The sequence below is a fragment of the Parambassis ranga genome, chromosome 2 (assembly GCF_900634625.1).
Source record: "Parambassis ranga chromosome 2, fParRan2.1, whole genome shotgun sequence".
Lineage (NCBI taxonomy): Eukaryota > Metazoa > Chordata > Actinopteri > Ambassidae > Parambassis > Parambassis ranga.
The window spans coordinates 1,521,674-1,665,852 of NC_041023.1; the positions used below are offsets into that span (position 1 = coordinate 1,521,674).

General features: G+C 47.6%; 1 protein-coding gene and 1 long non-coding RNA gene across 7 annotated transcripts; one reads left to right on the forward strand and one right to left on the reverse strand.

Moving 5' to 3' along the window:
* Positions 1-26,595: 26,595 nt before the first annotated feature.
* On the reverse strand, positions 26,596-82,052 carry zeb2b (zinc finger E-box binding homeobox 2b). Of its 5 annotated transcripts, none has more exons than XM_028430341.1 (9): positions 81,922-82,052; positions 41,930-42,184; positions 38,325-38,393; positions 36,480-36,668; positions 35,737-35,951; positions 33,276-33,384; positions 31,182-33,193; positions 29,159-29,261; positions 26,596-27,614 (listed from the first exon to the last, which is right to left on the reverse strand). In XM_028430341.1, exons 1-9 carry the CDS (start codon positions 81,992-81,994, stop codon positions 27,040-27,042), a joined length of 3,600 nt encoding a protein of 1,199 aa, XP_028286142.1. In that variant the 5' UTR covers positions 81,995-82,052; the 3' UTR covers positions 26,596-27,039. The 5 variants fall into 5 exon arrangements, with proteins under 5 accessions (XP_028286142.1, XP_028286126.1, XP_028286134.1 ...); XM_028430325.1 differs by having other exon boundaries at positions 29,081-29,261; XM_028430333.1 differs by having other exon boundaries at positions 41,930-42,189; positions 81,924-82,045.
* Positions 82,053-82,056: 4 nt separating this feature from the next.
* Positions 82,057-85,195, forward strand: LOC114451603 (uncharacterized). Of its 2 annotated transcripts, XR_003672209.1 has the most exons (4): positions 82,057-83,041; positions 83,187-83,272; positions 83,470-83,535; positions 85,058-85,195. It is a non-coding gene; the product is annotated as an uncharacterized LOC114451603 (long non-coding RNA). The 2 variants fall into 2 exon arrangements; XR_003672208.1 differs by lacking the exon at positions 85,058-85,195 and having other exon boundaries at positions 83,470-84,416.
* The last annotated feature ends 58,984 nt before the right edge of the window (positions 85,196-144,179 follow it).

Consider the following 144,179-nt stretch of genomic DNA (forward strand, 5'->3'; position numbering starts at 1 on the left):
ATTATCACCTGCGTGGTGAAAACTCACATGTTGTTAGAAGGTGTCTGAAAAACCTGACAACACAAAGTGGAGCACCTGGTGAATTAGCTGTCAGTCTGTGAGGGCTGATCCCCACAGGGAGGAAGAGTAATTTGTTCTTTTTTTTGTGCCTTAAAATTCATAAAATGAGCTTTTATTTGCACAGATTGAGATGACATGTTATCATAGGCTCTGAATGGATTTCATACGCCTCCAGGGGGGCATGAACATGGACGTGATTTGTATCTTCAGACAATTAAATTACACGGGAATGTTTGCTGCGCAGAGTAAATACCTCAAAGTGAAGGAAAAAGAAGCCGCATGAAGGTGATGCTAATGGTAGGCTGGCAAAGTCTGCACAGATATCCACTCAATAGGCAATTTAAAAATGGAAGGAGGTGGTTTGACTAAGCAATAAAAAAGCGTTGGACCGCCGGCGAGCGCAGACGGCGGAGTGGAGTGAGGTAGCGCTGGAGCCGGGGACCAATTAGCTTATTTATAAATCAACAGCAATTCCACTGATGACTTGATCTTAAATTTGATCAAGCTGCAGGTTTTGAAGTCCCCTAACAAAAAAAAAATCATTTATCCAATTCCCTTTATTGGTAATAATCATGAGTCTCCCTTTGGCCCGCACTAATCAGAAGCCCATTGATTTCCACTGGACTCCAAGGATGGATCAGCCAGAGCTGACTGACTGCACTGTTAAAGGCTAACAGCCACAAGTTTAATTGTTCATACTTAAGATGTAACTTGTAATAATAATTAACCCTTTCACACATCAAAACATCTTTTTTTGTCACATGACTGGTGCTCATAAATGAGCCAATCATGGTCATCCATTGAAATTTAGACATGTAGAATAAATAAAAAGAAAGAAATACCTGTAATATTTTACTGGGAGTCAGGCCCTTTTTGGTTACAGCTTTGTAACCAAAACATATTGATTTTTTCTCATGTGACTACTGATCAATACTTAGTCAATCATGACATTCTAGTTGCATCACAGGCCTCAGATTTTTTTGTTTTTTACAGAATATTTTTAATGCAAACGCTTGAAATTTGGCAGATTTTTTTTAAACAGATGCTGAATCTCGAGTGATGCATTCAAGCGCCGTCTGAAAGTTCGAACCCCATCGTCTCCATGTAATGATAATGAGCCTATAGGATCATGCATTAATAATGACTTCCCCGTGTTTATAAACGAGGTCACCGGGTCAGCGAGGCCATTATATTACGGCAGCAGCGTGTCACTGGGAGATAAAACATCCACAGCGTCACGCTCCTCGTTAGCACCGGTCACTTTCGCAGGTGATTCTGCTGGAAGAAGACGCCGCGCTCGGCCAGAATAGAAGCAGCCAAGACAAACAAAAGATCATTAGAGTGCATTAAAATCCACATTACAGCTTCTGCTGCCTCCTCAGGAGTCAAATGTGGTGGGTGAGTCATCAGCAGGCCCGCTGCACTCGCCGCACCGCGGCCTCAAATGGCGGCTGATGATATGGACGCCTGCCCACTGATTGCAAATTGGCAATCGGATGCTCACAGAGGTGTATGATGTTAGACCGCATGTGGGCAAACACACACACACACACACAAACAACCAGCGTTTAAAGCCAAAAAACACAGGGCGAAGAGCGCATGTTGAAGTGATGACAGAAATAACCTCCACGTCCTCTGGAGAGCGGCGTGTTTCTGCATGTAAGGAGAGGTTGCAACACGTGGGGGGAGGGGTATAAACGCCAAGAAAACATTAAAATAAGAGTTATTAAAGTTCGCAAAAAGAAAAGAGAAGCATTCGGCAGCATCTAGAAATATGAAAAAAGCTGGAAAGAAAGATGAGCAGGAAACTAAACATGTCGCCCTGAATTCTGGTGGAAAACGTCTTGAAGAAGTTCCATCTGATGTCATGGTTAAAATAAAAACACAACATGGAATCGCTGGTTTAAACATTTCACTCAATATAAGCGTCAAGCAGCTGTAATTAACGGCTGGAACACACACACGCTTCTTCCACCTTTCAAAGAAATCTGAAGCTTTCCCCTCACAGCATCCATTTATCCCGCTGTACTTAAACGCATTATCTCTGAGCTCAGCTTCATGTGTGCAATCCCCCCTCGGTGTTATTCGCCGACGGTGACTCCTACAGCGACAATCACAGGATCAGAGAGAGAGAGAGAGAGCGAGCGAGGGCGAGAGCAGCACAGCGCCGTCGCTCCACCATGATAAATGAGTTTGTATTGTCTGTCAGGCCGGCTTCCTGCCAGCCCAGGTCACTGGTTATTAAATTACCACTTGTCAATGTCCTAAATACTGATTGATGGATGAGCATGGCAAATGAAGGACTCCTATGACTTTTCTTCTCTTTTCAGTTGCAAGGCGAAACCCAGACCAGATTGTTATTGACAAGTATTGAATGCAGGCTGGTGGCTCTCGTCCAGACGGGTGGTTTTATTCATGTTTTGTTTCTTACAGTCACTATAAAGCAGATTAGCTTGTCTTTTTTTATTTTTTTTACTGTTTTACAAGACAAAAGTTGAACGTCAGCCCTGAAGGAACAGAACAGATCTGAAGTTTCTAGAAGAAAAGGGGCGTAATTATCTGAAATATTTCACATTTTCCAGCCTCTACAACTTGTAAGAGCCCTGCGAATACTCACTGAATTGTTGTCATGTGACTACTGGTCACATGGGAGTCTATGATGGCTTCCTAGTTGCAGTGAGAAGTGCAGAATTTTGCTTTTTACGCAATCATTTTAATGCAAAAGCTTCATTTTTGGCACATTTTAGATTTTAATAGGAGACATTTTAAGGTTGGATCTATTTTCCTGGATCACCTAAAAAGTTGAAATGTTCCAGGTTTGAGTAATTTGTGCGTGCATTTTAAGAAAAGATGGACGCTCACATCCACGTCGGGATTGATTGAAAAAAAGTAAAATGTTAGCTGACATTTGTTTGACTGTGAACAAACTAGACAGAGTGAGTTCTGGAAAATCCATCTTCCGCTTGTTTCCTGCAAGCCCTGATGTGGAGCTGGTGTGTAGTCATGTGGGCTCTCTGTGTGTGTCTCAGGGGTGTGCTCAGGGTTAGGGGCATTGATGAGTCTGTGGCTGACATTTGAGTGTGATTGAGGGGGAGTGCAGATACTAAATCACTGCATTGTTCTGCTGTCAGTGCGTCCTGTCGTTACTGCACTTTACCCACCAACATGATGGGATAATAACCAATTAAAGCTCGAGGTGCTCAAACAGAAACCTAAGAAAGTTAAAGCCAAAAAAAAAAAATGAAAATCATCAACTGTGTCTTTATTCGGCAATCACAAAGAGGATTTTTTTGGCTGTAAAAGCCTTCATCAGACTTATGAAGGCTGGCTGTGTTTCTCAGCCACATTTGTGTCTAATGATAAGGTAAATGAAAGGATATTTCAAAGAGAAGCGGCCCTCCCTGAGTATTGCTTTTTTTTATTTTTTTCAAAGACCGGACAAACTGGAACAGTTTGGAAAAAGACCGCAGGCGAGCCGAATGATTGTCAGCCATGCAAATAATCACTTACTTACACTCAGTGAGTTTGCTTCGGATAAGGCAAATTACCATTTGAAAATGAGCTCAAAAACACTCTGGGCGAAAAAGCTTGCATCATGATTCTCAGTTATATTATCGCGGATACGTAACCACTCGCACAACATGCACGGCTCTCTGTGTGCTGCAGGGACACCATGTGATGGAGGGAGCTTTGTCTCACTGCTGTGTCCACTGTCCAAGCTGATGAAGATGATAAACACACACACACACACCTTCTGATGTGTGGCTGCACACACCCCCTGCTACAGCGTCATGTATGTGTTTATGTATGGTAAACCTGAGCTCAGGGGGTCACCTAGGCCCTGTTCACACTGCAGAGAGTCAATCCAGCTAGAGTAGGATTAAATCCAGGTAGCCAGATCTCTGGCTATCACACACACACGTGTCAGCGCTCAATCCAGCTTATCCCGGCTTGTTTGTTGTCCTCCAAACCACTAGGTGGCGTCTCGTAATATACAGTCATGAGTTTTTGTTTTTCTTGTCCCGTGTCGCTCGTTCTTTCGCTTTTTTTCGGTTGAAAATGCAGTTTATTCCTTTGTAGCCCTGTGGAAAATAAACCCTAAGTTCGACGATTGTTTACATAGGGCAACCCGGACACTGTCCCCTGTGAACCCGGAAGTATGACGTCGCTAGCTGTCACTAGCCACATTTGCGTTCAGACCTGAGCCAGATGTAAGCCAATCCGGCTGGATCAACCTCAGAGAAATCAATCCGGACATATCCAGATACGGCCCGAATCCCGCGCTAGCTGGACTGATTTCCCCAGTGTGAACGGGGTCACAGTGGGTGAGGACCGGTAGGGAAGGAGACGAAGCACGACGGTGGACATTCTGTCCCTGACTGTAGAAATAATAATAGCTGATGCCGGACACCTACTAACGCAGTGACATCATCGTCTCAAGATGGCGCTGTACCTGTTTGGAAGTGTGTAAACTTGAATCCGACTTCACTGACTGTGTCTCCCAGGTTGTCCTGACAGTGTGTGAGGATGAATAGAAAGGTTATAAAAAGCTCTTTAAGCCCGTCTCATCCTTTTACTTGCTGAGTTGAACTCCAAGTTCCTGGACAGGATTGGGAGGTAAGCAAAGTTTAAGCTACAGCGGCAAACTAATGCCAGTTTGATTAAATGCTCCGGACACACGCAGCAGGGGTTTCTGATCCCCTCCTCCACCTCCTCCTTCCTTCCTTCACCACCACCATCATAGTTTTCAGGGCTTACAGAGCTCCTCTCATTGTGCTGACCTCCTCCTCCTCCTCCTTCCATCATATCATCACACAGAGGACTATATAATGTGTCCGTCTAATCATCTGAAAAATCCAGTAGGAGCGAAGGCGCCGTAATTTCTAGCAGATGCGCGGCGGAGAATGAACATTTGTTTACATCCCCAGATACATTAAGTGTTTATTTGATAGCAAACACACAATCCAAATTGTCACTTAGCAATGCCAGCTCCAAGTCCAATAAGCCACGGGTCTTTAAAAGTCACAAAGTGCTGCCATGTTTAACAGGGTTAAACACACAAACAAAGATGGATTGAATGTGTAATTTGGAGCATTCAAATTTGGGGGAACAACATTTCTCCGGGAGAGCGGCGTGCTGCATATTAATTCTTATCGTGGTGATGAATAATCACGCTTCTTATGAGGAAGAGTCAGTAGAATACAGCTTGAGCTGTCATAATTAACAGACTCACTCAACAATGGGCACATTCTCAAAGAGACTTCTTATTAACACAGACATAATGGGTAAAGTGCATATTAAAATGGGTATTTAGAGTGGAAGGGATCAAAACTACCCAGTTTTATGGTCCATGCGTTTCATTGTTTCACCGTCAGCTGAATGCCAGGCGACAGCCGAGGTCTGGGCCGCGCTGTACGGCCGCCCCCGGGGCGCCTAAAAGCTTTGGCGTGACACTGCCATTACCCAGGGGTGGGGTGGGAGTCATGCACACCTCATTAGCAGCAGCAGAGTATCCTTTGGACACCCATGGGCGAGATGGAGTCCCTCGGTGGCTTAACAAGATCACATTTTGAGATGAGGGATGGCTTCCTGATGAGCATTTATCAGCAGCCCACGATTATTTCCCAGCTGCTGATGCGAGCGAAACGCCCGGGTTTAAGTCCTCACACACCTCACAGGTGAACTCTCAGCGTCAGGACACACACGGACTGGAGGAAAAAAAAACATGGCAGCAGAGTTTAACCTCGCTGTAAAGCCTCTGATTGGCTGTCAGGTCAATGTGGATTATTTCCAAAAGTGAAATATAATCCCTGTTTTTTTGGGGGGGAATCTGAACTGCCTGCAAATCATCCTGTGAGCCCAAAAACATACATTTAAAGTCGGTTTCTGATGTGAGGAGGCCTTCACCTCTCAGGTAGCGACCAAAATCCTCCTCAAGCCCTCGTCCTCCATCATGAGGCGGATGGTTAGGGTCCGTAATTCAGCGATGAGCCCCGAATTCTGACTGAATAGCCGTTCCACAGTGAGCCTGTCAAGGGTGATTACAAGCTTAGCAAGAAAAATGAGATACTGGTTGACCTATTTCTGAGTACTTTGTTTCATGCCGTCCCCCCCCCACCCTCCTCTTCCTCCGTTCCAATCCTTTCTCCCATCCAGCTCTGACCGTTCTTTTCTATTCCACCAGAGTAGAGGTCGGGTCAGAGGCCACCTGGCTCGTCCACGTCGCAGAGCGTGAGCAACCTGGTTAACAAAGGCCTCCACTGTTAGTAGATCTGTTGACCGGTGCCAAACTTTCACCTTCACTCCCCTCCCCCCCTCCTCCTCCTTTCTTTCCTCCTCTTCCTCCTCTGTGTGAAGAAAACCCCCGCAGGGATGCTTCAATGGGGGGCTGAGAGCGCTCGGGGTCTCAAAGTTTGGATGCTGTCACGAGGAGAGTCACACCGAGACCTCATCGGTGAGAAGAAGAAGGTGGGAAATAAAAGGAGGTGACGCACCTCTGCTTTTGGCCCGCGGACAAAAGAGGCGACGCCGCCGACCCCTTCATGGTCGCCATGACGTGGTGGCGTGATGAGCAGGATTTATTTTCTTTTTTTAAAATGGAAAAATAAACACTGCTCTGAAACAATATGCTATGTAATGAGATGAAAGCGAGCTGGTTTCTGTGTGTTGAGTTTTTGCAGATAAGAAACGGCGGCTGGCAGCAAAGCAACATGGGAGACCAGCCGGTTTGGTCTTAAGAAGAAGTAAGTAGAGTTTGTTATTTCACCGCCTTTGACTAAGGTCATATCAAATTAACAGACGACTGACTGAATAAAAATAGCATACCATTAATTCTTTTTTTCCCTCTCTGCTCATAAATCTTAAAGGTTGACCTGATTTTTAATGTTAAACTATGTGGAGAAATTAAAGAGGAGGAAGACGAAGAAGAAGGGGGGAAAAACATTCAAATAAGCCACACGGACTAATTTTAACCACGTCGCCGGCTCGGCTCAGGTTTCACGTGGGAGCCGCGGTGACTAAAAATACTTTTGTGGTCTTTTGTTGGAGGGGGGAAACAATTTAAAACACACAATGCTCCGTCACTGCATTACAACGGGCGTTTTCAATTACGCTGGCAGAGATTTGGAAACTTTATGGTCAGAGAATTATAATCAATTTTCAGGTGATAAAAAAACAAACAGTAGGAGGTGGCGGCGGCGGTGATGGCGGTGATGGGAGGGAGGAGGGGAGGGGGGATGAGCCATTTAATTGCCGCCACATTCGTTAACAAGCTTAGCTCTTGTCTCAGCACTGCGCGCCGCACTCAGCATTCAAATAGATCCTAATTATTTCTAGTTGAAGGTCTTAAGATTGCCAACTCTTGTGCTGGCCGATGATAAAACATGGCTCTTTCAAACTTAATCGTTACAAGTACATTCAACGAGGTTAGAGCTGCATTAACTCTCGTGTCCATTTTTGGTTTGAATGGCCTGGCATCCGCAAGAAAAAGAAGCAGATTACATCCTCAAATCAAACCCTAACTGATGATCACGCTCCTAAACAGTCAATTATGGAATGTTTACTGCGGCGCTATTTGTTTCTGTTCGCTTGATAACATGCTAGGCCGACTTTAGATTGACAAGGATTTATAAGGGAGAGAAAGCAGCGAACGGCGTAAAAAGCCAATCACGTAAACACCAATTACAAGTCCGCCGAGGAGAATTAAAGCCTTCCTCCCCTTTTTCTAAAAACGGACAAAAAAGGGACGGCGAGATACCCGACGTTTATAATGAGCAGAGTGGATGATGGGCAGTGTTTGCATCACAATATGCAAATCTGTGAAATGGTGTCTGATGCACTTCTGTGCAGCGGTTGGGGATGAATGAGGAGCACTGCTGCAAAATTATCATGATAATTGAGGAGTTTTAGGAGGAAGGCACTAACTTGTGTTTGTGTAAAAATAAAAAAGAAAACATAAAGTAAGATGATCGTCATGGAGGCTCATTTCAGGGCGCTAGATTAGCAGAAAAAAAACACACACTTCCTGTTGAGATCTGGAAACTTAAAGTGTTCTCATGGCGGATTTTAACAGCGGAAGGAAGAAGAGGAGTCAGGCAGAAGAAGGAGAGCTGCCTGGTACCGGGCAGGGGCAGCTGGGCGGGAGACTGGAGGGAGACAGGGGAGCTTCAAGATCCCCTAAAAGAAACAGGAAGGCCTTGAACAGAAGCAACAATGGCGTTCACCCTCCCTTTAACGCCTCTGATTGGCTGTCAAGTCAACGATTTAGGTGACAAACCATCACCGCTGTTCATGTGCAGCAGATTATTTCCATCACTCAAATATAATCCATGTTTTTGCTGGAAAAAGCTCTCCGTTTCTGAACTTCCTGTCAGGAAACACGCACATATTTACTATTTGTTGAGTAGCTGCACAGGTTCAGGCAGGCTTTGGGCAACACAGCAGATCCAGAGCCATAGACTCTTACACAAAGATGGCCGATCCAGAGCTGCCATGGTGGAAAAAGCCGCCATCTTGGAGTTTGTGCAGACTAGAAAGGAGCATTTTAACAGATAAAAGCTAGCTAACAAGCCAGAAACCAGCCAACGAGGAGGAGGAGGAGGAGTTTCTTCCTCATGTCATGTCATCTATATTTATTTACAGTCAAACACAGAGTACAGCCTCTCGGCTTGGAGCAGCAAGCAGCTCCTCAGACAGCCCAGTTTTATGTCAAGTCCAACTCCTCAGCTGCAAATTATCACTTAGTGTAAAAAAAAAGTGAATTCTGTTCAGGTCCAGCTCCACCAGAATATTCTCAGAACAGCAGATTATTCCTGCCCGAACCCACAACTGAAACACAATCCACATGTTTCTGGCATGTCATGAAAAATGTCTTTTGTGTTTCTGTGCACCAAACACACACACACACAGATATTTACTCTATGTGGAGATGTCAAACAGTAAATCCTCCCTGGTGTGTAATCAAGGTGTAATTTGCTGTGCAGCTTTGAGAGCTTGTTATTCTGCATTGCTGTGATTGCAGAACAATGGAAACAAGAAACTCTGCTGAACGCTATTAATAAAAGACACATCTCGTCACTCTCAGTATGGCAGGCCAACCTAGCGGGCTTTGAAGTCCTCTCCTCTCGCTTAACTTAACCCAGTCTCCACTCATCTCTCGCTCAAACGCTGCCTTTTCATGTGGCGAGCTGGCCGCCGCCGCCGCCACCACCACCCCCCCTCCACTCCCCTCCACTCCCCAGCCGTACCGTCCCAACAATCACGTCACTGGACGTCTTCAGAAACTGGGATTATTTGCATTTCCTGGTCCGTTTGAGCTTCAATCACACAAAAGGGCCCTGGACCGCTGAGCAAAATGAAAAAAAAGAGAAAAAAGAGCGAGAGAGAGCAGGAAAGAAACCGCCCCTAAAGTAATGTGGTGCCGCAGAACTCAAACCAGATGAATCTTCTCTATTTTTACCTTTTCCTCTGCCAAGGAAACATCAGGCACATCCTGTACGCTTCAGTGAAGACGGGCCGGCTAAAGCTTTCTGAAGAGCAGACGGAACAAAGATGTTTAACCCCCCGCTAGACATATCGCTCCGTCTGATTCTGTGATCTTAGAGATGGGGGATATATTGAAAATGATATGACACAAACACACACACACACACACACAGGGGGGCCAGGTACCACACGCACAAACAGTTAAAGTAAAACTAGATTAGAATGGGAATGAATGTGTCGCGATGGAGAGACAACGCAGCAACACGGAGTGAAACATCTGACGCTAATCGGCGCCACGTGTTGAAACAGCCACAGAGCTTCTGATGTACGGCAGCAATGGAGACCAGGTGACTGAGAACCGCTGAGCTGACAAAAAAACAATGATGATGTGGAATTAATCAGTGACTTTTTCTGGTAACAAGACCAAAGCCCAGTCAGTGCTAGGCTAAAGCTAGCCCCAGTTCAAACCTGCAGGTATGCTAGGGTGCTCCACAAGCAGAGGTGGAGGAAGTACTGAAGCTTGGTACTTAAGTAAAAGTACAATTACCCAACACATTGTATACTTAAGTAAAAGTAGAAGTGCTACATCAACAATCCTACTTAAAGTCAGGTCTGTGTGTCATGAGGCAGGCTGTGGGCATCAAGTGAACAGAGAGGCTGCTGATAACAAACAGGCATTCAGCATGTTTACTGTGTCAGTGTTCCTGCTGTAGATTCATGTTATGATTCATGTTCATCAGACATTCATGGATGGACCTGTGTTAGCAGACAGCAGCTAACTAGTTAGCTCACTGAGCCAGAGCACCGGCATCATGACTGAGGCTCATTATAGAAACACAGCTGCAGCGTGACACCAGCTCCATGCAGAGTCTGACCTCTCATCAGTCCAGCACTGTGTTCATCACATGGAACAAGGAACTACAGACACTGGAGACATGTAGTGGAGGAGAAAGTACAGGGGACAGCTGCAGCATGGAGTCAGAGGAGAAAGTATCACTATTATTTTTACTTAAAAAGTAAAGTAGAAATACATAAAAATGTACTTAAGTACAGTAACTAAGTACAAATACTTAGTAACTTTCCACCACTGTCCACAATATAACCTTGTTAGCTGAAGCAGCTAAATGTGACTGGATCAACCAATCAGACAGACAGATATCGTCATGTGACCACCGTCCTCCTCAGGTCTCATAAAGTTTGACCTCCGAGCTGGGGGCAGCAGCTCATCCAATCAGCTCGCTGCAAGCTTCTGTAAAATGTTTGTGCAAATCTCCAATCTGCTAATGGCTGCGTAAAAAAAAAAGGAGGAGACTTAAAAAAATAAATAAATAAAAACCACTCCAGCTATTTGCAGCAACCAACATGGCACCTGTGACTATTCCACAAATTGCCCGTCAGGAGTAAAAGCTGCAATTTCAACACACACACACACACAGCAGGTGAAAACACTGGCTGCACAGTGTGACATCCTCACAGTTTATTATGATCTAAATAATTATTGATCTTCATCATATTTACATTAAGCTGCCCAAGTATTTTAGTCAGGATATCAGTGGACACCTCTTCTCTGCACACACACCCTCATTTCTGTAATTGCTTTTTCATATTTCGGTTAACACACACACACACACACACTCACACACTCACGTAGATCCATAAATGCAAACGAGAAGCAGAGATTAATGTGTTGTGTTTAAAGCTAACCTTTTTGTGTAAGTCAAGCGTACTGCCGGGTTATTTCTAATTTAAAAGTGGAGCCACAGCGGCCCTTTAACACCCTCATCCTTATTAAAGACGTTTCAGGACGCCGTGTAGCCAGGAGGCACGCTTCAAATATATATGATTCAGTGTCATTTGCAGAGGAAATCTGGGTTTTTACAGGAAGTGGATTCTAATTTTATTCAGACTATTCTGATTGAAGGTATGGGTAACGACCAGCCACCTTTAGCTTTGGAGACGTGTTGGCTGTGGCGCTGACACTTCATCCCACAGCAAAAAAACCACTCTGCAAAATTTATGTGCTGCGCTCCTCGCAAAACAACTGGCAGACATCCATCTGCGGCCGAACTTGACGTGCACAAAAAAAAGGAAAGAGAAACCTCATAAATTAAACTTCTTAGAGAGAACGGGTGGGGTGTCTCGCAGAAACCTTTCCCTTTCAGTAAAACTATGATGAAACGTCCCATTAGAGCAACATGTGGATCAATACTTCCATATTGACTGAATCCAATGACTTGAAAGCTTCTATTAAGCAGTTTTTAGTTAATTGTTTGTTTGTTTTTGAGTAACTGCCTTTGTTCTTGGTTCTGTAAATGCCAGGAATTGGACCAAAAACCAGAACATAAAGTCTGTCAAGCGTCCGGATGGATGACGATAACATCTTTATGGCCAAAATAACAATTTACTATTATGTATAGATGAGTATCTACTGTAGGAATGTGCTTAATAAAGCTGTTTTGAAGCTCTGTGCGCCGCCATCTTTGCAGCACCACCTAACTTCCAAATACGGGCGAGGAAGCGGGATGAAGCTCAAGCTAACAAGCAATGATTAAAAGAGCAATATAGCGAGTAAAGTAGAAAGCTAGATAAAAACAATCCTACCCTCCGCTGCCCCCAGGTGGTGGAATAATACATTTAATGCTAGCATAAGCAGCATTTGAACCGTGTAGCCGCTAACGTCTTAGCATTTTAATTTTAAAAGGTGCTTTTGAAGCTTCGGGTTTTAATTCAAACACAGGCAAAGCAGAGAGGCCGTGGTCGTTTCAACATGGACAGCCTCTAGTGGCGACTTGTGGAACTGCAGATACCTGCCTCTCCTGAGTGCATGATTGATCGTATCAAACAAAGACTCAACCCCTCTGGAGCAGCTTGGATTAAATGCTCTGGATTATTTACAGCTTCTCCTTCGTCCCTGTTCTGCTGTTCACTGTGTTTATTTGAAGTGAAAGGGTGTGGCAGAAAGCCGGCTAATGAAACCCAGCTGCAGGCCGCGGAGACACCGCCGGATGGCTTCCTTAACAACATGGGCCCGGGCAGAGCGTAACACAACAAGAAAATGGAAAAGATACAAACAAAACGAGCGATTTGCACACAGAAAGAAAACTGAATCAAGAGCGGCTCGTCCGCCGGAGAGAGCTTCTTATAAACAAGTGGCCATGCTAAAACAATACAGCTGGATTTCCTTCTCGGGTGCGCGACGATAATCATCGCTCACTGTGTTTACCACAGCAGAGAGAGGTTCCAGCCCCACACACAGCCTCAGGTTCCTCAATAACACAAACCAAGCTGGACTCCATGATGATGATGATGATGATGATGATGCATTTCTACACAAAAGCTTTGGCAGCGTGCAGCTCGCTACTGTCCAAACATATCAGGAGAAACGTGAAGCATGTGTGTGCAGAGTTATCAGGAAACCTACCTCCTAACTGCCACTTAAACGCCTCTCTTTCTGTTTTTAATGTATTCTAAATGTCCTTAATATCTGAGAGCACAGAGCAGTTTTTCCCCTGCAACACTTCTCCACCATTCCAAAACTAATCATTCCTCTTTATGGAAAAAGAGCTTATCATATGCAAAGTGCTCGACATCAATGTCTTCATATTCTCGTTTGAGAAATTCATTGCGCGGTGAATTCCCTCGGGAACGCTGCAGCCCAAGTTTCTGCCTTGCTAAAGTTTTTTTTTTTAATTCTCTCACTTTAATTCAACTTGGCACGTTATTTCTGAGAAATACCGTCGGGCTCCGGGGAGAAACATAGACGTGGTCTCACTTGTTAGTGCGGGTTTTAGTGCTGAATAAGGATCAGACAATGGCTGAGGGGAGAGGGGCTGCAGTCTAGCGAGGTATTGACACAGGAGATATTGCCTGAACAAAGTGGATCCGTGAGAAAAGGCGAGAGAGAGAGCGAGCGAGCGAGCGTGAAGGGATGAAGAAAAAAAAAAAGAAAAGAGAAAGATTATCTTAATTATCATTCAGGAGCTGCTTAGTGCAGCACCTGTGCATGAATAATGTCATTTATAGGCACATTGAGATGTGCATAATTCCCCCTTAAATCATACACATTAGCAGCATAACAAGGGATGAACAAGTCGGCCTCTCACAGGCGGAGCGAGAGGGGGGTTCATTGTCAGCCCTTCACCTCCCCAATCAGAATCTTTATTCACACACTCCTCTTTCATTTAGCGCTCGCTCGGTCCAGAGGAGCTTGTGAGGTTACATATCCTGCTTCATATTAGCCAAAGAGGTAAATCAATGAGGGGTCGGTGCAGCTAAGATGTTCAACAAAGTGGATATTAAAGGTGTGGAGCAGCAGCGATGCGGCTTCGTCTTACCTTGCAGAGCTGCTCTGGGCGTCTCGCTGCTGTGTTCTCTCCTGTGCATGGAAATAAAAACACAGTTAGCACATAAACATGACTTCTACACAACCACACACACACCTGTCTCCAGCTTACATTCATACAACACAGATATTTTAGTGTTAACGCATTAATTGACCCATTTCTTAAAGAGTAAAGATGAAAAAACGATCAATTTGAAACCCTCCCTCCACATTTTACCTTCACTTTCATGTAAAGTTTCAAAGTTTACACACACTCACAGTTTAGACCAGAATCTCCTAACAAGTAAAGTCATGGTCTGGCTACATATAAGTACCTCTTTTATTGACTTTAATGATGTGAAAAGTCTCAAAGTGACACACAAAGTATGCCCGAAGCGACCCTGACTCTGCCCCGGTCCACAATGACACTCTCACGTCTCCTAAATGTCAGCCTTTGTGAATAAGAGCCTTGTTGGAACCTGAATTATTGCACTAAAACATGGACGGTATTCGGTGATGTGTAGGGTTATACATGAAACTTCTAACCACGCTCGCCGTGTCTCCCTGAAGACCAGCTTCACGCCCAGCATATGTCAGAAAGTGGCAGCTCGGCCCCAGCGTTTTGGGTGGAGTTTGCACCCAAACGGAAAGTATTTGTCATCCAAATCAGATCAGGGAGAGCTCCACACACAGAGAGGATGCATACAGTACAAAACCGGGAGTAGTAACAAGGGCTGTCATCACGGAGAAATGTCAAATATTCCACCCCGCTGCCGACTCCTCAGCGCAGTCCGCGGCTGTCGAGGCCCGGCCCACGCAGTCAAAAGTTCAGCACAACAACAGAGGGCATTGTGGGTTCTCTCTAATCAGGAGGGCCCTCCCGTTACAGCCGAGCACTTCTGAATTCTAACTATGCCAGCAGAGATATGGAGTAGGATTCAACTCGGAGTGTGCAGACCTCCTCCGTGCGTGGGGTCAAACTGCAATTTTAAAACACTTTGAGCGCTCGCTTTTCAGCACCGGGCGGCGGCAGGCGGGCAGGCTTCGTCATTCCACGGTCAGAGAGAGAGAGACGTGATTGGATCTCAGAATGAACTCGAGGTGGGAGAGCGAGAATTGTTAAAAATAAGAGCTGCTGCAGTCAGAAAAATAAACAACTAAAGGGTGAATTGTGACAGAAAGGGGCGGGGCCAAGGTGAAGACCATGTGACACACATACGGGAAGTGATTTCTCAAGTTTGTCTGACTCACAAACCTCTGCGCACCAGATGATGCTCGGGGCAAAGGTCAATGCTGGACTGCGAACATGCTCAGAAGGTGACAGACATGCTAACAATTAGCTAAAGAAGCTAATAAATAATGACATTATAATGAATTTCAGTCATCTCTGACTCAATTTATAGTAAGTAATGAGATGCAAAAAAATAAAATAAAATATAATATAATTTAAAAAAAAAATACCAAAAAATAAAATCTTTGCAATAAAAATATTCCATTAAAAACTAAAAATTCTGCACACCGGACCACAACCAGGAAGCCATGAGTGACTCACATATGTTTAGCAGTCACATGACAAAAATTCAGCAAGATTTTCTGCGTGGAAGAGAGTTAAAAAAACTGCTACAAATCTTCCAGTGGAATAATACCTGCTGATCTCTCATCATGTCTCTCTCTGTCTCCGCACCCCGTCCTGCTCGGTAACACAATCATTCCCATCATTATTACTCTTAATCCCTCTGAGTATTCTGCTAATATTTGATAATTGCGGCGGAGTGACCTTAGGACAAAAATGCCATTATGAGTCTAAAGGATGAGGACTAATCTGAACGCTGTAATTCCCTGTGAACATCCGCATCATGTTTGAACTCAACTTTTATTTATCTGTTTGAGATATTTAAGATACTGCAATACAAATAAATTATTCATGTCAATTAGCTTTTCATCTTCCAAGACGGGAACTTGTGTGATCCCCTTTAACAAGTATTTATTTCATGCTAAAACAGAGCTCTCCCTGGAAGCCCACTGCTATCGCCCGAGGACATGTCTTTTAAAGAAAAGCATCAGAGCTTTGCATACCTATCATTTGCATATTAAAGGCAGTGGGAGACAGATGATAGGAGAGTCGGGTGAAGCAATCTAATCATCGCTCAGCTCTTGACTGGAATCCCAAACTGTTCTGAGTCCGGCCTTCGGAGACGATCACAAATTAGCAAAAAAAAACCTCTTTTATTTTCATTTTTTTGTCCTTTTGTGCGACAACTCCATTCTTTTGCTCACTTTGAAGACTCACACTAATTCTAATTCTCCTGTTGCACAGCTTACAACATTGTTTGTAGCATCTCAGCACGTTTTAAATAGAGAAGATGTCGCCAGAGGTTGTCACACACACAGACACGGAGCCAGAGCTCCGTGTCTGTGTGTGTGTCTCCTCAGCCTGCATCATGCTGATCACCTCTGATATGCTGCTGCCCCGTGGCTACACATGCCCTGTTTAGGCAGAGGCAATAAGACACCAGCTAATATCACCATCAGAAGCATCCAGCTCTGCAGATTTGTTGGAAAACTAACACGCAATCTGCACAAAACAAAAATTTCACCAAAGATAACAACACTCTCATAAAATGTGTCACTCTGTGGTGCAACCAGGAAGCCATGACTGACTGACTCATGACCAGTAGTCACATGATATAAAATGCAGAGTTATTGGAGTTCTGTGCAGAGCGGAGTGAAAAAAACACAAACACAATTCATCGCCTTTCTAACTGTGGTGTTCTGCACACACTCGTGTCTGAGATCTCTCTGCTTGGAGCCATGATGATGTTTGTGTAGAGGGAGCGGGACTTTATGTTGTAATGAAAAAAAAGTGGCTGAAACAACAAGTGAAGAAGACGGAGAGGAAAAAAGTAAGAAATAAAAACATGCACTGGTGATGAATATGCAGGGAAAACCTCTTAATTTATGAAAAGAACTCCAGATAAAATGGTGGACGGTGTCTGCGAGTGGCCATGAAGTGCAGTGAAGTGTGGAGCAGCAAACTCAGCCAGCATCACTCTGACTTCCTCTGATTTGTTTGCCCCGTGGCAACCGGCGTCCTCCATGGAAGGATTGCTGACCCACCCCACCGCTAACGGGTCACATCACACGCCGGTGTCACTCGCATGTCCACTCACTTCGGACCTGACCCACTTCACCCCAGTCCACTCTCTTCTACGCCACCACCATCACCGTCAGATGATAGACCCTGACACCGTGCAATCTGAGCCACGCAGCTAATTAAAGCCTTCATACGTGATCGCAGACATCGTCACCGACAGCAGATTGATGCTTGGCGAGATCACGCAAATGAGGGTGGCGGGGCGCTGATGAGAAACAGACCGATGTAATGAAGAAAACTTCTCTGACAAACTTCCTTCCATGTGTTTAGGGCAGAGACGGGCATCAGAGGCGATCACTGTCTCTGAGAAAGAAGCATGTTTGTATGACAAACGAGAAGAAACAGAAAAAAAAAACTTCCTCCATCTCACTGTCGCCTCTCGCGTGACACGTTGGCCAGACGTCCTGGCTGCGTGTCGAGGTCCGAGTGGCGGCACAGACTTCCTCAGCACACATGGCCGCCACCCTCACCCCTTTTTTGCCACGGCTCCTTCCCTGGAAGGTTGCACCTCGCTACGCTCAGGGGACAAATGTGAAGTCGTAACGGCTTTGTTAGAAACACGGCGCTCCCGCTGCTATAGCACGCCGGCTGGGCCCTGCTGATAGCTAGTGCCACTGCCAAGGTGGGCACACACACACAGTTACACCAGTGCAAACTCCTCCAAGCTGCCCAAGAGGACTGAATGGAGACGTGCAGGAGGAAGCCAAGTACATGACGACCAGAATTTAAAATATCAGAATCAGTCTTTCTGTCTAATTTGAGGATATTAAGAGTCAGACAGCTGCAGCAGAACTCATTCTGTGACCTCCACTTCCTGTAAGCTGCTGGACTTGTTGTTTACCAATTACCTCTGAGGCTTTCTACCAGCGAGGACCTCTCTGCATTCTTTACATTTATATTTTATGTACTTGGCAGATGTAGTTTATTCTCCTTCCTCGAGCCAATCTTCACTTTTTTTTTTAGTTGAAAAAGGACAGAGAGGGGAAATGTTTTTTCAGAGCTTTGAAAGGCTTCAGAAGGTGATTTGGATCTCGGGCGTCTGAGATCGGCGGTAATCAGAAGCGGGTTTTGTAAGAAAAAGAAAAAAAAAAAAAACAGAAAACACCCACACAAGTTCACATGGCTCTCCCCTTCCCCCTGCCTTCCTGTGCAAATTTGGACATGATTACAAGTGAGAAAAGCCGAGGGGGGTCTGGCTTCACGGCGGAGATGGAAGATACCACAAGTGTGTGTGTGTGTGTTTTTTGTGCATGCATAGTTTTGCAGAGAGAAAAAGATCCACACACACACACACACACTTGAGCCACACAGAACAGACAGTCCCAGCAACATGAAATTCCAAGTAGATTTAATATGCACAGTTGCACAAATGGCATGACTCGGAAAGCCTCCAAACCTCTCTTTCTGAGGTGAAAAACCTCCTGTAAGTACTTTAACAATGGCATTTTGCTGGTTTAACATACCAGTTATGATTGAATAATACTTTCTCGTGAGGCTTTGATGTTGGAAAAGCAAGGCAAACCTAAATTTTGTACAGATTAAGGGTTGTTCAAAGCTGCAGAATGACAGAAATTCCTTTTTTTCCTTCCCTCCACCTTTTAAGTCGCCTGAGTGGAGAATCATTACACTTCAAAAAGTCCTGGCCCTCGCTGTAAAAGCCAATCATTAAATAAAAACTCAGGGTAGAAATACACCTAATTACGGGCGGACAAATGCACATAATTCTCCAGAAAAAATTAAAAAAAACCCCGTCGTCAAGCGTTTGGGGGATTAAAACGTGCAACAGCTCAAGCACTTTTCACTTTACGTGTCGACGTTTCCTACTAACTAATTCCTCGCAGGGAAGGAAGGAGTTGTAGTTGGAGCGAGCGGAGGCAAAGTGTCTCTGCAACACAGACGGTGAGACTCTCTGCAGCGTGGTGCAGCCGACTCATCTCCTCATGCATTTGTGAATGTACGATCATCAGAGACGGGAGAGCAGGGCGCGCCATCAACTTCCTGTTTCATAAGAGTGAATGAAACAGTTTGTACTGATAAGTTTTTACAGGTTTTTTTTTCCTATGACTGTCAGTGACCGTTGCTATGGACACAATTAGATCACAGAGAAGAATCATATAAAATGTCGTGCAGCGTTGCTAGGTACTGCAGACTGTTGCTATGGGCACAACTCAGGTAATAGAGAAAAAAACATTTAAGAAAGTCTGTTAAATGTTATTTTAAATAAATGAATATGCTGTGTTACATTGATTTAGCAAGAATTAATAAGTAGCTGCAAAAAAGTGAGGTGTGTTATTCCTAAAGAAACAGCTGTTGCTATGTATAACAGACGGTTGCTAGGGCTACAGTTCAATCATAGAGAAGAACAGTACCCATGCTTGTTATGCTATGCTATATATATATATAATTTTTTTTGCAAGGTTATTGATAAGTTTAGCAGGTATCTGTGGAAGAAAAAAAAATGAATTTAAGGTGCAGCATTCTGTTAAATCTAAGAAAAAAAGGGCCGTTGCCAAGTATACCAGACTGTTACCATGGACACAAGTTAAATCACAGGGAACTGCAACTGTTCCCACAAAAACATCATCTGAGCATCACATTACCGGACCATTAACCGCTGAACTCCCTAAAAGTTCCCCCTATAACCCATCACTCCTGTCCCACACGTTCATTTTCTTAAGATATTAGGCAATTTAATTACAGTTAAGAGCATTAAGGAGCAATTTTAAGTATAATTTGCAGTTCATGAACTGTTTTTGAAAATTACTCTTAATATAATTAACTTCTGTCATTAGGCCTAATCCCTGCAGGCTACAGAGGGAATGCTTCCTTTAAGAAATTACATACATGTAACGCTACATTCAGGAGGGCTGGACCGCAAAGGTTCGCCTCCTCGATGGAGTAATTATCTATTTCCAGGGAGAGAGTACAAAACAGGACGGAGTCCATTAAGTCTGTCCGCCATGAATCATCACAAACCAGAGAAAAAGACGCACTGGCAGAGATCTGTTAGGGAAATATTTCCCAAAAAAAGGAGGGCAAAGGGTAAGAAATCATGGATTTTTTATGACCACATTAACCCTGCGCTGAATGGCTGTCTGCTCCTCCTCTGGTTGAAGTATACTGCTTAATTAGAGCAGATATTTCCTTGTCGAAAATAGTGAGGGCCCAACGTCTAATTAAATCAAGAGGACAGTAGCGTATTAGTGATGGGAACGCCCAGGCAGCCATCCACCATCGGCCATGATGCCCTCATAAAACATGCATGCAGCCACCCTGAGAAGAAAGCCCTCGTTTGAGGTGGAGGATTCATTCAGGGGGTGCGGGGTGAAGCGCTCGCACCTTGACGGGGAAGTGATGGTTTGCTTAACGTCTCCTCTGATGAGGTTAAGGACGTGTCACTTTGTCTTTGGCCGAGCTTTAATCAGGCTCCAGCCGGCCCCTGTGGCATGAGCCAGCACCTAACTGACCGGTGATTTAGAATGATATGATTACACCTTCACCGGCATGCTGCGCCGCAGTGTGAATGAGCTCCCCCGCCACACACACACACACACACACACTGCTCTAGAAGATGTGTAATGAGCGATGTTCCCTGCGCCCAGCTGGGGCCCAGCGGACTCAGCCATGAGCCGGCATCCTAATCAGCCGTCAGCCAAAAAAGCTGCATTAGAATCTGTGTTTGTGCATATCAAAAGAGTTCCACAAACGCATCGGCAAAACACATAATCACTTATCCCTCAGAGGGAGAGGAGGGAGGCTGACTGACTGACAGGAAGTCACTGCCGTCACCTGACCAACCTGCACAAACACTGACAGACAGGTTCCTGGTTCAGGGTCGGTGTTTGGTTTGCATTAACCTACCTGTTGTTGTCGGCCTCTCCTATTGGCTCCTTCTTCTTGATGTCGGCGTCTCTTCACAACTGAAATAAGACGACAAACATTATTAATTAGAAGTTGAAATCAACTTCTGATGCAACACAAATCTAGTGAAATCTAGTGAAATTAAAGACATATCAGCGGCAACAAATCGTTAATGAAGAAACTAATTAATTAATAATGTTAAAAATGGCCAAAAAAAGCCTTTGACATAAAAAATATCTGTAAAAAAACAAAAAATTCTGCACTTTTTTGCGCAAGTAGAAAGCCATGATTGACTCACATGTGACCTGCAGTCACGTGACAAAAATTCAGGATGTTATTGGCTGATGGGCAGGCTGTCAGATGATGTGATGATGTCGTTCCTCTGTGTCCTTTAAACTCACAACAAGTCGGGGTTCTATGTGATTCAGCAACAGGCATCAGGTGGATGTTTATGTTTATGTGTGAACCAACTTTAACCTACATTTATGAGCAGGTTTGTGCCATTTAAAAAGCTCTGATAAACTTTTTTTTTGTGCAGCAGTGGAGAAGCTGTGCCACATCTCTGCAGGAGCCTGCTCCACCATGGCCATACCATGACTCCACTGTGCGAGCGAGCGCATAAAACGATAAATGCAAATTAATAAAATTCCACGCGGGGGTCCTCGCAGAGCTGTCCAACATCACCGCGGTGCACCGAAGTCCCTCCTCCTCCTCCGGCGGTGAGAGCATTGTTGTCTTTGTGACGCTCTGCAGCTGCTGCATTCACTGGAGGAGGCAGCGGTGGCACTCAGACCCACTCACATGGGGGAATGGACTCAGCTCTGCACTGACCATCCTGACTCACTTTTACCTCTCCTACCCTCACTTGTAGCTCTCTGCGGCCTCTAAATAAAAACCAAGAAAATGTTATTTATGAATAATAATAATAGTAATCCTCACATAAGGCGAGGTTTCTTTTATCATCATCATCTTCTTCTCCTCCTCTGTAGCACCGCTGGCACCGGGCTGCACCACCTGCTCCGAGCCTCTTTTCGTTGCAGCCAGAATGAACAGCTGGCTGCTCTTCTGACGCTCTGATTGGCTAATCCCTGCTGGTCACTTGTGCTTTTCCTCCCTGCATGTCATTGAACTTTCTCTCGCTGAGTGCCAGGTCCGAGGATTGCTCCCTCTCTCTCACTCACTCTCTCGTCCTTCATGTGCCCTGTGAATGGTCCGGGTGGCATATGGGGATATGTAAATAATTTAATGAGGTCAAAAGTGTGAGAGTCTCCTCTACTTTTTCGCCTCCTTGTCCAAACACTTTTTTTTTTTTTTTTGGATAAATAAGGAATATTCGAGCTGACTGCCACGTTGACCTTTGTGACCCCCGCTGGTGTATCTGTGCCCCTCTCAGAACCATTTAACACATGCACACCTATACAAAGCTACACATTAGCTTAGCAGCAGGTGAAAACACCAATTAACGCCAATTAATACAGAGAAAAAGGCAGTGAAATAATTAGCCAGCTTATTTAAGCTTTGCATAAAGAACAGAAACAGCTCAACAAGCAGGCACAAGCAGGTCATCGTTTTTTTTAAATCAAGATACTGAAAGATTTTTATTTTAGTCTAATTTCTCTAACTTGTACATTTAAAAAATAAAAATCTGAAAATTTGACCTGTGTCGTCATGTTGTTTTTTACGAATAAAGTTTTTAATTTGTATTTCACAAATATAAAATAAATTAAATTAAATTCTGGCACCTCTAGCACGAGCAGAAAGCATAAATAACCAAAAACACATTATTAATAATAAAAATAAAAATATATTCATAGACACTTCGTACTATTTAACAGCGTCATGACGTCATGACGTCACGGGGCAAAAACGTAAAATTGTTTTTATTGATATAGCATCATGCTAATGAGCTTACCGCATTAGCCACGCTCCTCTGGTGTTTCCTCCTCTTCCTCCTCCTCCTCCGCTTCACCTTTAATTTATAAAAACTCTTTCACCAAACGTGTCCGTGACTTTTACACCGTATCCGACAGTATCCGTGTTTTTATTCGTGTTGTGTTCCACCGCGGACCCGGAGCCTGTCAGCGCGCAGGTGTAGTGATTACTGAGGCCGGCACCGTTCCATTCAGCGCACCTGTGACGCATGCGCAGTGCAGCAGCGTGCCCGCAGGCCCGGCCTGCTCTGAATGGAACGCAGCCTTCATTAACGCTCATGTATTTGTGCAGATTTCTGCAGATATTACTCCACAGCAGCACAAATAGGACATCACAGCAGTGCAGAGGAATACATACATGTATTCTATGCTCTGTAATTATTAATGAGTCCAACAACTATGTGCATATAGCTAAGATAAAGCTGCTTTCCAGTGATTGGACTGGCTGTAAACATCCACTCCTCCTCCTCTTCCTCCTCCTCCTCATTTTTTCCTTGTTCGCTGGTTGATGTGTTCTCCAGCTCCGACATGGAAAAAAACGCTCCCACCAAACCTCAGACCTATTTTCATTCTGTGTTCTGTCATGCTCTATCACTCTTATTTTGTGCATTAAAGCGTGAGCCTTCTTTCCATGTTGTAATCCCCTTGGTGTGTGTGTGTGTGTGTGTGTGTAACAGGTAGAAGTTGTGGAATAAAAAGAGACTTTAAACTATTAAGCTAAGTGTATCTGTGGAGGCAGCCGAGCAGCCCGAGGCTAAATGTACACTTTAGCTTTGGTCTATAACGAGGCCGGGCGGTGAATCATCAGAGCTCAGCTGTCCAAAACACACCACCAATCTGGCCCGGGCATATGGCTGCATGACACTCGTATGAATTACTACTACACGCTCGTGTTGTTGTTGTGGTGTTTGTGAGGCAGGAGGAGACCGTTCTGACGTCTTTTACTCGCAATTTCTGCTCCTTAAGTCTGAACTCGGGGACTGTTTTCCTCTCAGTCAACATGTATTTATATAAAAATGAAATTGTGAAGCACTCAGAGAGAGAGAGAGAGAGAGAGAAAATCAATCCCGGGCACCATCATGCAGCTTGATTGCAATTAAAAGCTGTCCTCCTCTGGGCCCGCGGCTAATAGTCTGAGGCAGTATTGATCTGTGAATGTAAGACTGGACTGGATCAACATCAGCGTGAGCCGATATTTAAGAGTGACAAGTGGAGTTTGTGCAGACAGCACAAAGCCAGCTCCGCTCCGGCTCCACTTGCAGGCCCGTTTCATCATCACTTCCTCTGTGACCTTTGACCTTCCCGCCTGTTTCCAGCTAGTCTTAATGGAAGTAAAATGTAAAAGAAACTTCTCCCAGCGCAGTATCAAATTCATCAGCTAATCATTTAAGACCCGCTCTTTTATCTGCCAGTTGGTCGGCCAATGATCCGATGGCGCTCCGATCGATAGGAATAATCGGAATATGCAAAGCGCGTTCTGATGTTTGGCATCGCTCAACCTTCGGACGCTTTCATCTCGGCCTTTTGATGTTGCTTTTTAATCTGCATAGCGCGGCGTGAGCGTCTAATGGAAGAGGAGCATCGTCTCCTCCTCCTCTTCCTCCTCTGCTGGAGTCCACCTGTCAGGGCCCGGGCCAAAGTGTTTTAGAGGACGTTAGAGCTCATTTATAAGCATAAGAACAATTTCCCTCTCATGTCCTTCTACTGCTGCGTTAAAAGGCTCAAAGGCCGACGTGTGCTATCGAGTTTCAAAATAAAAGCTTCAGTACATGCTCAGATGTCTCCATGTGTTCTTGTCTTAGGACGTATTTGGGAGGAGAAATTAAAAAACAAATAAAATAGAACACTCTCCATGACGTTACAAAACAGAAACACACGCATCTTCATTTTTCAAAATAAAAGCTTCAAAGTACGTGCAAACGTCTGTCTGCTCCCTCTTATTCGAAGGGTTAATTTGGAATTATATATATATTTTTTAGCCTCAATCAATATTTATAATTAATTTCTTATTGACAAAATTACAAAATCATGTCATACTTCAAAATAAAAGCTTCAAAGTATGTGTAAACCCCTGCCTGTCTGCTTCGTCTTATTTTAGGGGTTAATTTAGAATGACGTTTTTTTTTTAGCCTTAATCAATATTTATAATTCAAATCAGGCATTTGTCTTATTGACAAAATAAAAAAACAGGCATGTCATATTTCAAAATAAAAGCTTAAAAGCTTGTGTTAACGCCTGTCTGCTTCGTCTTATTCGAAGGGTTAATTTGGAATGATACATGTGTGTGTTTTAGCCTTAATCAATATTCACAATTCAAATCAGGCATTTGTCTTATTGACAAAATTAAAAAACAGGCATGTCATATTTCAAAATAAAAGCTTCAAAATATGTGCAAAGGCCTGCCTGTCTGCTTCGTCTTATTCGAAGGGTTAATTTCGAATGACATATATATTTTAGCTTCAATCAATATTTATAATTCAAATCAGGCATTTGTCTTATTGACAAAATAAAAAAGCATGTCATATTTCAAAATAAAAGCTTCAAGCACAGCTTTCTGTTTAATTAAAAAAATGAAAAACAATTTTATAAACAAAGACAAGAAAATATGGATTCATATTTCAAAATAAAAGCGTTATTTTTTTTTGCTTTAATCAATATTTAAAGGGTTAATTAAGAATAAAGGAGAAGCGCCGAGGGTTTGGTACTCTGTAATTTGGCTACTTTTATTCGAGCAGGGTCATTTTCAAGAGAAATTACAAATTAAGAATTCAATAATACTTTTACAAAGACATTTCAGGAAAGATTCTTCTTCAGTCATGATATCATACATAGTATTTAACAGTCCCTCTTCATTCATTTATTTTTTTTAGCTTAAAAAAAGAAACAAAGATGAAGAAAGTGGAATTTTTCTTTTTTTTTCAGTCGAAAATACAGTGTTTTCACAATTAGTATAAAAGTTCCCAAATTTTGGAATTTCCCAGTAGCTGGAAAATAAAAAGGAAATAAAATAAAATAATAAAATTAAAACTTCGCATTTCACAATGTTTCAAAACACAATAAATGCTCTCTTTTTTTTACGTAAAATTTGCCCCTATGATCGACACCATGTTCCTTTTTACTAAAATATATCTATATATTGAAGAACTATAGTACTGTACACAACAGTATGAAATAAATAAAATCAGGAAATATAAAATGGGCCACATAAATAATGTTCTTTTTGTCGTTTTTTTTTCAAACCTACAAATAAAATGAATGCAATTTGTCGTTTTTCAAAGAATAAAAATAATAATAAAAATAATAACAATGGTTTGGTGTAATACTGACGAACAGAAGAACTGAGGAAACATTGCACAACATGATGTAAACTAAAAGGAACTGCTGCCTATAATACTGACACGGGTGCTTCCAAGAACAACGGTGAACCATTTTATTCATAATAATAATAATAATAATACTGAAGCTGGTGAAGAAAAGTAACCTTCCTTTTACACGACACGAGGGTGGCACTTGCAGAAAACACACAGGTTAAAAGGTTTGCATATAAGGCTTCTTTTTTCTTATCAAAAACACCTTACAAAGGCTTCGTCCTTCATATTTTGAGCATTTTTTTTTCCATAAACGGTGAATTTTTCCCTTAAGTCGGAGGTCTCTTCTCCTTCTCCTCCTTCTTCACGTGGAGGCCTTGGGACAGTGCGGCTGCTTGTGAGATGAGCTAAAAAGAGACGAGAAGAAACCGAGGAAGGGCCGTCGTAGTGCAGGTGACTCGCTGCTCTTCTTCTTCCAACACTGTATAAATATATACATAGGCAATACTTTTTATTATTATTATTTTTCTTCATGATTATAGAAGCGGAGTGCAATTTGTACAAGTCACTAGTTGTGCTATAAATACTATGGAACACGGGGGTTTATCTGAGGAGGTTAGCACCACACGGATGTTTAGGCCTTAGTACTGTACATGTGTTGAAGTGTTCGGTTTGCATAATGCAGCTTGTTTCACAAACCCACGCCTCCCTGTCTTCCTTCCCTCCAAATTCATCTTTGAGTCCTGCCCCCCCACCACCCCACCCGCCCGAGGAGTCCGTCAGAGGAAGCTTCCCGGAAGCTTCAGGCACGTGCACGTTTATAACCGAGCAGGTAAGAATGCTGAACCCAAAGAGACAAACGTAAAACTCTGTTTTTGTTTTTAAGATGGGAAGCTTCTGAAGTGCCGCCGCCGCCGCCGATTACATGCCGTCCTCCATCGTGTCCTCGTGATCCGATTTGGTTTCCGTTTTGCCGTCCAGCGAGCTATCGTCCATGGAGTGCTCTCCGTTCTCCTCCTCGTCCCTCAACGTGTCCGGGTCCGTGTCCATGCTCTTGCTCTCCTCCTCCTCCTCCTCGAACTCTTCGTCCCTGCGTCCCATCTTCGCGTACGTTCCGTCCACTTCCTTGCGTCCCTCTCTGATCCCTCCGTTCACGGCGTCGTGCCTCAGGATGGCGGCCTCGCGCTCCGCCAGCTCCGGGTAACCCTGAGGAGTCATGCCCTGCAAGTAGGCCCTGCTCATCAGCAGCTCGGTGGGCTCCAGGTGGCCCTTCTCGCGGGCCTCCCGCTCGGCCGCCTCCCGCTCCTCCGCCTCCCGCTTGCAGTAGGAGTAGCGGTGGTTCATGTGCTGCGAGTAGGAGCCCGAGTGGGAGAACCTCTTCCCGCACTTGTCGCACTGGTACGGCTTCTCCCCCGAGTGCAGCCTGGAGTGCTCAATGAGATGGTGTTTGTGTTTGAAGGCTTTCTTGCAGATCTGGCACTGGTGCGGCCTCTTGCCTGCGGAGACACAAAACACAGAGCGGAGGGGGGCGTGAGACGCCGGCTGCAGCACATCACACACACACTCAGAGCACAGCACAAGTCTGACGAACTGGACGGCACGGAGCAAACATGACATCACGGAGCATTAAATCCAGCTCCGACTCCGGGCTGTTTGTTTATTGGATGAGAAAGTGCGCTCGCATCCACGGGCCCACATTATGGAAATTCCCTCCTGTGGTTAAAAGCACGGAGCAGCTCGACCACAACTCCTTATTTTAGGCCTGCGTGCCACTCTGATGGATGCAACATAAATACACTGCTGCAAAGCAAACAAACAGAGGAGGCGCGAGGAAGGAGGAAACAAGCCCATATGGGGAGGAGGAAGAGGAAGAGGAGGAGGAAGAGGAGGAGGAGCAGGGGTTACCCTGCTTATCTCACAACGCAATTTGACTTCATGGTCCTCCGTTGGGTTTTTTGGGCAGAAATGAGAAAGCGGAGCCGACCACACGGGCGGGGCGAGCCGCGTTTTTTACGACACGTCTCGCCGCCTGTCATGTGGTCACATGGCTTCTTCTTTAAACTCACTAATCTGAACTCTACCTGCATTCTTCTTCCTCCTCCTCCAACCACAGCTAAGAAGGGCCTCATTATGGCTTCTCTGTGTGGAAACATGGCCGCCTGACAGCCCAACATCTGGATGCTGCTCTCCGCTCGTGAGCTAGCGGAGATAACGCAGCCTGTATTTATTTTATTCTATGTTTTTCTTATAAAAATAAAAAGACTTCTCCCTCCCTCTCCCCCCCCCTCCCTCCCTCCCTCTCTTTTATGTCCGACCAGATAACATGAAAAAAGCAGCGAGCGCCGCGCTGCAGATAGTGGATAAAATAAATGATGCAACCCAGTGAAAGAGGATCTGTGTATAATAACTGTAATGAAAGACTTGTTATCGGCGCTCTGAAGCTTCTGAGCGCCGCTCTGCTGATGGGATCTATCGCCAATAATGGGCCCCGATAAAAGCATTAGGGGCCTCTTTCTCTGACTTTGTGCGTCTAGGTGAATTGATGTGCGTCTTTAAAGATAGCGAAGAATGGTTATATGATTGGAAAATAAAGAGGACAACCACACGAGCAGAGAGGCTGCAGAGAGGCTACAGGCTACCTGCGCTTCAGGAAAGAACACACATCATGTGACCAGGTGGGGGGGCGGGGCCTAAGGCCCTCGCGCTAACATGTAAACAAATCTACTCAATCGTTGGAGAACCCTGTCAATGAAGAAGCACGTTAGCTGTTGGGTTACATATAAACAACTCAAACAGAGAAAGGAAAGAAGAAGAAGAAGAAGAAAAAGGGGGGTAACATAAAAAATAAGAATATATATAAATATATATATAATCATACTCGATAGGATTTGTCAACACAAACATTTAAAACATAATCAAAAAAAGCATGGGGTTTAAAATAAGGGTCTAGAACAGTATATACCTGTGTGTTCATATTTGTGTCTTAGAAGGGAACTGCTCTTCTGGAATGTTTTGTCGCACAAGTCACACGCGTACATACCACTTTCGGTCTTCTTAATCTTCTTCCGCGACAGACAGGAGTCGGGGTCTGTCATGTCGTCCAGCCCTGACAAGTAATCTGGTGTACCGTCGAGCAGGTCCCCCTTTGAGGAACAGAAGAGGAGACAGAAAGAGGAGAAAACGAAACATGACAGTAAATATCAGCTGCTCGTAGCATTAGCAAAGCTAGCATTGCAGCTTGGGAGCTAATATAAATTCCAACTTGTGTGATATATAAGCCAACTTTCCTACTTACAGACCAGGGATGCTAACCACTAACTAGCACACTTAGCACTTGCTAATTTGTGTCTACCACCTTTAGGTGTATGCTAACATGGTAAATATGCTAAGTTTTGACTGTTACTAAACATGGCTGCTAACCGCTAACTAGCTCACTTAGCACTAGCAACATTATTTTTGCTCATTGGTGTCTACCAGCTTTGGGGACTTTAAGCTGCATGCTAACATGGTAAATATGCTAACATTTGACTGGTACTAAACATGGCTGCTAACTAGCCGCTAGCTTCTGTAAAAAGCTAAATAAGTAATGTGTTTTTTTACTTCAAGCATGCTTAAGCTAACCTTAAGCTAATACCTACTTCAAATTCTATTTGTTTACATTTAGCTTTCTATTTAGCATTTGTTTATGTTAAAAAGAGAAACGTTCACGCTAATGCTAGCAAGGGCTAGGCTGCAAAATGCTAAAAATGTCTCCTAGTTAGCTTAGCACAAAAAGCTAACATCTGTTTTTATCGTCCATTTGTAGCAAAAAAAAAGAAAAAGAAAAGATGCTAACTGCTAACTAGATTGGAGCATGTGAGACAAAAAGTGGAAGCTGTCTTTAAATCAAAGCTGCTGCACGCTCATACAAACATCTGTGCAGCCTCCCAAACAATCACACACTGCGACACGCTCTCATGCATTTTTGATGAGCAGCAGCGTTTATTTCTTATAAAACTTTTAGCCGTGGAGTAATATCAGCCATCTGTAAGCGACGGGCTTCTCATTATGAAACGCAGCCATAATGGTGTATTCAGTGTGGTCTAATTTTGTCTTAATTCTGCACATTCCTTTAAAATCCCCCCCCCCTCTCTTTTATGATGAAGATTAGTCTTAAATATGAATTGATGGAGAACAATATTACAACATTAGAGGAGGCGCGGAGAACCATTCTTGAAATTGCAAACTCATATAATGATTAAAATCAGAAGGTGCACCTTAATGGGCAATATTGAGGCAGCAAAGCTTCCTTTAATGAATCTGTGTGTGATAATGTGAGGCCAGCGCGGGCGGCGCTGTGTTTTAAAGAAGGGACCACTATCACTCTGCAATCAATTTGAACTAAACGCCTGTAGCTGTATTTTTAAAATCTAATTTAATAACTTAGAATAGGAAACATTATTAATACTTTTTTTCATCAGGATGGTTCCCTCTATGTTAAACAGCCTTCAGCAGTCACTGGTAATGAACATGGAGACCGTGCATTATTAATCCACGTGTAGGAGCTCATTTTCGGCTCCCTCTCTCTTTAAAATGCAGCAAAGTTGCGACGGGAGATTTGAGGGAAGTGCACAGCTCCGGGGCTCACCTTTGTCATTTTTACAAAGGCCCTTCACCCACTTTTAATACAACAAAATATCAGGCGGGCTGCGGAGCAGTCGGAGGAATCTGCAGCGCCACAATTAGAGAGACGCGAGGAGAGAGGAGAGAGGAGAGAGGAGAGGAGAGAGGAGAGAGGGGAGGAGAGAGGAGAGAGGAGAGAGGAGAGGAGAGAGGAGAGAGGGGAGGAGAGTGTGTTTTTATTTATTTGTCTGATTCGTTCTCTGAAAGCAGCCCGGCTAACGCCGCCTGCACCTCGGGCTGGTGTCGCAGCTGTTTATCGGTCTACCTCAGGTGAGCGCCTCTCTCTCTCTCTCTCTCTGCCTCTGAAGTCGTCTTTAATTAGTACAGAAATGAGTTCAGACGGTTTTAGAGACTCTGACGGAGCCCGGGGCGTTCAACAGAACCACAGGTGGCTTATTTACCTGGAAACCTGGTTTCCGCTGGTACTTTCTCCTCTGCTGCATCTCGGCAAAGGTGGCCGCCCCCGCTGCGTAAGTGTAGGCCATGTGTGGTAGGAAGCCCATTTGATCCATGCCCGGGTAGGGCCTGAGGCCCGGTATGCTGGCCTGCATCGGGGGCATGAACGTGGCGGGCGGGAAAGCGCTCTGGGGCGGAAGCGACGTGTACAGGGGTTTGGCAGCAAAGGGGTTAATGCCGAAGATGGGGCTAGTGCTTTTTTCAAGGTTTCCGTTGCTGGTGGAGCCTGAGAAATCCTTCTTGAGATAGGCCAGGTTCAGAGGCTCCTCGAAGTGCTCTCGTGGAGACGGGATGCCGCTGTGGTCCAGGCTGATGCTGCTGACCTTCGGCCTGCTCTTGACGGTCAGTGCGTGCTTGGGTTCCTTCATGAGTCTGGGCAGCGACAGGTCCAGCGGCTCGGCCTGCAGGTCCTCTGAAGTCAGGCTGTTTGGAGTGTAGGAGCTGCTGTGGGAGTTTTTGGAAGATGTGGAGGACAGGTTGAGCGGGGAGGGCGTGTTGCTGCGGGAGTGGTCCAACTTGTCGCCCGTGGGTTTGGTGCTGCCGCCGAACTGGTGGTTCTTCAGGTGTCTGCTGTCACAGTTGTTGACGTTGTTGTGGAGCTCGGCGATGGAGGGCGACGTGATGCGGTCGGCAGGCTTCATGAGGGACACGGGCGACCTAGCTGCCAGAGAGTCTTTAGGTGGAGTGTGGTGGTTATTTGTTCCGACAACCATATCGGCGTTGCTGCGGTGCTCCAGCGGCGGGGTTCTGGTGGTGCCGTAGCCGTACATCTTCCGCTGGTCGAACCACTCCTTGACGAATTCCTGAGGGAGGCCGACCGCTATGGAAATCTTCAGCAGCTCCTCCGAGTTGGGCTCCATGTTCATGGCGAAGTACGCCTTCAACACAGACATGTGGTCCCTGTAAGGGTTAAGAGGCCCAGTGAGTCCCTTCTCGGACAACATGGAGGAGGCCAGGTGGGCGTTCTTCTCCATGAAGATGCCCGGCTTGTTGGGCATCAGGTTCTCACTGGGCTGCAGCACAGCTTTGATCTCCTCGTTCATTTTGCACAGGTAGCGTTCGTGTTGGTGCAGAGGGATGGGCCCGGGGAAGGTTTCTTTGCAGTACTGGCAGGCGTAGGGTGTAAACGTGTTCTCCTGCACCTTCTCCTCCACACCTCCGTCCAGCAGGTGGTTGGACTTCTCTCGTTTGATATTGCTAATCTGTCTCTTTGAGTCTGTGGTCAAGCTCTGGAGGCAGGCTTTGGCTTCGTTCACTTTTTCTAACGTGTAGTCGATGATGCTTTTGGTGGCGCCGTTGTGATTGACCAGCGGGAGGCCCACCTGAGCCCCGCCCCCTGCCGCCGCCAGCGCCTGCTTCTGCTCCTCCATCTGGGATCCCACCTCCTTCATGTAGGCCTTGAGCTTGGAGAGCTCCTCCGGCTTGCAGTCCAGTTTCTGCCGGCACACGGTGTTGTCCACGATCTGCAGGACCTTCTGCACCTCGCTCAGGTTGTTGGCCAGCGGGCCGGGGTAGCCCAGCAGCTGCGATTCCAGCCCCGCCATCCCCAGATGCTGCAGGGGGCTCTGGGCGGTGGAGTTGTGGTGAACCCCCAGCGGGCTGTTCCCTCCGACTCCTCCGTTCATGAAGGGCCCGGGGGCGCCGAACCCGTGAGACGCCATCATCAGCTTGTAGTCGTTGAAGTCGAGCGGCTCCGTCTTGATGTTCAGGTGGTTGTTGTGGTGGTCACCCAGGCCCAGCGGCTTGCCGTTCTCCAGCTTCTGCCGCAGCTGGGTGATGGCGGTGTTGGTGGGCGAGGCGGAGGCGGAGGTGGGGGAAGAGCCCGCCTTCATGCTGCCGCGCATCCTGCCGTTGACGGCGATCAGGCCGATGCACTTCTTGCTGCTGATGTGGGAGCTGTAGGAACCCGAGTGGGAGAAGCGCTTCTTGCAGTTGGAGCACTCGTACGGCTTCTCACCTGAAACGGAGAGAAGAATCACAATTAAAACAACAGAAATGAAACCTGCACGGCGTCTGGAATCATGTTCAGGGTCACTCACCGCTGTGGATCCGGAGGTGTTCCTTCAGATGGTGCTTGTATTTGAAGGCCTTGCCACACTCGGTGCATTTGAACTTGCGGTTGCCGGCTGCTTGGTTGAGCAGTTGGTGCTGCAGGAGGGACACAGAGGGAGAGAGGGGGATATTTAAAAAAATATACAAACATCATGGGGGGTGAGAGTTCAGCAAATAATCACAATTGGTCGGCATGACAACAAGCAACAAGCCCCATCCTCTCCTCTCCTCGGCTCGGCCGGGCTCTGCTCGCCAACGGAGCATCTTGGCGTTCTGCTGCTGCCTCGGCTGCAGGCAGCGGCGGTGATAACACACAGAGTCACATACCTTTTAATTTCCTGGCTCCTCAGCCAAAGGAGGCCTGCCTTTACAATTTGGCAGCCCAGAAAATAGAATCAATGAAAAGAGGCTTTTTTTCCTTCATTAGAAGCGATCTGATCTACTTTTCATTAATTTGGGTCTAATCACACTCCTCTCTCTCTCTCCCTCTCTCTCCCTCTCTCTCTCCCTGCATACCTGCACTCACACCGTCTTTTTCACCGTAATTAGGTCTTTTTTCTAAAAACCTCAAATGTCTGGTTAATAATCTGAGGAGCCTTGATTCGCTGTTCAAAGGTAAACATCACTTGTGAGCCATCACATTTGCAATTCAAACAGGCAGAGAGAGAAAAATCAAAATATAATACGCAGTGACAACAACGAGCTGCTGTGTAAAGCTCGCACAACAATTAATCCAAGTGGGAGGTGGGGATGCTGGTAAATAATAAAAAAACAGACACATTTTCTCTGCTACACACACACACACACACACACACACACTCCTCCCAGCAGCTCAGCCTTGACAAATGCTGGGGTGTGTGCTGACTCTACCCACATTCCTGGGGAGACAGATGGTGGCGCGCAGGACACTGGGAGGACTGGGAGGAACTGTTCAAACAGCCCCAACCTTCAAAGATCAAGCAGGGAGAGCCGAGGCCCCGCCAAGCGCCAGAGAGGGACCCCACCGCTCCTATGTTGCTGAGTTGCATAAACAAACAGCAACAGCTGCTCCTCCAGCACCACCACCCCCCTCCACCCCTCCCTGAGGACCCCTGCCCGGTAAAGTTTAGTCTCACCACCGCTGCTAATAAGACACAATTGCTCCGTGTGTGTGTGATTGTGAACGGCACCGGCGAAGTGAACGGCAGCGCCGCTGCTGTGTGTGTGGGCGGGGACCCGGCTGGATCGGACTGGATGTTTGCATATGTATAACCTCTAATTAGTCATATTTCAGCTAATTGGTTAAGAGGAGGAGGAGCATTAACGCGTGTAAACATACAAGACGGAACAGCTCGGCACATGTTTACCTATCAGCTCATTATTCCGCACGCTAATCTGGCTGCTCCTCCGTTTGAGCGCCACCTACAGTACCGTCACGTGGAGGATCACCAGTCCGCCTCATTTACAAATCAAAGATCTGGGACCTGCAGGGTCTGAATAGGGAGTCTGCGGCCGCATTGTAATGTGAGGATGGCGGTGGGTGGGGGGGCGGCAGCGGCCCGGCCAGGCCCGGCCCATCTGCTCACGTTTACACCCAGCTGGTAGATCAGGTGAAAGTGCTGGCTGCTGACATCTGATCAGATCAGCCACAGTCTGAGCCTGTCATCCTCGCTTCAGAGAGCACAACACACAACACCCACGACCCGGGCCTGAACACCGCAGAGCACCAGGGTACATGATATCATCTGTTACCGGCTCGCTGCTCCACTCACGTTACAGAATCAGGAAGTGTTGTTTTGTTTTGAAAGGAGCAGACGCAGCCGATTTGAAGCTGGATATTTTCAGTCATACGTTCGTCCCTGTTAATTCACTGCTCCAGTTTGTGTTATAATTACCCCCTGATGTGCGCCGCCACCATCTATCTCTGCACACATCTCCAACTTAAAGCTGACGAGCGAGGAGTTAAACAGCCGGAACTGCTGGATGTGTTTTCACCTCGCAGGACTTGGAGGTGATTCATGCTAACTGCCAGCAGATTCACATTATATCTCAGACATACAGGAGAAAATCCACACAGCTGTTGATGCAGTGCATGAAATTAGAAGTGCAAAGGAAAAGGGTGGAGGAGGGGGGGGGGGGGATTTGATGGAGTGCTACGACTGCAGGCTGCACCAGAAGAACATTAAAGGCCAGAGGAGTGAAGTGAAGTTAAGGAGCTGATAAAAATTTCCAAATTGGAAATTAACACAATCATTGGATCGTGAACACGAGACTGGAAAATCATATCAGGGAGGGCCATCAAAAAACCATTTAGGGCCTCAATTAAAGTTATTACCATTAAAGGATCTGCATCTTCAAAATGCCATGAGAAATTAATAATGATTGCCAATCAGAAAAAATGATCTGCGAGTGCTTCAGAGAGGAAGAAGGAGAAGAAGAAGAAGAGAGAACCCCCCCGTCCCCGCTCACCTGGTCCCTGGCAGGCTTGTGTGTGGCCATGTGCCGCTCCAGCTGAGTGCGGTAAGCAAAGGTGTAGTTGCACAGGGGGCAGGCGAAGTTCTCCTCGTTCTTCTCATGGCGGTACTTGATGTGCTCCTTCAGCGATGTCAAGCGCTTGTAGCCCCGGTCGCAGTAGGGGCAGGTCAACAGTTGGGCGAAGGCATCTGGCGTTCCAGGTGGCAGGTCTGCACGGGAGACAGCGGGAGGAAAGGGGGGAGGGAGGGAGGGGGAGGAAAGGGGAAGGGGAAAACGGGCCAAAAGGTCAGCGAATCAATGGCAGCTAACGGGCGGGCTGCCCAGAGTGGGATGGGAGTTATCTGTGCAATCTGCTCCACATGAGAGCCACAGTGTCAGGCTGGCACACACACACACACACACACACACACACACACACACACACAGCTACCTTCTTAATTGCTTCACTTTTTAACGCTGACACGTTCAGCATGAATCATGCCCCCCCCCTCCCTCTGAGGTGCTATCTGGTTTCGGGCCCCCGCCCAGCTGTTGCCTCAGACTGTAGGTAAACACTGAGGCATCCGGCGAATCTGTGGGACCAACAGCTGCCGGCTTCTGTCAGCGGGAAGAGCTGCTCCCTTTCTTTCCTTCTCTGTTTCTGAGACTGTTCAGCTCCTTCACCTCTGACCCCTCCCACCAAACCTCCCCTCCCCTCCCCTCCCCCCTCCTCCCCTTCACAGGAAGTGCAGTCATACCGTTCTCCTCCGGTCCGGTGGCCTCCGGCGTGCCCAGGCGGGACAGCTCCTCCGGCGCCTCTGGGTAGATGATGGCGGTGTCACCCCTCCGCAGGTACTCGGCGATGCTCACCACGTGGCCGTCGCCGTCGTCCAGCTTCCGCTTGGCGAAGAAGTCCTCCAACTCTGAAGTGCAATCGACGCTCTTGACTGAAGAGAGAGAGAGAGAGAGAGAAGAGAGGGACGATGAAGGAGGAGACCGAGGAAGAGGAGGAGGAGGAGGAGGGGGGAGGAATAAATTGGATTCACTTCTTCCCCAGAGAAATGTCTTACAGGAGGATATTGGGAACATCTTGGTGGAAATGTGATGAGGACAGCCACCCTAAAACATTACGGCGAACACGCCTGAACGGCGGGGTCTGCCTGTCACGCCATGCGGCCTGAAGCAGGGACTGTAACCTGATCCGGCCAAAAGGCAGAGATAAACGTGCTACCATGAGCTGCTGTGAAACAACTGCACTCATGACACCCGCACACACACACACACGGAGCCGGGCTTAATCAGCAACAGAGCCACGTTTCTTTGTATCGACTTTAAGGTCAATCAAGAGGCTGCGGCTTTTGTTGATTCTGTGTTGAACAGATTACCAGGGCCAAACCGCAAAAAAGAAAAGAGAGAGAGAGAGAGGCTCTGCCATCGCTGAGCAGAATGTATCTTAAGCCAGCCAAAGTGCTGAGGCCACACAATGCGTTTTCTCAAATTATTTCCTCGTCCCTTCTCTTCAGGGAAACTCTTAAGCTGCAGCGTGCAGATAGCTGCCTCCAAAAACAAACCCGGAGAAAGCAGCAGCCTTCATTAGTCAAGGGGATGGCCGGCTTTCAAACACACACACACACATCACACACAACCTGAGGAGGTTCTGGACGCTGAAGTGACGTCTCATCAGACTCCATCCCCTGTTAATTAGGCTTTTAGCCTGCGAGCACAAGGTGAGGCGTTAAAAGAGCGATTTGTTGGGCCCAATTTGTGAAAGGTCAAGGTGGCGGATATTTGGATGTCAAAAAATGGCACCCAAATGTCACGGGTGCCAATGGATCACTTTTGATAGCATCATTCTCATTAGAAGCTAAGCTAATTGTGAGGTGTGATGAAGGAAAAATCCCTGCGAGCGCCCGGACTGTGGAGGGAGGCAGGAAATCACCTGGATCAGAGCGCGCTCCGGCACCGCCGCCGACGTGGTCACACTGCTCATGCCTTTAAACGGAATCACATGTGATCTCGGTGGCGGGGAGCGTCCACAAGTATTGTTTCCAAAAGGCCTTTAAAGAGCCAAAATGGAAAACATTCGTCGAGCGGAGAGAGGAGAGGAGAGGGGAGGAAAACACCGACGACGAGCAGGAGGTAATTAGAGCTGAAGGGAAGGCTTGGAGGCAGGGCTGCGTGGCGTTCCGCGGGCCGACGCCGGTTTACCATAACAGCGTCCGAGGCCAGTTGTCACGGTGGCCAGGATGATATCATGGAAGAGAGAGGGGAGGGGGTGGTGGTGGGGGCTGCAGATCAGCTGCGGTGGCCTAATGAAAAATGGCAGATCGGGTTCGGTTCCACCAGCAGGAACACTCGGCTAACCAGGAGGGCTGAAGGCAGCACGTGTAATCAAAGGCTATAAAAATTAGCATCACTTCAGCAGCCTATAAACACACATGGCCACGGAGTCAGCGGGGGGAAGATTTCTTTTTAATTGCAGCTTTGTGGATGTTTGCTCAGTTTTTTCCTTGTTGCCAGGCTAAGGTCAGCCCGACGAAGACGTCACACTTCAGGATTAAACATGCTAACATGAGACGTGTGCTTCAGAGGCTGATGCTCACCTGTACCGTTTCCAACTGCCTGCAAAGTGGCGTCCGGCCCCAGGGTGTCGAAATCATCTTTCATTTCATCTGCACAGAAGAAGAAGAAGAAGAAAGAAGAGGAGGAGGAGGGTGAGTGCAAAAAAAACACAAATACAACAACAAACAGTGACAATGAGGTCTTTAAGGAGAGGAAGAAGGTATGGAGGAAGCAATAAAGGCACCGCTGTGCACGGCGGCGTGCCGCGGCTTTGTTGGGCATGCTTAATGAATGCTATCACCGGGGCCAGGCGGTGACTTATTTACCTTTAACATGACAACGAGCGGCGGGGGGAGAGGCGAGGAAGAGCTTCAATCGCCAAACACGGCGATTAAATACAACGCGGAACGCATCCACCTGAGCAATCACAGAGCTCCAGCCAACACGCAGCCTGAGCTTATTACTCCCTGGCTGTGACGCTGCTGCCTTCCTCTGCATGCAGGATCACGCCTGTGTTTTTATCATATGTCATTCGGTGGACGCTTTTATCCCAGTATTGTTATTTTTTTTTGTGTGTGTGTGATTCGCCACGAGAAGCCGGGCACAGAGGGGAGCGTCGCCGCAAATGAAGACTTTTAGCTGCACCAACATCTCCTGGGCGGAGTCAACAGAGAAGTTCTTACTGCCAATCAGGATAATGGCGCCCGGCCTGTGCAGATATTGGTCCTGGCACAGGTGAGGCGGCGGTAAATAAAGGGCGGATTGACAGGCTCATAAACAAGCAGGAGGACAGTGACCGGACAATCAGCCTAAGCAGCTCCTGGTCCCTCCTTCCTGCCTGCCTGCCTGTCTGGGTGAAAATTAAATCAAGGTGCTTCCGAGAACATGAGGCCTTTGTATTGTAAAAAAAAAAAACAAAAAAAAACTGTGTTCTTTGCACGCATCTGTTCTCGCTCTGCGGCTCCTGCAAGGACGCTACAAGCGCTGCATTGTGAGGGTCTGATGGAGCCGGGCGTCCCTCGGCGACGAGGGCCTAGGACGAGCGCCTACATGAGGAGGAACCTGGCTGAGATAATACAGGAAGAGATGGTGGGTGTATTGTTGATAATAATGTTATCCTGCTTACATTACTCCACACAAAAGCCAGAAGCAAGAAGAATTTTTATTTTTAGTTGGAAACAATGGGCTGAGGAGTTGTGGAATGCTCTCTGAGGCTTTGCTTGAAATTAAAGATTTGGCTTCTGCGGTGAAATGATAAATACCCCTGTCAATGGCTTCAGAGAATAATGACAGGCTCCTCTTCTGCAGGGGTATGTCCTAGTTTAACTTTTCTCCCGCTCTCTCTACATTTGATTGCACGTCTGCCAACCGCAGGCAGAGTAACTGGCACATTCAAATGTGCATGTATGGTCAGAGCTCCCTCACATTTCTGTGTCCTCGTAGGCACCGTGTTTTCTTTGGGTAATCAAATTTGACTGCATACTTTTGGTCTGACGCAAAGGGGGGGGATGACCGGTGGGATTTACTGGCCCTTCACTCCGGCCTGTTTACCTTGGAAAACTTTGTGTTATCTGTGGTCTGGAGGGATGACGGCTGCTTCCAGCAGGAGGTAGGCTAACACCACATACACCTCTCTGCTGCGCTTTGGCAAAGATCTGGGACAAAGTGTCACTGTAAGACTGTAAGAACCGGCCCGATGCTACAAGAGGTGTCTGCTTTCCTTTTGATGCCACAAATATGCGCCTGGAACGGGCGAACATGCTGGAGAAGTGTGTTTTGTCAGCAGTAAATCACAGAGGACCTGAGGCGGTAAGGTACACACCTCCTTGAAGAGTGATGTTGAGGTCTCTGGACTCAGGAGGAGCCCGGCTACCTCGGCCTCGGCTGTAATTCCACCTATTTTCACAGCGGCTCTGATGCTGTTTATTTTGAAAACATTCCTGTTTTTTTACGGCCGCGGCTGCTTTTAAAGATCCGACTTTTTCCCTCATTTATCCCAAAATCTGCCACAAAGCGGCACAAAGTCCTGATATTTTTAGACGGGGAGTTGTCAATAGCAGATATTCCTACAAAAGTCCCAGCAGCCAAGGAACACAGCGTTTCTGTTCTTGGCAGGAACGCAGGGGAACTCCTGGATGCAGCACTAGGTGTTTGAATGACAAATTAAAAACTGCAAAGAAAACAAGAACAACTGTTTGATCCCGAGCAGATTTTTGTTGTTTTCGCTTCAGAGGGAAAAAGGGCAAAGGCAGAGAGGCAGGTGATTTATCTGCAGACGTCTGTCAGAGATAGTGATGTCATGCTTTTCCAGCACATCGTGTCCAGCCCCGGACTGTGGGATGAAGGAACGTCAAGGACTCCCTGGAATCAGAGGCGATAACTTCACATGCACTCTCTCTCTCTCTCTCTCTCTCTCTGCTTTAAGGTGACATGCTGCCATGTTGTTTTGTTGGTGGAGGAGCAGCAGGAAGGAGGGAGGTGCTGACTTATCTCAGGCCTGAGTTATGTGCTGAGGTATCACTGCAGACACTTAGGCACCGCCGAGGAGAAAAAAAAGAAGGAGCTGGGAAACACAGCAGCCGCCGCAAGATTGGGAAAGAGACTCCCAAACGCTCTAATGAACTTGACTTGCTCTCCGAAATATGTCAGACACTTTATCACAGCAGAAGCATATTATCTGGAAATTGCAACATAGTTGAATTACAGACATTATGGCACCGCAGGTCTTTATCAAATAAACAATTACCCTATGCACTGACAGCTTGTTTATCCTTTATCTTGATTTATTTACCAAAGCGTCTTCTCTTCCCCCCCCCCTTCCTCCCTCCTCCCCCTTATGAACTCTTATTTAGATTTTTTTTTTTACATCCCCTAATAAATGTGCAATTTTCCCCCCCGTATTAAAATTTAAGAGTGCCGAGCGTTGCCCCCGTTTGCAGCTAGTTCATTAGCAGGAATGAATAGCACAGCCCGGCTCATTTAAATGGGCTGTCTTACATGACTTCTCGCCACACTCTGTTCCTGTCACATGCTTCCAAGAATCATTGACTCTTATTATACATGTAAATGGCTATCATAAAAATAAAAATTTCATTTAAGATTGTTAATGACTTTTTGCAGCAGTCTGCCTTCATTTAATGATTATACCCTGCCCCCTAATTAAAAGTATTTATCTTTCAAGCATCCGTGACTGAGGCGGCGGCGATGGCGATGGCGGCGATGTAACAAAAGGCGGGCAGTTTTTTTGGGGGGGAAGGGTATCACCTGGGCAGGATTAGGCAGCTTGTAAGAAGGCAGGGATTACACGGCAAACAGCGATACAGTCGGAGCGCGAGGTTATACATTACTGTAAACATCTCTTGTTGTTTGGCTTTGCCTCTAAGCGTGAACCAAATGCTCTCTGAGAGAAACTGTTTTCTGCTGTCGCACCCGGCTCCGCCGCTGTTTGCCGAGCGCTCGCCGGCGTTTGTTTAAGTCTGCGCGGGCACCAGATGGGTGGGGTTTACGGCCTAAGATGGCAGCATGTGCACACATCGGCGCCGGAGCTTCTGAGAGTCAGCTTAGCGGTAGGTTGGGTGATTGACAGCTCACCTAAACACATCTGGTAAAGCAGACAGAACCACAGATTTTTTTTTTTTGTCCTCACCAGTACCGTCCTCCACCGAGGCGCTCAGCATGTCGTTGTCGGGCCAGATGTGCTCCACGCCGCTGTCCCTCATCTCGTCGTCCTCCTCCTCCTTGGTCAGCAGGCCGTGGCTCTCGGCGCGCGGCGAGGCCTCCGGGTTGGTGAGGCTGGAGGGGCTGCCCGTGCCGTTGATCAGGGGGTCTTCCTCGGACACGGGCAGCTTGTCCTCCTCCTCCGTCTCTGAACCCGTCTCCACCACATTCTCGTAGTTGAGAGCTGCGACAGACAGAGAGAAGAAGAAGAAGCCCGGTTAACAAAATGTACTTTCATTTTTGTTTTGCTGGGTTACACCCCAATTACAGCATTTGGAATCTGTGACCGGAGCGCAGCTGTCGAGGAGACGCGAGCCAAAATAGCCACTAATTTTCAGTCCTGCTCGGATGCCTGGGATGCCAACGAGCTGCACCTTTCAGCTCGGGAGCATGCCGGCCACGTCTGAGATGCTCCGCATAGCACACGCAATATTCCAAATGTTGTTGCTACGCATACAAAAGCTTCACCTATAGTCATTTAGATTATTCACATGTCTGCACATTTGCATCGCTGCTGAACCGTGAACATAAATATAAATGTTTCCTAACATATGAAAATCTAAGAAAGACGCCTGCAAGCCTGCGGAGAGGAGAACACACACACACACACGCTGAACTCCACAACACCCAGGTCCCACACATATGCTGCTGCTTTTCTTAAAATAGCCGCCCTGTAAATAAGGGCTGTGAACTCAATCAAAGGTGGCTCTCGTGCAAATTAGTCACCGCCGTCGGCCGATTCTGGGCGAATCTGCGCCGCAGCAGAAAAAAAACAAAAAGGACGTCAGAAGACTTATTGGAGCGGCGCAGATGGAGCGCTAGGCGAGCCAGAAGCATGGCATCACATGGGGACACACCTCACTGGCAGCTTGTGCAAGAATGTTCTGTGGTAAGAGCCAATCATGGGAGGGCCCCCGAGTCTGAGCCACCACACTGAAGAGGTGGAGGCTGTTTTTAAACCTGCTTCAGCTCAATTTATGTTTCTGAGGAATGAAAAAAAGAAGCCGCACAAGTCAGGAAATCAATAGATTTCTATGGAATGTTTTGTATATATAAATATGCAGGAGGCCTCACACCGTGACCCCGAGAGGAATCAAGCCGCTTAATTATGCCAAAGTTGGAGCTGAAAGTGTCCCCGCCACTTAAACTCAAGAACCTCAGAAGCGAGCAGACGAACTTCATGCATGACATTTCTGCAGACATTATACATATCAAAAGATAAGCCTCCACACATCTCCTCCTGACACGTCTCCCTGCCACGGACTGGTCTGCACTTGCCTTCAGTGAACAACTGCACAACAGGTGCAAATTAAAATGAAAACAGGGCTTTCAAACGTGGGAGGGAGGGAGGAGGAGGGAGGGAGGGAGGGTGGGAGAGCGCTGACCTGCCTCGAATACCAATCGACGGAGGAAACAAAACCTTTTCAAGAGGTGTGATCACAAGGGTTTAGGCAAGTTCAGACTCAGTAATGCTCCTTGGGGACGGACGGGATGGAGACCCGGAGACGTTGGGGCTCCTGGGTGGTCCACATCCACATCCACCTTGGTGCCGCTCATATTGTGCTTCTATTTTGAAGAGTCAAACTTGAGAATTAAAATTTTTTTAGAGTTCCACCTCTTGTTGGATGAGGAGGGGAGGGGGGTGACGGTGGCTGGTAGAACAAAAGGCCGAGAGGCTTGGGAAGCTATCAACCCGTCGCTGTGAACCTGATCTCTGGATGCAGATTCAGGGGCCTGGCTGAATGAAATTATCTAAGGCTGGACAGGTTTTAAAGGGCCTATTCTTCCCCGATAAAAGGAGCGAGGGAGCTTCTCTTTGTTTAGCAACACATCCAGTGCAGCAACACACACACACACACACACCGGTCTGACTTCACTCCCACCAGGAATGCAGCATTGTGGCCCTTTTTAGGCGACAAACTTTCGCAGGGCATCCTCTTTTTTTCCACTTTTTATTTTTATCTCCAACTTTTCTGAGCACATTTAAAGCTCTGTGTCTGAGAGAGAGAGAGAGGGGGCGGGCGCTGAACGTCAGCTGTCAACGTATACCTCCAAGAAGGCAAAATGACAGTGGGGTGCTCGTCAAGTCAAACGCGTAGTATTAACGTGGAGAAAGCCGCCATTGTTGAGGTGCCACCGCTGACAGGAGCCGAGCATGAAGCATCTATTGGTATTGTGTCAAGCAACAAAGTAATTCTAACCTACTAATATTTCACAGGCAGTTATTTGGAGGCTCGGTCTTAATCAGCCTTTTGTGTTGCAGAGGAGAGAGAGGAGACAAAGAGGAGATAATGTTTACTCCTCTGCTTTTCTTACCTTAAGTGTCATCCTCCACAAAAGCAATTATGGACGACAGACTGCGGCTACCTGTTCTCTCCTCTCTGCGAGCCTCTTTGACTTTTTGCAGATAATTAAAATGACACATGTAACAGCGTAATTCTTGTCTAATATCAGGTTTGAAAGTATCTGGCATAACCCTTTCACAGGCCCCGCATTATTCTGTCAGCGGCGCAGGCTGAGGAGTAATATTGTGTATTGATTAGCATCAGCGGTGACAGCCGCAGAGAATCGCAGCATTAAAATCTCATCATTTCTTTGATAAAGATAAATAAAGAAGAAAAGGACACACACGCAATCAAAGAGGCAACATGGAGCTGTGACAGTCCTGGAATTAACCCACAAATCTGAAGTTTGTGGACGGATCCTGCGTCCACCTGAGGACGCTGACAGGTATCCTCCTCACTTCCTTCCTGCTCTGAGCCAGAGAGGAAACAGAGCTCTCAGAGTGTGTGTGTGTGTGCTGATGGCCGCGGGGGGAGTGACTAACACCCACGCCGGCGCTCTCTCACGCTAACCCCGGCTGACTTTTTAGTGGAGTGTCGAGGCTTAGCTCCAGGTGACACGCTCGGCCTCCTACGCCGATAATGAGCCAGGACGTTCTCCCTATTGGACGATAACTGCTCGCGCTCGCTCCCTGTCTCATGAATGTGAGCCAAGCGGATCACCTGGATGGCTGCGAGGGAGATGGGGAAACAGTGTGTGTGTGTGTGTGTGTGTGGGAGGGCATTAAGGTGGAAGCGAGGTCGCTGCCTTGTGGCGAGTGGATTCTCATGATGACCTTTTGTCTGCAGCAGTTTAAGCGCCTCCCCGGGTCAGTCTGACACAAACTCTGTTTTTACATTAGCTCCTTATTGGAGTAAAAGTTTCAGAGCTCGGCTGCGTGTCCTCAGGTGATGATTTTCCTCCCAACAACGACAGCAGCTCCAGCCACCGACAGACAAAAGAACGGCAGACGTGTTTGGATATTTTGTGCTATCTTGTCTCGGTATAATGGCGTGATCGAGCACACGGGGCAGAGCGGGGCCAAGTCGGTGAAAGGACGGTGGCAGAGGGCAAACAAAAGCTCTGAAAGCAGAGAGAGAGAGAGTGAGGAGGAGGAGGAGGAGGAGGATGAATGGTGAAAACTCAGTGAAGTGTAAACGCAACCTGGGAGAGTGTGTGTGTGTGTGTGTGTGTGTGTGTGTGCTTATGGAGATGGGGGAGGGGACGTTGTTGACACTTTTTACGCCAAAAGAAAAAAGAAGTGGTTTTCTTCGACACCGTAAATGTGAGTGTGGATGTTGGGTGGTGTTGGGGTGGTGTTGGGGGGGGCAGCAGCAGCACCGACTGATTCAATTAGAGCCCCGTTTGTTTGGCGAGGAGGCCGAGCAGCAACAGGCTGAGGGAGCCGGAGGCTTCAAGGTTTGCTCAGCAGCTCAGAGGTCCCACCTTTGCTGGGTCCTGCATGGATTCACCATCTGTGTGTGTGTGCACCCCACCTCCCCGCTATTCCTCTTCCTCCCCCAGTTCACACATGTTCCTGCCTCCAACAAATGTTCGAAGTAACCCCCCCTCCTCCTCCTCCTCGTCACACACAAGCCAAAGAAGAAGAATAAAAAAGACACACAAAAGCTTCCCCTGGCTGCCCTCAGGACTCCCAGGCCAGGAGAGTGGGAGGGAGGATTCAGAGAACAGAGGAGGGAAAGGTTGGAAAGGGGAAGGAGAGGGGGGAGGAGAGGGGGGAGGAGGGGGAGGAGGAGGGGGAGCTGTGGAAGGAGGGGGGGGGGTTGGTATGTCTGTATTTTTTTTTTATATTCCAGCTCAGGTGAGCGTCGCCTCCTGATGTTAGCCTGACACACGTCAAGCAACGGGAAGAAGAGGAAGAGGGGAAAAAAACGGTTAAAATTAGAAAATTTAATTTATTTGATAATTTCCCAGAATAATTAGAGTTAATATGGGTTAATTAATATGCAAATCTCTCAGCAGATGTTCGGCAGCGAGGCTGCGTGCGGCTGAGGAAAAACAGCCCCCTTCCACTTTCTCCTGCCTGGTTTTGGCTGTCAGTTATTGGGCCGTAATTACTGTAACTAACCAAACACACACACACACACACACACAAAGAAAGTGGCTTCCAGTTTGTTGGAGTCGTCGCAGGCGGAGCAGGGCTTCTCACACACATAAAGGGGACCATCGCTAATTTCCCCTCCACTATAAAGACTCTTTAAACACTGAATGAACGCAGACACACTTTAAACTATCACAAATTTGTGTCTTTGTGTGTGTGTGTGTGTGTGTGTTGATGTGTGAATGGTTAAGAAGAGGCACCTGCAGGTTGATAAAACAGATGTGTGGATAATAGCTGAATATTAATGTCACAAACATGCATATATTAAAGTGTTTACAAGTTTTCAGCTCAAATTATTGATGATTTGATGACGGGGGGGGTGATGTGATTGATGAGTGCTGGAATGAATGTGTGTGTGTGTGTAGGAGGAAGAGGATGAGGAGGATGAGGAGGAGGAGGAGGAGGAGGACAGAGGTACCTTTAATAGAAAGGTTTAATTCATGAATTCCTCCCTGGGGAGGGAGAGAAATATAAGAGCCTATCTCAGGGTGCTTGGCAGAGTTCTCCTGTGGTCAGCTCTCTACAATAATAATGTGTTTCTGATAGCAGCCAGTGTGTGTGTGTGTGTGTGTGTGTGTGTGTGTGTGTGTGTGTGTGCCACAAGCTGAGACTGTTATCTAAATCGTTCCTCTTTCTCTACGGCCCACAATCCCTCTCTCTCTCTCTTCGTCTCCTCCTCCTCCTCCTGCCCAGTCTCAAAGGGACACTGTGGCTCAATGCCATGAGTCCACGCCCCGACACACACACACACACACAGACACACACACACCTACGACACGGCTGCAACATGTATGTGCAAAAATAGCAGCAGAAACAGGCATGAAGAAACGGCACATGGAACATTGTTATAAATAGACAGACACACACTCAGGTGGTGGAATGTGCTGACACAGCCTTGTATCAGGTTAGATTCTGATGTGGCGCATTAAGGATAGTCACAGCCTTCTGTTATCAGGTCCAACTGTTTAATGTGTGTGTGAGTGTGTGTGTGTGTGCGACAGCCCCATGAGAGCTGGTGTGGCCTTGCAGTACTTTGTGCGCAGCGCCACCGTGATAACACATCTGCTTTGGGTTCATCTGTTTATGAATCACTCTTATCTGTGTGTGTGTGTGTAACAGTGAGTGTGTGGGAGTGTGCGTCTGTGTGTGAGGATTGTGTTACTGTGTGTGTGTTTACAAGAGAGGAAAACAAGTAGATCTACGACCGACGCTTCTGTGAACGTTTAGCATCATTTTAGTACACGTCATGGGTCATGTGACCCCGGTACGCTAACCAAACAGGAAGTGAACGCTCAATAAATGCTAACACACCTTCCTCTCTCAGCAGCGCAAGGAAATAAAACAATAATCCAGCGATTCTTCAGGTCTGACGGCCCCACGTGCCTCCGATTAATAAAAAAGAATCTATAAAAATAAATTACTCACACTAAGTATATGCAAATTCAAATGTAAGCAATCATTGCAAAATTAATTTTGCCAGAACTGATTAAAAGCTTTAATAAATCTATATACAGTATTGCACCAATCTGATATTGTGAATTTATTACGCTGCCTGTAAGATTAATTAGAGCGCGGCGGTAACATATTGCACTGCCAGGACAGATTACTGTACTTTTTTGTTAATAACAGTTAAGCAGAACCTGAGCTGTAATTACAGGCTAACAGAAGCTTTTGATGCCGATTTCCTTCACGGCGAGCGGGCTGAATGAGATCCAGCAAAAGAAGAAGAAGAAGAAGAAGAAACAAATGGAATGCATCTATTTTAGAAGGAGGAGAATTAATCGCTGCTTCCAGTTCATCTTTTAATACGGCTGGAAGATTTCATTTTGGGATTAAAGGCACCTTGCAGCTGTTACGCAGACATCACAGAGGTTACAGGCCTTTATCCTCTGACTTTCTCCTTTTGTTTTTTTTCTTCTTCTTCTCTCCTGGACGCCAAAACTGTCGCACAGAAAAAACAAAAACAGCCGGTTTGATCTGGCCAAGGTTGTTTTTACATTCTTGTCCGCAGCTACAGGGCCACGGCCGCGGTTATCTCAGCAAAACAACACCTGAGAGCTGCAAGCGGCGCCTCTCACCGCCACAAAACTCCTCAAAAGTAAAAGAAGGAGAAGGAGAAGGAGCAGCGGCGGAGAGGAAAGGAGGTGACGCAGGAAACCGTCAAGGAAAAACAGAGCAGAGTGGGACCTCTTACTGTCATAAAACTCTACCAGTCACCAGCTGTTTAAAGGTCGATCAGAGTGCGTGTGTGTGTGAGGGGGAAGTCAAGCAGGGACCTCAGATGGACTGAAGAGATCAGACGGGTGAGGGAGGGGAGGGAGGTCCAGGTGAGGGGCCACAGGAGGGTGAGGTGGGGGGGGAGGAGGAAGAGGAAGGAATAGCCCGAGCCAATCTGGGGGCCCGGGGCCTCATTCACATGGTAATGAGAGTGTAAAATCACATCTGTTACCCACTCACACACACACACAGCAGATCTTTGTCACCTGAATAGCAGCCACACCAGGTATCAAACAAGCACCAGGGAATTATGTGTGTCTGTGTGTGTGTGTGTGTGTGTGTGTGTGCCTCATCCCCCAGCAGGCAACCGGCAAACTGGGCTCTCCAGTCTGTAAATCACTGGTCTGGGCCCTCACAGAGAGGGAGAGCCCTCTGGAGAAAGGCGAGTCTCTCTGACACTGTTACCAACTTCCCAATTAGCTACCAGCCAGCCAGAGGGAGGAGGAGGAAGGGGGGGACAGATAGGGGGCATAGCTTATTGTCACGGCAACGACCCGACTGTCCGAAACCATCTCCAGGAAGCTCCCCCTCCCCCTGGCCTCCTTTCATTTTTCCTCTGCACAGATCAGCTGTCACACAAACACCAGTGTGTGTTTACGCCTGTTTTGCTGACTGAGATTATGCAGCATGTGTGTGTGTGTGTGTGTGTGTGTGTGTGTGTGTTAGCGCCAGCGGCAAGGTACGCCAGGTGTAGCTGAGATGACACAACTTAACCTCACCAACAGGCAGCGGAGGGCCCCAGAGCCCATGACTTATACATGACGTGGGCGGGAGCAAAGAGGAGCAGAGTGAGGCGCTTTGTTTCTCTTCTTCTTCCTCGTCGTGTTTGCTTCGCTTCATGTTGTACCTGTGTTTTTTTTACATGTCGCCGCAGGAGGGCTGAAAACTACACTTTTAATTACATGGTGGGAGTGAAGGAGGAGGGGGTGGTACCTCGTGGGTTAAAAGAGCTCCATGTTCACAGGTGATGCATCCAGTTAGCCTTTAACTGCTCTGATTTCCCTCCTTTTAGCTCAGATGCTAACTCCTCTTCCTCTCTCTTTCTGTATATATATATTTATACATATGCAGCTTACATAATTGAGCAGCTCCATTGGCATGACGTGAATGGCTGCAACACACACACACACACACACACACACACACAGGGCTGTGAACACTGTAAGTAAAAAGGAAATTTTGATCTAAGGCTTCTCCCCCTCCTACCCCTGGGTTCAGCCTCCCGTGTTTCTGTCAGTCCTCTCCTCTGTTTTTTTTGATCAGTGGCTTGAAAGAGTCGAGCATGTGTGCAGGTACCTGGGGTATGCAGAGGTGCTAATTAGCTCGGCAGGATAATTGATGTGTAGATTACACCGTTGAACAAATGCTCTGACTTGTTTGTTCTTCGCACTTCTCTGAGAAAAAAAAAAACCCTCCTCCTCCTCCTCCTCCTCCTCCTCCTGCCTGTGTCTCTCCTTTTACCTCGGCCCTAATGAACAATTTACCTGGCTTGTAAAGGAGGTGGTTAAGCCTGCCAAGGCGCCGGGAAAACAAAGACGGGGTTCATTTCCCGCAGGTGGAACTTCGGGTCTCCTGCGCTTCAAGACCTGCCCTGTTAGTCCCCGGTGCTAAGCGAGGAAGAGGAGTGTGTGTGTGTGTGTGTGTATACACTCGCTTTGCCAAACCCTGAAGGAGAGGATGGCGAGCATACATAATTCCAAAAGGGAAACAATTTTCAAAATGAAAGAGCATGCCATTAAGAGCGCCGGTAGGCTCCCATTGTTCTGCCCCCCCACACCTCCTCTTTTCCTATAATGCTATTTCCTCCATCTTTTGTCTTTGGGATGCTATTATTAGCCGAGCGTGCACGCGACTAACCCCCCCACCACCCCCCTCCCGCCCGCGTCCGTTCAATAGGGTTTGAATTTGCTCATTAACGGCTAAGAATCCGCAAACACATTCGCCGGAGCTTTTGCTACTGCTAATAAACTAATCATGCCCTCTCGTCTAATTGGGAAATAGAATGAGAGCTGCGCCTGAGGATTTTAGAGGGAGCCGGGTTTCTATCTATCTGCGCTGGCAGAGACGTGGAAGTGGAGCCATTAGCAGGACAGATGTAGAGGCAAAAGGTGAACGGCTGAGAGACGGCGGGCTCCTCGCCACGCTGCTGGACCGCCGGTGATCTGTCAGCCGCACTAGTTTACAAGTTAAACACATTATTGTGCTTATTGAGTCTCATTTCTGGGATGCATGGCTCTCTCTCTCTCTCTCTCTCTCTCTCAGTGTGGCTTACAAACCTGCCAGGGCACACTTGAGCTATTAGCATTTTTCTTAGCAGTCCTGATTAGTCAGGCTGGCAGTGCAGACAAAGAGCGGAGAAACGCAGGGATGTCTCACCCTCGCTGTCCCTCAGAAGACTTCACAGGTCTCCAATTTGCAGCGCTCCCGGAAGTCATATCGTTTTTTATTTTCCCGTGTAAATGACAGGAAACGTGTTCTGCATGATGCCGTGTCCCCCCCCACCCACCACCACCGCCACCAGGACGTAGTCCAGCCGTGAGAAATGCTCTCAATACAGCCTTCTTCCTCTAGAAGATCATTTTATTCTGTTGTTATTGTGTTAGAGGCCCGAGGCGCTGCGAGCCTGTGCGATAAGGGAGGGGAAAAAGATGAGGCCTCCTGTTTTAGAGCGACCCTGAACTCCCTGGGACAGATTACCGTGTCATCGAAAACCCGCGGCGGCGTGTTTGGACTACACCGGATTGGGAGTCTTGCTGACTAACTGGCAGTTTCCGTCGCCAACCTGATAACTCTCCTCCGACATCCCTCACCCCGGCCCAGCCAGCCAGCCAGCCAGCCAGCCAAGCAGGCAGGCACGTCTTTTTTTTTGTTTTTCCTCCCTGCCTTTTTCCTGTCGCCATCTCGGTATTTAATCTAACACCGGCAGGCGGCAAGAAGGGTTTACTTTTCCCCCCCTCAAAGACAGCTTTGCGAGGCAGAGAAGGCAAAAAGTGGGAGGAAGAGAGCCGAGCACTCAGGCGTGGAGGGACAGGGGAGTGGAGGCAAGGCACAGGAAACCTGGGCCAAGCGTCACTTTTAACAAAAGCCTTTCATCTTCCTCTCCGCTTTCCCCCCAAGACAGTGTGCTTCCAGCGGAGGGATCCTTTTAAGTACATACCTGATAAGGAAACTTTTTTTTTCCCTTTTGAGAGCGCATAAAGGAAAAGTATCCCACACACACACACACACACACACACACACACACACACCCCGGTGCGGCTAAAACCCTCTCATCGCTTTGAACAGCAGATACTGTCCCTTTTATCCCCGCCAAACGGGCTTCCTATGGCTATTAACTCATTCAAAACAGGTAATTACGGCGTGCAAACAGAGACGCGGCGGATCAGAGCCGCCGCACTCCACCTTTGCAATCAAACCAGGCCACATCTGAGCAGGACGGGGGGGAGTCAAGGATCCATTTGTGGATAACTGCACCTAATCCATTTTAGTCAGGAGTGGCGGCGTGCACACACGGGGTGGGGGGAGTGGGGGGAGGACCCGGGGGATGGATCTGACGGCGAGGTCATAAATCACAGAAGAAGAAGAAGAAGTTGGAAAAAGTGGAGCTCCCACAGAGGGAGAGAGGTTCAGACGCCCCTCAGAGGAACACAGGAACACAGGCCATCATCACCTTAGTTAAAGTATCAGCGACCTCGGGGGCGGCGAAGGCGGGGCTGCCCCCACGCCGCCCTGTGGTTGGAGGAGGCTTCATGCAGGACCATAACTCCCTCCAGTGCAGTTAGCGCAGGCAGAGGCAGCTTTCCCCCCAGCGGGAGCCTGGCTGTGAACTTTAACCCCGGCTCAGGAGTCCCTCCTTCACCTTATCTCCTCATCTGCACAGGAAGTAGATGGAGCCCCGGGGGAGCACTCGCTCTTTCCTTCCTCGCCTCCATCTTTTTCTGCTGTTTGTTGTTTCAGGTAATGAAAACAGAGCGGCTGACACAGACGTTTTCATGTTGTTTTCCTGACCTGGCTGACATGCCAGAGCCTCCTGCAACGCTCGTTCAAGCCAGAGGTGAAGTTTGACAAGATCCTTAAACACCCCCCCCCCCCAACTCTCTTCTTCTCCTCTTCCTCGCCCTCCCTCCCCTCCACTGCATAAGAAACTCTGTATCTATGGTAATGGGCAGCTAATTGATCCCATGGGGTTCGGCTGGCATGGGGAGAACTTATTTACTCTTGCGACAGGAATATTTCAGCTCAGCGCTTCCTCCCTCCTCTCAGATTCTCTTATCAGTGCAGTGTCCACACATTCTTCCATTTGAGAAACATGCGTTCACAGGGTGACAATCAGCCGCCCGCCGCACCACAGAGAGGGACCAATCAGGCTGTAACACCTTGACTTCGATGTCAGTGCAACAAATTGGCTTCCAACAGGAATCCAAGGTGCCAAAGAGCCATTAGACGGACAAAAGCTTCAAGTCTACCAGCGATTAATGTGTCAAAATCCTCACACAGGCCTCAGCCCTCTTCATTAGGGCCTTTAAAGACAGAGCATCAGCTCCTCTTCCTCCAGCTGTAGGTGTGAAGGCTGACAAACACCTGCACCGCTGAGCAACAACACTGTCAATTAAACAAAGTCGTAATCTGGCCCTGACAGGGCGGATTAGGGCTGTGTGCCGGCGGGGATGAGGAGGAGGAGGAGGAAGGAGGGGGTTAACCGTGGCTGGCGTCTTCATCTCCTGTGTATCCTCCTACCTGAGTCAGCGCCTGGCGGTCAGCTGACTCGCCTCCTGCTTGTAGGAATCAAATCCCGTCCGAGATAACAGCTAATCATTTGTCACCCTGAGAAGCAATTCCCTCCAATCACCCAGGAAAAGAGTGCCACTTTATTCCGAGGCGCTGTCACGGCGCCGAGAAATTACATTCGGCCACCTCCACTGCCCCACCCCCCCCCCCCCCCCCCCCAAAAAAAAATCTGTGCTGCTGGGAATGACAGAACAACAGCTGACAAGACGGGAAGAGATTGTCTTTCCAACCGCAAACAGACGTGCACATGTTCCTATGAGAGGATGTTCCTGAAAAACATTTATTTCCTCATCTCAACCCAAAACCAGGCCTTCAAACTCCACACAGCAGATCTTTGGGAAACTATGCCTGTGTAACACACACACACACACACACACACTGCAGTGTGTCGGTGCAGCTGTTTCCTTTTGGGATTCCTTGACTGTGTTCTGGATGCAGGACTGTGAGGCCTGAACGTTCAGATTCCGCACACAGACTGGACCTCGGCCCCGCACAGCGGAGCGTCGCCGGCGCCTCAGACGCCAGTCGGTTCATAAGGTTCTATATTTTGAAGTGTCTCTGGGCCGGCTGCCCACACAGCATTGGTCATACTTAACGACATTATGCACGGCGTGCAGATATTCATAGCATACATGAGCGGCGGATTAAACAGCAGAAACAGAGACAATATTGCCAGTGTGGAAAAGGACCTCTGACACTGAATGAATCTGGCGATTTATTCCAAAAAGACACCGTCCTATTTGATTAGCGATGCTAAATTAATGTCAATTTAGAAAAGAAGGAGGAGGAGGAGGAGGAAGAACCTGAGAGGAGCGCCGCGGCAGCAGCTGGAAGACGCCGGCTTGCTGATGGCGTGATGCGTAAAGTCTGTGCGTCGCAGATAAGAGCGGCGTACAGTAGCAGGGGGGAGGAAGAGGAGGGGAGGTGTGTTTGTACACAGATACATGAGAGAGGTGACTTATCTCTCATTATGTGGGTAGAAAGGGAGGAAGGACGTGCAGGTGTGTGTGCTTTAATCAAAGAGGAGGCGATTGGAAAGCGGTTCATCAATAGACGGATGTAGCCGTCACGAGGCGGCGCGGCCAGACGTCTGATTTTTCTCAGGTCGAACTGAATAATGTATGCACGCCTCGACTCGGCCGTGATGAAGCAAAACTGGCCTTTTCCAACCTGCGAGAACTTCCTGCACGGCCCTGAATAATTCACACGGCCAGGTGGAGGCTCAGAATACTCTCTGGTTCTCCATCAAAGATTCAAACCTTTGGAGGTAAACAAAGCGTCTGACACCCAGGCCGAGTTTAAATGCAACATATATATAAAATAAAACAGCAGAGGATCCGGCATGTTTTCACCTACATGTGAGGCTGCACTCTCTGCAAGTCACCCCGGATCAGAGCGTCAGCTAAATGGCTAAAATGTAAATGTAAAATGACAGGCCCTGGAGATCTCCCTGCCCTGGATGTGTGTGTGTGTGTTCAGGTTTGCCCTTGATAAAAGAGAGGAGGAGAAAAGGGAAAAAAATATATTTGTGCCAAAGAGGAGAAAAATGAAAAGAGGGATTTGCCGTCACAAAAGTGTGTCTGACAGGTTGAAGGGCTGGAACGGTGAGCGAGCGGACACCTTGGTGGCTCTCCTGAAGTGTCGGATATGAAAGGGTGACGTCTCTGAGCTGAGGCTAAGTGATTTCCCTGTGTCGTGTGTGTGTGTGTGTGTGAGCAGCAGCAGAGCTAACATGTATTTATTGTGTCTCTGACACTTAAATTTCCCTTTGGGATAAACAGCAGAGGCCCCCGCTGTCGGAGACAGACCCAGGTACTCGTCAAATTACTTCGAATCGATGCAGTGAAATAAAGCAGAATGCATAATAATGTGTGCGCTCCTCTCTCCTCTCCCCCTGGGAGCAGAGAGGAGGAGAAGGAGGCTAAAGGTTTCCCAGGCCGGGCAGCGCTGTCGGTTTTCTCTCTCCGACGCCCCACGCTGCTCGCTCCTCTCCGTGCCCTCGGTGGCCAAACAAAGAGGAGGATGTTTGTCAGAAAAAAAACATACAAATCAATAAAAGCCAGACCCCACCACCAACCACCTGGCCAAAGGCTGGCGCTGCTCGCTGTTTATGAGCTCCCTGTTCCTTCCTACGCTATCTGAGGAGCAGGAGGGGTGGCGGGCCCGCGGAGCAGCTGCCTGCAGGGCAGTCTGAGCTGCTCCGGAGCCGGGGCAGGAAGGTTGGACACCATCACCACCAACACTGCACCTGCAGTGAGACTGAAGGTGTTTCAAAAAGTGCTCAAAAATCCCGCAGCGTGGGAGTGGACCAAGTTTTCAGGAGGATGAACTCAAAATAATGTTTTCTGAAGAAACTTGTAGTGAGCACAGCGAGGGTTAAAGACAGTGACATCATGCATGAGGTGGATAATAACATCAGCTGAACGGCTAAAATCAAAATGTGACTCACCGCTCCCTCTCCCTCGCTCTGACACACTGTTCTGGCAACATATGGCAAAACAACATAAAACCTCTAACCGACTGTGACTCGCCCTAAAACGCCGCTCGCCGCCTCCCACACACAACCAGGCGACTTCATCTCAGTCACACCCAGAGGTGCAGCGCCGCTCCACCCCCCACCTGAGTGAGCGCCGCCCGACTCCACGGGTACTATAGAGCGTCCTTTAGCCTTCTACTTCCTGTTCCAGGTTTTGCTAGAGAAGCCCGCCCACGCCGAGACCTCACCAGGACCGCTTGCTACAGGGGTCACAGCTGCTGACACTGACCTCAGCACAGCTACAACCACGTGGGCGTCGGAGGAGAGACTCCACTCGCCTCCACTCGGTTTTTTTTACCTGAAATCCGGTCTTGTTTTGGAGTGTGAGGACACACAAACAGGACCCTCCGTAAAGACCTCTTCAACCACAACAACCACACAAAGAGAGGTATCACAGGACGAGGAGGAGGGGGAGGACTCTCCCTCTCTCCCCCCTTCTCCCTCTCTCTCTCTGTGTGAGCCAGAAGGGCCATTCAGGGCCACTTAGACCTGCACTCTGTGCTCAGACTAAAAATAGCAGCAGGTTGACCTCGTGACACCGAGTCGATGAGGAAATAACAAAATAAAAGCCCGCAGAGTTCCACAGGTAGAGGGTGGAGACGCACCACCCTCAGAGAGCAGGAGAGCTGCAGACTGAAAATCCTCCAATAAGGGATTATGACACAGATCATAAATATACTGAACCTTATAAATATTTGAGCTTGGCTACTCCCCTTGCTTAATGTGCTGTACAGGCCCTAATTAAGCCTGTATCTGATAGATGCCACTGCATAATGATGTGCGGGTGTCTGGGGGTGGGGGCTGGCGGCGGCGGCGGCGGCGGCTGGGGACAGAAGTATCATCCGAATGGCTCGCTTTGTAACAATGATAGCAACGTTAATGATGGCGCCGCTACTTCAATTAAAAGTACTTAGCTACTACAGCTGCTGACCCCGGCCGAGGCGCTGGGAGCGGGGAGGTAAGCTAGCGCCCAGACTCCTGCTTTTATCAGGTAATTTCTCTCCATTGTTGCCTCTAATGTTCTTAAAACCAAGAGAGAATCTGTTTCAAGAAGAGTTTTTTTAGGCTGAAGTGTCATTCCAGCGTTATTATATCTACTTAGAAGATAATTACATTTCTAGGGTTAGAGTTAAAGTGTGGCTAATTTTCTAAAAAGTATCATGAAAGGAGGCGGAATGAGGCGTAATCCTGCAGCACAGATCCGTTCTCACACACACAGGCATTGATTTCCACGTCTCACTTTCAGGTCTAAAGAGCCGCCGTTCTTCTTCTTCTTCCACTGATTCCAGGTTTCCTGCTAAACGTTGCAGCAGTTGAACGCAGCTCCAGTGGTTCTGCTGATGAGGTGCGTCCGCACGCGCCCGGCTTTGCTTCGCCAAGCACTATTTGACTATTTGAGCCGTGATTCACTCACAGGTCTGTTGTTTTAAAAACCTGGGGAAGGAGGGAAAAGCTCTCACTCCTGACCTAATGTTCCGCCTGTAAATTATCCCAATAAAAAAAGGTTATGGGACAATATAAGCTGCCATTTTTAAACCGACATGTTTGCCTTTTATTGCAGGTGCTGAAAGCTCCCAACAATCCAAATAAAGAGAGGAAACCTGGCCTCGGGGGTCTTGAGACGATTTATAATAAGATGCTGATTTTTACGAGGCCTCCGGGTGAAACCCGATCGCAGCGACGCAGGCTTGATTCTTCTGAGCTTCCCTTAATTTAAATGGTAACCTCATTAAGACCCGCCGCTGACTTCTCACCTCCAGTTCACCATGTTAAAAACTATTGTCTGCCGCTGCCACATTTAACCGCAGCCGAGCCCAGCGGGGACCTCAAAACTTCATGACTCAATTATTCCGGCGTTTGATTCATGTGCTAACCAGATGATCAATGCAGATTAATTATGTAATAGTCGTTTTGGCCCGGCGCCACCTGCAGCAGAGGCTCGGGCTCAGGTACTCGGGACTTATTCAATTACTGAGCTGCACTGGAAGCATCATTTCTGGGTTTAAACCTTCACACACACACAGAGAGAGAGAGTCCTCCACCGCCCTGGCCTGACAAGCTCCTATTACTGAGCAAACACGGCCGCCAAGTAGCCATGAAGCAGAGCCTAATGAGCACATTATTGTATTTACCTTAGATAAGGTGAGCGCCCGAGGCGATAAGAGGCAGATAAGGCTGTGTTTGGATAGTGGATGTATACATGCAGACCTTTGGTATCTGTAGTTTAAAACATGTCGGACGAGGAATGTGAGAAGCAGCAGCAGGTTGGGATGCTAAAGGAGGAGGAGGAGGAGGAGGAGGAGGAGGAGGAGGAGGAGGAGTGACGAGGCAGGAAGTGACCTGATGATGTGACACGGAGGAGAAAGAGGTCATCAATGAGTCCTTTTACTTCATCCTTCCCTGGAGAGCTGGCATTTAAAAGCAGCGCCCCCCCTGCAGAGGGGGGGGGGGGGGGGGGGCTCTTAAATTTATCACCTATTGACCGCGGTTCGCGGCGAGGTCATAAATCCACGTACAGATGGCCACCTTACAGAGTGGGCAGAGAAGAAGAAGAAGAACAAGAACAACAAAGCCCTGAACTCACTGCCTGTCATTTTTTTGTCCCCCCGGTGGCACCTATAGTGTGCCAGATGTGCCTCCCCCCTCCTCCCCCCTCCCCGCCCTCTCTCCCATCATCCCATCCTCCTCCTGCGTGTGACCTGAGACAGGCCCGGGGCAGAATTCTGGGTAATTTCTCGCTCACATCCCCACACCGTCGATCGCGGCGCCTTTTTGAGGTGAGGGGAAGTGACAGCGCCGACTCTCCAGGGCAGAGCTTCCCAGCTGAGTGGATCAGCGGACTGAAAACCACTTATGAATAGTCATTAGGCCTTCATTACAAAGCCCCTCACTACCCACTTCTTCCTGTGCAACCAAATGCCTCCTGTCATCTGCACAAGGTGTATCATTTAATTGCCAATTGATCCCCCCCCCTCCACCTCTCTCTCTCTGGCTGTATATGACAACATGTCACACGGCAAACTGCAGCCTGGACCGGCAGCCCAGGGCGGCCACATACTCCTGGCATCCTCTGAATATTCTTCAAAAACAGGGAGAGAGCTTAAGCACCTCACACAATAATTAAACTCAACATGTGAGGACAGAAAGAAAGAGAGAGAGAGCGGAGGGAGGAAAGCGGTCTTTGTGCGACGGCTGCCAATTGTTTCTTTGTGACCCATTTTCTGTTTGTGAGGCCACAAAGCTTTGGATGTACAGGGTGTGTATGTTTGGCTGTCAGCGCCACCTAAAAATGTAGGACGGCCGGACGGACGTCCACTCACATCTAGCATTGTGCCTCCCCTCAGGTTTGTGCAGCATCTGAAGGCCGTGTGTGTGTGTGTGTGTGACGGATTGTCCCCATGTAATGACATCTAAATGGGCAGGGTTATCTGTCAGGTGCACTTCGCCTTGGGTTCGACTCCGGGGAGGAGCGTGCATTGTGTCAGCCGGGAGCAGGGGGAAAAAAGGCAGCATTACGCGTCGCCTGTATTTTACAGAGCAATTTCATCCCGGCTGCATGCGTGGAGGATTGAGCCGGGGAGCCTCGTCTAGCCTTCAAATGTGGCAAATCAGCACAGTCGCCCCCTTTGACACGAAATGCGGCGCGATTATCGAGTTGGTGCAGCCTTAATAAGCTGAATAATGAGGGAATTTCAGAAATGCCCAAGCGCCATTATACCCCAACAATAAGAGCTAGGAGTGAGTAAACCAGCGCGGGGCAGAAGGTAGGCGTCGGGGATATAATGAGGCTACTGTGTAAGTAATGTAGTCTCTATTGTATACCCATGTAAATGCCCATTTCTTCACATGCACAGCAACCACGGCATTAAGCCAGTCAGAGATTTCTGGAAGAATGGCACACACAGTGGTGCTCTCTCTTCCACCTCACCCCTCTCTCCCTCTCCCTCTCTCTCTCTGCCTCCTTTCTTTCTTCCCTCGGTGACAGCCAGTGACAGTCGCTGGCAGCCGCTCGGCTTCTTGAAGGCAAACATTACAGCGAAGGATGAGCTGCAGGTGTGCCAGACTTGTAAACATGCACTAATTACACATTTTTCCAGCGGATGACAATGAGGTCACTGAAATAATTGCTGTTTTTTCTTGTGTGTGTGTGTGTGTGTGTAATCTAAGCGAAGGACGAGCTGCTCCTGCTGCCAGGAGGACTTGTTGCTGCGGCCTCTCACCTCCTGACATGATCTCTATTTTGCATCAAGATGCCCGTTAATTACACGCCGCACACTGTTTGTCCTCATCTCTTGAAAATATGAGCGGCCCGGACAGTAAATTATGTCAGGTACCTCACAAATCACGCCCTCCTCAGCTGGAGGAGGCAGCAGACAAGAGGTGGAGGGGGGTGGATGGCACATACATCAAAAGAACTGCCAAGCAATCCTCTGGTTTTTATTAATAAGCTCAGAATATTGCTGCTGGACAAGGCCGGGAGAAGTGCCGGGTTTGCACTTTTTGGTTGTTGTTGTTGTTGTTTTTTGGTCCAGGTGCAGACTGTGCTGGCGGTGTGTGTGTTCTCCTGCAGCATAAAGAGGCGCCTGCCTCCTTTCAAGGCGAGGTCACATCCAGGTGGATCGCTGCTCACGAGCCAAGAGGACATGAATACAGATGGAGCTCCACAGAGCAGCCAGTGTGAACCAGAGTCCGCTCTCACACAGAGGCTTTAAAGGTGGAGCGACCCGGCACCTGTTCCTCCCGGAGCCCGATCTCTGAACTGATGTCCAGATGAACAGGGCGAGCGTCCATCTGCTTCCATTGGAAGAGAAGAAGAGGGAGAGGAGGCTAATCCTTCGCCGCACTTTTTACAAGCTGTTAATATTGATTGCCGGCGCGGATGAGAGAGGGGGGGGGGGTTCAATCTCAATAACAGCATTCCATTATATGGCAGACGACAGCCGCTGCCGAGTGTGCATCTTCCATGCAGCCACGCATTTAGGGTATTATCAAATTGATAGTGACTCAAATTGATTTGGATAATGAAGGTCGCTGCACCTTGAAAATATAATGGCCACTTATTGTAATTACCATCACAATTATCAAGGTCACCGCGTCAAAAACAAAAGGAGGCCGACACTGTGACCACGGCGGCCTTTCTCATGTATCCTGATCAGATTCCACACAGAGGTCACGTCTTCGGCCTGTCACTCACTCATTTTTTTGAAAATGACTCCTCCTGTATGATTCTGACTCCCCCCCCTCCTCCTCCTGCTCCTCTTCTTCTTCTTCATCTTTTTTTTCTGCCTCTGACGCCCGTCAACATGTCAGAGAAAACGGGGTTGACATGCCGACACGAGCAAACTGTCACGCTCGACACCTCTGCTGGGCCACTCGCAGGCGAGAAACTCATGAAAGTTCAGGCACAGACTGACCCGCTCCATAGGAATAATATGCTCATGCAGCGGTGAGAGGAAGCAGCAGGGATGCCTGAACTACTATCTCCGAGAATCAAACAATGTTGGAGAGTGTTTCCTTTCACACAGTTGAGCCCGCAATAAACCCGCGGCCTTTGTTTCGGCTGCGCGGAGCAGAAGGATGACCTCAGCTTTGAAACAATAAAGGGCCTGTAATGGTCTCTCCGGAGGCCTGCCGCCTCAACTTTGTTTCTCCTGAACGTGCGAGAAGAGGGCGAGGAGGCCGGGGTGTAAACTTTTCCTGCAGATCGGTGGCTGAGTTTAGATGTGACAGCAGAGAGAGAGAGAGAGAGAGAGATCCTCCGCTAAAGAGATTAAGATGGAGGTGGACAAAGTGTGTGTGTGTTAATAGTAGTAGTAGTGGTGGTGGAGGGTACTAAGGGGGCGGAGGCATGGCAAACTGCTAAGAGGATCAAATATCGAAGCACAACAAAAGCTGTGTCACAGGGGCGTTTGAGTCACAAGTCTCCCACCTCTCCCCCCGCCGCCGCCGCCGCCCCGTACCTCTAACCTCCTGTTACCACGACAGCGCTCTGCCACAAAGACGGCCCCTGATATGACAAAGAACAAAACGGCAGACAGATGTAGGTATTGTCATGCAGAGTGTTCCCTCCCTCCCTTCCTCCCTCCCTCCCTCTCTGCCTCCCTCCCTCCCTCCCTCCTCCTGCATGTCTGCCTCAGACACCTCTAAAAAAGAGCAACCGCTGAAAGTTGGAGGCGGCCATGTCGGTCAGCGAACAGGCCAACTCTCTGGCCACGTCTTTGCAGCCCGGCGGCGGGTTGATTGAGTGACACAGAGGTGAAGCCAGAACGACACCAGGGTATTTTTAACAGCTGCCAAGGTGGTAGTTTGTGCCGGTATTTTTGTGCACATAATGCGGACGGTTCCGGTGCCAAAAGAAATCTGGGTTGTTTTATTCTCGTCAGGGTAAGAAGCCACACTGAAACTATGGCGGCTCTGGACTGGCGGTGCTCACGGCCGGGCCGGGCCGAGGCCAGCTGATGCATTGATCCAGTTTCAACATCAAACAGGTCTTTATTTTTAGCCCGTTGGTAAAGTGGGTGAGTCCGAGCGCTCTCCTTTCACTCTGACAAACTTCTCCCCGCTCCGTCTCCTCCTCAGGTGTCGGGGTCCTATCGGACCCGCGCCCGAGGTGGGCTCCCCGTGACGCCGGGGGACGTATTATTGCAGCTGGGAGAACCTGCGGAGACGCTGGCCTGATTGATTCAGACCAGATGGGCGTCCCGACACATTGCAGCGCCGCTGCGACCGAAATAGCTGCACGCAGCCGGGCCGCATTCCTCAGGAACACATTGTGCACTTCATGGCAGAAGATCTGCGAGCTCCCTGAGAGGCAGACCTTTAAGTTATTTGCTCAAAAACCCTGCGCTGTATTGTTTCCAGCGAGCGCGTGCACCAAAATAAATAATTACTTAACACAGTGGGAGCTGCCATGGAGGTACCTTAAATTAGCCGGGGATTTAGCTTAATTGGTGAAAGTCATCTGCTCCAACCTTCAGCGTGCTAAATCCCCCCGCTCGGCAGTCTAGACTGAATTCTTGACGGTCCTGTGCTTAATGTCCCGGGCCTGCAGGAGCAGCAGGGACAAATGCAGAGCGGCAGGCCAATCTGACGTGAGGCCCGTCTCTGGGGCTGTAATGCGGGGCGGCAGCGCAGGCCGCTTTTTTTAAGGAAATCAATTAAGGTTTAAAAAGGTGATTCCTGGACGCAGTGTCTGGCTTCAGGGGGAGGGGGAGGGGAGGAGGGAAGCCTGGTCCCACGAGGGTTAAACAGAAACCACACACACACAGAATCACACACCTCAATGGCACCATTGTCGTAAGCAAAGCACATCAGTGCAGATCAGTGCTGTCCTGCCTGATCTGAAAGTTTACACGGCTGTTGTAGTGTCGACTGACTGCTGGACCTCTGGAGCCCTCCTCCTCCATCTCCCCCTCTTACAGGCTCCTTCTCCCCTCTCTTGCCTTCCTTTCGGAGCAGCAGCCAAACATGTGAGGAAAACATGGCACCTAAAAGCATGACGCCGTCCCCGTCTGACGCCTGAGCAGCAGCAAGGACACCGGAGATAATTCCAATCTACAATTCAAACCAGCTGACGCTGCTCGGCTCCAAGTGTTCTGAACTTTGCTTCACCCGAACATTTTAAAAACCACTAGCCCTCCTTCCAAATTGGTGCGTTCATTAAAGCTCGCGGCTGATATCACTCCATCCACCGCCGCCACCGGCAGAACTTCCAGAACCTGTGGGAAAGGGTGGGGACGGGCTCTGGCCTCGTTCTGCACCGTTTAGCGGCGAGCTTGTTGGATTGCACTCGGTTACAGCATGTATCAAAGAGACGGAGTCTTTAACCAACACAAAGGTGCTTCTACACCTTAGCATCCAATTTAATCTGCGGCCTGAGGCAGCAGACAAACTATTCTTCCCTTTCCGCCGCAGCACCTTGCATAAGATGTCGAAATCAGCTTACGACATGATCTTTTAAGAAAGCTGGCTCTTTGTGTGCAGGTGTGTGTGTGTGTGTGAAGAAGGATGAACGTGCTCCTCGCCTCCGCCATCAGCAGCCCTTTAGATACACATAAACAAATCCAGGGAGCCGGGCTTAATGCATAACTCTTATTTATGTCATTCAATTTAGCCCCGGTCGCTCAGCAATTCATTTTCATGATCAATTACAAATCCTTAAGGCATCTGTAATGCATTTGGCTTGACAGGCGCGTTCACAGATGCTCGCTCCAACACACAGCTGTACAGTGTTCAACCTCCACCACCACCACCTCCACCAGCAGCAGCAGCAGCAGCGCCTGTGGGAGCTAATTTCCCCCCTCACTGCGTATTTGTTTGTATTTATCCCCCGGGAGTCAACAGTTACCTACACCTTTGATGCTAATAGCAGGCTTTGTGTGTGAGGTGAGGTGTGTGTGTTAAACAGGCTGCAAAGTGTTCATTTGTACAGAGGGGGGGGGCAGATTTAAAGCCTGACCTCCACCTTTCCACCTGACTCTGACCTTCTCCTTGTCCGTCCTTATGTATCACAGCCGCGCTGACGTCTTATTACGTTTATTACAGATCAAATAGCTGCTCGGTGTCACGCACCTCTGCTGCTGCCATTTAAAAAAAAAAAGCCATTTCCTGCTATGAAAGCGCAGAAAAAATACAAAATAATAAAGCAAACATCTGAAAAGTTGCGCTCCTCCTTCCTCTCCTTCACACAGGTTGGATTTTATGAATCGCTGCTCGCTCCTCCAGGGGAGGCATTGTGCATTCCTGCAGCCACGGCTGCTCTCTGCTCATATACACAGGCAGAAATTCATTTCAATATTTATCTCCATGAATATTTTTTGGTGGTGTTGGGGTGAAAAATAAGGTGGAAATCAGAAAACGGGTGTGGAGCAGAGGGGGAGGGAGGGAGGAGGGAGATGATCAGAAAGGGAAATTGTGCACAGCGGGGAAGAGAAATCATTGCGTTACCCCAGGTGAAAAATATTGTTGCTTTGCTTAAAAGTGCATGCAAGGCGAGCTCCATTATTAGAATGTTTAAATATTAATTCTTCTGCTGGGTAGTAAAGATGATGGAGTCGCGGAGTCAACTACTTTGTTTCTTCCTCCCCCTGCTTGTAAAGCCACAGCTGCATTTATTTTTCCGCTTTGTTCCTCGTTCCTGTGCACTCAGGGTCACTGTTTAGCTACAGTGTTCACTTTGGACGGGAGGATCTGATCTGCACACGCAGCAGCAGCAGCAGCAGCAGCAGCAGCAGCAGCAGCAGCAGCTTCCTCAGAGTGGACATGAAGAGCTTTCACTCCGAAAAGTAAAACACTATGAATAAATTTCAGAAGTAATTATCACCTGATGCTCATTTCCACGGAAAATGTTCATATTCTCCCTGTAAATGGATCCAAAATAAAAGGAGCTGATTTAAAAGCAGGGGAAGAGGAGGAGGAGGAGGAGGAGGAGGAGGAGGAGGAGGGAGTGTTTGCCCAACAAAGCCAGGTGTGATTTAGGAGGATCTTCAGGTAAAGAGGCAGAGTGAAAGTTCCCCTTGTTGTGTCACAAAAGAGCTTTCAAAGCCGCCGGCTTAAAGGTGGGAATTAAGCCGCTCACATCTGAGATACTTTGGGATCCTTCAGAGTGAAATGGATAAAGATACAAAGAGCCGAGGGCAGCAGCAGGAGGAGGAGGAGGCTGTGCTCACACTGCTGCTGGAATCCTGATTGTCTGTTTCTGAGGCCTGTGGCCAGCGAGAGCAGAGAGCAGTCACAGACACACACACACAACCTGAGAGGAGAGCGGCGGCGGTGCATGTTCTAGTCAGTCATGCAGGAGAAGCGATACACAAAGTTGGGTGTAGAGCCACTTTAAAAGCTCATCAGGCTTGTAGGAAATACCTTATTCATGACGGAGCCGGCTGAGGCTTAGGTAATTACTTGAATCAAGGTGGCCTCGCAAATGTTTAAATCTACAAGGACCGGGAGAAGGCATGAATAATGCAAAATAATTTGCATCTAAATTTTTTAATGTGCTTTATTCGAAAAAACTAAAACGCGGGCTTCCATTAAACTTTGATGAGTGAAAGCTGAGCATGTGTGCAGGAAGGCAGGAAGGCAGGCGCCTCCTGCAGAAGAAGAAATTATTTAGAACGGCGATAAAGGGGACAGAGGAGAGGCGAGGGGAGGTACTGCCAATAAATAATAATTAAGAGAGGGAGTGTGTGTGTGTGTGAGGAGTATCCACAGGTTGCAACCACACTCTTACATTTAGCATCTTGTTTGGAGAGCATACACACGTTTTTACAGCTCGGCTCGTTGAATATTTATGAGTGTGTGTTGTTCACAAAGCAGCATTTCCCTCTTCATTATAACTCAGGTCTGAATGTGTGATGTGAGACGATGCTGTGTGTGTGTGTGTGTGTGTTTACATCGTGTAGCGTGCTCACTGAGTTTAAGTGCTTACCTGCTTTTGGAAGTGAAGAGGCCCAGGCGGAGGAGGTGGAGGAGGAGGAGGAGGAGGAGGAGAGAAGAAGAGAAAAAATATTGATTAATAAATGAAGAGTGAAAGCTCACCAAAAAACCTGAATGAACACACACACACACACACACACACACACCTCTCTGTCTTTGTTAAACAAACCATATATCTTTGCTTTTCTCTGGTGATAGAGGAGCAGGAGCAGGAGCAGGAGGAGGAGGGTGGGTATTTTTAAACAAAGGCCCCTCCTGAGGCCGGCCCCCTGCCCGGAGGATCACCTAGTCCCAGGCAACCCTGCTCCACTTTTCCCACGCTAACCTCCGGCCTCATTTGCATCCCCCGCTGCCCCTCGCAGCCATTATTTTCAGGTGAGCTGCTCTGTATAGAGCGGCCGGCTTAAGTACGTGTGTGAGAGCGTCCCTGTTGATGTGATTTTATGTCCTCAGGTCCATCAGAGCTAGTCCTGGTGTGTGTGTGTGTGTGAGAGTGTATCCACCCCCTGATCCTGCTCTTAATTACAACTGACTGGCACCAGACACAATCGGCCCCTTGATTCGTCAGTGTGCCCCCCCCCCCTCCCTACACACACACACACACACACACACACACACAGACACACAGCATCCCCACGGTGACCCGAATCATCTCCCAGCAGCTGGAGGAGGAGAAGCCTCGCCTGCACACCAGGACGATGGACAGAGAGACGGAGCCGGGCCGAGCTTGTGTGCCGCCTTTCTCCTCGGCTAACACTGCTCAGACTGTCACCGCTGCAACACAGGACTTTGTATAGGTGACAACGGCCCTCTGTGTGCTACTGTATCAGGCCTGCTGTTCATTCATGAGCGCAGCTGCCACACGTGAGACGCGGCTCGTACATATTAACGCTATCACCACATGCTAACATGCTAATCATGGATGCACTGGAAGCTTCAAATGTTCACGTCTTTAGCGTTGTGACCTGAACTCCGTCACCCTGGGCGACTGTGTTAGCGCGCCTTGTTCTTCCCACTGAGCAGCACACACACACACACACACAGTGAAGCCAGTGATGTGGGGCCACAGCGCTTCTGTACACAGACAGCAAACAGACAAAAACAATGTTTGTCCTGCTGCAGCCGGGAGCCGCACACACAACTGCACCTTATTATTTCATATCATCATGAACTCTTTCAGCTGCGGCAAGGGGAAAGGTAGCTACAAGGCAGCGAACAAGGATTTACACACACACACAAACACACACATCCCTAATATAATTGTCAGCGTCTGTCCCTCCCCGTCTCAGAGTGAAGTCCCAGTGTTCACAGAGAAGGGTAATTATCCTGTATCCGAATGGGAGGATGCAACCATCTCTGGCTCTGATTAGAGGGGACAGGAGAGGAGTGCTGCCTCCCTTCTGCAAGCCAGCGTTTACAGGGAGGCGCACCTTTCACTGTCCAAACAATGTCTGTCAGCCGCTATCAATAGCCGCAGCCGTGGGAGGAAACAGTAGCCAAAGGTGCCTGGACTGCGGTGCAGGCTGAAGAGATGGATATAAATTGGGTGAAAAAGTGCATTACAAGGCTCCGGTAACTCCACAAATCCCCGTGTGGAGGTGGAGGCGGAGCTGAAATGTTTTTACAGCGTCCCTTTTGCACTTATAGCAGGTTTTTCTATCAGCTGCATAAATCAACATTATGCTGCACCTGGCAGCTCCGGTGACGGCGACCACGGCGGCAGAAAATAATCACACCCCTGTCCTCACATGAGAGGAAGGATTCTGTCAGGATGGGTCTTGTCAGAGGCTTTTAGTCGGCCTGTGTGTGTGTGTGTGTGTGTGTCACGCTATGCTCCCTCCACCTCATCTCTCCTCCCAGGAGGGCACCATCTGTACCCCCGTCTCTTCCTCTGACTACATGCACCACCTTCCACAGACTTTTTTTTGAAGTTAGCTGCCACTCCAGACGACACACAGCTAATTGTCCGTGTGAGATCATACAGCAGAAGTGAAGGAGGATAATGACAGAACAGTGGAACATATGCAGAGGTCTCATCTACTAAATAAATGAGCTAAAAAAAAAAGAGAGAAAGGAGCAAATCTGTCTTCCACACACACACACACACCGAGCGGAGTTAACGCATCGCAGAAGATGATCGTCTCGACTCAATTTCTGAAAATTGCCACTGCTGCTGCCTCCTCTCCCTCCCCCAAAAGAGAGAGAGAGAGAGAGAGAGGGAGAGGGAGAGAAAACTTATCAGGGGTTACTCCTCCTTCATTTTATTTCATTTATGAATTACAAGGAAAGATGCCATTATATATTATTAATTCTCTGCTGTTGCTTTGGCTCTGGCTGCTGCGGCGGTGAGCTGCGGATGTCGGCGGCGGTGTAATTACGTTCTAGCCGGGCAGCCATCCGTTTCCTTTCAAAAATTTACAGGATTCTTAATCACGTTGCTCATTTGGGTGCACGGCGGCGGGGACGGCGAAACACAAACAGGGGGCACGTCTGTTTGCACGGGAACACCTGCTTAGCATTGATAGCAGATGTCAGTCAGTGAACTGAACACACACACAAAAAGGAGGAGGGGGGTGGAATTAAAAATGCAAGCATCACCAACTTCTTATTATTTACTTACTCCAAAAAAATGAACTGCTGGAATGGGGAGAAGGAAAATCCTGGCAGAGGCCGGGGAAGCTGCTGCTGCTGCTGCTGCCTCCCTCCTTCCTGTCAATCTCTTTCAAAACTAGCATCAAGAGGCATTTTTTAACCTTTTCCCTGACTTCTCTCCACACACACACACACACACACACACACACACAGTGCTGCAGTCTTATATTTCTATCCGTTTGCATCAGTCTTTGCTGCATTATTCATTTGCATTATAGCTCTGGATGGTAATTAAATCTTGCCTGGGATGCTGTTGTATTTAAATGTGAATATTTTAGCGAGGGAAATGCTTAATCTGCCCCCCCCCTCACACACACACACACACACACACACACACACACACTCTCTCTCTTTTTCAAACTGTTTATTGTCTTTCTCTAAACGGCTTTTCCTTAAGAATAATAGTGTTGACTCAACATAACATTCAGCCTGGACGGGGATATTTGATACCTCACACACACACACACACACACACACACACACACAGCTTCCTCTTGTATGGAGGCAAAATGGCCACTGAGGACCTTTGCCTCGAAAGAGAGAGCGAGAAAGAGACCTTGATGAGCACTCAGACAGAGAGAGAGAGAGACCTTTGTCATACATCTGTAGAGGGAGTGTGTTTTAGGTGGAGAAACAATGACGGCGAGGGGAGGGAGGCGATAAACCTTTGTCATACATTAGCAGACAGTGAGCAAGAAAAATAAAAAAAATGAGGAGGCCGTGAAGAAGCAGAGGGATGAGCTGCGCCTTTAAACGCCCATCTGGCCCGGAGATGTAATAAAATTGACATATTGATTCCTTTGAATTTACGAATGCCTGTTTCATAAACTCCATTTCCAAAGCCGAGGCCTCTTTAGAGCCCTGTCATTTTTCCCCCAAATGGATCAATTATGTGCCCACGTAATCCTGTTACCTGAGAAACCCACGCATACTTCTCCCATTTGCGGCGCTTCAGCCGCCGCACAGACTCGCATTATGTGCACATAAACAAACTCAAGGTTTTCTCTCTCTCTCTGTGTGAGGAGGTGGGGGGTGAACACACACACACAACCTTTCTCCTAATATTCAGGGGAAGCTTTTCCTCCCCCTCTCTCCCCCTCTCTCTCCCTCCCTCCCTCTCTCTGAAGTGGTAGAAATCCCTTTTACCCCCATAAACTCCCCCCCCCCACACACACCCTGCCACCAACAAACACAAGAATCACCTCTCCTTAAAAATCACAAAATCTTTGATAAACACATCTCCAGGAATAAACACTGCACTCCTCCACCCTCTCCTCCACCTGCTGCAACTTTTCCCTACAAAGAATTTGTCAGAAATGTGTCGACAAGGCGCTCCTGACCTGCTACATGCACAACCTGTGTGAGAACAGAGGAGTCAGTGTGGCGGTAATAGCATAATAGGCAGCTACAAGTGGTCACGGGTCAAACTGGGGCGCAGGGGTTGTAAATGTTGGGAGCGCTACGGCGTGCTGTCAGGTGGAACGGAAATGTATGAAGAGCGACAGCAACGCCGGCGCACGGGAGCTCCTCTCGCTGAGCCACTACATATCTATTTTACTATCTCACACTGTTGTAAAACCAGGAGCAGAGACACACAGAGGGAGAGAGGGGGAAAAAAATCAGTCCTCGATCTTATTTTCCACACTCCGGCGAGCTACAAGCGGCTCAGTTACACTACACTTGCAGCGAACAATCAGGCTGGCAAAGGTTCACAAAACGACGGAATACCTTGTCACTTACTGCCTGACCTGTTCAGCAGAGTGACTCGAGGAGGGAAGAAGATGGAAGGGAGGAGGAGGAGGAGGAGGAGGGGAAAACATAAAATAATCATGAAGCAGCTCTGCTATGCTATGTATGAATTCCTTCACGCTCTTGTTTGCTGTGCAGTTCTACGCGTCCTTTCACACGTTTCTGCATCTGGAGTGAGGAAATAAAAAGCGGAGCAGGGTCAGCAGGGTTTGTAAAAGCTGCTTGTTGGATTCTTTTATTCCCCAAATTAACTGCAAAAAAAATAAGAGAGAGAGAAAGCGAGGCGTCTCAGGTTTGGGGAGGAGAAAGCAGCAGCATCTCGGGTGTCAGAGGAGGGTGTAAAGCACACGATTTGTCACATAGCAGCTGTAAGAAAGTTAGGGGAGCTTTGGAGGCTGAGTGAGAGAGGCGATTGTTAAAAAGTGAAGAGGAGGAAGGGGGGAGGAAGGCTGGGTGCTGGGCTTAACGGGCTGACAGGCGGCTGGGTTCTGCTCACTGGACTTAATCTAAAAGAAAAAGGCTCCAGTTATGATGAAAGGTCGACAGAGGATGTCTCAGCAAATTGGCTTTTGGAGGTTTTTTTCCTCTCTGGCTGTGGAAGCCTAATGATCTACGGCCTGCTAGCTCCCCTCTTCCTCTTCCTCTTCCTCCCACCTGTCCACACAGAAACTCTCCACTAAATCAATGCAAGAGGAGAGAGGTCGCTCAGGGAGCTTAGCATCCGATGCTAACGCGGACAGTGGATGCGGATGGAACAGCGTAGCTACGTCTTGTTCCAGGCTAATCACTGGTTGGAGTCAGATCAGGAGAAGATCTGTGGGAAGTTTTCTGGAAACTCTGAGCGAGGGTGGAGGGCGGAGGGCGGAGGGTGGAGGCCGGCAGCCGGCAGCCGACGATGAAAATGTGAAGCGTTTCCGAGAAGCGCTCTGCTTCTTATTGTCGGAGGAGCTAATTCAATATTTTGCAAACATCTTCACCTGCATGCTGGGAAAGCAGAGGAGGAGGAGGGGGGGGGAGGGGGGAGGGGGAGGAAGAGGGGGAGGGGTTGCAATCTCTGGTGTTGCACAGCCCCCCCCCCCCCCCCCTTTATAAATTACCTCATCAGTGAGTGAAATTAACACCGATTCTTGCAGGCAATTTCTCAATTTCCAATGCTAATTAGCTTTCTCTCTTTACTTTTAAATTCTGTAGCACCTGTTTAGGGGGAAGACATCTTAGGCAGTGCAGGCGCATTTAATCACAATTTTAATTAACCATCCCTGTAGATGTGAAAGAGAAGCAATTATAATGCAGATGAATGATGATTTTTCCACATTAAATTGTTTTGTTTCTTCGTTATGTTGATTGCATAAATACTGGCGCCGTTCAATTTTTATCTACTGTAATTTTGTAATTGTTTTGCTGAAAAAAAAAGGAAAAAGAAAGAAAAGACGGGGTTTGTATGCAGAGAGTTAACCCGTTCACCGCCGCCGCCGCCGCCACCTGAAAACAAACATCAGGCTTCCCGTCTTATCTCCTCTGACCTTAACAAACTCCTAATGAAAGTCATCTCCCCTCCTTCCTTCCTTCCTCGCTGTCGTCTTTTAACTTCAGCACAGATGGGAGCGACGGGAATGGACTCATAATCTTTATGTGCTCGTGAAAGTATCATTGGGTTCGACGCCGCCGCCGCTTTCATTTATTGCTCCTTGTTCTTTGGAACTTTTATTTTATTTTTTTTATACGTCAGAGCGACAAACACGCGTCCGAAGCTCCGAAGCTAACCTCGCCATCGTTAAGCTTCGCTTATTAAAACGTAACCAAAGTGCTGAAAGTGAGAAATGTCTCAGAAAGCACATGAAGGAAAAAACTCCCAGAATCCTCCTGTGCTCTATCCTCAGCCCTCCGCCACCCCCAGCAACACTCTAATCCCACTGAGCAGTGCTTTCAGTTTGCCCAAAGACCATGCAGGGGAACTCCAACGGACCAGACACACAAACACACACACTCCTTCCCTCTGTGTCGCACACTGGTGTCATCGCTCTGTATGCATACATGCAGGTTTTTATCTTAAAGGCCGAGCTGCTGGGATATCGGACGCCGCTCGCACATCTTGAACCATTCTGAGGTGCATCTTTAAAAAAAGAGAAGAAGAAGAAGAAGAAGAAGCTCCTCTTTGAATATTAGTGGAGGTAAACAGAGCATTAAATCCTGCACAACTGTGGCAGGGCCAATATGGGGCGCGGGACAATAGCTTGGCCCGGCATCTCCGAGCCTTTGTTCTCGGCTTAACAAAACTCTGCCGTCACACCGTTTTACCTCAATGCTGCCCTGTCGAAACGGCCATCAGCCCATCAGAGCACATGCAAAGCTGGCTGAGGACGGGGGAGGGAAGAGGGAGGAGGGGGAGGGAGGCAGATTAAGATAGAAGAAGAAAGAAAAAGGTGAGAGATGAAAGTGAGGAGACTGTGGCGGTCACTCAGGAGGAGGACGAGGATAAAAACACCTCCTTCACTTCATAAGGACATGTAGCAGCTGTGAAGAAGAGGAGGAGGAGGAAGAGGAGGAGGAGGAGGTGAGGAGGAGGAGCTTCAGAGACAGAACTGGAGCACTAAAAGTTTCATCACTTCAAAATAAAAGCGCACCTACAAGCACTTAACCCTAAAACTTGACCCTCCAATCACCATCTTGGACGTAGTTCAGGCTGCTCCAGTCGCCTCCCTCTCTCTCCCCCCTCTCTCTCTCCTCCTCTCTCCTCCTCTGTCAGGTTCTGGCCTGCCAATTTCCACTTGAAGCTTGACTGGGCCTGATTTGATGCAAACTACCTCAGGGTGAGGTGGAGAGAGAGAGAGAGAGAGAGAGAGAGAGAGGGGAGAGGAGGGGGGCTGAAACTGATGAACAGTTATGTCAAGTCGATTTTGCACCGTTGGGAAAAGGTAACCTCTCCGTCGGGGAGGAGACGAGCAGGCGGAGGAGGAGGAGGAGGAGATAAAGGTAACAAAAAAATAAAAAAGGACAGGGTTAGTGGAGTGGAGGCTGCTGAGGCAGAGGGGGCGTGTAATCACACCGGGGTGCACCCTCCCTCCCTCGGCGGCCTCACCTCGCCTCCCTCTGCTTAGCGCCCCGTGCTAACTGTCAGTGCGAGTACTAATTGCAGATGTGCCAGTCTGCCATCATAATAAAATCAGAGGCAGGGCGGACATTAAGCACGGCTGGCTCATTTGTGAGGCCGCTGGAAAAAGGTAGCATAAATGAATATTTCATTACCTTAATTACTAAGGAATACTCCTTTCCGCCAGTCGTGGAATGAGTGTTGCTGTAACTAATTATGAAAAGTAATAACATTAGGGATACTGTGATTGCCACTTTATAAGGCGGCGTCTGTGGCGGAGGAAAGAAGGTACACAGGAAGTCACCACGTGTCACCGCTACCTGCACCTCGGATGTCAGACACTTGTGTCTTGTGTCCACCTCGGCGGCCCCCGCGGGCACGTCCCAATGCCAGGCTGTAATGTACGAGCTCAGATAAGGAGGTGAGGAGGGGTGAGGAGGGGTGAGGAGGAGGGGTGTGAGAAAAAAGGCAGAGTACAAGGTCTGCTTTGATGGCCACGCTAACTCCAATACCCCTAAGTAGCAACAATAACAAAGTGGAGGGGAATTTATCTGAGGAATGCCGGAGCAAGACGGCCGGGCGATAAGGAAGTAGCTTCCCTGGGTGGGGGAGAAGTAATTAGAGTGGGCTGACTGGTTAGATGACTGACTGACTGACTGGATGGATGGATGGAAGCAGAGCGGCACAGAAAGTTTGAACACATGCAGGAAAATAAGAGCGGTAAACATCCTGCGGCTCGGCAGTCATAAAACCTTGACCCGAGCACAGACCACGCTGTGAGTCACAAGTCTCCACATCTGACCCCATCTTTGTCGTCTCTCATGAGCTTTCTAGGTCAGGAAACACCCTTCATCCACAGACCTGGCTTCAAGGTGTCTTCAGCTCAGAAAGCTGCAGCGCACCACCTTGCCCAAAAAACAAAAAACAACAAAACAAAAAAAACCCACTGTGGCGCCTGAAGCCACAGAAAGAGCCTCGGCGCCGCCCCCACCCGCTTGTCCTGCATGTCAGAAAGGCTGAGGACAGGCCTGTCGGTGTGATTATCCCCCCGCTACCTGAGGAGGTGTTTGTTTGACATTCGCGTTTGACAGCGACGGGACATGAGGCGTTGAGGGGAGGGGGCTCCCTCTCCAGTCAGAAGCCATTAACGCCACCTCTCAGAGAGTTTGTGTGTCCGCTGACCGCGGCGCAGCAGATGATGACATTTAAAGGGGAAGATGTTTCCTTTTGCTCTCCTTGACTCACTCTCGCCAAAGGTTAAATGTACGTTTGAATAATGAGGAGGCCCGAGCAATCTCTGACCATTTCCTCTTCCCGCCGCAGCCTCCGGTTAAGAAGGTGCTTGATCAACGGCGAGATGAAAGCGTGGAAGTGAGTGAAATTTGTGCAACCGCAAAATGACCTAATTTTGTCCTAATCTCGCCTGGCAATCGGCTGCAATTAAACCGAGATAACACATCTGAATTTACTTCCACGTAAGACGGGAAAGAGGAGGAGGGGGAGGAAGAGGAGTGGAGCACAAAGGGAAGCAGACACGTCCTCGTTAAAAAAAAAGAGAAGAAGAAGAAGAGGGGCTCACTTAGGTGGCGGAGGGAAGCGGGACACCTCCTGAATAATGAAGTGCAGGAAGAGAAAGTGAACCCTGATCAAATAGCATGTTCTATTATCCAGATTTAAAGGTAAGAAATGTGCGGCGCCGGCCCAGATTTCCAGATGTCACCGAGCCTTAATCTGCCGATCTGTTATTGATTGTTCCGCACGGCCGTGACCTTGCCAGAAGAGCTCTTCCACCCGACAATCAAACACACACATCAAAGAGTGTGTGCCTTCCCCTTAAAATGTGTGTGTCTGCGTGTGTGTGTCGACATCAGAGCAGAAAAACTGGAGGCTGCTGCTTTCAACACTTGTTTGCACAAAGGTGTCATCTCCGAAGCAGCTGCCGCAGAAAGAGAGAAGAAATTATTTTAATGGGCGATCGAGGTGATTACTCCTTTTTTTTTTTTATTCCCCCACAGAGTAACGTCATGAAGCTGCACTCAGCTGACAGCAGCGAACACACACACACAGGCAGCTGCGATGTGTTTGTTCTTTTGATTAAATCTACATTTGATGCTTTGTTGCTCCATTAAGACACGATCCTGTTTGTTAGAAGTGCAGCATGAGCAGAGCTGACAGGTGATTAATATCAAAGCAAAAGGGAAAAAAATGCAAAAAGGTGTCGTTCAACTTGTTTTTTTGTCCCTTTAATTATAAACGTTAGTTTACACCTGCTCAGCAACCTGTCGCCTGTCGCACCACGACTCCCTCACACATGGGAAAAAAGTCAGAAAAAAGAAAATCACAGGCAAGAGACGCAACAACTGAATAAGTGCAAACAGCAGGACGAGACGGAACGGATGGGCCAAATAAAGACTTTGCCTTTTCACTTGAGAAAGACTCAAATGAGGCATGATGTTTTGAAATGCAGCTTTTTCCCCTCAATGCATAAAAGATGCCGGCTTAGAGGTAAAGAGTGTACACACGTAAATGAAAAGTCCAAATGCATGCCATGATTTGCCGGACCACTGAAGTTTCAATTTCTGTGTTTGCTTTTCGTCAAAAAGGAAAACAAGGAAAGAAAACAAGCATGAAATAAAGTCAGGGAAGCAGGAGAAAGACATCTGACTGCAGGAGGAGGAGGAGGAGGAGGATGAAGAGGAGCAGGAGGAGGAGGACGAAGAGGAGCAGGAGGAGGAGAGGACCTGTCAAACCCTGAGAATAAGGAGGAGCGGAGGGCCGCTTGGTCAGAGCTCGACAGGCAGAACGCTGCTGCCACAAACACCTTTACGTCTGTCACCTTTGCTCCATCACTCTCCATCTTCTGCTCCTTTCACACCACCAGCACCACCACCACCAGCACCACCACCAGCACCCGGAGCCGCCGCTCGTCTCCGAGCCGGGCGCCGTATTTATTCATCATTTCAAAAACAACCACAACAACAACAACAAGGAAGAATCCTGAGTTCAGCCACAGTTCAGCTGCAGGAAATAAAATAAAGGAGAAGCCGGCTCCCGGCTCATGCCCACTATATATAACACATGAAAACATCACTGTGGCACAAAGAGTTAAGGTGCCTCCACAGCACGGGTTAATATCATGGCCGCCTGGTAAGGCATTATCCAGAACCTCCCTGAACAAAAGGCCCCTTTTGCAAACAGACTCCTACTTTCCCCCCTCAGTGTCCAAAGGTGTTTGCTGAAGTAAATCTGCCTAAATCCTGCGCAGCCTGGCCAGGAGGAGGAGGAGGAGGAGGAGGAGGTGGAGGAGGTGGAGGAGGTGGAGGAGGAGGGAGGGAAGGTGTACCGATAATCCTTCTTCTTAACCAGAAAGAAAGAAAGGAGAAAAAGTTCTGGGCGAGGAACAGAAAGGGAAGAAAGAAAACTGGAATCCATATCACATGATGCCATTTAAAGACCCGGGTCCACCTCCACCTCCCCTCCACCCTCCACCTCCACCCTCTCTTCCCCATCTTTGCTCAGGATTTGCATACATCCTGTCTGGGAATTTGTGATAAAGCACATTTTTTTCCAGAAGTTTCACACACACACACACCTGCTCCTGCTGTGTGATATCATCAGATTTTTCTTCTTCTTCTTCTTCTTTAAGTGTGAGTGGCCATGAATAGTGCGGGCATGCCATCTCGTAACACTATCTGTCTGTCAGGAGGGGCCCGGGTCCCTGCTAGAGTAAGGAGGCTATAAAAGGCTTGTAACCAGGGGACAACCAACAAACAACCACAAACACCCTAGTTATTTCTCTCCACCACCCACCACCTCTCCTCTCTCCATTTTCTCCCTTCCTCTTCCTCTTCTTCTTCTTCTTCTTCTTTTTTTCCCTCCTCTCCTCTCTTGCTCTCCTTTTTTTTCCTCGCCCCCCTTTTCATCTCAGGCCCTTTTTCTGATGCTGAATGCAAATGTGCAGCCCTGCTGCTGGCGGCGAAAGGGGCTGAATTGTGATTAAGAGGGAGAAGAAGAAGAAGAAGAAGAAGAAGAGGAGCTCCTTTTCTTTGTTCTCCCCCCGGGGGATGTTTACCAGGAGAGACACGGCGGATCAGATATGAAAGGCATTCAGGTCAGCATTGATGTGAGCGAAAGTGAAATCGTACCTAAGGCATTCCAAAGACCCGCGGTGTCAGGGGTCCGGGCTCGCCGTGCCTCTGCGAGTGTGTGTTCTCTGGCCGCCAGGCAGAAAATATCTTCACACACAAGCAGGGCGGTCGAGCAAAAAAAAAAAAAAAAAATAAGGGAATAAAAAAAGTGTCAAAAGTGTTTTTTTGGGAAGAGGAGGAAGAGGAGGAGGAGGAAGAGGAGGAGGGACTGATGAAAGTTTTCTGTCCAGTGTCCAGGATGGAGTGGAGATGATCATTAGTGTGTGTGTGTGTGTGTGTGTGTTTGTGGTGAGGAGGAGGAGGAGGGGGGGTGCACAGCCACAAGCCATGCTATTTGCTTTTATCTGCCTTATCAAAGCGTGTGTGTGTGTGTGTGTGTGTGTGTGTGTGTGTGTGTGTGTGTGTGTGCTGAGCTACATTCCTGATTTAATTCCTTGTGGAAAGCACATATTAGAGGGTTTGTTGAATAACATATCAGCTTGAAAGGCGAAGATATCACACACACACACACACACACACACACACACACGTGAAATAATAAAATGAATTACAATAAATTCTAAAAAAAAAAGAGAAGCGACAAACGCCGTCCCCTAAAGAGAACGTCTTATTTTTCTCCCTGCTCCGCTTCATTCATTTTTATGTGCACACTTGACTCACACACTCTGAGCAGATGGATATATTTATCTCGCTGCAGTCGAGGGAGTAAAATAAAAAAAAATGTATATATATAAAAAAAAATAAATATGAAGTGAAAATAATAAGGCCTCACGCAGCACGCCAAAGTGCGGCGTGCGTCTGCTCGTTAGCCTGCGCTGAGGAGGACCTGCTAGCCTGTCTCTGCACAGCGGTGGTGATGGGAACGCTCTGAGTAATTAAACAAAATAATCCCACTTTTCCTCCTGCAGCAGGAGAGGGAGAGAGAGAGGGGGGAGAGAGAGAGAGAGAGGGGGGAGAGCGAGGGAAGGAGCCGTCAGGAGTGTGAGGTGTCTGCTCTGGCCGCTGCCACACAATCACCAAGCCGTATGGGAATGGCAGCAGTGAATGGCGCGGCGGACAACCCCCCGCCACTATTGACGGTATAAACATGTAAATGAAACACATTACCACTGACAATCAATTGTCCGCGAGCGCCCTGCGAAACCTGCCCTCCTCCTCCTCCTCCTCCTCCTCCTCCTCCCCTCTTTTTCTCCCCCTTCTTACCCCTCCCTCCTCCCCCTCTCGCTCAGTGACGATGGCAAAAAAAAAACTGCCCCTACCTTCAGGAGGGAAAATCTGGGAATAAGAAGAGGAGGAGGAAGAGGAGGGGGTGAGAGGAGAAGAAGAAGAAGAAGAAAGGGAGCACCTTGTCCTACCCCCCCTCACCTCCCTCCCTCCCTCCCTCCCTCCTTCTATTCTTTACTGCGGGAGCTGCAAACACAACTTTAAAAAGGCAGAGGAATAATAGGGATGAACAAATTGTTTAGATTGGCAGAAATCTGGCATTGTCTGCCTGTGAAAGAACACACACACACACACACACACACACACACACACACACACTTTCCCTCATTTTTCTCCACCTGAAGCGTGAATCTGTGTGATAACCACATTCAGACGATTATATCAAACTCCAGCAGCCAGAGAGGCAGAGAGGCAGCCGGCCTCGTCCTCAGATTATGTAATCTCTCTCTCTCTCTGTGTGTGTGTGTGTGTGAAATCTAAACACACAAAAAAAAATAAATAATGGCACATCTGCACTGACATAAAGAAATGCAGACAGGTGTTTCACAGCTGGATGATGTGACAAGCAACACCTGGACGGGGCCAAACTCACTCACACACACATTTTCTAATTTATATTTTTTCTAACAACACAATTTCTCAGGTTTTTTTAAAAAAATAATAAATAAATAGATGAAATAAATATGGCCGCTGAGCTGTGGACGAGGCTTGGATCAGTCATGAAGTGTGGTTAAATAGAGCACATGACACATGAGCGGGCAGTGAGTGAGTGAAGCTCACTGTAGCACCTCCAGCCCTGCAGGCCAGCAGTCATCTGGGTGAGGATGTCATTGGTTAGGACAAGTTAGTGAGCAAAAAACGCCTCATTAATAATAATTGGCAAACACACACACACACACACACACACACACTGGCAGAAAAAAAAAGAAACAGGAGCAGGCTGTGCTGCGTTGAATTTAAAAATAAAAAATAAATAAAAGCAGGTGGCAGACAGATTATAATTTACATCCAAACATGCTGAGAAATTAGCTGTAATTGTACTTTGTGTATGTTCATCTGATTTCTCAGTTAAGGGATGCATCTGCTGAAAAATCCCCACACGTCTTAAAAAGTGTGTGTGTGTGTGTGTGTGTACGCGAGCTGCCCTTTTCTTTTCTTTTCTTTTCTAGTTTGTCCGACACACACACACATGAACACACACTTCTGCGCCCTGCCCTGCCATCCACCGAGCCAGGCAGGAAGAGGACAGAGACACAGAGACACACAGAGACACAGGGAGGAGAGTGGCCAAGCCTCAATAAGCCTCTGCATTCCCAAGGGGGGAGGAGGAGGAGGAGGGGGGGGGAGGCAGTGAGGGAGGGAGGAAGGGAGGAAGGGGGGGAATCAGAAAAATTAAATGTATGAAATCTGTATTTTCCTAAAAATACTCCGTATACACACACACACACTCTGCCAGAGCTCCGGCTCAGCTCAGCTCTCAGGGTGCGAAAAACGATATTTAGCTTTGCTAATATTATTTTATCAAATGCTACAAAAGCCAAACAGGTGGCCACAGCTACACAGGCTGCCATGTCTCTGAATGTGCCTGTTATTCTTTAAAAAGTACGCATCCACACACACAGACACACACAGACACACACAGACAGGCGTGTTTTTATATTTATAATATCCAGCTCCACTCTCATGCTCCTGTGGAACAAAATGCTTGTCTGCTATTGATTGTGTGAAATCAATAAATGAAATCTGATCTAGATAAATAACCTGTGGGGGCAGAGATTAAAAAACTGCAAATAAAACACACACACACACACACACAGAGAGAGAGAGAGAGAGAGAGAGGAGCCTATATGGAATAATCAGGAATAACGGGGCCAGGAAATGTCACTACACATTTGCCTCTTGTGGGAAAGTGTGCAGTGAAATGGAGGAAGAAAAGCAACAAATCCGCACCTCCACGCAGACCCAATTACAGCCCGGCATTTATCGGACATGTCATCCTAATTCTACAAACGATCCCTGCACTGCGATCAACTTAAAAACTCCTCAATTATCCGCCTCTCTGCAGAATCCCAGCGTCAAAATGAGGAGATGCTGCACACACACACACACAGACAGAAAAAGGCCCGAACATGCGGGGAAAGCTGCCGGATGCGTGGATGAAAACAAATCAAAACTCAAGTCACAAGATTGGACTTTTCCACGGAGCAGCAGCAGCAGCAGCAGCGGCTCCATCCCGCCACACTGGCCGCTGCTCGGTGCCCCCATGGCGGGTTGCTGTTTTGTTTGTTTCTCTCCTGGTCCCGGCAGCACCGCAACTTTTCCCCCAAGTTTCCCCCACACACACCGAAATCAGCAAATTTTCCTCATTATGAGTCAGAATCCACAGACACGCCGTGGCACAGTTTCTCCCCGGGACAGCGCTCCCTTCATCCCTGCGTAAAAAAAGAGGAGAGCGAGGCGCACCAAGCCGCGGACTCTCACACACCCCTGAACCGCAGTGGAAACCTTCAAACCAGGCTTCCATCCAAACAGACCCCCTCCCCGGCTGCGTGGTTCGTCTCCCCCGTGATTTTCTTACCGTTTTTCCGTCTCGGGTTGGCTTGTTTTCGCCTCTTACACCTGGGGCCATCCGCCATGATCTCTTGCTTCATTGATAAGTGAGTGTGGGATCAGATGGCAGCTCGCATGGACTCCAATCCTTGATTTCAGCTTGATATCTGACGGGAAACACACACACACACGCACACGCACACACACACCGCGCCTGTTAGAGTGGGGATCCACAAGAAAATGTGACTTTTTAAAAAAGGGGACAGGAGCCGTGGTGAAGGATCCGTGTCCATCTAATTTGGATTTTCATCTGATCGGCTCTGAGCTCAGCGGCACTAACAGCAGCAGCAGGAGGACAATTCTGATTTCTCCTCTTTACATGTCGTCACTCAGGACACAAAAGTTTGTTTTATTGCGCACATTTAACCCTTTTCTTATTTTGGATTTGCGCGTCAGGCATTTTTTTGCTTTCTTTTTGCGCACTCGGGTTTTTGGCACCACGAGTGAAACAGGTTAATAAATCAAAATTGTGTGACGGGAAAAAAGCGACACAGAGCCCGAGCGTGGACGCAGCCTGCGCTGTGTGGTCCGGCTCAGAGTCAGGAACTTCAATAAACACTTGGATCCGCCTGAGAAAATCGCCCTTCGAGGTTTAATAAACTGAATCCGAACTCTCCTGTCAGGAGTTAATAAATAACAGATGGGGAATAATTGTTCAAATGTGCCGGACAGGAGGAGGAGGAAGGAAAAAAATCTTTAAGGCACAAATGGCGCATAAACAAAAGCGCTGAGGCTGAGAGCGGCGGAGCTGCTGCTCGGCTCGCAGCTCGTTTATCAGCGCAAACAGCGTTATTAGGAGAAATGAATATTGAGCGGGGAGCTGCTTTGTTCTGGAGCTGGATGACAGACAGAGAAACCCGGGCAGGATGAGCAGAGCGCGGACTCACGGGCGGTTCTCTCCTCCTAAAGGACGGCGGGGCTGAGCAGCGCCAGACAGCCAGCCCCGCAAACAGCACCTTTCCCCCGGCTGTCAGGGCAGCTGCAGGGCGCCTCTGCGCCGCGGAGCCGCCACTTTTATTTCATTTATTTTTTTAAAAAAAGGGAAAAAACAGAAATCCGGGGACGCGCACCTATCTCCACCTGCGCAGGTAAGAAGTTCAGCTCCAACTCTGGCGCGGGCAGCGCGCGGAAGTTTATTATCCAACATTTGTCCAAAAAAAAAATTAAAAATAAAAAATAATAAAAAAAAACAGAAATAAAAAGTGAGGAGGCACGTACCTGCTGTTTTGTTAGGAGGCGGAAAAAGAGGAGTCTGCTGAATAGGAGCTGCGAGGAGGGATGATACCGGAGCGCGTCGGTGAGCGGATCCTTTTCCACCGGTGATAATAAAGCCTTAGAAATAAAGCCTTAGAAATAGTTGGGAGGAGGGAGGGACCGCTATTCCTGCTAGGGCAGGTTTACAACTGATGTCTTACACCCACTCCAGGAAACAAACCTGGGTAGGGACTGACGTGTTACGCCTCTTCTAATGACATTTTTTTTCTTTCCACCTCCTTTTCTTTGCCGTGTAACACAGAGGAGAAGCCCCCTGAAACGCACGCCACCTATCTTCACGGGAGGGGATAATTGAGGAGAGCCAAACGTGAGCATCTTCTGGGTTGAAGTTTTTTTCCCTCCCTCCCTCCCTCTCTCCTCTCTCCCCTCTTCTTTCTCCCCCCTCTTTTCTCTCTTTGCCCTCACTCTCCTCTCTCTTTCACCATCTCTTCTCTTTTTGAGAACTATGTCGACGCGGAGCAAAGAACAGGCGACAGTGTCTCTGTGAGTGTGAGTGTGTGTGTGTTTTCCTCTTACTTCAGTGTGTGTGTGTGTGTGTGTGTGTAGAAGGTGGAGAGAAACTTGGAGCGGCCGCAGTCATGTAAGGATTATTTTTTATATATACACATGTGTCTGATGTGCAGGGACGGCAGGATGGCAGGATGCAGGTTCGTGTCTACGCTGCGACAAAAAACACATTTTATTATAATTTATATTGAGTAGAATAAACCTGTGACGTGTTGATTCATGAGAACATTTTTAATTTTAATTATTATGACTTAAAAAACGGATTTATTGGCATTTTTCTTAAATATTGGACAAAATATGTCTTTTTTGCGTAATTATTTGTGGCACGATTGTGGGAAAGGTGTCCGTGTTGTTCCCTGTGACGTGCCTCACTGTGTGTGTTTTTATCACACATGTAAAAGTCCTTTTTTGTCACTCTGCAAAAAAAATAAAATAACAGAAATAATCCGGAGTAAAATAGCTGCGCGCACCCGGCAGCGGCGGAGCCGGCTGCAGCCTCTGTAGGAAGATTCCGGCGGCACTAAAGGAGCCGCAGAAATATCATAAAGTAGAATAAAGTGACTGTAAAGTCACTGCAGAGAGCCGCGCGCTCCCTGCAGGAATATTACTGGAATATTCCCGGATTATTAGAGTGATTTTTCCTTCTGGACGCCACTTAACAGGATGAATCCCGCATTTATTAGAGAAGTCAACCATCTCAGCCATGTCTGAGAGAGAGAGGGAGAGGGAGAGAGAGAGGGAGGGAGAGAGAGGGGGGAGACAGGGAGAGGGAAGCTCCACCTTTGCAGCTCCCTGATTGGTTATGTAAATAAAGTATTATTTTGTGTCCTGTCCTCCTGCAGTTCGCCACTGTATGGCTAATTAAATCATCAATCAAGGGGCTGAACTGGTTGATGCACCCCCCCCCCCCCCTCACCACCACCCTCACCCATCACCACCTCCACCTTCACCCCCTCCATCTCCAAAAAAAACATTCAGATGCAGCAAAATTATTATAATAATAATAATTATTATTGTTATGATGCTTATTGTTGAACTTTTCTCCAACAATTTGTTATTTGAATAATATTAATAACGCACGCGCAGAGCGGAAGTGCGTAACGCGCGGCTCTGCCTCCCCCCGTGATCCTCGGGTCGAAAAGTGGATCCAGTCCTGGGTGAATTATTGTCATGCGCAATTTACTACCACGGTGCTTGCATGTAAACGAAGCAGTCACCCCCCCCCCCTCTCTCCCCTCTCTCTCTCTCTCTCTCTCTCTCACACACACACACACACACACACACTTGAACCGTATCTCTGACTCTGGCTTCCATTCATCCAGGCGCGCCTGGAGTGGCACCTTTTTTTTCCTGTTTTCCGCACGCAGCTCTCCTCCTCCGTGGGGCCGCATGTTCACCGTGAAACCGGATTACAGTCGGTGTGTGACCTATAGGGGGACCTTGTGCTTAATGAATATATCGGGTTAAATGAGGTAGAGGGTGTGGGGGGGGGGGGGGGGGGGGGGGGCAGCAGAACATGCATGATTCATATTTACTCTCTTTCAAATTAAAAGTGTAAAATTGTTGTTATTGCTGAGGTGACCTGTCAAATTAAAAGCACTGAGAGAGTGTGTAATCTGCTTAATCTGTGTTTATTCTGTAAATAAAAATCCTGAAGCACACTCACAAGTCATTATTATTATTTTTATTATTAATAATATTTTGTGACGCTGGAAAATCAATAATTGGGAATTCACTTGGGTTTAATAGTTCTTAATGTCCAACACCTAAATTGGAGCTGTGCAGTTGTGCAGCTGTCTGCCTCGGGCGTGACTGCTGATTACCGAGATTATAATCCTAATTTTCTCTCTGCCTGTCTGTGAGTGTGGAGGAGGAGGGAGAGGAGGGAGAGGAGGGAGAGGCCCAGTTCTTGGTAAACACATAAAGACAGTTGGAATGTTTCGCAGTATTCGCAGAATGCGTCGGTCTAATTGCCACTTGTGTGTTTGTGTGTAGTCGGGTTGCGCCGCGTCAGCTGATTCGGAGCCTTTCGAAGCTTTTTTGACAAGAGCGACAGCAGGAGGATAAATGTGAAGAGACGAGGGCAGAGGTTTGAAAAAATTAATGTCCGAATAGTCCTGAAAATCAGCAGCATGTACGATTATTGGCCTGATTCAGATCTGTGAGGGTCACATGACACATCCCTCATCCATCAGACCTGACACACACCTGTGTGCATGAATGAGGAGAGAGGTAGCATCACACGCAGTGCAGCAGAGCGGAGGTCAAAGGTCAGGGGCGTGTGATCCGAGCGCTGGGAGCTGGAACATTTGTGTTAATACTTGAATTGTTGCCACAAACAGATGTGACGCTGTTCCAGGCCGAACAGTGATTCAGCCGATTTTCTTCTCTGCAGAGTTTGATTCTTATCGGGACAGAGAACGAGTCTGCAGCCTGGGAAACACACAGGCCTCATGTAAGAGGGGATTCTTAATATCTTTCAGTGGTCATCAGCATGAAAGCAGGAGCCGTTATGATTTATTGATGAGCAAAAAAAAAAAAAGTTCGGACAGAAAGTTTGGGGTAAATACAGAAAATCAAACAAAGCTGCTCTGACCGGAGAGAAGGGGACGTTTTGAAAATGTGCCTCTACAATTCAAAACAGCTGTCAAGTGGCTGCAGCTCGGCCTCTGGAGTGCGAAACCCTCTGCACACGGTCTCCTCTTTTTAATTAAAATAACGGGCCCTGTTGGTTGTTCAGACGCACCACAGAAGTATCCCAGATCACATCTCCTCCCCGCGCTTGTTTGTGGCTCTTCCAGCCTCAACAGCGACATCAAACTCCAAAAAAAACCACACATCTCTCCGCGGGGTTCGGCTCTGTGATAGCCGCCGCCGGAGCCTCCACGCCGCAGATTGACGGACAATTAAAGACGGAGAGGCGAAGGCTGCGGCGTGTGATCTGCGAGGACTCCTCAAACATGCAAAATGAATTTAGTTTACATTCGCCACGAGCAGAGAAAGAGAAAGAGAGCCGGAGCGGGAGGGAGGGGTGAGGACTCCTCTCTGAGCATTTCTGATCTCCCTCAAAGCTCACGTTGAGACGGCTGCACTGCAGATCGCTGCAGAAACAAATGCTCACACCAAAAAAGGATTGATTTCTGATGTTGTTCCTTGTTAGCTGAGAACTGAGCACAGGCGTCGACAAACGACCACTTATCTACACACACACACACAGACACACTAACATGATGTGTGTGAGAGTAAAACTTTCGGGCTAAAATCAACATTAAATTTCTGCACATTTAAGGACGAATCACGAGCAAATAAAACACGAACAGTGACGTTTTATCGACTGATAAGACGATCAATGAAGCGCCGTCACCGCCTGACGTCCCGCCGCCGCTTACTGTACATCCACCAATGAGACGGCTCTGACTCTGATAGATGCCTCTAGAAAAACTTTCTCCTCTGACATGAAGAGGAAGGAGGAAAAAAAGGAGACTTATCGCTCACTGAAATGAATAATTGACGGCGTCTCCGATGAATAATTAATCAAACATTTGAATAATTGTTGTAGCTCTAATCTCGACAGACATTTGCATATCAGCGTGCTCTTAATATCTGCCTCTGTGTATGAGTTTACATCCTCTCAGGACCCAGAGATGGATTTAAAAAGATCTGCAGAAACCTTGTCCGGCTCTTTATCCACTTCCTGAACAAAACCCGTTTCTCTGCTCTCGTATCTTATAAACACATCAGTCCTCATCTGAAGATTTGAAAGTAGAATTCATAGTTAGCATGTCAGAGGATTTTCTGTGAGCTGAAGCTGCACTGATTGGCCCAGACTCAGTCATGTGACGATGCAGCATCCTAGCATCATAGGTGCACAGATCATGTATGGCCGCTGTATTTATAGAAATAATCAGCCTGTCCCAGCGACGAAGCGAGAAGCTTTGAACCCGCGGCCTCTCCGATAAGACTCCAGCTCCTTTCAAATGCCTCAGACACACAGATCTGTTTCAAACTTTTGCAGAAAGTGGCTCCACGGTCTGCCGGCCGCACTGTAAACCTCGTTTTTTATTTTATTTTCCCCCCCCCTCCCTCAGACACGGCGTCCGTTGCTGCGTTGTCATCCACGGGCGTCTGTTATCTCCACACTCAGAGGGGGTTTTGATACGAGCTGCTGTACGGGAGGCAAATTGCTGTTGTGTTCCTGCTATCACTCTCACCTCGGACCATTTCTCTGAGCAGACGCCTCAAAAACACACAGTGTGTGTGTTTGTGTGTGTGTGTGTGTGTGTGCGTGTGTGTGTGTGTGTGTGTGTGTGTGTGTGGAGTCAATGATTCGTCTTTTGATCCTCGCGTGCTTGTTGTCAAAAGCTGCCTGGATTGAAGAGACTGTTGGCCACAATTGACTGTGACAATTAGGGCACGATCACAGCCCCCGAGTGGAGCACTTAAAGGCTAATTTACATGTCACTTTGCCGAATTAAAAAAAAAAAAAATATAGTGAGAGAAAAGATATTCTGCGTGGCTCTCCCTCCCTCCTACCTTCTCGGTTTTCTGTCTATCTACTCTTTTTTTTTATTCCTCCATGCCTTGTAAACTGTAATTTGTACACTGCTTAGGGGGAAGCGGGCAGAAGAGAGCCAACCGGCATTTCCATTTGAAAAGAGGCAATCACCAGGCCACTGCTGAGCCTATTGTCCGGCGGTGGTGGTGGCAAGGGGGGGGGGGGGGGGGTGTGGCGGCAATTTACAGGCGGTGAAGTTAACCTTCTGGTGAGGTACATTACACAGGAGGTTTACATCTATGCAGATCTTCACATGTCAGCGATGTCTGTCAGCCTGGGCCTCCTGCTGTCAGGGGGGGGGGGGGGCTGGCAACAGAACAGGTCACATCCTGTCCTAACGTTCAGCGGCCATTTTTACATCCTAGCTGCCATGTTTCCCCCAAAATTTTCATTAAGATCATGAGCATGTTATTAAGAAAATGAAGCAAATAATTGAGTTTAGCCAGCTAGCGTGCACATTCTGCGTCTGCACGAGGAGGACTAACTCTTCCTACCAGCAGGTGGCAGCAGTCTGAATCCGCAGGTAAACAAAGCGCTTGAATCGACAGACGAAAGGAGCCGCAGAAGCTAACCGATGCCAAGGAACATGTGCAAAGCATCCGAGAGAACGGCGACATTTTAAACCAACGGTTACACACTACACAGCCCCGAGTGTTGACAGAGTGCACCTTTCAGGACACAGAACTTTTGAAAGTTGTCTGAAGCGGCTGCCTCGAGCCACGAAATAACATCTTTAATCAAGTATTTATCAGCTGCAGCCTGAGAATCCCACGTCGGCCCGACAAACAGCCTTTCTCCCTCACTCCTTCCTCATGGCTGAACTTTCTTTTCTTCTGCCCTGACAGGCTGTTTGTGACAGGTGCAGAGTGTGTGTGCATAAAAGTGTGTGTGAAAGGACTCCCTCCCTTCATCCATCTCTCTCTCTCTCTCTCTCACACACACAAACACACACACACACACACACTCCTGCTGTCCTTTCAAAGAGAACACAGAGGGGACAGAGTGTGTACAGAAACAGCAGGTTGATGGGATAATGCCCATCATCTGTTGCACCGTGTCTGTATGGCACCTGTGCTGCCATAACCTGCTTTTGTAACGGCCCTGTACACACACACAGACACACACACACACACAGACACACAGACACACACACACACACACACACCTTCTAACAGAACTGTCCTGCTATGCTTGCAGCTGCTTGTTTGTGAACAAGCACACAACAGAAATAAACGGAAGAAATGCAGCGTGGGAAATGTGTCCATCTGTACATGTAAAGGTGTGTGTGTGTGTGTGTGTGTGTGTTCAGGCATACGTCAGCCCGGTCAGGGATTGTGCTGCAGGCTCACAATAATCGCTGGAATAAACTCCCTCCTCTGCTGTGAATGACCTAATCCAGATTTGATGGTCATTATATCAGGCCTGTTTCATTATGCTGTAAACATACAGCACAGATAATCTTAATCTGTGTAATGCCACTGTAAACTAGAACAGCACTGCTGTCGCACTGAAGCCACCTCTGTGTGTGGTGTGTGTGTGTGTGTTTCAGACTCGTTCAGAGTTTCATGATTCCATGATTTTTTTTGTTTTCTTTCCTGAAAACAGAGTTTCTGTCACTGATATGAGTATCAGATTGAATGTAGGTTACTAATCCCAGCGATTGAGCCTTTAATTAATTGCACAGTTTTGTAATAAGGCTGGGGGGGATTAGTGTGTGGACAGGTGGGCAGCTTTAAACCTCACAGGGCCGGACACATGTTGAGACTGATGGGAAGCCATCATCCCGAACAAAGAGGGATTTTTTTTCATATTTCAAACAAAAACAGCATCAAACGGTGAATTTCTGCTTCAATTCTCAGACTAAACGTTGGATTATTGGTTCAAAAAAATGCTCATAAAAACATGAGCTAATCCAAGGTGTGTTAACCGGAGGCGTTCTCCTAATAGAGAGCATGAAATAACACTCTGGTGGCATTAACTGCAGATTTTATGGACTCAGTCTGGCACTGTTTGCCTTTGCTGACCCAGCTTTAAACTCTTCCTCCTCTGACGTGTGTGTGTGTGTGTGTGTGTGTGTCCCCGAACACATCTCCCTCCACATTTACCTGCCTTTTATCTCCTTTCCATCCGGAGCCGTGGAGATGTGAAGCGACCTGCTGGGCGCCTCGGCGGGAGGAAGAGGAAGCAGAAATTACTGAGAGAAAAAGAGAGAGAGAGGGAGGAATGAGTGATGCACACACACACACACACTTTAACTTTCACATTATAGCACCTCAAATTTCCTGCAATTTAAATGGCAGCATGATAAAACAGGGAATGAATTGGCAAATAAAGTGGAGGTGGTGCTGGAATAAGTGAAGGTGCAGGCCGGGCACGGTTCACCTGATGAGGCACAAATCCAAGACCTCACACTGCAGCTACATCCACATCAACAGCTATGCTAACAAATGCAATGCCCCAGTGCATTCTGGGTGTTGAAGGTTTTTTTTTTTGGACCTTTACATCACCTAAAGCTGCTAAAAGGTGGGATTATTTATGTATTACTGCTCATTTAATCCACAACAACAAAGCCAGCACATCAATAAAAGCTTATTTAGATGATAAATAATCAGAAGAAGGCATCAAACATCCACAAAATGATGAATGATGAATATGATTTCGCTTTGGTGCCGCTCTCAAAGCAGAGAGGTGTTAGTGTTGTGAAGCAGCGGACGCCTGCTTTTGGAATGAAACTCTTCATTTATCTCCAAATGTCAATTAAATTCTAATATAATCAAATATCTCTCAATGAATAAAACATTGTGGTTAGCACGTCGGATGGGTGTACAGAGTCTCTCTCTCTCTCTCATTATAGGCAGCCTTGAGCTTTACAGCAACACACACACACACACACGCACTTTTCCGTGCCAGGCTCTGCTGGTTTCACAGGACATTTAGGGTTTGATCTTGTGCTGGTGATGCGGCGTCGCAGCATGGCCGAGCTGCAGAGCGAGGACCCACTTCAACCTGTGTGAGAACACACACCTCTGCTGCGGAGGACCACGACAAACAACGGCTCGTTTCATAAACTTTGTTGTCGTCCAGGAGGAAGCTCAGGTGTTGTACACGCAGCGATCGCTTCCAACATTTCAGACAGGAAGGGAACTCTGGTGAGAGCGGAATGCCCTCTGCAGCATGTTAGAAGTATTAGTGGCAGCCATTACAGCACAAACTCTCTTCTTCTGCTGTAAATATGCAGTTTTTCCAACTTTTTAAAGGCTATAAACCCTTAAATATTCTGTGCTAAGCAGGATCATGTCGTATATAAAGAATAATTTTTGATAATTTCCAGCCTGGACATGAGTTCTGTGAGGGGGGAAAGGACACAAACATGTGCAAATCTGTACAATAAACAAATAAAAATAACTCTTGCAGTCAGTTCAGATCCTGTGAAGCTGAGAATTTGATTTAAAGGTGTAAAAACTTCAGACTTCACTCTCTGCGGCTGCAACATAAAGCCAAAAAAAGTAAACACACAAAGCCTCCTCACACCGGCCAGCAGAGCCCCAATCAAGTTTTTTTTTTTTAGGTTGGTGGAGGTGGTGGGGGTGGGGGTGGGGGTTTACACGGGGTTGTTGGGGTTCCGTCTTTGCAGAATTGTCTATCAATAGGTGCAGCCAGTGTCAGTAGTCCTTCTCATCAAACCGGGGCCTGACAAAGAGGCGGCGGCGCATGGGAAAGGGGCAGCAAGGTGAAACTAATGCCATGGATGTTTGATTCATCAGGGCCTCATTGTTGGCGGCCACGGCTGATTGTGAAGGTGCAGTCAAGCAAAAGGGGTGCGGAGTAATCAGTCGGATTTATGGTGCCGTGGGCCTCGGAGGGAGCGAGAGAGAGAGGGAGAGAGAGAGAGAGAGAGGGAGGTGAAAAAATAAAAATCCAGATAGAAGCTGTGTGTGTGTGTGCAGACAGACACACACCTCACACTCTATATGTTTAAAGTCCGTGCAGCTGTCTATACTGTTAATCTGAAGCAGGAGCTCTTGTTTGTGACATCTGATAAACTCCAGCTGTAACATTCAGCACCTCCACCTTCCTTCCTCCTGCTTCCCTTCATCCCCTCCATCCACCTTCCTGATTGGTCGTCACGCAGGAGGAGACAGATGTAGGGCAGCTAACAGCGAACAGCAGCTAAGCCGTTGTACTCTTAAGCCTAATGTGGAAGTTTTATATGCAAAGAGGTGAAGCAGGAGGGAGGAGGGGGGAGGAGGAGGATGGAGTTGGGACTGATTAGGATAATTCCTGCTTTTAATACAGCTGTCCCTCCAGCTTAAGGTAAACCAAATGTTGCCATCGGAGATTAGTGTACCTTGCCTGGTTATTAGCGACCCCCCCCCCCCCCCCATACACACACACACACACACACACACGTCAGAAACGTCTCTAAAGCCGCTCTCGGTGGCATTAATTTGAGAAAGAGAGAGGCGGGAAGGACAAGAGGAGGAGGAGGAGGAGGAGGAAGAAAGTGTTGCAACTTGATCTTCTTCTGCACCTGTTGGGAAATGGTGAGGAAGACTCTGTGTGTGTGTGTGTGTGTGTGTGTGTGTGTGAGAACTCAGATTATCCTTGCAGGAATTTTATGGTTAGTGAGGACATTCTGGCGCATTCTCACTTCAGTTTGAGAACGAATGTTAACAATGCAATCAAAACAAAACAGCCACAATAACTCAGTGTGTGTGTGTGTGTGTGTACCTGTGCATCTGTTCATGCCCATCAGTCGACAGGCTCTTAACCAATCCAGCCAGTTGGTTTAATACCTCCACACCCTGAGGAGAACAAAAACACACACACACACATTTTCTCACACTTGGCACCTCATGTCAAATATTATGTCACCCTCATCCAACGCAAACATTAGTGAGTGAATACAGCCGACTTGGCTCCAGAGTTTCATTTGAAATCCCTTTCAGTGCTTAAGCTGCTCGGCTGAGTTCAGCTGTGGAGAATTAAGACAGTTTTTCAGTGCAGAACTACAGCAGAGCAGCATGCGAAACCTTCACCGGGAGTCCCGCACGCCCCGATTTCCCACCACAACGTCCAGGGCTGAGGCAAAGCTCAGAGCTATTAGCAACACAGATCATTTTACTGCATTCAGACGACAAATAATCACCAAATATAGGTGTAAAAATGCTATTTTCACCTGAGCATATAGCATGTCACAACATTAATCCCTGTGTACATAGCTTACAATGCTAAAATAATGTTAGCATCTGAGGACGCTATTTACACCCAGGTGATAGCAGCAGCGTTCACAACAAACAATGCTAGTTGCACCCTATGTGGAATGGTAATTCACACCACTGCATGGCAGACACAAGGAGTGTCGGGTGCGGTGGAAAAAGGACTCAGGCGCAGGTATGAATGAACTTGCTGGTGAAGTTTTATTACTAACGAAACAAGAACAAAACCGAAACGACAAAAATACAAACCAACCCAAGAAACTCGAACAGGAAATAATCAAAACTTACTAAAACCGAGGAGAAACAAAGAGTAACAGGGAAGGAAAGATGATGATCTGGCACAGACAAAGGGGAGCAAAGGACTTAAATAGACAATGAACAAGACACAGGTGAAACCCATTAGGGTGGGGCAAACCATCACCAAAAGGCGGGAACACAAGGGAAGTAAAACACACAGACAAACACAAGGGCGACAAGACTTTCAAAATAAAACAGGAAACAGGACAGAAACAAATCAACTTCACAAAGACTGCCAGAAACAAGACAACACAGGGAACACTAGGAAACCTAAAATAACATAAAAACTAAGAGTAAACTCAAAAACCAAAGGAAGAACCAAACCACAAATCACCAAATCATGACAAGGCGCAGATATCTACAGCCCTAGAGTGCTATTTGCACCCCAGGTAGACTAACAACAGACTTTAAATGCTAGTTGCACATAGTGTAAAGGGTTCATAATATGTATAGCAAACTATGTAATCTCTACTAACACTATTTACACCCAGGTGATAGTATGTCAAGGAAACAATGCTAGTTGCACCCTAGGTGGAATAAACAATAATAATGCTATTTACACCCAGGTGATAGTAGCAGCGTTCACAGCAAACAATGCCAGTTGCATGCTGTGTGGAGTGCTAAGTTACACCACTGCTTGGCAGTGACACAAGGAGCAGGTATCTACAGTGCTATTTGGACCCCAGGTAGGATCATAATCGCCTTTAAATGTTAGTTGCACAAAGGGTAAAAGTTTTTTGTGTGTTTTTTTTTTACCCGGTTGCATAACATGCTAGTCGCACCCTTTTATACCTAAAGAGTACGAGAGCGCCACGTATTCAGTTATACATGGAAATAATGCTATTTACACCCCGGGCTAATAAATAATGATGCTATTTACACCCGGTTGAGAGCACGGTAGGGACCAAGAGGCAAGTAACGCACATGGAACAATGCCCCTGTGTTGCACCCTGTGTGGAACAGACATGGGTATCTGTAGCTTAGGGTGCTATTTGCAACCAATGAGGCTATTTTCACCCTGGTGTATAGCATGGTTGAGACAAGAGACCCCTTATATTAATGGCAAACAATGCTAATACCCAGGTATCTGTAGCCCGCAGTCTCATTTTTAAATGTTTGAAGGGTTTTATGGATCCACCTTGTAATCCCCCCCCACAACACCACTACACTACGTGGGCATGAGCAGTGATAAGTCAGTATTCTAAATACTGTGTGACCTAGTTCTCACACGTGTGCTGTCACAGAATCAACCTTAATTTCTGAAGCAAGCTACTTTTGACTAAACAGGGAGGAGAAATCCTTCGCCTGCAGCGTTTGAAGATTTCCTCCCAAACCAGACATCCGCTGACAACTGAAGAGACACATAAAAAAAGCAAACACTGCTGCGTTAAAACAAACGGAGGCAGCGAGTGTGTGGGTGGGGGTGTGTCTTTAAGTCTCAGGCTGACAGGGTGCGTGCAGGATTTCACCTGATGTGATGAAGTGAACCGTCAGAGGTGAGGACGCCGCTCACTTCTGCCTCCCTGACATGTCAGGAAACGGTTCATTGGCTAAATCTCAATACAACAACAATAACAACACAGATTCATACACTACATGTAGGTCAGAGGGCAGAAATCATTACAGACACTGACCCACACAAACGGATGATTACCGCGGCGGTGACGACGTGGCGTGGATCGATGCGGAACGATTCGCTCCATTATCAGGGTTGGCCTGTTAAACAACACACTGTGTGTTAAAGACTGCGGCTGAATGAAGACTTACATGTTTAAAGAGTCAGCCTGGCTCCAAAACAACACAGTGAATAAGAAATAACCTCGTACTTCCTCAGAGAGCGGCGACCAAAAGAGAAAATGACGAGTGGTTGGCTTGTTTCAGTGGTTCTAGCAGCGACCAAAGACGGAGCTGAGATCTGGGAACATGGATGTTGGAAAAAGCATCTGAAAAATGACACTTTATGGCAGATTTCTGTGCTTGTTGTTGGTTCACGCCTTTAAAACACACATTTTAATGCTGATATGAGTTCATTTAGCAGCATCACTGGCAGGAGCTTGATCCAAAAGGTGTGTGCGTTCACTGACAGCGCTGGGGGAGCCTGAACTTCTCATTACTCGTTGTTTCACCGTGCGCTTGTTTACATCCTAATAAGTAAATCCGACTTGACTCGAGCACAGTTCCAGTCGAGCTGAGAGGCGGCAGAGGCGCGATGGCTACAGGCGGGTCAGCGGGTTAATCACACTTGACTCGGAGCTCATTGCGATTGTCTGAAGCACTTTAGACGTCGAGCGCAGACCTTTCAGCGGAAATCCCATTAACCTGGCGAAAAGACCGTTTAAACACGCCGACTGGAGAACCGATTAGGTTCAATCTGAGATTCCTGCTAAGCAGCCAGAGCCAGATACAGTGACAGTGTAACTAAGTCATCGGAAAGGGGGGCGCAGCGATGCTCCAAGTTCATCTTCAAACTGTGCAGGAAAGGAAAGAGTGTGAATCGTTGAGCATCTAAAGCTCAACGTCTGCACCGCTGCACAGAGACGAAGGTGAGCAGGGACGCTTCTCCTCACGCTACAATAATCACACGTCACATGGCATCAATGCAAACGAAGGTGTGTTAATGCAGAGACCTTCTCCTCAGCCTTACTGTACCTAACAGGCTGCGCTGTGACTCACCAGCGTGGTGGGTGACACACAGGCCTGGATCACTCACATAGCTGCAGGACAGAGCTGGATCCCAGAGATAATGTGTCAGAGCTTCGACTTTTACCTGAACGTGTACAATTAAATCAACAATACACACACACACACACACACAGTGAGTGGGAGTCCCTCTCTCCATAATCAAAGTGAGCGGGGGGAGGTTGCTGTGCATGCGAGGCTCTGACAGCCTCGACAGTTGGGATGGGCGACTGCCAAGCGGCTGCTAAATATACACCGGGGTCAGTCTCTGGCAGTTCCTCCGCTTTGTCAGAGCCGTGCTTCAGGTTCTCTGATAAAAAGGGCTTTCTGCTCGCTCAAGTCAAGTGACAGTTGTGACAGGGGAGAGGTCGCGGGTTTGGGGACCTCTGCGAGCGCGAGAGGAGCTGACCTGTCGGAGGTTGATAGGCACCGCGGAGGGCCCCCCCCCCCTCCCCTAGATATCCAGCCAAACGGACGGAGGCTGTCCGCTTCTTTTCCTGCCTGGGATTTGTTGTGGTTTGTGAGAATGTGATCGCACTATAAAAACGTGGAGTCATATTTTTAGATGCTCATGGATGCATGAAATTATTAGTTGTGATTGAACCGCGGATTAAAGGCTACACTTTGATGCAATAAGTGTGAAGAACAGCGCGCCACCTACAGCTAATCAAAAAAGCCAAGCGGTGCAGGAACAGGAGTGTGAGAGCCTGACATTTTTTTGCAGTGTGTGTGTGTGTGTGTGTGTGTGTGTGTGTGTCAGAGGCGCATTGATGAACTCAGCACAATGTTGAATGGGACTGTTTTGGCAGCTGAGACAGCGAGGCCGAACCTGCGGGTCAGAGATAAAACTGTGAGAGGACATCCCATCAGAGACGGACAGGCTCATGGGGTGGGGGGGTGTTGGGGTGGGGGGTGGACACGTGGACCTGTGGATGGAGGGTTGCTGGGTCTCCTGTCTTATTAGCAAACACAGTGATTGATATTTCAGAGGAAGCTGACAGCTGTGTTTGAATACAGGTTCACATATTTGTGTCCAGATTAGCAGATTATAATCTGTTGAAGGGAAAAGAGCAATTAAAGTTGTGTTTACTTTATTAAAGGTCGTGGTTTTGATCTTCTAAAGGACTCCTTTTATGACTCAGGTTGCCCAGGAGCACAGACAGAGAACATAAATGAACTTGAACCTGCGATGCGGTCGCACCAGGAAGCGGCCTAATCACCGTGAGGAAACGATAAGGTCGCTGCTTGATGGCTGCAGCAGGAAGCCGGGCGGAGGTGACCGCCGCGCTTAAACACGCAAACCTGCCAAGATTCAATCTGCTTTTCCTTCTCAAGATGAGGAGCGGAGACCTTGGAGAATCACTGAGTCAAAGCTTTGCGGCCGCATTTAGGAAGGAAGCGGGAGCACGGTGCGACTTCAGGGGCGCTGCGAAGCACCGAGCTCAGCAAACCGCCACAGAGACGGAGGGACGGGCTTTGAAGGAGCTTTTATTTGACAGACGGACGTCCTGTTTGTGGCACGAGGAAGCACAGAAAGGTGGCCAAGGTGAAGAGTTCAAAACGTTCTCCTCTTTTTGTTGTCGTGTGTGATTGCAGCCTGTGGATGTTATTGCTCGCAGTGACACACTGCAGCGCTCCGTCTGCCAGATCGCTGATAGGAAGCAAGAAAAACAGCACAGGAGAGGCACCGGGGGGGAAACTGAACCTGGATCATTGTCTGTTCAGCAGTAACAAGACAAAAAGAGGAGGAGGAGGAGGAGGAGCTGACAAACTGCACACCTGCACAGCAAATCCGTGCTGTGTAAATAACAGACAGCAGCAAATAAAACAGGTTGGGAGGAATAATCTGACTGCCACGGCGGCTGCATTCCACCTTTCATCTTCACGTTAGAGAGAGAGAGAGAGAGAGAGGGTGGATTTGGCTTTCCATCAGAAGGACAACACAAACTAACGTGGTGAGAATGGAGCGAGGGGTTTGATCCTTCCCGCTGAGAGGGGCCGCATCCGAGCAGTTAGCAAAATGAATTGAATCAGCGGGATTAACGGCACCTGTAAAGACCTGTCAGGTAGATTTACAGGCCCCGCTGATAAGCCGGCGGCGAGGGATAAATATGCCCGCTGTCCCGTCGGCTGCCAGCCAGTCAAAGAAAGGCGTCCACCCCTCCCCTCCCCTCCTGGTCTCTCTTTGGTCTCCCCCCTCGGAGCCGCAGACACCTCCACCTTTGATAAGGTAATAACATCAGTCCTGACTCCGGCTGCAGAGGTGAAAGCTGACTGCAGGATGGTGGAGACACGCTTTCAGGCTGATGAATGCAGTCAAACACTGACGGGCCGTGTGTGTTGATGCCTGTTTGGATATCAAAGGTGAGCTCACGGCGGCTGTCAGAGGGGGGGAAACCTGTTATCAGGGACCTGTCAGCCTGAAAAGTTCAGCTTTTTTTAAAGGGTTTTCTGCCTCTAAAGGGACATTTGGTCCCTGGATAAGACTCATTCTGTCCTCTGCCTCCCTCCTGTATAAAATATGAGACATGGCGAAGGCTTTAAAAGGCTCCAATAGTCACTCTGAGGTCATGTGAATCAGTGAGGAGCTGCACCGAGGAGCTCCGGGGCGTCTCCAGCATTTTGGTCACAGATTTCTGACATGTGGAGGAGTACATCCTCCCAGAGCTAACATCAAACCTGCACCTCCTCTCACAGCTGGACCTGTGCTGCTCATGTGTGGCCCGGCCTCGGCGCCTGCACCTCACAGGACGTATTTCTCGGAGAGATACGACCCGATGAAAATGTATTAAGGGGTTGGTTTATGCATCAAGGGTAGAGAGTCACCTCGGAGCCGACTTTAATTGAAAACATCAGTTCAGTGTGTTTACAAGAGCGCCGTAAAAAGAGCTCTCCTGTTTGCTTTAGCACTTTATGACGCTTACTGCGGGAGATGCGACACGCTGCATCCACTCACGGCGACCCGGGACGGCGTCCAGTGTCGGCATGTAGGCCACGTCCCTGGTGAACATGTTCTCATGGTGAGGTAATCCATGATGTCACCGCTGAGGGCTGCAGGTGGACACGGGACAGAAAGAGTCTCATGTTTTCTCTCAAACCCGAGTTTTACTGCCGTGTGACGGAGGGTTGCTGGGCGTCTTTTCCCAGCTCATCACCGCCGGCCAAGAAGTGATGTTTTGTTTTTCCTTGGGAATTTTTAAAGTGAAAGTGATGTCTCATACATTTCTGATTTATTTCCACTTTATCGACAGGGACAGCCAGTTCGGTTCATCTAATGTTAGGAGGATGTCCCCACCCTGCCCGCCTGGTCTGACAGGAGGAAGCAGCAGCGTCAGATTCAGAGCGTCGCTGCAGGTACCTGTGTGCAGTAACCTCTCCGAGCCTCCGTGGATGTGGAGGTAATTCCAGCCGCGTTCTTCTCAGAGCTTTACAGTCGAATGTTTACCCATATTCCCCCTCTGGTCTGGAATACTATATATCTGTGAGAGGTAATGTTTTTCGAAGCCATGACCAAATGTGTTTGGATTGGCCGCAGAAAGCTACTTTAGATTTAACACAGGCTCCACGGCCTGATCGCTTGTCCAGAGAAATATATTCCACCAGCAATAAAGGAGTGAATTTAATGAATATTTACCCAAGGCTGGAGAAGGCGTCCCAGAGCAAGAAGCAGGTAGTCCTCACACACACACTGATTACAGGAGGGCACAGGACACACACATCAGCTGTGAGCTGGGCCACAGGTGGATAAACACTCAGATGAATGAAGGAGGAGGTAAATTCCCTGAGTGTCTCTGAGCACTTTAAGTCTGAGCCCTTTCAAGAGGTGCACTGGCAGTAGGTTCACCCATGATTGCTCTATTCTGCCTGTCAGCCAGTGAAAACAAGGTGTTCATCCTTTTGTCTCTCATCTCCTCCTCCTCCTCCCTCCGTCCTCTCCATCACCCCCAGGCTTCACCTCTTGTCTTGATTCCTGCTGTATGATCACAGACTCCATGTTTATCAGGCCAGGTGGTCATTCATTTATATCCTTAAAACAACATGTTTCTGTTGAGAAAATCTGCTTTCTGTGCTCGTGTTTGTGCTGAAAGTCAAAGTTTGACAGCGTGTCCTGGATAAATGTGCACGCTTACACTTCCTATAGTACCTCGTTTATTTCCTGACACTAATGCTACACACTGCGCCCCGTGTTGCTGTGCATCCCTGCTTTATTTTCCTTTCCCCCCTTTTTCTCCCATAATTCAAAGTGAAATACTTCCAGCCATTTGACACAATTAGGCGCTCTCTTCCCACCGCATCGCATCCCACTGGATGGCCCTCATTATCACGAGCCCTTGCCTTTTAGATAACTTATAATGAGGCCGAAAATGTTTCACATTTCGCTTTTTCTCCTACATCGTCGGTTCAAAGAGACCTACTTCAACCTAATTAGGAGTTCCAACCGCTGCAGTCAAATGCTTTTCTTGTTTCTTATGGGGTTAACAGCGGTGAGATGTAGATTTCCACAAAGCCATTATGTCGAATCGGTGACAGACATCGCTGATGTCCGCGTCCTACGGTAATGGTCTGCAGTGCGGTGTGAAGTCACGGCGCTGATGCTGAGGAGGATGCTGTTAGTCAGATAATGTGGGGCTTTCTGCTTTTTTACCCCCCCCCCCAGATCAGCTTACATGTACATCTGCAGACCTCCAAACAAAAAGAAGACCTGTTGTCCTCCTTTTGGTATGCTGCTGCTGGACGAACAGCTGAGCCCCCGAGCGTCCCCGAATGATCCGCCGAGGAGCACAGATCCTCACTGTGTCCGATTAACATTCGCACCGCGCACCTGGTCAGAAGTTCTGGATGCTGCACGCGCTCCCTCGGTGGAGCGAATAGGAAGCAGGTGCTGATTCCCACCGTACCACAAAAACATCTGCACATGAAATTTACAGTTTTATCTGGGAGCAGGAAGCGAAAGTGCAACTTGACAGCGATTTTTGTGCGATGAATTTACACAGGATGACAGGTGAGAATCTTGTTTTTCATTCCAAATGGTTTTCCCAGCAAAGACGCCACAAAGATGGAGCCATGTAAGTGGACTCTGGTGACTTCCAGAGCCTCCACGCTGAGCTCAGGACAACCAAAGACTCTAACTAATGCATGAAAGTGGAATTCTTTCGAGTCGCCAGAAGTGACCCTTTAATACAACTACAAAACAAAGTTTTTACAGGAAAAAAAAACAGGACGATTCACGTGCTGCGAACGATGACAAATGCTGTGACATTTCCGCAATTTATGAGATTGTGTTGGCTTCAGATCTGCTCGTCAGAAGTCCAGAAAAAGAAGCTAAAGGCTCTGCAGCAGAGTCCAGAACCTCCTCCACCGTGACATGAGTCTGGATGTTTGTCATCTGGAGAAACGACCTGAACTTGGCAGCGACAAGTTAAAAAGTAAGTCTGCAGCAGACCATGAAAAATCTCTTCCAAACACACTCCTCCTTTGTCCCTGGGATCCTTTCTGTCCACTCAGATGATTACAGCGGTGAACTCGACCCCCCTCGACCTCTCGCGACCCCTCCGCCATTCAGCTTTCCACTTGAGTAAGTTGTAGGTGTGTTTACCGGGCGCCAGCTTGTTCCTGTTAATAATATGAGGGTTGAACCTTGGACCTCACCTGACTGTAGTATCTGGGACAATAGCCAGCCCGTGTGTGTGTGTGTGTGTGTGTGTGTTTCCTTTCCCATAATCTTGTTCCCCTTGTGAGCCACAGAGCCTATAAAGCTGTCAGTGAACATGTAGGACACGTCACCTTTGCCGAGCTTTCTCACACACACACACACACACAGGCATACACACACATTATCACAAGCCACTGTTACACATGCAGAAAGGTATGCACATGACAACACACACACAAAAACCAGATTAGAAACACACACAGACAAACACAGCAGTGACCGATGTGTGTTTTAAGAACGTTGTGTCACATGAATCCATGATTATTCTACATCATCTTTTCTGCAGGATTTCTGTGTGTGTCCAGGACTTGTGTGTGTGTGTGTGTAAGTGTCGGGGGGGCCGGCCAGCTCCTGGTCTGACAGGAGGATTATGGGAAACAGATGACTTACGCTTCTAATTTGCAGCCTTGAAATTGCAAACAGAGTTTCAGGAGTCCAGGAGAGTTATAAATGCTTAAAGAAAAAAGGTGTGTGTGTGTGTGTGTGTGTGCGGTGGGGAAGGCCACACACACACACAGCTACATGACTATATGTTTCAGTCTACATTTGAGTCTTCAGGAAGCAGCAGGAAGGATGAATAGTGAGGAGAACAAAGGTGGAAAACTCCTCCGCTCGTGCAGGATATGATTTAATTTCTGAATAAAAGACAGCGCCGAGTGAATTTATAGCTCTGCTCGAGCCTGAGTTACGGCTCTTTAAATTGTTTTTATTATGATTAACCCATACAAAATGTATGGCAGCAGCGTCTGCCAGGAGGACGCTGTTTGATCTGATTCATTTCTGCCTTTAAAGAAAAGTTTTGGAGCCAAAGAAGCAGCGAGGTTTAAACAGAAATATGAATAAATGAATGACAAAGCTGTGCGAAGGTAAACAGCTGAGCCAGCAGCACATAAACCGCCACCTGTTGGTGATTAACCTTTCCAGCTAAGGTAGGGACGGAGAGGCACGCGGCTCCCATGGCGAGGAGGAATGCAGCGCCCGGGACATCGGAGACAAGAGCAGACATTCCTGACCAATGGGAGCTCAGGGAGAGGTGGACGGGGGAGAGAGAGAGAGAGAGAGAGGAAATGCCCAGGAGACAGCTGGAGGGGGGGTTTACCTGGCACCTGTTGAGCAACCCGGCGAGACGTGTGGAAGGCTGTTAGTCATCTGGACTGAATCATGGAGGTCTCTGTTTCTCTTTATCAATAAAGTTTTACAGCTGTGTCCAAATATGAGCTCTGTACTCTCACTACATGAGCAGTGTGTCAGTTAAAGGGAAGATAAATCTGTGTGTGTGTGTGTGTGGTCGTCACTGTTCGAGTGCATGAACAAATCTGAGGGAAACTCTGACGATTCAACACGTCAGGGTCGGGGGTTACGGCACATCTTCGGAGGAAGTTTACATCCCTGATGATGTGACTCATCAGCATGCCGAGCTGCATTCTGGGAAATGTAGGATCCAGAGTTTATAGTCCCAGTCCTCTAACTAGGATGTTAAAGAGTGTAATCCCAACCAAGTGCAGGAAACAAGCGGAGGGATTATGGGTCTTTATGTGGATATAATTTGAGTTCCACCTCTGCTGCCAACATCTCCAAGCTACGCGGCTTTTTATTTACAGCTCGTGGTCGCCGTGTTATTGGGCAGTGTGAAACTCGGCTCAAATCAAATGTTCCACTCCGGCTTGGACCAAAGAAAACAAACTGTAGGTGTGATTGTAGCTTTACTTAAGATAAGAGCGGGATAATCAAAGTTTTTCACGGGCCATTTCCTTAATCATGTTACTGCTGTGTGCTGCTTGTGTGCATCTAAATGTGGCCGGGTTGTAAACATGGGAAAATTCTTTTGTCTGGAAAAAGCTGAAAAAAAAAGATCTTAATCTAAACCAGTTTGGTGTGAAACAAGGCAAGGACGAGTGTGAGAGGACAGACACACACACAAGTAGAAGTGGGAAAAACATCCAAACACAGAGGAAGACGTGGAGCCGTTAATGTCCGGGTAAATCACAGTTTTGGTGGCACGCTGGAAACAGGGGCGATATATTTAATCCAACATAAAGCAGAACAAAGGTCAGCCTCATCTGTCTTTGGAATTAAAGATCAAACACGAGCTGTAAAAGGTCCCGACCGTAAATAGTGTCAAATGTGTGCGACAAAAAGGGGATGAAGTGGATGTGACTGCTGAGTTTATGAATGGACAGTGTCCCCCACACACAGGCCCGGTTAAAGGCACTGACATTCCAGCCGAGGTTGGGAAGCATCACTCTCAGGCCATATTATCCAGCTGGGGCGGTTTCCCCTGACTCAGGAATGTCACCCTCACTCTCACACATTCTTGTTTAAAGCAGCTGGAGCTTCAGTTTCACACACGTTGGCTGGAAAGAGGCCAAACGTTCGGACACACGTCAAGAACTTTGAGAGCGTCCTCAAGTGTAGTTAAGTTAAAACCAACGATGGTTGGTCTGATGAGACCGGACAACCCAGCAAAGGAAGGACAAGGAGAAGAGCTCTGCTGCAGAGGATCGGGTCATGAATCAGGCCTTCAGGGCCAAACTGCTGCGAAGAAGCCGCTACTGAAGCACAAGGGACGGATCTGAGTCCACATGTGGTGGTGGTGGTGGTCTCTACACTGTGAAGCACGGCGGCGGAGGTATGATGGTGTTGATGTTAGGCCTGTCTGAGTGACAGAGACCGGTATCCCAGGGAGAAGGGGTGGAGGCTGTAGCCATGGTAACCCAGACCAAAACAAGGCCAAAGGTGCAGTAGTTATAAACCCTGGGTCTTTTAGGTGGAGCTTGGCTTGGCGGTGCCTCCGATGGCTTTTTCTTTGTGTGTCGTATGAAAAGGGGGAGGCGGCCACCGTGCACAAGGACTTCAAGTGTTTAAATGTTGTTTTTTTCCAGAAATAAACAAAGAAAAGTTAGTGTAGAAAAATCAGAAGCATCATCTTCATGTGAGGCTCTGCGGTACAAGCACGCACTTATCTAACCACCAACAAATTCCTGCACAACAAAAACCGGCAGCAGTCCACACGGTACTCGAAGCTGGGAGAGAGTGACAGGGGAGGGAGGGAGGGAGCTGAAGCCTGGATTGCTGGCTTGGTATGGCAGTCCATTTAGCAGCCCATGCAAAGTGTTTACAATAAGTCTGTCTGTGGCTTCATTGTCTGGTAAATGAGGACAGCGAATCACCTGGCGAGGGCGAAAAAGGTCCCGAAGTGGGAAAGGCTTTTGTTCGGCGGATGGCGAACCTTTCCCAGGGAAGAAAGGTATTTTCTCCTTCTTTTTTGTTGTTAAACCCACAGTCATTAGTCGGCTGCAGTGGGGGGAGATGGAGAAGAGGGAGGAGGAAAGAAAAAAAAAAAAACGTGAGGCCCTTTGCGGGACCTGAACCTTTTCAAATGCGAGTGCGCCTTTTGTTTTTGCAACCCTGTCAAGAACGGTCACCTAATTAGACCTGATATCTCTGGCCAAAGAGAACCCGTTTGTTAATGGCTCTTTACGGAATTTTCTTAATGAGTTTAGATGGCCATTGTGTAGCAGGGAGCTCCTCTAAGACAAGAGCATTTCCTAGCAAACACACACACACACACAGACACACACACAGAGACAACACAAAAAAAAAGAAGTGAAATGAGGGCGAAGATTGAGCAAAGGGAGAGGCGAGCTGACATGACTGTGGGCTAAATAGACAAGGTGTAGTGAGAGCTGCGAGCGTTATGGGTGGAATCAAGGCAGGGTCATTAAGGCGGAACAAAAGCGAGCGCGAGCGTACCCAGGGGCCTGCTTCCTGTCGGGCTGTGCATTGTGTCAGGACATTTCCAGCACACAACACCTTGATCACATCTCGCTGCTGACACCGTTTTCTTCAGCAAACTCCAGCGGCTTCTTCTTCTTCTTTCTTTTTTTTTTGGGAGGGGATCGCCTCGTTTTCTTTCTATTATTATTATATTTTTACACTCTAACACCCAACCTCACCCCCCCCCTCTCTCTCTCTCTCTTTTTGTTCATGTCTCCAGGCTGCAGCCTCCCTTTCTTCTCAGCTCTATGGAGAGGGAACAAGCTTGTTAGCTGGCATGGATATTTTGACTGGAGATACACTTTGGCCACTTGCCTATGGAAACAGTGTCAAAGCACAACCTGGCTTAATTGTCACATCGGCAGTCCTGGGAGAGGTCTTTGGTGAGGTCCAGGCCTAATAAATATCAAAAGCTCCTCTCATCTCTCTCTGCTCTGTCTCTACTCACACACACAGCCCTTCTTTTTGCCAGTGAGGGAAAACTTGTAAATTAATCTTAGTGTCAAAACAAGACTTTCTCTTCTTGCCTCAGAATCTCTAGTTATTTTTCTGTTTTTGTCCCAGAAGTTTTCATCAAAGGGTAGCGCTGTCTGAGACCTAGCGTAAGACCATCCGTGCAATTTATAGATTTGATGTTTATAGAGGCTTGCAGTTCCTCGGTTGATTTAATGAGAGTCTAAAGCTTCAGCAAAATACACAGCAGAAAGAAAAAACATATATCAACAACAAACAGAAGCTGTTCAGGAGTCGAACATTTACAGCGGCTGGGAGAGAGAGTGGGAGGAGAATGGCATTCGGGGAACTCCAATTTGATGTAACTGGAGGTTTTTCCAAATGGGTCACCACACTGTTGCGCGGCGAAACAGGCGGCGTGAAGTATCGATTCTTGATTATGCGCAAGGTTGTGCGGTGTAACATTCCGGCTAACGCGCTGCACATCCGAGGAATGTTCCTGCGCCTATATTTAGCAAAAAACATCTGATGTAACTTTGTGCACGGGCTTTGAAGTGCAGATTGGAAGTCAGGTTTCGACCTTTCATAATTCAACACACAACTTCCAAAAAAAAAAAAACACACAAACACGGCGGAGGAGCAGAATAATGCAGGCCGACACTGTAATGAGTACAAACAGGAAGAGACACATGCATCGCTGAAGGAAGTGAAGGAGGAGGCTGAGCTGTCTTGTGGTATTTGCCCCAATGTGTGTTTATATTGTAAGATGAACAACAACACTCTATTTAAAACTCAGTTAAACAAGCTTAAAGGTGACGTTTAAAGAAGCGAGCGAAGATCAATAAACCTTCACAGCTTCAGGAACTTCCTGTGTTTTATCCAAAAGACACTTTTGGAATGAATAAACAAACAAACAAAGAAGTAAACAAACACTGAAAAACTATTTTGGACAATCCACGAGAGGTGGATCTAGCCGGATTGGCTCAAATGTGGCTCAGGTGTGAACGCAAATGTGGCGAGTGAATCCGGTTAGCGACATGCTACTTCCAGTTAGCAAAGTGTTACTTCCGGTTCACGGGGCGCGACACGGGACAAAAACCGCACGACGCATGCGCACACGTGGTCATACCGTGGCGTGAACAGACTCTGTATATTACGAGGCGCCACCTAGTGGTTTGGAGGACAACAAACAAGCCAAACCACTAGGTGGCGCCTCGTAATCGTGCCGTTCGTTCTTTTGTTTGTTTTTGGTTCAAAAAGCAGTTTATTCCTTTGTAGCCCTGTGGAAAATAAACTCGGGGCAAAGCTGTTGTAGTTCGGCGGTTTGTTTACGTCTGGCTTTTGTACGCGACCCAAGTATCACATCAGTAGCTGGTTTAGCTAGCCTGCATTGGCGTTCAGACCTGAGCCAGTTGTGAGCCAATCCAGCTAGATCCACCTCCGAGAGGTGGGTTAAAATCAATCCGGATGTATCCAGATATGGCGCGAAACCAGATTTCCCCAGTGTGGGAACGGGGTCTTACTTCCTCCAACATGGCCGCCTCCGGCAAAACGTTACCAAGAGTTAAAACACATCATATGATGTGATTTATAACGAGATAACAATCAAGATCAGCAGGAGATAATCAGCCGTCGGCCTGAAAGAAGGACTTCATCAAGTAAAACACCTCTAAAAATATTGACGATATCTGATCTGGACATCTGACAAATTCGGCTATTGGCCGTTTCATCAGGCGTCATGTGCTTCCAGTATTCTGCATATGTGTTTTCCCCCGCTGCCTCCAAGACAAATTCCTGTGCATTTATTCTACATGGTGCATTAAGTGATTCTGAGTCTGATTATAAAGGGACAATTCACCCTTTTTTTTTTTACTGCAAACACACACTGCTGGAGGGTGGAAGTGTCTCGCTCAGCTCGGCGACTGATGCGCTCAGACAGTCACCGCCGCCTCGTCAAAAACAGGGGAGTTTAGGCTTTTATCTCTCCCCGTCCATTTTAATAAGCACACTTTGTGACAGCTTAGGTTTCCCCGGCGTCTTAAGGTGATGCACAACTGAGGCGGACACTTCCAATTAAAGAGGGAGGCGGAGGGAGGGAGGGAGGGATGCAGGGCGACACACACACAGGAAGGTGATGAGAGAGAAAAAAAGGTGGAGATCTGCATGGCCTTTTTTTATATAACCCCACTCTGGCTCGGTTAACCGAGTTAGGCCTGTTACATTAGCCGCTGGGATGCTTTATGTACTTGTACCAATTCAATTATTTGTTTCTGGGACTCAGGAAGTGAGGAGAGAAGCACTCACATAAATTCTAGCTGTTAATTTCCAAGTAATGCAGTGGCCGTGATCATTTAAGACAAGACAATTGATACCGCTGTCAGGAAAGAGACATCTCTGAAGGATTGGTGTGTTTTTTTGGTTGTTTTTCCTCTTGGCTTGCAGAGCATCACGGTGACACACGGTTCACACGAACGTCCCGGAAGCCCCTCTGATGAATGTAATACAATAAGAGAAATGGGAGGCTGAAATGCCCGCGCACGTCTTGTTTCTGAATATTTGACTCAACAAATGAAATTCCCTCTGTCTGCCTCCTCGTAGCCCCTCCGTCGAGGACCTCTCAATCGTTTTCTTTGTCATCAATCAATAGACATGACAGTGACAAACACTCCGAGGTCCCCGTCTTCCTCTTTTTTTCCCACTTTATTGCTTTATGGCTCCTCATTGTCAGGCTTGCCGACACATGTATTTCCATGTCATCTTTTGGAGGTGTCAAAAAGATGACAGAGGGAAACGCAGGGAGGAGGAGGAGGAGGAGGAAGCCATGCCAGTTCATTTATGTCAGGCCTAAATGGAGACGGTGATCATAAATTCATAGGTTAACACACACACACACTGTAGATACCTGCACAGATTTATATCTGACACAAGTAGTGCCAAGAGAAAATGTACGTGTCACACAGACATGCAGGTGGTGTCTGTATGGAGGGCCGGCTGTGCAGGTTTTATATCTGGACCCCCTCACTGTGAAGTTGATGTTGAAGAGAATTTGTGGTCTCCACCTTTAAGGAGCCGCACAGGGGTGGGACCTGAGGGCAGCAGCGGAGGGATAAATCCCCCCTCCATGCTGCCTCTGAGCCGGCTCCTCTGCCTCACAGTTGATCTTGTGACAATGATGTGAAGCACATTTAGAAAGTATCACATCACAGAGTCTCTTTCATCTTATTCATGGTCAGTGCAGCACCTCCAGGCTATATACAGTATGGCACCTCAAATTAAGAGCGCCGGCGCTGCGGACTGAAAAGAGCTGTTCTTGTCTGCAGCCCCTGATTGGACTGTCCTTGATCAAAGTGATGATGGAGAAAGGCGCTTAAATCAAGTGTTTGCCTTTTAATGCAGTAAAATGGACAGTTTATCTCTGCTGAAGGAGGAATCAGGTCTGAGAGGCGCAGAAAGGAAGACGTTCAGACTGATCCAGCTAGAGGAGGGATCGAATCCGGATTGCCTTTAAGCCAGATATGTTCAGACACAGCTGATTCCTTTGCAGCCGTGTAGAACACGAACTCCAGGAAGTATAACGTCGCAGATGTCAGCGAATCCAAGAGGTGGATCTATAACCAGATATGTGCTGTTCAGATCAGCGTCTGAGACACCTGATGAGACACTGATCTACATCCTGAGCCTCTTCTTTAATGATTACACATTACCTGGTAGACAGCAGGACAAAGTCAAACCTCAGGTCACCTTTGTTCCCCTGAGCCAGGTAAAAAACAAACACACACCTGTTAGCGAAGTGAAGACGTTAATCATCTCCTGGAAGGTTCAGGGCTAAAATCACCTGTGAATGTGCAGATGCACGGCGCTAACGTGAGCTAAACAAGTTAATTTGTGTGCACAAATTAAGAATACATAATCCCAGATTAGCTGCACGGTGCATCAAAGACGTGTATGAGGTGTAGTTCCTGCTCAATCATCAATTAAATTAAAAAAAGAGACATCCTGATACACTCCTTCACCGTCCCCGACACCTCTGCTTAATCCACTTACAATATTTGAGCTGCTACGCAAACAAATTGATATCATCAATTGTGATGTTGGCAAATACCACAGCCAATCTGCTCATGAATGTTTATCTCCTCTAACACTCACCCACCTGCTAAGAGGTGCCACGCTTTAATGAAATTGTTTGGACTAGCAGCGCCCGTTGCTAAGGAACTGTGTTCCTCCTGGTTTTTTTGCCTGCAGATTCCTGTCATCAAATAATGATTAGAGATGAGCGCACCTCAAGGTGCTCGAGCCGGTGAAGGGTGTATTCAGAGTGCGATTGGCAAACAGCTTCAGGGTGAGAAGAGACACTAAAAAATGAGCCTTTTGTGCGTGAAGCCTTTTTTTTGTGTGTGTGTGTGTGTGGCCCCTTTTTCAAAGGAAGCACCGATGGCTTCACAACTTAACGCGATTGGAGACGCGTCCGTGTTTACATTTTAAAAGGTGGGATTACACGGCTCCTCTGTACCTGTTTCCACAACAGCGATTGTCACAGTCAACTTCGGATGGTGCTGCTTTCATCGCCGTTTGATGTCTGATTTCCTTTCATACTCTCACACATAGGTGACATGAAAAGACTCTTAAGATCAGGTGTTTCATGAATATGTTTACACGTAGTGGGGGAATTATTCCTCACTTTCCTCCCGCTGCAGGGTTGATGTTTGACTCGATTCGTGCTACTTCACGCCGACGGCCTGCTGCCGTCTTTAACCTTCATGTTGCAACATTCACACACATTGGTGGATGGGTTAAATTTCATGGCGCTGTGATGTTTCTACACCGCCCCCTCCACCCTCTCTCCTGCTCTCTCTCTCTCTGGTGGTGACTGTAGGTGAGCATCTGGACAATGGCATACGGGCTGCTGGAGCCTCTCCACAGGCCCTCTGCGCACCATTCAATCAGGCTGAGGCGGGAGGGCCCCTGCATTGTATAGATCCAGAGGGCCGATCCATAGGGGTGCTCAGCCTCCACGACTCCACTCCCTCCTTTAAGGTAGTGCTATTGCTCCATTCACCACATGTTTAGATCAATTGTATCCCTGTTAATGGAAAATAATTGAAGTTTTCCTGAACCTGCTGCTGCTACAAAGAGACGACCTGTGAAGGATGTCTTTAATTCAGACCTCCGCGCTAACAGGGGCCTAAATTGACGTCTCTGTTCTCTGATGAGTGAAGACGTCTCCTTTTTCTTTTCTAGTGGTGGAGCTAGGAGGCATCCTCGTGATAATTACTAATGCTGCAGAACAGAGGGAGAAAGAAAGCTTTCTATAGAAGCTCTCTATAGAGAGAGAGAGAAAAACGTGGCAGTGAAATGCAGACACATCAAGAGTCACGCCAAAATGGTTCCCTTTCCATGCATTAATGGCCATATCAATTGAATGGCGTCTAAAGTGCTTTGAAAGTAGACACACACACACACACGTGTGCGCGCACGGCCCATACATGGAGTCAGCACATCTTGTGATCTCCATCTCTAATGTAAACTTGGTGAGTGTGGAGGGAGGGTAAAGACGTTAACTGTGAAGAATAAATGTCATCATTGGCCTCTCCTTCAAGATGCTTCCCTCAGATAAAAATTCTATGGTCCGACTTGGCAACTCGAATCAATCGGTGCAATTAGGGCCCGCGGGCCATTACACACCGCGCACACACACACACACACACACGTCTCCCCCCATTCGTTACACTGAATGCTCCCTCGTCTCATTGTGCACGTCTCTCAATAGAGAGACGAGGGAGGCTGAAGAGCCTTTCTTTGTGATGAGGCTAAATGTGGCTGAAGGTAAATGAACACACTGCAGGTCACTCAAATAAATGTGTGCCGTTACACGATGTGCTCACAACATGCCAGGGCCTCCATCTTTAAAATCGGCCCCTCTCTGAGCTGCTTCCTTGGCACGCCGCGGTCCCCCTCCAGACTCGAGACACCCTAACCTAAATGATCGGACGCCCTGTCCCCGATCACTGTGAGCTTCTATTCTCATTTTATTTCAGTTTTTATTCAGCCAGGAAGGTCAATTATACGAGCAGAAATTCTGATTAGCAGCGATGGTCTGGCAGCTCATCTGAACCGGCGGGTTGATGTAAGCGGCACCATGTTGAGATTGCCTGGTGTTACCTCATCCGCCGCGCACCGTGCCTACGTTCGGATGAGGAGTAGGTACAGAGGATGCGTGGACGGGACCTCTGGGAATGACGAAACAGACCTCTCGCATGGTGAGGAGGAGAGCTTCTCTGCTGAGTGTTGTGAAATGTTTTCTTCCCTGCTTTTTTCTTCCCCCCTGTTCCCGCGCTGCGCGGTGGAAAATGAAGGAATTACAGGAAGGATCCAGCCTCAGCGTGCACAGAGCCCTGACCTCCATCACCTCTGGGGCCGAGCAGAACGCCGACTGTCAAACAAGGCAACAAACCGTCAGCTTTAGAGGACAGGGAACCGTCCTAGGTGTGTGCTGTTGAGTGATGATTGTGCGCCGTGCATCAAATGTGAGGTTATATTATTCATCTGTGTCAATTATGTCATTTGTGTAATTATAGCAGCCTGTGAGAGGTGCATTCCCAGCGAGCAGGGGACAGGATGGGGATCTGGAGTGTAGGAGGGTAATCATGGAGGCTTTGTAATCAGTGTGTGTACAGTGTGTGTGTGCTATACAGGTGAGGCCTCGCCGACGGGCAGGTGAGGGGTCAGGAGGCCCGGCTCTGTCAAAAGGCTAATAATTAATGATCAAATGTTGTTGGCGGTGGCGGCGCTGCCGGGCTCCACTGATGCCATTAATTCAGCTCAGTGGACTCGGGACCTGCTGCAGCTGTCACCGTGCTCGCTTAATTATCCCCTCACCCCCGTCTCACCCCCTCCTCCTCCTCCTCACCCCTCCAGCCCGTGGGCCACCATGGCGATGCTGCTGCCTCCACCCTCACCCTCCCACCCTCCTTCCCGTCCTTTCCTGCGGTCTGCATCGGCACTCGGGGCGGAAAACAACGAGGTTAAAGTGGGTGAGCGAGTTCCTCCGTCTCCATGTTACTCACAGCGGGGGGGAGAGTGATATGTGAGCAGAGTGCTGTGCGGAGCGACCAATCTGGACTTCAAAAAACTCCTCTGACGGAGCAGCATGGGAGGATTGATGCTGCTTGGGAGTGGAGGAGACAGCGGCTGTGTAAAGCATCACCTGCCTCTGGGCTAGCACACACGTCCATGTAATATTTACCAGTGTCAGATATCCTAACCTGTCTACTCTGAGAGGGAAGTTAAGTTTACCTGCTTGTCTCAGCACAGGAGACATTTGAGGAGCTCTCACGCTAACCAATAACCTTTAATATTTCATATTGCCTGTGTGATATGTTTAGAGAGCTCTCTGCAGTGAGATGCAGAGAGGAGGAGGAGGAGGAGGTGAGGGTTTATATCCACTCTCACTTTGCTGAAGGATTATTTCCGTACCTGTTCAAACATGCTGGGCTGAATTATTTATCCCGCTGAGCCCCTGCACTGTGTGCACTTGTACGAAAACATCTCACCCATGCTTTTACCTCGCCGCCGTGAAAATGTACCTTAGGACACACGGCTGGAAAAAAAAAAGGGGGACACGCGAGAGCAGGGATTTCTAGGGGGGGGAGAAACAACGTTGCCGGCGGCAAAACAAATGCAGCGCTGCCTGGTTAACCTGAGTTCTGGGGCCGAGGGTTTGTGTCTGAATTATAGATGAAGTCTCAGCAGAAGGTCCACATGTTGCACAGAGTCAATCCACTTTGTACAACGGCAGAGAGAGCAGAAAGTTCCAGGTGAATCCAGGATTTCCTGCCATGTTTGACACCCAGAATCCAGCACAGAGAGATCGGCTAGGCGTCCTAACACACTCCAGAATCAGGCGTCATATTCACAGTTCCTGCTGCTAACGAGAGGGGACAGAAAGATGCAAAATCTGAAATTACGTCAGGGACCAAAGAGCCATCGGTCATCAAAGCTGACCTCTGACCTCACAGCCCAAACCGCCCGAGCATCCAGAGGTCTCACTGTGTGTTTCCTGCTCTCTTCCAGCGGACCATGGAAGCACTCTAATTACAAAATGAGAAGTGATTCTTTAATGACTATGGTGTAGGCCTCTTCAATTTAGTATAATCACACAAGAGAGTGTCTGGAGATGAAAGATTATCAAAGGAGCTGTGTGCGATCGCTCAAAAAATTAATACTATCAAATAGCCCCAATCTTCACTTATCAAGAACAGTGCGTGATAATTACACCCAAAAAGCACAAGTTCCTCTCCTCACTCCTCTCTTCTGATGGTTAATTGAAACATTTTCCTCTGCAGGGATTATCAGCTTACATGTCTAAGACCAGGACGCAGCACCGCCTGGTCAGGTTCACCGTTGTTATTGCTTCCTGTCTGTGTTTGGGTTTCGGCTGCCGTGGTAACGAGTCCTGCACCGTCACAACGCCACTGCGGCGAACCTGAACGCCACACCTTTATCTCAGCGCCGCTGATCTCTAATTCTGTGTGAAACCCGAGTCCTTATTATTTGTTGGCAAAGGACGGAGTCAGAGAAGGAATAACATGAAATTATTATGAGCTTTGCCTGGTAAAGACAGAAAAAGTCCCCGGAATTACACACGAATGTTGATAAGAGATCAATCCGATCAAAGCTCCGCGGCACTTTAAACGGAAGAAAATTTCCTCCTCTCCAACTGCACAAAAGCAGCGAGGAGGTTTCTTCTTCTTCTTCTTCTTCTTCTTCCTCCCCTCTCTCTCCCCTCCATGCACCGGGGGCGGCTTTCTGCATCAGAAGAATTCCCGGCAAATTAATGCACTACCTCTTGGGCTAATTAAATTAGAGGGGATCAAAACTACAGAGCGGCTTTTGTGGTGGACACAATGTTGTGCTTCATGCGCTCTTTGCTCTGGGGGGAATTTCTGCCATTTAGCCTTCTCTGTGCCTGCAGCTCCATGCTGGACTCGCTCTAACACAGTCAAGTTTCTCTAATTTGCTTGAATGAGAAAGAATTATTAACTGATAATAAGAAGCCAAGTGAGAGCGAGAGAGAGAGAGAGAGAGAGAGAGAGCGTCAGAGGGCTGCAGGCAAGGATGAGTGGGAAAAGGGTGAACTCCACAGCACCTGAAGCTTTTTTTTTTTATTAATTCCTCCCTAAAACGAGGCATTCAGGAGTAAAATTGCTGTGCAAATGACAAGAACGATTATAGTTGTAATTCCTCTTCTCTGGGAAATGTGTGCAGCTTTGTTGCAGCTCTAACTGGATCAGGCTGCTAACAAGCTACCGCTAACCACGTAGCATTAAGCATGACCTCCGCAATGCATGATGGTTCACTCTTAAGGTTACAGAGGACGCACACGTCGACACTGCTTTGCAGATTTAAAGGATAAATCAAGGAAAAGTGTCTTTTCTGCAATCTGAGAGACCACATTTCCCACAATCCACTGCTTCCTGAAGAGAGATCCCAGTGGTTTAAACACGGTAAAAAAGCAGCTTTTTGTGTCTGAACCGGCGTCCACGCTGCGGCGCCTTGCCCATTTTTATTTTTTCTTCCTTCTTTTGCGTCCATGCAGCACTTTTCTGCAGATAGTCACACATTAACACCAATTTCCAGCAGAATGAATCAATTGAAAGCCTGTACGTAGCTGTGAGGCACGACGTCTGAGAGGAAAAAGATTTGGATCAGCAACACAAGTCTTAAGTGTGTTTTGCACGCCTTCAGGAAATCTCTCAGAAGTCGCAGGAAGTAACGAACAACCCCCCCCCCATCCCTGCCCCACCCACAGCAGTCCAGATTAAGGACGACTCCAGCCTACCTTCAATGACCTTTTACCTTTTACTGCACAATAATCTCATTTCTCCTCCATATCATCGTGTGTATTCTCTCCGATGCTGCCCACTGAAGTGAGGCTTCAGCTGGAGGACACTCATGACCTTCTGTAGTCAAAGAAATGACAATCAAGAGTCAACTCCTCTGCACCGGATTACACAAATAAAGCATTATTACAGACGTGGACGCGACAAACAGGGACGTTTTGGAGCCAGCAGCTGTCCAAATTGCAACTTGCTCTCTAATCCAGAGAGAATTAGGGCCCTTCCTGTGTACAAGGCCCTCTCCCGGTCAGGGCCCCTGTCCTGTTTAGATTTGTGAGCTTGATAAACCTCGACGGCCAACAGGTCTGTTATGAGTGGGAAACGGCAAAGCAAGGGAGGTGGGGGCCACATTTTCTCATAGCCAAAGTCAACCAGGGGATAATACCTCAATCCTAATGGGGCTCAGCGCGGGCATTATCTGGCCTCAAATGTTTTTCCCCCCACTTCCTCTTTGTTCGTGTGGAAGTTGAGTTTATCCAGACTCCCCTCGCCGCTCGCTCCGCCGCTCCGCACCACCCCGACCTTTCTGGTTTGCTTTCAGGTAGAACTCAATCAGCCCCCCCCCTCCTCTTCCCCTCCTGTCATATCCGTGCACTGAGAGATAAGCCCCGTTCCCATGATAGCAGCAGAGGGGACGAGGCGGCAGCCGGCGCGGTGGCCTCGGTGTACTGATTACAGCCTCAATGTGAGCTGACATTGTCAGGAGAGAGCTGTTCGGTGGCTCAGATTAAGTAATGATTCTTGTTGAGAAGAATTAAGGGCGGGGGGAGCGGCGTGAACGGTGGCACCGTGGCACACACCTCAAGAGCCAGACTGCCATTTGAAGTGATTACAAGGTCATTATACAGCAGAGAAGCTAATGACGCACATCTCGACGTGTCTATCACCAAAGAGAGAAATCATACTGAGCAACACTCGTCTTACTAATGCCGCCATCCGTGAGAGGGGGAGGGAGGGGGGAGAAAAAAGGCGTCTCTCCGTAATGTAATCATTTTCACATCAAGAAAAACGTGCCAAAATATTTTCCCGCGAAAGCTGCTCGTATTTGTCAAATTCTCCACAGCCTAATGTCGCAATATTGCACGATGAATATTCGTATAAAAAATGGGGGTGACGGAGGGTGATGGTGGCGGCGGGAAGACAGGCCAGGGTTTTTTTTTAATAAGGACAGTTTATCTTGTGTCGACAAAAACTAAAATGAGGACAGTTGTCAGGCTCCCTCACAGGTGATGGAAGACGGCGGGGCCCGCTTTAGGTGAACAGATGGTGATGAGGCCTGTTGCTAGGCTGAAACGGGGCCCGGCACTATTTAGTTTCTAATTCCAGATTATTTGCCTCCACGCCATAAGTTTTTCCCCACACTGAAACACAAAGGAAGCGCTGCGGAGGTGGAGGAGAAGCGGGGGGGGGGACCTGAGCTGGGTCAACAGTGAGGGATTGTGGGATAGAGATGGCTCAGCTGGAGGAGATCACCTAGGTTTGAGAAGCAAAGCAGGATGGGAGATTTGCTCTGGCAGGAAAAGGAAGAGTCGTGATGCCAGATAGAAAAGAAGACTAAGAAGACGATGCTGTGGCTGAAAAACATTCTAGAAAATAGCAAAACATGCTGATCATTAGCTCAGTGCATCTTAAATGTGAGGAGCTAACATGCTAACCGACTAGCAGCACCTTAGCTGAGGATTTGTGTCTTTCACAGTCTGGTATGTGCAGGACTTCCTGTTTATCATGTCGCCTAGCAACATGGAGGAAAACCAGGAAGAAGCCTTCAAAATAAGACAACAGATGTAGCTACTGCAATACCACTTTGCACCACAAGAGGGGATGGTGAGTCAAATCATCTGTACGTCCAACATGAGAGCAGGAAGAGGAATGAGAGCAACAGCGCCCTCTACTTTTTAACAAAATGTACCTTTATGCTCACACACAGCCGTCACACAGCTGCAGAGCCCAAGACAAACACCGCACGAGTGTTTCTTAGCGTTCAAACATCCCCCCCCCCCACCCCCGAAAATAGCAGCTAGTCCAAACCGAAACGTGACGGTGACGCAGGCCCGTTTTTCTCGCTCTTATCGTACATGATTTTTTCTCTCTCTCTCCGAGCCACTTCAGAGGATGTTGGAAAAGCTTCTCCCGGCTAGGTAAACAATCAGCCCTGAGAACAGACTCTTTCTCTGCTCCGTCTCCAACAATCACACCAACTCCAACCACAGAGGACCCCCCCCCCCCCCCCCCCCACCCTCCTCCTCCTCCTCCTCCTGTTCGCCCCCACCCGGAGAAAGAAAAAAAAAAAAGGGGGGCAGCTTTCAGCACACACTACCACCCTATCTCTCTGTATACAGGACCCTGTCGGCCCGTTTCCTCTGTCAAACACCCCCAGCCTCCCCTCCTTTCTCCCTTTTTGTTTGCTTTACTGTAATCATTTTGCTGGCCCAGAAACGTGTGGGTGTGCTGGCAGCGGTACAAAAACGAGAGGCAGAGAGAAAGAGAAGTTACATGGGAACTGAGTTAAGGTTGAATATTTATTAGAAGAAGCCATCTGGCGTCGCAATGTCTGTACAAAGAGGGCTTGCTCTCTTCTTGTAATAGTCCTCCTCCTTCTCCTTCCCCGACTTTATCTCTCTCTCTCTCACTCTCTCTCTCCCATTTTCTTCATTTCCCCCAGTGTCTCCGAGAAAATATTCAGCTCCAACCACACTCCTCTCACATAATCACAGCATTATACCATTTCAAAGAGACGCTAATCAAAGCAAAGCGCACGTAGATGTATTTTAGCCTGCTCAGTGACGGTGACACACACACACACCTGGAGAACACACGGAAGAATGTGCAGCATGTGTGTGTCTCCGTGCACAAAGTGACTTCCTGGTTGCAGCTCAGAGGACCCCGGAGGGAGCGGGGCTGCAGATCTCCAGGGATCCTTCCCGCAAGAGTGAAACCCGCCTCTCTCTCTCTCTCTCTGATGTGTGCGGCTCGATGTAAAGCTACGCAGAGTTTTGTAGCTTTTTAATCCGCTGTCAGAAAAATATGAAGCCATATTTTTAAGGCTGGAAAAGTAAACAGCAGGCGAGAGAGAGAGGGACCTGAGAGGGCAGGGGAAGCAGAACTTAGCCTCCTAATTACAAGATTTATGAAGATATTCTGTCAAACATCTCCACCGCCACACTTTAAGAGCTATTTTTAATTAACTCTTCCTTTAAGGGTAAATATTTAGGACTGCGCTGACAACAGCGACGCTATGATTCACTCATTTGAATTAAATAATATCACAGATCCTTCAGAAAGTATTTATCTGGATTCCCAGCGCCATAAATCGGACGTCTAATCAACTCTGCTGTGTTATTAGAGCCTTCAAAGCATCAATAAAGTTTGATTCATAGATCCCACATCAGTTCGAGGCTTCACCCGGCGAGGGCGATGATCATTCCCCTCCGACCGAAGAACCCAAACAATTATCTGCGACATGATATTTACCAGATGATGTTTATATTGTGTCGGCTGGCAGCAGATGAACCGGATCCCACAGCGCGCTGCGTCACCGCCGCCTTTAAAGCCGGCCCCAGAACAAACTGTATTAACTTGAGAATTTACTGTATTAATTGAAAGGATTTCTCCACATTACCATTGCTATTACTGAGAGCAATATAGCTGCATTAGAATGGAATAAATGAGTTATGGAGCTAGTCTTGTAGTTTGCAGGTACACACCATGCATCCCAATTATGGCATATTCAGGAATATGAATGTGTAATTTTATGAGGAGGAAAAAGGTGCCAAAGAGGTAAGTACCTTGCCAGCGCCGTGAAAAATGGCACCAATTAAAGCTTAACTTGCTTGTTTTCTCATAACATACATGTTTTCATAACTCTGGAATCAAATAATTGCTCCTCTTTATATCGCGCACAATAAAAGTGGAAATACGGCGGCGGGAGGACGCTCCTGAATATTTTAGAGGAAGCTTCTCGAGGAGGAGGTAGGAAATGTGGCGTATGCGAGGTTCCTTCAAGGAATGGGAGCCTGGCTTTATCTCTCCTCAGGCTTGGAAAGTGCGCATGATTTCATTTTTTGTGATTATTTGCCAAAAGCTGCACACTGGTCCCTCACAGATTACATGAAAACAGTGTGTTTATTTCAGGGAGGGGAGGAAAAAGTGTTTGTGTATCGCCTGAAGCGCTCCCTGCGTCCAATCAGACGCCTTCTTCTTTTTAAGCAAGTCAATTAAATTTAATTTATAGGTTATTGTAATTATCGCTGCGCGGACCTACAATTGGCAGTTTATTACTTCAGTAGCTGCTTATATTACTACACACACACACACACACACACACACACACACTCTACTACTGATGTTAATCAATTTGGAGAAGTGCCCGGATTGTTTAAACTGTCATCAGCACCCATCAGTCTGCTGCAGCCACACAGGAACATGAATATCTCCAGGGAAAGGCGTTCTTCCAGTACACACACACACACACATCCATCATTACTTTGCAACATGATCATACACAGGACAACATTTTTACATGTATTTAAATGAGTCAAGTTTGATCGATTGATTGATTGGTTCACTTTGCTTTGATAATCAGGTTGATCAGCTCTAACCTGCCACGCACATCAACTTCAGCCTGACTGACGTGAGTAACTTCTATGAAATTCTCACATTTCCTGGCATTAACAAGGTGCGGTCGCACCTAAACTGCACCGCCTCAAGTGTGATCAGTCTGCTGGATTTATCTGCCGGATCATTAGAGAAGACGTCACGCAAACGACTTCATTTATGACATCAAACTCGGCAGCCATGGTGTCGGTTTAAAGGAAATCTAGGTTGAGTTCATGAGTCTGTTTCGAAGGCCCGGAGGTTAAGTAACTCTTGCCGTCTACGTCTTCTTCGACTAAATTGAAGGCAGAGCTCAGAGGAGTGAGGATTAATTGCAAATAAGGAGGTTATTCTCCAAAGAAATAGGCCACAATTCCCTTTTCATCTGCTCAAGGAGGAAGCTGCGGAATCAGAGGGCGACGCTCCGCAGGTCACAGGTGAAGAAAACGCCACAGTATCACAAGGGGTTAAAGGCGGGCGGGCGTTGCTTGGGGTAAATCTGTCGGAGAAGCTTCGCTCTGACGCCAGGCTGCCATCAGCGGCCTGTTTATTTAGGTGAAATAATTGGACGCGTGGCACTGTCCAGTGAATTTCTGAGAAGTGTCTGCACGGTGACACGTCTCGCCGCGGCGGAGCGGGCGCCGGCGGAGAGGCTGTTAGGAGGAAATGGGTCAAGATCAAAGTTGCTTGTCTCCTAAGTTGTAAAGGAGGGATCAAAGAGACGAGGGGAGCGAAAACGGTTTCATTTTACATCTACGTCTCGTGCGTTTAGACCACAGAGCCACTTGTGGAAGCGTGAATCACATCTTTATATCACATTTTTCAGTCAGTCCGAGAGGTCAGGGTGAGAGGAGGCAGAAACAGGAAGTGTGTAAACTGCGCCTGTGATGTTTAAAGACAGGCGGCGGGCCGGTCAGCAGACTCTCATTTCAGCCGTCAGCCAGTCTGGGTTAAGGTTTAACGTCTTCATGCCTCTGCAGAAGGGAAAATATGAGCTAATAATGAAATGTGCACAATAAAGACGCAATCTGTCATTTAAGCTAGCTTATCACCAAGAAGCTCTTTGTCTGCCTGACACCGACGCTTCAGCCAAAGCCGCAGAAAAATTGCTTTAATGACAAGATTTTTGCCTCCCCAAATAAGAAACAAATAAAAGGAAAAAAGACAAAAATCTTTTTGAACCCCACAATGGGAGTGGGTGTGAGCCGTGTCACTTCTATCTCAGCTTTTGATGATCTTTGGCGCCGCGCTTTTCTTTTCTTTTCTTCTCCCCTCCTTTCAAGTTTGGTCTGCTTTTTTTTCCTCCTCTTTCTCCAGAAGTGTGCTGCAGTTAACACAAATTCTAGCCCCAGCTGTAAATTATTCATTTCATCCGTGGCAGGGCTCTGTCTGTCCTCACACAGCTCAGGAGATGTACGTCATTTGATCACTGGCGTGGGCCCTCGTTGGGTTTTTTTGGCCCTCACCAGAGAAGCAGAGGATCCACCCTCCCCTAATTACCAGCGTAATTGTTCAGGCATCTCCTTACCGCTGGAAAAGGCAGAAGGCTCTCTCACGCTGGAGCTCGGCAGCCAGAAATGAGTGCCATGTGGGGAGAGACTGTACCCGACCACAGCAGAGAATTTGAGGTGGCGCCTTGACGCCTGGAGCCCGCCGCCGTGCCCCCAGGCTGCCAGAACGACCACGATTCAAGTGTTAGATTTTGTTAGATTTAAGAGCGCTCTGCCTCGGAGCCTCTCCTCCTCCTCTCCTCTCTGATCCTGGCACTGATTTATATCTAGGAAATGTTGATGACAACTTTCTGATGTATAACAGGATGAATAAATGCTGTGGGAACCAAATATTGTTTTGGTCTTTTGTGGAGCTGCATATGTGAAGATTGTTTGTGTCTCAGCAGGGACACTTTTTTCTTCTCTCTCTCTCTCCTTTTTTTTCACTCTGCCAATATTGGCTTTTTAATCAAAATCAAGAATATGATGCTCACCGCCGATCTGAGGGGAGGTGATGAAGTGATTCGGCTAACGTCATCGCTGTCAGTGTGTACGAGCTGTCAGAGGGGTGCTGCCTCTCCCTGATTTAAAGAGCGCCTCGCTGTGAAACAACACAAAAAGAAAAAAGTTCATTAGCCTTATAATGGAGGAGGAGCGGCTGCTGGAGAAGGTTTTTGGACAGGAATGTGTTTGGAACATAAATCCAAAAGCCGTCAGCGAAACCATAGATGCAGCGCAGGCTGGCTGCTTTTCATTTATGATGAAATTGACATTTGCTTTCATTTAAAGAGTGTTTTTGAGGAGGCATCATGAGATCCTGAAATAACAATAAAGATGCATCAATCTGTGGCTGCAGACGTCCCGACCCAAATCATTGACAAATAAGGATGTGACTAGGTCGCAGTAACCTGGAGGAGGAGGAGGAGGATGAAGAAAGTCTCCTGAGAAGACCCAGGCGGGCTGAGACACGGCTCAGAAATCCTCCCAAAAAAACGCAGCGCTGCATCCCGTCCAAAAAAAAAAAAAAAAAACTGTGAGTCAGAGTGTCCATTCTTCCACCTAAGCTTATCTGAAGCTCAAGCCAACAACCCCCGCCGTCTGATACCCGCCATTTTGAAAAGAGAAGGATCTTCATTTTCACTTAGGAGAAGATTTGTCTTAGGGCAAAATGTGGTGCGGTGCCAGGACCAAGACGAGGGAGGAATCATGAGTTAGGAGGCGCATATCTCTGGGCCCAGATCAGGAGCACACTAAATATAGGCCACATCCAGCTGAATTTATTGCCATATAATGAGAAAAGGATGTTCCTCTAAAGTGGATGAGAGGCGTTCATTCATTACCAGGAAGTTTAGTGTCCTCTCACTTTTCTCATGTGAAAGTTGGAGGATCGGATCGGGCCGTGCAGAGCGCCGACAGCGGCCTCCGGCTCTGCCTGAATGCACCCCTGTGTGTTCAGGATTTTAAACTATGTTCCCTGTGAGGACACAAAAAGGCAGAAGGTGCTTTCCCAATCTCAGCACCTATTTATTCATGTGTGTGTGTGTGTGTGTTGAAAGGAAAATCCAATCGGCTTGAGCGACACATCTGACAGGAGCCATCCGATGCTATCTGTCCGCTCCCGTCTCCTCCTCTCCTGCCGGTGTCATTAGGTGACAAGATTTCCCCAAACATGTCCGGAATTATTTCACACCGCATCCCCTCACAGCGCCCTCCCCCCCCTCCTCCTCCTCCTTCACGGTATGGCGTGCAGCATTAACCATTAACATGTCACTCTGTGGACGGGGCTCCGTCTCTGAGAGGGAGAGTGAATAACCTTTAAAGGACCAGGCGATGACTTCCATAATGAACTCCGCTTTCTTAGCGAGTCTGTCGAAGCTGTCAACAGATTTTTACAATCTGCTGCTAAAAGGAGGAAATAACGTCCTTCAAGGAGTCAGAGGTGTAAGGTGGAGTTTTTTAAAATGTGGCGAGGAGGATGAGGAGATCTGCTGATGCTGGGTGCGCCCGCCGAAGTGACGCTGCACTCTGCACTTCTTTGACTTCTTAAATGCCGAGTAGACAAATCTGCAAATCATCAAACTTTCAGGATGCTGATATAGATCTTCAAGGAGCAACGAGCTACAGAAATTCAGAAGATGCTTCTGAAAAATCAGGTGCAACATCCCAGCTGTCATTTAGACGCCGTTTAGGCCCCGCCCCTCTTTAGACGAGCACATTGAGCAGGAGTGTGCCGGGGAACTATTTGCTTTGCATCATCAGAGGACATTAAAGAGCTCTCTGATGGAGGGCTGCACTCCTTCCTCGCCGGTGATGTGGCTCAGCTGAGAGCCGGATCATTCAGAGAGCTGAAGGAGTGGCACTGGAGTGAGTGTGTGTGTGTGTGTGTGTGTGTGTGTGTGTGTGTGAGGCTGAGATGCTGAAGATGAAGATGAGTTACACCACATTCAGGTGATGAGGTCACAGATTGTGCTGCAGTGTGTAGGTTTAAGCACAAACATTTGCATGAATTTTCTGGTTTGAATCAATCAGAATATTTAAATAAATTAAAGTTTGGATTAAAATGATTCATTTTGCTCCTCCAGACGTCAACTTGACGATTGACTGAAGATGAAAACGAGCCCTGACAAGCATGGGGTTAGATTGTGTTTGTGTGTGTGTGTACCTGTAGTGTGTCATTTTGTGGTGCATCGTGTAGTTTTTAGATGATGAAACTCTTTAAACTACATTTTTCTGGCAATTCTACCGCCTCCTAACGGGCGCCATCTTGGCTGTGTAGCACTGAGTACGGACCGACGTTTGAAACAAACAAGTGTTGTGTTAAATGACTTGAGGTCGATGTTCCAGTCCTTAAAAACAGGACGTGTGTGTCATCACACTAAACTTCACACGGGGTGAAAACCACACAGCTCACGGTGTCAGGGGGACTTGAACCTCGGACTCCAGACTTTTTTTTTTTGCATGCTTGGTTGCATGATTTTACTCCACTGGGCAGCACGATCATATATAAGCTGTGGTTTGTTTAGTTATAAAGAGCACAGTCCTCTACATCAGAGTGCATTGTGGGATGCCACATGTATTTTCTGCCTTTTATTTCACCGTGAGAGCAGAAAAATGGTTGTGTTGCCCCTTTAATCCCTCCCCGTGTTGGCTAAGTGGATTTGATTGTGTACACAGATTGACTCTGTAAATGCATTTGCAGGCTTCAGCGTACCTGCGTCAGTCGGGTTTATTTTCCTCCGTGTGAGGTTTGTGTTCGTCTCCCGCGCCTCGTGCGTGGATTTGTTGCTCGCCCCGGCTGTTAGCAGAGTCGACAGCCTCACTGATCTCCCATCAAACGGAGCAGCGCTGCAGGTACGGCGTGTAAAGGCTTTGCTTTGAGACTACCTGTCATCACACATCAGGAGATTACGGCGCTCTGCTCTCTCTCTCTCTCTCTCTCAGCGCTGCACACAGCAGCTACTACACCATCTGTAAAACGTTACATCAATGAGGTACACATCTCAACACGGAGCCGCAGATAATCTTTGGCATTTCAAACACAGAGGCACGATCGCGTCATCGTGCAGGAGGCCTCCCTCTCTGCCGCCGTGTACTCGAGCGCTCACATAATGCCAGATGCCAGCGCCATATGGGAAGCTAAATTTATCATCTGTTTTTTAAGAGTGGCGGCATCTTCGTTTTCAATTTCAGATTGTACTGTCACACCATCAATTTAGGCCCCTGACACGTGAGAAGATAAAGGTGGTGATCATGTTTGTGGAATTAAAACTCCTTCCTCTCATGACTGAAGGCGAAAACAGGAAGTACGAAGCCATCGCTGCGACCGGCGCCACCCAAAATAGAACAAAACGTAAATGATCATTCCTGCAGTAATCTTCAGTGACCCGTGAGGGCAGCACATCTTTTTTTCCCCCCGGGGGCAAAGTCTTAATGTGCTCTGGTGTCTCTTCGCTCGGCGCACCGAGGTGACGTCCACAACTACATAAATCTGATTTAGAGGGGTTTGCACACTGAATAAGCAAATACATGAGCACAGCATCACCTCGCATCAGGAGGAGCAGGATGAGGAGGAAGGTGGCTCCTTCCAGAAGCAACGAAGGGGAAAAATATGCCTTTTTTTCCTTTGCAGGAATTCAGACTTTGACAAATATTCCTCTGATATATTCAATTATAAATATAATAAATTCAAACATCAACTTTCAGGCAAATTAAAGGATGTGTTGCTGTGAACTGTCAGAGTTCAGACTGTCGACTAGTTTCCTGAAAATAAAAAGAGGAATGGAGGGCCTGATAACTGTTTAACTGATGTCGCTGCCATGGATGTGTTTTAACAGGACTTCACCCGTATTGGGACGACGGCGGCTTCAACTAAATTAAACACGACTGGGTGCCAGGAAGGGGAGCGAGCCAGGCAGCATGGAGAACATGTAAAAAGGCCAGACGGGTTTGTGTTTGGAGACGCTGACCGGCGCAGACAATCGGTGCTAGTTTGCCGGAGAAGTGAGTAAATGTGAAATGAGATTATTTTTGCATAATGGCAGCCGAGACAGGCTTGTGTGACTGGAAGGTCAGCGCTCCGGGAAAAATGAAATGACAAATCTCTCCTCAAACTTTTACCGCCCTGGAGCAAGGCAGCAGCACAAAAAGGGGATGGTGAGGAGAACAAACGAAGGAAAGACGCGTAAACACGGCCTGAATATGAAGCAGGGTGTTGATGAGAGGCGCTGTCTGCACCCTGTCGAAGACGCTTCTCATATCGAGGAGGGAGGCCTGCAGGTAACAGAAGGAGAGGGCTGATGGGAAATGTAGTCATAAGCTCCCAAAGCTGCAGACATTTCCTGTGATGGAGTGAAGATTAAATAAAAAAACATGCTTGGACTCTATTTTTAGCCTGACATCTGAAGTATCCATGGAGTCTAAATGTGGGAAAAGCCTGTCCTCCTTCCTCCCCGGGTGTCTGATGTTTCCCAGCAAGCCCTGCTGCAGCCCTCTCTCTCTCTGTGTGTGTGTGTGTGTGAATCAGTCTGTAAGTGAGAAGGTCTGTGTGTCTGGGTGTGTGGGAGAGTTTTATGTGTGGGTGTGAGAATGTGTATCAGTGTAGAGGTGTGTGTGTGTGTGTGTGTGGAGAGCAGAGGACTGTGGGAGGACTTCCTCTGTGGATCCTCTCTGTTTTCTTTTCAAAGAATGACATTCCTAAGCTGTTTCACTTTTCAGGCAGGAAGTGGAAAGCAGCCAAAAATGATTAAAACCAGGAACGGCAACACAACAGCGAAGAGTCCGCAGTGTTGACACAAAGTCAAACAGTCCTGAGATATGGTTTCATAAATCTGAGTAAGCGATGGATCTGCACGTTTAGAGCCTCGCAGCCTTTTAAATGATTGCTTTCTGTGTCACTTTTTACAGCCCATGTTTCCAGCGTTAGTTTTGGAGATATTTCATGTTGCAGTATTGACTTTTTTTCTCCTTCACAGGTAATGTAGCCCCACACGCTCACAACCTTACTTTGGGATTATATTTCATGTGATTTTTACTCCTACGACACGCCAGAATTATCAACATATTGGGTTATATTACCGACTGTGCGGCCAAGCACAACGTTGACGTTGGACGGCTGCACGAAACCTCGGCGCAGTGGAACAGTTTTAGCAGCACGCACGTGGTTCGTGCACATTTTGACCAATAAATTCCAGCGACGCTGAGGCACAGTTGCAAGAATAAATAGACATGAAGCCTGATGTAATGAGAGTGTGCAAAAAAAAAAAAACAAGAGAAGATGCAAGATTCCTCTTTTTGCTCCTGTTTTGTTCAGCTCGTCATCACGGGGAAAACGTCATGGCTCATCTCATCCGTGTTGCCACGGTAACCGGAAGCGGTTAAAAGGTGTGGCGACCACGCTGCTGCAGAATGGTGTCCAGCGACGCTCAAAAATGAGCATTAGAAGGTTCGTAAATTCGTTAAAGACACATATTGGATGCGGGATAGCCATGATCAACATATGCATATTGTTTGCTCTGTCATCATCACCGCTACTTTCTGCTGAACACATGCTGTCCACTCACAACTGGAGGTGTCTGTGGGACCTGCACGTGGTTAATAAACACCAAGCCAAGAAACGCACCTCTCCGTAGTTCAGACTGGGAACCCTGGACTTCCTGAGTGAAGGTCTGAAGGCCTCCATGGACGGCTGCATCAGTCCTGAAAGACAAAAAGCACACATCCCTATTAGCATGAATCTGGAGGACGTGCCATTTACTGAACAACATAGAAGAAGAAGTGCTGATGATGTCATGTAACTGTGTGTGTATGCAAGAAAATGACCTGGAGACTGGAAGAGCTGTCAGAGAGAGGAACTGTGCGGCCTAAAAGCTGATTAGCAGCATCAATTAGCATAGCCAGATAGCGGGGCACCTCTGTGTTTGAAAGGTGAACGAACAGCTATCGTGGTTTTTCTAGAAGAATTTAACCTGCAGCTCCACCAACACTCGCACACTCTCTGCAAACTCTGCCCTCATGTGCAAACTGCATGTGTGGGCCTCTATCTGAAGCAAATATCTGCATAAATAAATACTGAAATACACAGTTCCTGTGCAGGAGGAGTGGGCAAAAAGCATATGTTTCATTTCCATTTCAGGCATTAGCAGGAAGCTTTAATTCATGCATTGGCAACAACACAAGTTGAGTCAAAAGAAGGCCACAGGTCAGATGTAAATATGTAAATACAAACATCTTTAGATTGATCATGTATGTTGGAAAGTCAAAATGGCATCCATCAAGAAGTTCTCTCCACCTCACTGCAGCTCACCCACGTCGGTGTCAGACACACACAGGAGGTATTTTTAGACAAAACACCGTGAGCCACCTCTCCCTCCCTCTCTCCCTCTCTGCAAAGTATTTTTCCCTAAAAAATGCATGAACCCTGGTGGGGATTCAAAATGTGGCGGTCATGCATTATTGACCGGGCTTCATAACCCTTCTCATGACTCCAGGTCGGAGATAAGTGCAACCTATCCTTGTTTTCAAAACTCACTCTCGGATCGGTGAATTATTGACCAGCACGCAGATGTCGCCTGATCATGATTGTGGTGGATGTTTACTCCTCCTCCACTCCACCTTCTCCTCCTCCTCCTCATCATCATCATCACAGGAGGAATGAGGTGCTTATGATGAACCGTCACTCAGACCCTGACAGCTGCTTTCTCAACCCCGGACGAGCACAATTGATTACACGACTCCGTCAATGTCACGGTTTAAATGCACTCCCGGCGCTGTCGGATAAATCACATCAAACATCACTTCCCTCCTTTGTCGGTAATTGCGGTATTCCTGTCCTCCCGTGGATGTTCTATCCCTCCATCCCTCAACCAATTGGCTCTGACAGGGGGGAAGCACTTCCTGTCAAAACTGTTAAAGGGGAGGATGATGTTTAAGAGGTGCACTGGATAACAGATATCCATCACCTCTCCATCATCTCTAGATCAAGATGTCTTCCTCTCTGGCTGGAGAGAAGTAAAGTTATTACTCCACCACCATGACTCCATGCTTCTTCAGAGAGAGAGAGGGGATGTGACAGGTAGAGAGCAGGAGGAAGATGTGCCCGAGGAGCATGAATAAGTCAGCTGGAGGAGGAGGAGGAGGAGGAGGAGGATTAAATATTCATCCTACTGATATCGCTCTTTGTCACATCCTCTTTAACAACAATGAGGAGGAGGCTCCTTAAACTGGCGCTGGCTAGACATGTCATGCAGCATCACGTCACACCGGGGTTATTTAACCTGAGGCGGGGAGCGCTTGTTTTAACCTGTGTGCTGAGGCAGACGGCGGGTGACACACACACACACACACCCTTCTCCTGAAAGTTTACTGGCAGCTGAATGGATCACAGAGTGGCAGCTAAGCTCAACAACTTTTTGGACGACGCTGCGGCGTTAGCAGATGTCTCCACGCCGTGCTTCCATGGCAACCTCACGCTCAGACCGTCTCCGCTCTGCGTTTGTCTCTTCTCCGTGCTGGCAGGGTGACGGCGACCCCGTCATGTTAAAAAAGGGGTCGCAGGAAAGTTTGGAAACAAACGGAGTGCGCTGCACCTTTAATGGAAAAATAAGACAGGACTCTGTTGTCTTCGCCGAAGCTGTCCCTGGAGGACTGCCCAGAAAGTTGCCTGATGCATCGCCGGCCCAAAACGCAGGTGGCTCAGTTCCTTTCCTTTTTATTCCTTTTTTTTTAATAGAATAAACTCCCAGTGCCAACTCATAGGTGCTGATTCACGGCTCAGCTTTTACATTTCAACAAATAGCTCAAGGCTTCATTAACGAGCTGCACCGTGTCGTGAAATATGTCCGAGCTGAGGAGGAGTACGCGGCGACAGTCGCCATGCAGCACAGGAGCCAAACTTCATAATATGACAAAGTAAATCAAAAAGTCAACAGGAGCAAAGGAGGGAATGGGGGGAGGGAGGAGGGGGAGGAAGGGGGGAGGGAAACATAATGTGCACAGTAAATCCTAAAATCAAAACTCAGCATCCTTTGGTTTCTAAATGCACCGCTGTCATAAAAGCATTTCCATCGACAAATGAGTCTGCGGGAAAGGTCAATAGTTAATTGAATAATCTATCACCTTGGGATGGACAGAGTGTACCACGCTATGCAATCAATGACAGGCGCATTAAAAGGTCAGCCGCAGACTTCCATGATAAGTCACCTGGTTAATGTTTTCTTTGGTTATACACAGCTCAAGGGTCGCTGGAGAGCAGCTAACAGGGCCGCTTCATAACAGCAGCTATATATATATATATATATATATATATATATATATATATATATATATATATATATATATATATATATATATATATATATATATATATATATACACAGTGGTGGAAAGTAACTAAGTATTTGTACTTAGTTACTGTACTTAAGTACATTCTTATGTATTTCTACTTTACTTAAGTAAAAATAATAGCTCATACTTTCTCCTCTGTCAGTGTCTGTAGTTCCTTGTTCCATGTGATGAACACAGTGCTGGACTGATGTGAGGTCAGACTCTGCATGGAGGTGGTGTCACGCTGCCAGCTGTGTTTCTATAATGAGCCTCAGTCATGATGCCGGTGCTCTGGCTCAGTGAGCTAACTAGTTAGCTGCTGTCTGCTAACACAGGTCCATCCATGAATGTCTGATGAACATGAATCATAACATGAATCTACAGCAGGAACACTGAATACTGAAAGTACTTAAGACTTTTACTTAAGTAGGATTGTTGATGTAGCACTTGTACTTTTACTATATAGTAAAGTATAGTATAGTATATATTTCTGGTGGGTAATTGTACTTTTACTTAAGTACCGAGCTTCAGTACTTCCTCCACCACTGTATATGAGGCAGACAGTTAGCCGTGCATGTGCAGCATTATCTGTGTAAATGTGACCCATCTATTAATTATAAATGAACAGTGTTTCTTTATACTGCCTGTTTATTACTATTCATAAGTGTGCTTTTATTTTGGAAGGAAGGTGCGGCGTTAGAAACAAAGAAAAAAGGACCGCAATGTTAACAGATGCTTCTGAGGAGGAAGAAAAAAAAACAATAATTATGCAAATCTCAGATGGAATAATTATGGACGTATTCATTATTTATAGGTTTGGTTTTGCTTTGTGCTATCATAAACTCACTGTGAGCTGAATGCAGGATTGTAGCTTTCCCCTTTAATTGTGTGTACACAGAATTATGTCATTTATTTCAACCATCGCTGGCGCAATTCCATTATGACCATGGGCTAGGAGGCTGGTGATTGCCAATTTGGTTCTGTGAGAAACTTCATATTTTCTTTACTTTCATATGCATACGTTTGTTTGTTTTTTTCTAAATGTTTACTTTGCCGGGAATATTACATTATGAAATCCATATAAATGAGCAAAATTACTGTTTGAACTGATGTGATGATGGCCCCATACCGAGGAGAATCTTATTGATGTAATCAGTGACTGGCACAAAGCAGCTATTTTTTCCAGTAATTGGACTTGGTGGTACAGTCGCACATTTGTCCGGTAATTAGTCTTTGTTTTAAAGTAATTGTAAATATATAAAAAAAACAAAACAAAGAAGCAGTCCGTTTGTGAGGCTTCCAAACACATCCAACAGGTTCATGCAGATTGTCGGGGCCTCAGGCAGACGGCGTGCTGCAAGTGAGGAAACTCTTCCCACATGTTTGGAATTGATTGGTTTATTTTCAGGCCTCTTATTTCTCACTCCTAGTGAAAACACCGCAAAAAATATATATCACTGTATTTGATGTGGGTTTAATGAAGAAAAAACCCTAACCCTAAGCACCTGACATGAGTAACGTTTGCACAGATATGCGCCCTCTAGGGGTTGTGCAAGTAAGTGCATGGAAAAATATCACAACAGCAAGAAAATGGCAGAGACGCTTGTTGCAGAAGCTAAAAGCTTCTTGTCCATTTTCGATGTCCTCTGTCATTTCTAACCATTAAATTGTGTGCGTTTGTTGTGGTTGACTTGAAGTTTTTGTGTTGCTAGTTTTTTGTAAACAGTATGCTTTTATTTTGAAATGTGCCACATATGTGCTGGGTATTAAAAAAGTATTACATCTAGTCAAAAGTTGGTTTTATTTATCAGCAAAAGCTCTTTGCAGGGTCCTTAAATGTATTTTTAAGATTGTTGCACCATTTTTTGTCATTTTTACGTCAATTATGTTGCTAGCATGCTTTTATTTTGAAATGCACCTCATGTGTATGGGATATAATTGTGTTGCTAGCATGCTTTTATTTTGAAATGCACCTCATGTGTATGGGATATAATTGTGTTGCTAGCATGCTTTTAATTTGAAATGTTCCTCACGTGTATGGGATATAATTGTGTTGCTAGCGTGCTTTTATTTTGAAATGTTCCTCACGTGTATGGGATATAATTAAGTTGCTAGCGTGCTTTTATTTTGAAATGTTCCTCACGTGTATGGGATAGAAACGAAGCATCTATCTTGTGGAAAGTTTGTTTCATTTAAGAGTTAAAAACTCTTCACACTGTCCCACAAAGCGCGCACACAGACACACACACAAAGACACATGCAGACAATCTATCCCCAGAACGCAGCCGCAGCACCCTGCTGAATTGTCTGATAAGACGTGGACACTTGTCACGGAGGATGGGTTTTGTCGTCTGCCGGCTCTCTTGTGTTTTGAGGATGGACCTCTTCACATTGATCCTCTGTGGCGTTTGTTTGTCATCCCGTGAACCATCACTGTCAAACCCGGAGCCGCTCTATTCCCGGCGCGCCGCTCATCCCAAAGAGGGTTTAAGACACACAATTAGCCACGGTTGTAAGCGAGTCCACATCGAGCGGCCCTGATCCCCCCGTTTGAAAAAGTAAAGTTTGGGTGCGAACTGTTATTTCCAGTCCTCTGATGTGATATGATTTTCTGTAATAATTCATCTGCTGCTACGTCGTGCCACAATCATGACAGACGCTTGAATGAGCTTCATTTGTACCTTACGCACGTCTCACTCGGCGTTTTTCAGCCCGTCTTCAGAGGCGTTTAAAAAAAAGAAGAAGAAGAATGAACGAGGAAACACTAACGTCGACAATTCCATTTATATGGCCCGTGCTAAGTGTGAGCTCAGTCACTTTGAGGAGCGCCGCTCTTGAAGGCTCTTTGCTGAAAATGTCCATAACTCAATAGAAACTTGGCTGCGTCTCAGGCTGCTTCCCTTCTCCCGACATCCTTCACGGGGATACTTTATGTGCCATCACCTCCCCGCCACCGCCGCCGCCGCCGTGGAGGCTGAGGCAAATGTCTGTTTCCTGTCCAGGAGGTTCCCTGCGAGCGGGAGGCAGACTCTCCTCTCTCCTCTCCTGTCCTGATAAAAGCCGGCTCTAACTCTGCCAGGCTGCATTATTGGCAGAACACACCATTTGAAGCTTGTGTTGATTTCCATGACAAATCTAATGATGGATGGCGCCGTAGACCTTAATAGCTTTCGATCAATTAAGCACGTCACAGATCCGGCCTCTCCGGCTATAATGGCTCCTTTCAAAATAAGTGACTCTGCTTCCTGTCACAGCCTGTTCTGGTCCTACCTGCACCATCATCCTGCTGCTTCTTCCACCCCCCAGGAGGTCCACACCTACATTATTGTGAGTTTGTGAGCACTCGTGACTTTTGTACACACACATATGTGCCAATAAAATGTGTTAGCATGCTAGCAGGCCCTTTACGAGCGTGCTAAAGGCTAAACCGGACTCTATTTTGTCGTCGTTGGCGGACATGATGCCTCCACTCTCCTCCGTTCGCCTGTATTTCTTTGCCCCCCCATGTGGCCCAGCAGACAAATCCAGTCAGTCTTTAGGTGTTTGCTGGTATCAGCCGGCCCCTGATCAGGACATTACTCAGGTTAACACCACCATCTCCACCTCCGCTGTTGGTTCTGCTCCTGATCTCGGCCTCCCTAATCCATCACATTTCCCATCCTATTGACCGTCCTCCTTTTTTTACACACACACACAAAAAGAGCGGCCGGAAAAACAATCACTAAAAGAGATACAAAGGCTGATTTCATCCATCTTACACCCTGAAGTAAATCTTTCGGAGGAGGGAGCGCAGATCTACGCTTCTCCTCTCTCCTCTCGCTCTTGTTTCAGAATTGCCTCGGAGCTCATCCATAACGGCTTTGCGGGCCCCCGGGTGCTTCGGAGGGCCGGTCAGAGCAAACAGGGAATTGAATGAGGCGAAGGTAGACAGAGAGGAGACAGAAATGTCTCCTTGGAGGTCACGCCGGCAAAATTGAAAGTCTCAGGTATAGTGGGGCCTGTCGGTTTAATAAAATGGATAGAATTTCCATTTACCCTCCTCCTCCTCCCCCTTAATGCATTGTTCTTGTAAGGGAGGTGAGGCGGCGGCGGCGGTGGTGGTGGGGGGGGGCGAATGAGTCAGGAGCCGAGGAATACACTTTATAGACACAAATAATCGTAAATTGGGAATGTCACCTTTAAGCCGAGGCTTTTTTATTATTGTTAGTGGTGCTGCTGAGTGGCTCTGATGCTTTATTCTCTCAGGGATCCTGTCCGCCATCTTTATCAGGGGGGGGGAGAGAGGAAGACGAGGAGGAGGAGGAGGAGGAGGAGGAGGAGGAGCAGAACAAAGAGGAGACTTTAAGCTAACTTGTTCCTGTGGCTGATTGATGGCGGATGGCACGCTTTAAAATAAACCTATCCATTAACAGCGCTCACTGTTCTTCACCCCGAGCGTTTACGGCTGTCTGCGGGCCGCCCGTGTGCCTCTGCTATCGGGCCGGACCTGGCCTTCGCCGTACAGGTGTAAGCTCTTTATTTACTGCTATTATTTGGATGTTACAGAGGCTCCCTCTCTCTCTCTGGTTTATGGTGGCGACTTTATAGATCCTCCCTTCTGCTGGAATATTAACGGTGTCTCCATGATTCAATATGAAAGCGGCGAGGGCTCCTGGGAGCTGTAGAGCAGAGCGGCGGACACAGGTACTTGTCTAATTGAAGTCCTCTGAGCTTTTGCGACCATAGAAGATATAAATTGGACAGATAGCGAACGCACCAAGTATTGACAAACGTCTTCCAACCATCCCCGCGGCGGCCGGGCGGCCAGGCGGCCATACTAAGCAGCATCCCCTGTTTCAGGGGAAGGCCCAAGTTCAGGGAAACGGACAAAACAAAACATTCATATATTTAAATTAGATTTGCAACACTTGACTGACTCATGTATATGTGTGTGTGTCAGACAGAGACCTGTTTATTCCCCCTCTGTTTTGCATTATGTGTGAGCGCCTGTGCAAATTAACGAAGGAGGCCCTCTGTATTTTCGGCTCCATGTTAATTGCGGGAAAATAATATTAAGGATGTGTGATTCTTGTGCCTGAGCATATATTGCATTATAATAAGTTCAGGAACATTACCGGGGAACACAGCTTATTAAAAGGAGCAGCAAGGTAGAGGCTGGACGGAGACAGATTTAACTGTAACGTACCTAATCCTGAATATATTATACATTTGCATGCAAACCCTTATACAAGATTTGAATATTAATTGAAATATGCAGATGATGTATAGTGTTGTAATTATTGCTGATTTAGAAGTGTAATTGGATGAAAACTTTCTCTTTTTTTTGGTGGACTGCTGCAGCAGCGGTGAGACATTAATATGCATATTCATGGTTGAATCTGCTGAACTCTTATTACTGACAATTGGTTTATAGAGAATGTGTTTGTGAGGCTGGCTTGAAAAGGCTGAAGGGAGACAATAGCGAATGGGAAGTATTGAGAGGAGCGAGCGAGCGCCGAGGCGAAATGAAAAATTTAAAACAAAGACTCATTATGTCTGCTTTTGCCTTTGTAATATTTAGATATTCTTATTTTTCTCATTAAGAGCCGTTCTTACAGGTGACTCCGCCACATTGTGCGGCTCTAAATGCAGTTTGTGTTTCATTTTAATGATTCATTTACTGATTCCGTGGTTAATTAAATCAATTGTGAGTGCAGTTCTGCAGGAAAAGCTGCTTTTTGGTGAGCTTAAGGATCAGAATTGACCTCACGTTGCATGCAAAGTTCTGCAAGAAGCTCCTCTGAAGAGGCAGAGAAGCAGAAAAAAGACATATTCTGCAAATATGAAGCATCAAAAAAGTCCTTTTTAGTCTAGATATCGCACAAAACAATGTGTGATTTGCAAGAAATGGCCTCAAAACTCCTCCAGCAGACAGGAGTCTGTTCCAGCACGCTGCACATGCACCAGGTACCAGGACTCCTGTCCTTCACAGGATGTCCGACACGTTGGGTCTCGTGTAGAGCCGCTTCACCCTTCACCTGCCTCGCCGTGTGAGGACGTCTTCCTCGTCTGCCTTCTGTCCTCAAACTTCATGAGTCATGACAGGCAGGTTGGCGCTGAAGCGACCCGCCGGAAACCTGCTCCCACGACCTCGGCCTGTCTCCCTGTCACACACAAGAGGAGCGCTGGAGGACCTCGGCCAACTCTTGTCAGAGCTGTCAGGCACTCTGCTGCCGCTGCAGTCTTGACAAGCGAGCGGTTGAAAAACCCGCCGAGACCCGGCACTCTACACCCCCACCCACCCCCACCCACCGCCTCCCTTCCATCATTACCTCCTTATTTTATATGCTGATTTATTTCTCCTCCACAGAAGCTTCAATACTGCCTGAAAACACGATTAACAGCAGTGACCCAGTTTGCGGTGCTGGCCGCGACGTAACCCGGCTCATCCCTCCCCGAACCCCCACTACTGCTGCTGCTGCTGCTGCACCATCATGTGCCCGCTCCACCTCCTGCATGCAGATGAGGAGGAGGAAGAAGTTGGAGAACATGCACACATGAAGATCGGAGAGGTCAAAGGTCACGCAGATGCACGACAAGGACAAGATGGCTGCAACAAGTGAAAGGTCAAAGGTCAAACATGAGCTGAAAATGAACTGAAAAGCTACATACTAGCTAGCATACTAACTAGAGACAAAAAAAAACACAACAAGGAGCATGTCCCTTCTCCTCTCTTCCTCCTCACCATCACCTTCATCACCAGCGGCCACGCCTGCCACGCCCACACGCCCCGCCCACAGGAGACTGCTCACGCCCCCAAAATGTCCTCTGTGACATTGAAAAGGGCCTCGGCGAGGAGACGGGAACACACACTGCGTATTCATCCTGCTAATGTGTAACAAAAGTTGCATCTGACAGCTTTAAGTGTGCAAAGTGACACTCCTGTGTCACACTGTGTGCGTGTGTGCGTGTGTGTGTTTACTGTTGGTTTTTGCATGTATGTTGATAGAAGAGACGTGGGAGCTGTGTTATTTGTTTAGTCGGTCTGGCGGCCGCGCCGATTTCATGATAAATATTAGAGCTCAAATATGTGAGTAGGGCATTTATTGAAAGTGATCACTCCAAACATTGTTTGTTTGTCTGCAGAATTGCGGGGTTATGAGAAATTTCTCTCCAAAGCAGCCCAAATGTAACCAATTCGATTTGTGTTTGTTTTTCGCCTTTTCGAGACTGTTTGTCAAAGTGTGTGTGTGTGTGTGTGTGTGTGTGTGTGTGTGTGTGTGTGTGTGTGTGAGGAGGGGGGGGGGTCCACATGTGCGTAACGATGATAGCTACACTACACGGGAAAAAACAAACACCTCAAGAGACCCATATATATCCACTCACAGGGAAGTTTTATAAACCAGAGTGCAGCACATTTATCCACCCACTCCATTTTTTTCCCCCTCTACATGGGATTACAAGGTGGTCAGGCTCTGCCAAGAATCCTCTAGGTGCAGCGCAAAGGGAGTGAGAGCTGTGTGTGTGTGTGTGTGTGTGAGGGGAAAAAAGCCAAAATACGTGACTTTGGAGTCAAGCGGGTGGGGGTGGGAAACACAGGAGGAAGAGGGGGGGGGGTCCTGAAGGCCGGAAATGGAGAGAAGGAGCGAGGAGCAGTGGGAGACTGACCTTTTACAAGACAGCTGTTCTCTCTCAGGTGCTTGTTCTCAGCATATCTGCTCTTTAGTCATTATTTGGTCCCGAGCGGCCGGGGTGAGTGTTTAATGTGGCAGGAAGCAGCAGTGGAAAAAGCGTGTGACCCAGCTGACGCACAAACATTCATCTGTGGAGTTTTGTGTGTTGGCTGATTAGACGCCTTTTTTATTCCAGCCCCACAGACAGACAGATGTATTTGGAGTATTTGTTCTTTTTATGGGGAGAGGTATTAACGGCACACCTCATCTCCGCCCAGCTCTCCTCAGGTTGTTACAGCAGCTCAGGGAGCAGGGACTGCGAAAGTCTTCAATCTTGTGAAGCCCGAGGAGCTGAGTAGGTGTTTAATTATTAAAGGTGTTTGAACAAAAGGCTATTCTAAGCCTGCTGGAGCCACCAACTGGACATTCTCCTCAGTGTTTGATGGATGACTCCCCTCAGAAATCCTGTTCAATTACCAAGCAAAAAAAGAAAGAAAGACTCCCGCTGTCCGCTTAAAGATGGACGTCGCAAACACAAAACATTCATCGGAGAAAAATGTGGCAATTCTGATGCGGAAGCCGTCGTCCTGCCTCTCTGTATTCACAGAGAGAGAAGCACTTCTTAAATGTTACACAGTTGAATCCAATTAGCATTGTACAGCAGCACTTTAATCCTCAAGAGAAATGTCATGAAAAACCTGATTAAAAAGCTTGAACTTGTGTCAATAACTGAAGAATCTGATCATTATTTCTGAAATACGGCTTTAAAATGAGCAACAACTTGGATTTGGGTGCGATTTTGCCCATTCCTGCCTCTGATGTCATCGATCGGGCCACCTGAGAATCCGACAACTTTTCAAAAAGTCTTTAAAAAAAAGTGAAAAATCATCTTCTTTAATGTGAAAGCGAGAGTTATTAAAGGGCAAGCGAGGCAACAAACATGAAATCAAAGCAAGAAAAATACATAAAAGCAAGAGTGGCGTCAGGAAAAGTTAATAAAACATTAAAAGGCAGATTCAGAAGATGATGTTGATGCAGTCAACAAACTTTGGGAATCATGGGACTTCACAATGATCAGGTTTTTCAGGCTGCAGCTCGTTAAACTTTGTTTTGGATGGAGATGAAGATGAAGATGAAGTGCAGGTCGGCTCCTGTTTTCTGGGCAGTTCCCGGTGAAATAAATGAGTTGTTTGAATTACCACTTAATAGCAGGGTTGGGGCAGATTTCTGGAGACGCCGTTCCCCGTGTGGTTTCTGGACGATAGCTTCAGCCCTGATGTTTCCACCCAAACCTTGTGAAATCAGCCTGCGGTGCTGCCAATACCTGCTCAGTCAGGACGCCACGAGTCCACGAGCAGCGCTTCAGGGTTCGCTTTCCTCCCTCAGACAAACACGCCGTGTAAATCTATTCGTTTTAGCATGTTAGCGTTCATTTTTAGCCCTTAAATATATATTTACATTAGCAGCGGTTTCATATTTCACATCTCGTGCTGGCAGGACATCGTATTATGCTTCATTTATGGCCCAGTTTTTATTTGATGCCTCAGAGGTGAACATTTGTGCAACGATCCTGCAGTTTTGAAACAGTCCAGCTCGGTGCTTGTTTGTGTTCTTTTAATCCGAGTCGAGCCTCCTGCCTGTTTCTGCTCCGTGCCAAGCGAGCCGGCGCTCCCCCCGTTAATCGACTCTGAAAGCTTGAGTGGAAAACTTCAGCTCTGACCCAGTGACACCGGCGCTCGCACCACAACAGGCCGCCTCAGGAGACGACCTAGCATCAAATTACCTCTGTGCCCGGACCTGTACTTTCTCCATGAGAGACAGTGTGTGTTAGGGGGAGGAGAGGGAGGTGGAGGGCCGGGGTCGGACTTGCCTTGACCACAGGCTGACTGCTCGCCCCGGGCCCCCGGCGTCAGTGTCAGGGAGAGGTGAATCGGACTATCTCCACTTGCAAATCTATCCCCCGGGACGCTGGAGCCCTCGCACCATCCCCACCTCCTCTCCCACCTCTCGCAAAACATCCTTTTAGAGGGGGTCCATCGGCCATTATGTCCCTCCTCACCTCTCTCGCCACACCAGCGGGGCGCTATCTGAGGGGAGGAGAGGTGCGACCACGCCGCTAATCTCTCTCTGTGCCCTGTCCGTGTCACTCTCTGCCGCCGCCCTCCAAGGACGGCTACCTCCACAGTCAAGGTGACACCGAGTTTAGTTTCTCCTGCAGCCGGCCTGGACACAGACCTGGACTACTGGGGGTTTATGAATTACAGACCTCGCTTAAGTGGTAATTTAGGCAGGAATTAAGGGATAACGTGTATTTTAAGAGAGGAAATCCTTTGAGTTTCCTTTTATAATAGAGCACCTACCTCACAGTGGGTAATTGGAGCCAGATGTTGCTCCATGCAGCATTAAAAGCACCGGCCTTTCTTTTTTTTTTCCTCTCTCAGCTACGTGAAACATCTTGAAATTCTGTCATCATACCGGCTTTTGTGTGCCTGTGTGCTTGCATATACTCCTGTGTCTGTGCCACATAATCACATTAGTTAGATTTAATCTAAGAAGAGGCAAATTATGCGCTTTTCCCATCAAATTTAGCTGCATGACGAGCAGCGTGCCGAATCAGCGAGTGCAACCTATCCCAGAGTGCTTTACATGGATGGCACAGGACTGGAAGAGGAAGAGAGAGAGAGAGAGACAGAGACAGGGGAGAGTGAGGATGAGGATGAAAGGGAACCACTAATAATGTCTCACATGTGTACTGGCAAATTGTCTGCTAACACCGGCGAGCAACACACTCACTAGCCGGGAACGTGGCAGCAGCCTCCTAATAAGCAGCATGCACTATTTATGATCATAAACCAAGGGCAGGGAGGGTGAGCGCTGTCAAAATAAAAAAACATGTCAATCTTAGCGCCCCACTGTTGCCCGAGCTCGTTGCCTGTCTGTTAACGCACTTTTTTTTCATGTTTGCCTATGATGTACAAAGGCGGGAAAAATCACATCAAACCCACAGATTTCTTAAACTTCTACATGTCTAAAAGGCGAGGCAGGAGGGGGCCGCTGGAAATCAAAGGGAATATCAAAGTTGGGAGAAGTACGGCAATACGTCTGTGAAAAAGTAAATATTTTGTCCTAATGGTTTGTGTGTTTGAGAACAGGCACATGTGATGAAAACCAGAGTTATACATGTCTGCAGAAAGCTAGGTGGGTGAAGTACGGCGAGGTGAAGAAGAGGAGGAGGAGGAGGGGGAAAAAATAAAACACAGAAAAAAATGAGGCCAAGCTTCGTTTTAATACTTCATAGGGCATTGAAAATTCCCTCTGAATTTCCCTAACTTCTCCCCGCTCTGTGCAATTATGCATGTTTATTCATTTTGATTAACGGCGATGAAAAGTCATGTCCGCCTCGTGCGCGAACATTTGTGCCACTGAGCGGGTGACAGTCCGTCAGAAGCACATGAAAGCGCCGCTTTTTTCTTCTCTCCTTCTCCTGACTCGCACCTACTAAAAACAGCAGGTAACTGGAATAGATTAAATATTTCACGGGTCTCGCAGGACGATATTCAAAGACGACGGAGGAGGAGGAGGAGGAGGAGGATCTACGGGGCTTCAAGAAAAGTCGATTTGAGCTGGTGTGACACGAGTAATACGTTGATTAGCTGCCTTGGGCCCTGAATCCTTCTCCACTTCTAACAACTACTCCACTCCTTTCTTCCTTCCGGGGCCGCTGGAGGGATGGAACGGCAGAAAAATATGGCTGCTGTCAGGTTGAAGCATCCAAAAATTATGAGAAAGACCTGAGAAAACCCTCACAGAAACAGCGACTTAACTCTTCTCATTCAGTCCCGCGGCAAAGGTGAGGAAGAAACAACATTTCCAGTGATGCAACAGGAGGGAGCGCGGCAGCTTCGGACTATTATTAATACAGCAAAAGAGAAAAGAAACAGCAATTTCCTCCCAGCAGCTGAGCACCTACAGGTCATTATTTCCTCTGCTGGGCTGTAATGTGAAAGTCCTGAGCCCTGCTCGGGAAAACTTCAGTAAATAATGACTTGTTCAGAAACAGGCTTCATTCCTCTACCTTGACCTCTGAGTCGTGTAAACAGAGAGAGAAAAAAAAACAAAATGAATTTATCTCCGACATCCTGATCGTCTGCAGCTCTCACACTGCTGCAAACAAACACATGTATATTTAATCTGCTTAATTCTAATGTGACATACATGAATTCATCACAGCGGATGACCCCACCTAGAAAAAAAAACTCCCAGAGCGGAGGGGAAGAAAAATGATAGGAGAGGAATGATAACAACATCTAAACACTCTGACTCTGGAGGCCGGGCTAATGAACGTGCGAGGACAGGAATAGAGAGTGAAAGAGCCAGGGCCGTCTTCCAAAATATCCACTCCCACATAGGTCAGTGGACTTTTGGCTACATCCTGAGTGGCGCGGAGGGGGGAGGGAGGGGGTGAGGGAGGGAGGGAGGCAGTTTAAATGCCTGGGATCTGAGGAAAGAATTCGACGGGGCATGGGAATGGCAGTGTCACGGCAGTCGCCAGAGAACGCTCTTAAAAATGCCGCCACGACAGACGGGCCTGCTTAAAAACACTGTCACTCCTGCACAGGCTCAGATTCCTCCGTTTTTATGACTTTGTTTTCTGAGGACACGGAGCCTGTTTTCTCAGGATGTTCTCCAAACAAATCAAGTGTGAATAAAGAGGATTATTTACCGCTGTCACTTTAGACTCTGAATTTTTTTTGGCAATCGTTCCCGTGAGAGGACACGAAGCAGCTGTAACACTGATGGTGGAACGTTGTTGTTATTATTACCTCCATGTTCGTGAAGGCTCCTCCTGAGCAGAGGTGTGTCGGCTGATTGATAAGATCGATGTGATCAAATCTGCATTTGATCCTGAACTTTGACGGAGCTCTCTGCACATGGGAAGTGTGTGTTTTCCTACTGAGTGTGTGTTGAAAGAGGAGGGGGGGGGATTGATAATTTATTTATGTTTTGAGACTAAATCTGGGTCACTGGAACCTCAGTGTCATCCTCCTCCTCCTCCTCCTCGAATCCCCGAGCAGGAGGGAGGTGCTGTTAACTAACCACAGATAACGACGATGCTGCGCTCTTGTAATTTATTTCAATTACTGCCAGGTTTAAAGAGGACAGCGCTCCTTTCTCTGTCAGACACACGGGGGCACGCCGACTCCCACTGAGAGGTCCCATTAGAGACTAAACAAAGACTCGTCCTGCTCTTCATCCCTAAATATTTCACCCCTGTAGCTGCATCATATCTACAAACAGGC

Coding starts and splice junctions, on each gene's coding strand:
- zeb2b (XM_028430317.1), bottom strand. CDS start 81,994: ATGAAGCAAGAGATCATGGCGGATGGCCCCAGGTGTAAGAGGCGAAAA. Junction 36,669..38,324: donor GGCAGTTGGAAACGGTACAG/GTGAGCATCAGC, acceptor CTCTCTCTTCAG/TCAAGAGCGTCGATTGCACT. Junction 27,615..29,080: donor ACACAAATATGAACACACAG/GTATATACTGTT, acceptor GTGTCTCCGCAG/GCAAGAGGCCGCACCAGTGC.